This window comes from Carassius auratus, chromosome 11 (genome assembly GCF_003368295.1).
Source record: "Carassius auratus strain Wakin chromosome 11, ASM336829v1, whole genome shotgun sequence".
NCBI lineage: Eukaryota > Metazoa > Chordata > Actinopteri > Cypriniformes > Cyprinidae > Carassius > Carassius auratus.
Genome location: NC_039253.1, coordinates 6987223 through 7131401, shown reverse-complemented (window position 1 = coordinate 7131401; position 144179 = coordinate 6987223). Strand labels below are relative to the sequence as shown.

At 38.4% G+C, this 144179-nt stretch overlaps 7 protein-coding genes and 3 long non-coding RNA genes across 10 annotated transcripts; 9 read left to right on the top strand and 1 right to left on the bottom strand.

Annotated features, from left to right (window-relative positions):
• Window positions 1–31849: 31849 nt before the first annotated feature.
• LOC113110565 (mucin-5AC-like) lies at window positions 31850–42821 on the top strand (the record flags this gene model as incomplete). Its single annotated transcript, XM_026274695.1, has 3 exons — window positions 31850–31897; window positions 40742–40888; window positions 42798–42821. Coding segments are annotated over 3 exons (219 nt in total), but the record flags the coding sequence as incomplete, so codon positions are not given.
• A 6055-nt stretch (window positions 42822–48876) lies between these two features.
• Window positions 48877–52350, top strand: LOC113111337 (uncharacterized). The gene is made up of 5 exons (XR_003293300.1): window positions 48877–48956; window positions 51154–51218; window positions 51302–51501; window positions 51755–51920; window positions 52198–52350. It is a non-coding gene; the product is annotated as an uncharacterized LOC113111337 (long non-coding RNA).
• A 90-nt stretch (window positions 52351–52440) lies between these two features.
• On the top strand, window positions 52441–53073 carry LOC113111336 (uncharacterized). The gene is made up of 3 exons (XR_003293299.1): window positions 52441–52498; window positions 52623–52719; window positions 52833–53073. It is a non-coding gene; the product is annotated as an uncharacterized LOC113111336 (long non-coding RNA).
• Window positions 53074–77222: 24149 nt separating this feature from the next.
• LOC113110564 (flocculation protein FLO11-like) lies at window positions 77223–85068 on the top strand. The gene is made up of 3 exons (XM_026274694.1): window positions 77223–77321; window positions 83671–84933; window positions 85064–85068. Exons 1-3 carry the CDS (start codon window positions 77240–77242, stop codon window positions 85066–85068), a joined length of 1350 nt encoding a protein of 449 aa, XP_026130479.1. The 5' UTR covers window positions 77223–77239.
• Window positions 85069–87024: 1956 nt separating this feature from the next.
• Window positions 87025–89872, top strand: LOC113110563 (flocculation protein FLO11-like). Its single transcript, XM_026274693.1, has 3 exons — window positions 87025–88347; window positions 88378–89077; window positions 89785–89872. The coding sequence occupies exons 1-3, from the start codon at window positions 87033–87035 to the stop codon at window positions 89870–89872; spliced, it is 2103 nt and encodes a 700-aa protein (XP_026130478.1). The 5' UTR covers window positions 87025–87032.
• Window positions 89873–91387: 1515 nt separating this feature from the next.
• On the top strand, window positions 91388–93076 carry LOC113110562 (flocculation protein FLO11-like). Its single transcript, XM_026274692.1, has 2 exons — window positions 91388–92617; window positions 92989–93076. The coding sequence occupies exons 1-2, from the start codon at window positions 91671–91673 to the stop codon at window positions 93074–93076; spliced, it is 1035 nt and encodes a 344-aa protein (XP_026130477.1). The 5' UTR covers window positions 91388–91670.
• A 9979-nt stretch (window positions 93077–103055) lies between these two features.
• LOC113110561 (probable GPI-anchored adhesin-like protein PGA55) lies at window positions 103056–104835 on the top strand. Its single transcript, XM_026274690.1, has 3 exons — window positions 103056–103262; window positions 103530–104634; window positions 104825–104835. The coding sequence occupies exons 2-3, from the start codon at window positions 103686–103688 to the stop codon at window positions 104833–104835; spliced, it is 960 nt and encodes a 319-aa protein (XP_026130475.1). The 5' UTR covers window positions 103056–103262; window positions 103530–103685.
• Window positions 104836–105914: 1079 nt separating this feature from the next.
• On the top strand, window positions 105915–110364 carry LOC113110890 (mucin-3A-like). The gene is made up of 9 exons (XM_026275159.1): window positions 105915–107532; window positions 107869–107990; window positions 108106–108170; window positions 108259–108458; window positions 108607–108772; window positions 108974–109132; window positions 109214–109275; window positions 109400–109496; window positions 109627–110364. Exons 1-9 carry the CDS (start codon window positions 106089–106091, stop codon window positions 109628–109630), a joined length of 2319 nt encoding a protein of 772 aa, XP_026130944.1. The 5' UTR covers window positions 105915–106088; the 3' UTR covers window positions 109631–110364.
• A 4694-nt stretch (window positions 110365–115058) lies between these two features.
• Window positions 115059–116996, top strand: LOC113110889 (uncharacterized). Its single transcript, XR_003293217.1, has 4 exons — window positions 115059–115237; window positions 115379–115405; window positions 116240–116500; window positions 116627–116996. It is a non-coding gene; the product is annotated as an uncharacterized LOC113110889 (long non-coding RNA).
• An 8512-nt stretch (window positions 116997–125508) lies between these two features.
• Window positions 125509–133034, bottom strand: LOC113110888 (ERBB receptor feedback inhibitor 1-like). The gene is made up of 4 exons (XM_026275158.1): window positions 132879–133034; window positions 129359–129557; window positions 129095–129174; window positions 125509–128384 (listed from the first exon to the last, which is right to left on the bottom strand). The coding sequence occupies exons 2-4, from the start codon at window positions 129505–129507 to the stop codon at window positions 127225–127227; spliced, it is 1389 nt and encodes a 462-aa protein (XP_026130943.1). The 5' UTR covers window positions 129508–129557; window positions 132879–133034; the 3' UTR covers window positions 125509–127224.
• Window positions 133035–144179: the final 11145 nt, after the last annotated feature.

Sequence of the window (144179 nt, the reverse complement as noted above, 5' to 3'; positions counted from 1 at the left end):
CACAACAGGTACCTCTCCATCTACTTCAAGAGAAGGACAAAGTACTTCAGAATTAACTTCTCCAGCAACAGAAATATTTTCAACTACTGTAGAGCAAACAACAAGCGAGCAGGCTCAAACCACTCCGTTTAGTTCTACCACAGAAACAGAACCTACAACGACAGCTCAATCAACATTTACAACAGTTATGTCCCCAACGAGCATGTCCACATTAGAATCATCTACAAGTGAAAGTGTATCAACTGTGCAAACTACTGTGTACACAACAGGTACCTCTGCATCTACTTCAACAGAAGGACAAAGTACTTCAGAATTAACTTCATCAGCAACAGCAATATTTTCAACTACTCTAGAGCAAACAACAAGCGAGCAGACTCAAACCACTCCGTTTAGTTCTACCACAGAAGCAGAACCTACAACGACAGCTCAATCAACATTTACAACAGATATATCTGCTATGACCACTAAATTTGAATCATCTACAAGTGAAAGAAGTTCAACACTGGAAACTACATCTTCCTCTATAGGGACCTCTCCAACTTCACCATCTATGACGACAGAAGGGCAAAGTACATCAAAATTGATTTCATCAACAACAGAAATATCTTTATCCACTGTAGAGCAAACCACAAGCCAGCCGGCACAAACCACTCTGTTTACGACTACCAAAGAAACAGAACCTTCAACAACAGCTCAATCGGCATTTACAACAGCTATGTCCCCAACGAGCATGTCCACATTAGAATCATCTACAAGTGAAAGTGCATCAACATTGCAAACTACTGTGTACACAACAGGTAGCTCTCCATCTTCACCATCTACTTCAACAGAGGGTAAAGGTACTTCAGAATTAACTTCATCAGGAACAGAAGTAGCTTCAACATTTACAACAGCTACATCCCCATTGTCCACCTCCATGTCAGAATCACCTACAACTGAAAGTGAATCAACATTGCAAACTTCTGTGTACACAACAGGTACCTCTCGATCTACTTCAACAGAAGGACAAAGTACTTCAGAATTAACTTCATCAGCAACAGAAATATTTTCAACTACTGTAGAGCAATCAACAAGCGAGCAGGCTCAAACCACTCTGTTTAGTTCTACCACAGAAACAGAACCTACAACGACAGCTCAATCAACATTTAAAACAGATATATCTGCTATGACCACTAAATTTGAATCATCTACAAGTGAAAGAAGTTCGACACTGGAAACTACATCTTCCTCTATTAGGACCTCTCCAACTTCACCATCTATGACGACAGAAGGACAAAGTACATCAAAATTGATTTCATCAACAACAGAATTATCTTTATCCACTGTAGAGCAAACCACAAGCCAGCCGGCACAAACCACTCTGTTTACTACTACCAAAGAAACAGAACCTTCAACAACAGCTCAATCAGCATTTACAACAGCTATGTCCCCAACGAGCATGTCCACATTAGAATCATCTACAAGTGAAAGTGCATCAACTGTGCAAACTACTGCGTACACAACAGGTATCTCTCCATCTTCGCCATCTTCTTCAACAGAAGGACAAAGTACATCAGAATTAGCTTCATCAGGAACAGAAGTAGCTTCAACTTTTACAACAGCTACATCCCAAATGCCCACATCCACATTACCTACAATTGAAAGTGGATCAACATTGCAAACTACTGTGTACACAACAGGTACCTCTCCATCTTCACCATCTACTTCAACAGAGGGTAAAAGTACATCAGAATTAACTTCATCAGGAATAGAAGTAGCTTCAACATATACAACAGCTACATCCCCAATGTCCACCTCCACATCAGAATCACCTACAATTGAAAGTGGATCAACATTGCAAACTTCTGTGTACACAACAGGTACCTCTCCATCTACTTCAAGAGAAGGACAAAGTACTTCAGAATTAACTTCTCCAGCAACAGAAATATTTTCAACTACTGTAGAGCAAACAACAAGCGAGCAGGCTCAAACCACTCCGTTTAGTTCTACCACAGAAACAGAACCTACAACGACAGCTCAATCAACATTTACAACAGTTATGTCCCCAACGAGCATGTCCACATTAGAATCATCTACAAGTGAAAGTGTATCAACTGTGCAAACTACTGTGTACACAACAGGTACCTCTGCATCTACTTCAACAGAAGGACAAAGTACTTCAGAATTAACTTCATCAGCAACAGCAATATTTTCAACTACTCTAGAGCAAACAACAAGCGAGCAGACTCAAACCACTCCGTTTAGTTCTACCACAGAAGCAGAACCTACAACGACAGCTCAATCAACATTTACAACAGATATATCTGCTATGACCACTAAATTTGAATCATCTACAAGTGAAAGAAGTTCAACACTGGAAACTACATCTTCCTCTATAGGGACCTCTCCAACTTCACCATCTATGACGACAGAAGGGCAAAGTACATCAAAATTGATTTCATCAACAACAGAAATATCTTTATCCACTGTAGAGCAAACCACAAGCCAGCCGGCACAAACCACTCTGTTTACGACTACCAAAGAAACAGAACCTTCAACAACAGCTCAATCGGCATTTACAACAGCTATGTCCCCAACGAGCATGTCCACATTAGAATCATCTACAAGTGAAAGTGCATCAACATTGCAAACTACTGTGTACACAACAGGTAGCTCTCCATCTTCACCATCTACTTCAACAGAGGGTAAAGGTACTTCAGAATTAACTTCATCAGGAACAGAAGTAGCTTCAACATTTACAACAGCTACATCCCCATTGTCCACCTCCATGTCAGAATCACCTACAACTGAAAGTGAATCAACATTGCAAACTTCTGTGTACACAACAGGTACCTCTCGATCTACTTCAACAGAAGGACAAAGTACTTCAGAATTAACTTCATCAGCAACAGAAATATTTTCAACTACTGTAGAGCAATCAACAAGCGAGCAGGCTCAAACCACTCTGTTTAGTTCTACCACAGAAACAGAACCTACAACGACAGCTCAATCAACATTTAAAACAGATATATCTGCTATGACCACTAAATTTGAATCATCTACAAGTGAAAGAAGTTCGACACTGGAAACTACATCTTCCTCTATTAGGACCTCTCCAACTTCACCATCTATGACGACAGAAGGACAAAGTACATCAAAATTGATTTCATCAACAACAGAATTATCTTTATCCACTGTAGAGCAAACCACAAGCCAGCCGGCACAAACCACTCTGTTTACTACTACCAAAGAAACAGAACCTTCAACAACAGCTCAATCAGCATTTACAACAGCTATGTCCCCAACGAGCATGTCCACATTAGAATCATCTACAAGTGAAAGTGCATCAACTGTGCAAACTACTGCGTACACAACAGGTATCTCTCCATCTTCGCCATCTTCTTCAACAGAAGGACAAAGTACATCAGAATTAGCTTCATCAGGAACAGAAGTAGCTTCAACTTTTACAACAGCTACATCCCAAATGCCCACATCCACATTACCTACAATTGAAAGTGGATCAACATTGCAAACTACTGTGTACACAACAGGTACCTCTCCATCTTCACCATCTACTTCAACAGAGGGTAAAAGTACATCAGAATTAACTTCATCAGGAATAGAAGTAGCTTCAACATATACAACAGCTACATCCCCAATGTCCACCTCCACATCAGAATCACCTACAATTGAAAGTGGATCAACATTGCAAACTTCTGTGTACACAACAGGTACCTCTCCATCTACTTCAAGAGAAGGACAAAGTACTTCAGAATTAACTTCATCAGCAACAGAAATATTTTCAACTACTGTAGAGCAATCAACAAGCGAGCAGGCTCAAACCACTCTGTTTAGTTCTACCACAGAAACAGAACCTACAACGACAGCTCAATCAACATTTAAAACAGATATATCTGCTATGACCACTAAATTTGAATCATCTACAAGTGAAAGAAGTTCGACACTGGAAACTACATCTTCCTCTATTAGGACCTCTCCAACTTCACCATCTATGACGACAGAAGGACAAAGTACATCAAAATTGATTTCATCAACAACAGAATTATCTTTATCCACTGTAGAGCAAACCACAAGCCAGCCGGCACAAACCACTCTGTTTACTACTACCAAAGAAACAGAACCTTCAACAACAGCTCAATCAGCATTTACAACAGCTATGTCCCCAACGAGCATGTCCACATTAGAATCATCTACAAGTGAAAGTGCATCAACTGTGCAAACTACTGCGTACACAACAGGTATCTCTCCATCTTCGCCATCTTCTTCAACAGAAGGACAAAGTACATCAGAATTAGCTTCATCAGGAACAGAAGTAGCTTCAACTTTTACAACAGCTACATCCCAAATGCCCACATCCACATTACCTACAATTGAAAGTGGATCAACATTGCAAACTACTGTGTACACAACAGGTACCTCTCCATCTTCACCATCTACTTCAACAGAGGGTAAAAGTACATCAGAATTAACTTCATCAGGAATAGAAGTAGCTTCAACATATACAACAGCTACATCCCCAATGTCCACCTCCACATCAGAATCACCTACAATTGAAAGTGGATCAACATTGCAAACTTCTGTGTACACAACAGGTACCTCTCCATCTACTTCAAGAGAAGGACAAAGTACTTCAGAATTAACTTCTCCAGCAACAGAAATATTTTCAACTACTGTAGAGCAAACAACAAGCGAGCAGGCTCAAACCACTCCGTTTAGTTCTACCACAGAAACAGAACCTACAACGACAGCTCAATCAACATTTACAACAGTTATGTCCCCAACGAGCATGTCCACATAAGAATCATCTACAAGTGAAAGTGTATCAACTGTGCAAACTACTGTGTACACAACAGGTACCTCTGCATCTACTTCAACAGAAGGACAAAGTACTTCAGAATTAACTTCATCAGCAACAGCAATATTTTCAACTACTCTAGAGCAAACAACAAGCGAGCAGACTCAAACCACTCCGTTTAGTTCTACCACAGAAGCAGAACCTACAACGACAGCTCAATCAACATTTACAACAGATATATCTGCTATGACCACTAAATTTGAATCATCTACAAGTGAAAGAAGTTCAACACTGGAAACTACATCTTCCTCTATAGGGACCTCTCCAACTTCACCATCTATGACGACAGAAGGGCAAAGTACATCAAAATTGATTTCATCAACAACAGAAATATCTTTATCCACTGTAGAGCAAACCACAAGCCAGCCGGCACAAACCACTCTGTTTACGACTACCAAAGAAACAGAACCTTCAACAACAGCTCAATCGGCATTTACAACAGCTATGTCCCCAACGAGCATGTCCACATTAGAATCATCTACAAGTGAAAGTGCATCAACATTGCAAACTACTGTGTACACAACAGGTAGCTCTCCATCTTCACCATCTACTTCAACAGAGGGTAAAGGTACATCAGAATTAACTTCATCAGGAACAGAAGTAGCTTCAACATTTACAACAGCTACATCCCCATTGTCCACCTCCATGTCAGAATCACCTACAACTGAAAGTGAATCAACATTGCAAACTTCTGTGTACACAACAGGTACCTCTCGATCTACTTCAACAGAAGGACAAAGTACTTCAGAATTAACTTCATCAGCAACAGAAATATTTTCAACTACTGTAGAGCAATCAACAAGCGAGCAGGCTCAAACCACTCTGTTTAGTTCTACCACAGAAACAGAACCTACAACGACAGCTCAATCAACATTTAAAACAGATATATCTGCTATGACCACTAAATTTGAATCATCTACAAGTGAAAGAAGTTCGACACTGGAAACTACATCTTCCTCTATTAGGACCTCTCCAACTTCACCATCTATGACGACAGAAGGACAAAGTACATCAAAATTGATTTCATCAACAACAGAATTATCTTTATCCACTGTAGAGCAAACCACAAGCCAGCCGGCACAAACCACTCTGTTTACTACTACCAAAGAAACAGAACCTTCAACAACAGCTCAATCAGCATTTACAACAGCTATGTCCCCAACGAGCATGTCCACATTAGAATCATCTACAAGTGAAAGTGCATCAACTGTGCAAACTACTGCGTACACAACAGGTATCTCTCCATCTTCGCCATCTTCTTCAACAGAAGGACAAAGTACATCAGAATTAGCTTCATCAGGAACAGAAGTAGCTTCAACTTTTACAACAGCTACATCCCAAATGCCCACATCCACATTACCTACAATTGAAAGTGGATCAACATTGCAAACTACTGTGTACACAACAGGTACCTCTCCATCTTCACCATCTACTTCAACAGAGGGTAAAAGTACATCAGAATTAACTTCATCAGGAATAGAAGTAGCTTCAACATATACAACAGCTACATCCCCAATGTCCACCTCCACATCAGAATCACCTACAATTGAAAGTGGATCAACATTGCAAACTTCTGTGTACACAACAGGTACCTCTCCATCTACTTCAAGAGAAGGACAAAGTACTTCAGAATTAACTTCTCCAGCAACAGAAATATTTTCAACTACTGTAGAGCAAACAACAAGCGAGCAGGCTCAAACCACTCCGTTTAGTTCTACCACAGAAACAGAACCTACAACGACAGCTCAATCAACATTTACAACAGTTATGTCCCCAACGAGCATGTCCACATTAGAATCATCTACAAGTGAAAGTGTATCAACTGTGCAAACTACTGTGTACACAACAGGTACCTCTGCATCTACTTCAACAGAAGGACAAAGTACTTCAGAATTAACTTCATCAGCAACAGAAATATTTTCAACTACTGTAGAGCAAACAACAAGCGAGCAGGCTCAAACCACTCTGTTTAGTTCTACCACAGAAACAGAACCTACAACGACAGCTCAATCAACATTTAAAACAGATATATCTGCTATGACCACAAAATTTGAATCATCTACAAGTGAAAGAAGTTCGACACTGGAAACTACATCTTCCTCTATTAGGACCTCTCCAACTTCACCATCTATGACGACAGAAGGACAAAGTACATCAAAATTGATTTCATCAACAACAGAATTATCTTTATCCACTGTAGAGCAAACCACAAGCCAGCCGGCACAAACCACTCTGTTTACTACTACCAAAGAAACAGAACCTTCAACAACAGCTCAATCAGCATTTACAACAGCTATGTCCCCAACGAGCATGTCCACATTACAATCATCTACAAGTGAAAGTGCATCAACTGTGCAAACTACTGTGTACACAACAGGTACCTCTCCATCTTCGCCATCTTCTTCAACAGAAGGACAAAGTACATCAGAATTAGCTTCATCAGGAACAGAAGTAGCTTCAACTTTTACAACAGCTACATCCCAAATGCCCACATCCACATTACCTACAATTGAAAGTGGATCAACATTGCAAACTACTGTGTACACAACAGGTACCTCTCCATCTTCACCATCTACTTCAACAGAGGGTAAAAGTACATCAGAATTAACTTCATCAGGAATAGAAGTAGCTTCAACATATACAACAGCTACATCCCCAATGTCCACCTCCACATCAGAATCACCTACAATTGAAAGTGGATCAACATTGCAAACTTCTGTGTACACAACAGGTACCTCTCCATCTACTTCAAGAGAAGGACAAAGTACTTCAGAATTAACTTCTCCAGCAACAGAAATATTTTCAACTACTGTAGAGCAAACAACAAGCGAGCAGGCTCAAACCACTCCGTTTAGTTCTACCACAGAAACAGAACCTACAACGACAGCTCAATCAACATTTACAACAGTTATGTCCCCAACGAGCATGTCCACATTAGAATCATCTACAAGTGAAAGTGTATCAACTGTGCAAACTACTGTGTACACAACAGGTACCTCTCCATCTACTTCATCAGAAGGACAAAGTACTTCAGAATTAACTTCATCAGCAACAGCAATATTTTCAACTACTCTAGAGCAAACAACAAGCGAGCAGACTCAAACCACTCCGTTTAGTTCTACCACAGAAGCAGAACCTACAACGACAGCTCAATCAACATTTACAACAGATATATCTGCTATGACCACTAAATTTGAATCATCTACAAGTGAAAGAAGTTCAACACTGGAAACTACATCTTCCTCTATAGGGACCTCTCCAACTTCACCATCTATGACGACAGAAGGGCAAAGTACATCAAAATTGATTTCATCAACAACAGAAATATCTTTATCCACTGTAGAGCAAACCACAAGCCAGCCGGCACAAACCACTCTGTTTACGACTACCAAAGAAACAGAACCTTCAACAACAGCTCAATCGGCATTTACAACAGCTATGTCCCCAACGAGCATGTCCACATTAGAATCATCTACAAGTGAAAGTGCATCAACATTGCAAACTACTGTGTACACAACAGGTAGCTCTCCATCTTCACCATCTACTTCAACAGAGGGTAAAGGTACATCAGAATTAACTTCATCAGGAACAGAAGTAGCTTCAACATTTACAACAGCTACATCCCCATTGTCCACCTCCATGTCAGAATCACCTACAACTGAAAGTGAATCAACATTGCAAACTTCTGTGTACACAACAGGTACCTCTCGATCTACTTCAACAGAAGGACAAAGTACTTCAGAATTAACTTCATCAGCAACAGAAATATTTTCAACTACTGTAGAGCAATCAACAAGCGAGCAGGCTCAAACCACTCTGTTTAGTTCTACCACAGAAACAGAACCTACAACGACAGCTCAATCAACATTTAAAACAGATATATCTGCTATGACCACTAAATTTGAATCATCTACAAGTGAAAGAAGTTCGACACTGGAAACTACATCTTCCTCTATTAGGACCTCTCCAACTTCACCATCTATGACGACAGAAGGACAAAGTACATCAAAATTGATTTCATCAACAACAGAATTATCTTTATCCACTGTAGAGCAAACCACAAGCCAGCCGGCACAAACCACTCTGTTTACTACTACCAAAGAAACAGAACCTTCAACAACAGCTCAATCAGCATTTACAACAGCTATGTCCCCAACGAGCATGTCCACATTAGAATCATCTACAAGTGAAAGTGCATCAACTGTGCAAACTACTGCGTACACAACAGGTATCTCTCCATCTTCGCCATCTTCTTCAACAGAAGGACAAAGTACATCAGAATTAGCTTCATCAGGAACAGAAGTAGCTTCAACTTTTACAACAGCTACATCCCAAATGCCCACATCCACATTACCTACAATTGAAAGTGGATCAACATTGCAAACTACTGTGTACACAACAGGTACCTCTCCATCTTCACCATCTACTTCAACAGAGGGTAAAAGTACATCAGAATTAACTTCATCAGGAATAGAAGTAGCTTCAACATATACAACAGCTACATCCCCAATGTCCACCTCCACATCAGAATCACCTACAATTGAAAGTGGATCAACATTGCAAACTTCTGTGTACACAACAGGTACCTCTCCATCTACTTCAAGAGAAGGACAAAGTACTTCAGAATTAACTTCTCCAGCAACAGAAATATTTTCAACTACTGTAGAGCAAACAACAAGCGAGCAGGCTCAAACCACTCCGTTTAGTTCTACCACAGAAACAGAACCTACAACGACAGCTCAATCAACATTTACAACAGTTATGTCCCCAACGAGCATGTCCACATTAGAATCATCTACAAGTGAAAGTGTATCAACTGTGCAAACTACTGTGTACACAACAGGTACCTCTCCATCTACTTCAACAGAAGGACAAAGTACTTCAGAATTAACTTCATCAGCAACAGCAATATTTTCAACTACTCTAGAGCAAACAACAAGCGAGCAGACTCAAACCACTCCGTTTAGTTCTACCACAGAAGCAGAACCTACAACGACAGCTCAATCAACATTTACAACAGATATATCTGCTATGACCACTAAATTTGAATCATCTACAAGTGAAAGAAGTTCAACACTGGAAACTACATCTTCCTCTATAGGGACCTCTCCAACTTCACCATCTATGACGACAGAAGGGCAAAGTACATCAAAATTGATTTCATCAACAACAGAAATATCTTTATCCACTGTAGAGCAAACCACAAGCCAGCCGGCACAAACCACTCTGTTTACGACTACCAAAGAAACAGAACCTTCAACAACAGCTCAATCGGCATTTACAACAGCTATGTCCCCAACGAGCATGTCCACATTAGAATCATCTACAAGTGAAAGTGCATCAACATTGCAAACTACTGTGTACACAACAGGTAGCTCTCCATCTTCACCATCTACTTCAACAGAGGGTAAAGGTACATCAGAATTAACTTCATCAGGAACAGAAGTAGCTTCAACATTTACAACAGCTACATCCCCATTGTCCACCTCCATGTCAGAATCACCTACAACTGAAAGTGAATCAACATTGCAAACTTCTGTGTACACAACAGGTACCTCTCGATCTACTTCAACAGAAGGACAAAGTACTTCAGAATTAACTTCATCAGCAACAGAAATATTTTCAACTACTGTAGAGCAATCAACAAGCGAGCAGGCTCAAACCACTCTGTTTAGTTCTACCACAGAAACAGAACCTACAACGACAGCTCAATCAACATTTAAAACAGATATATCTGCTATGACCACTAAATTTGAATCATCTACAAGTGAAAGAAGTTCGACACTGGAAACTACATCTTCCTCTATTAGGACCTCTCCAACTTCACCATCTATGACGACAGAAGGACAAAGTACATCAAAATTGATTTCATCAACAACAGAATTATCTTTATCCACTGTAGAGCAAACCACAAGCCAGCCGGCACAAACCACTCTGTTTACTACTACCAAAGAAACAGAACCTTCAACAACAGCTCAATCAGCATTTACAACAGCTATGTCCCCAACGAGCATGTCCACATTAGAATCATCTACAAGTGAAAGTGCATCAACTGTGCAAACTACTGCGTACACAACAGGTATCTCTCCATCTTCGCCATCTTCTTCAACAGAAGGACAAAGTACATCAGAATTAGCTTCATCAGGAACAGAAGTAGCTTCAACTTTTACAACAGCTACATCCCAAATGCCCACATCCACATTACCTACAATTGAAAGTGGATCAACATTGCAAACTACTGTGTACACAACAGGTACCTCTCCATCTTCACCATCTACTTCAACAGAGGGTAAAAGTACATCAGAATTAACTTCATCAGGAATAGAAGTAGCTTCAACATATACAACAGCTACATCCCCAATGTCCACCTCCACATCAGAATCACCTACAATTGAAAGTGGATCAACATTGCAAACTTCTGTGTACACAACAGGTACCTCTCCATCTACTTCAAGAGAAGGACAAAGTACTTCAGAATTAACTTCTCCAGCAACAGAAATATTTTCAACTACTGTAGAGCAAACAACAAGCGAGCAGGCTCAAACCACTCCGTTTAGTTCTACCACAGAAACAGAACCTACAACGACAGCTCAATCAACATTTACAACAGTTATGTCCCCAACGAGCATGTCCACATTAGAATCATCTACAAGTGAAAGTGTATCAACTGTGCAAACTACTGTGTACACAACAGGTACCTCTGCATCTACTTCAACAGAAGGACAAAGTACTTCAGAATTAACTTCATCAGCAACAGCAATATTTTCAACTACTCTAGAGCAAACAACAAGCGAGCAGACTCAAACCACTCCGTTTAGTTCTACCACAGAAGCAGAACCTACAACGACAGCTCAATCAACATTTACAACAGATATATCTGCTATGACCACTAAATTTGAATCATCTACAAGTGAAAGAAGTTCAACACTGGAAACTACATCTTCCTCTATAGGGACCTCTCCAACTTCACCATCTATGACGACAGAAGGGCAAAGTACATCAAAATTGATTTCATCAACAACAGAAATATCTTTATCCACTGTAGAGCAAACCACAAGCCAGCCGGCACAAACCACTCTGTTTACGACTACCAAAGAAACAGAACCTTCAACAACAGCTCAATCGGCATTTACAACAGCTATGTCCCCAACGAGCATGTCCACATTAGAATCATCTACAAGTGAAAGTGCATCAACATTGCAAACTACTGTGTACACAACAGGTAGCTCTCCATCTTCACCATCTACTTCAACAGAGGGTAAAGGTACTTCAGAATTAACTTCATCAGGAACAGAAGTAGCTTCAACATTTACAACAGCTACATCCCCATTGTCCACCTCCATGTCAGAATCACCTACAACTGAAAGTGAATCAACATTGCAAACTTCTGTGTACACAACAGGTACCTCTCGATCTACTTCAACAGAAGGACAAAGTACTTCAGAATTAACTTCATCAGCAACAGAAATATTTTCAACTACTGTAGAGCAATCAACAAGCGAGCAGGCTCAAACCACTCTGTTTAGTTCTACCACAGAAACAGAACCTACAACGACAGCTCAATCAACATTTAAAACAGATATATCTGCTATGACCACTAAATTTGAATCATCTACAAGTGAAAGAAGTTCGACACTGGAAACTACATCTTCCTCTATTAGGACCTCTCCAACTTCACCATCTATGACGACAGAAGGACAAAGTACATCAAAATTGATTTCATCAACAACAGAATTATCTTTATCCACTGTAGAGCAAACCACAAGCCAGCCGGCACAAACCACTCTGTTTACTACTACCAAAGAAACAGAACCTTCAACAACAGCTCAATCAGCATTTACAACAGCTATGTCCCCAACGAGCATGTCCACATTAGAATCATCTACAAGTGAAAGTGCATCAACTGTGCAAACTACTGCGTACACAACAGGTATCTCTCCATCTTCGCCATCTTCTTCAACAGAAGGACAAAGTACATCAGAATTAGCTTCATCAGGAACAGAAGTAGCTTCAACTTTTACAACAGCTACATCCCAAATGCCCACATCCACATTACCTACAATTGAAAGTGGATCAACATTGCAAACTACTGTGTACACAACAGGTACCTCTCCATCTTCACCATCTACTTCAACAGAGGGTAAAAGTACATCAGAATTAACTTCATCAGGAATAGAAGTAGCTTCAACATATACAACAGCTACATCCCCAATGTCCACCTCCACATCAGAATCACCTACAATTGAAAGTGGATCAACATTGCAAACTTCTGTGTACACAACAGGTACCTCTCCATCTACTTCAAGAGAAGGACAAAGTACTTCAGAATTAACTTCTCCAGCAACAGAAATATTTTCAACTACTGTAGAGCAAACAACAAGCGAGCAGGCTCAAACCACTCCGTTTAGTTCTACCACAGAAACAGAACCTACAACGACAGCTCAATCAACATTTACAACAGTTATGTCCCCAACGAGCATGTCCACATTAGAATCATCTACAAGTGAAAGTGTATCAACTGTGCAAACTACTGTGTACACAACAGGTACCTCTGCATCTACTTCAACAGAAGGACAAAGTACTTCAGAATTAACTTCATCAGCAACAGCAATATTTTCAACTACTCTAGAGCAAACAACAAGCGAGCAGACTCAAACCACTCCGTTTAGTTCTACCACAGAAGCAGAACCTACAACGACAGCTCAATCAACATTTACAACAGATATATCTGCTATGACCACTAAATTTGAATCATCTACAAGTGAAAGAAGTTCAACACTGGAAACTACATCTTCCTCTATAGGGACCTCTCCAACTTCACCATCTATGACGACAGAAGGGCAAAGTACATCAAAATTGATTTCATCAACAACAGAAATATCTTTATCCACTGTAGAGCAAACCACAAGCCAGCCGGCACAAACCACTCTGTTTACGACTACCAAAGAAACAGAACCTTCAACAACAGCTCAATCGGCATTTACAACAGCTATGTCCCCAACGAGCATGTCCACATTAGAATCATCTACAAGTGAAAGTGCATCAACATTGCAAACTACTGTGTACACAACAGGTAGCTCTCCATCTTCACCATCTACTTCAACAGAGGGTAAAGGTACTTCAGAATTAACTTCATCAGGAACAGAAGTAGCTTCAACATTTACAACAGCTACATCCCCATTGTCCACCTCCATGTCAGAATCACCTACAACTGAAAGTGAATCAACATTGCAAACTTCTGTGTACACAACAGGTACCTCTCGATCTACTTCAACAGAAGGACAAAGTACTTCAGAATTAACTTCATCAGCAACAGAAATATTTTCAACTACTGTAGAGCAATCAACAAGCGAGCAGGCTCAAACCACTCTGTTTAGTTCTACCACAGAAACAGAACCTACAACGACAGCTCAATCAACATTTAAAACAGATATATCTGCTATGACCACTAAATTTGAATCATCTACAAGTGAAAGAAGTTCGACACTGGAAACTACATCTTCCTCTATTAGGACCTCTCCAACTTCACCATCTATGACGACAGAAGGACAAAGTACATCAAAATTGATTTCATCAACAACAGAATTATCTTTATCCACTGTAGAGCAAACCACAAGCCAGCCGGCACAAACCACTCTGTTTACTACTACCAAAGAAACAGAACCTTCAACAACAGCTCAATCAGCATTTACAACAGCTATGTCCCCAACGAGCATGTCCACATTAGAATCATCTACAAGTGAAAGTGCATCAACTGTGCAAACTACTGCGTACACAACAGGTATCTCTCCATCTTCGCCATCTTCTTCAACAGAAGGACAAAGTACATCAGAATTAGCTTCATCAGGAACAGAAGTAGCTTCAACTTTTACAACAGCTACATCCCAAATGCCCACATCCACATTACCTACAATTGAAAGTGGATCAACATTGCAAACTACTGTGTACACAACAGGTACCTCTCCATCTTCACCATCTACTTCAACAGAGGGTAAAAGTACATCAGAATTAACTTCATCAGGAATAGAAGTAGCTTCAACATATACAACAGCTACATCCCCAATGTCCACCTCCACATCAGAATCACCTACAATTGAAAGTGGATCAACATTGCAAACTTCTGTGTACACAACAGGTACCTCTCCATCTACTTCAAGAGAAGGACAAAGTACTTCAGAATTAACTTCATCAGCAACAGAAATATTTTCAACTACTGTAGAGCAATCAACAAGCGAGCAGGCTCAAACCACTCTGTTTAGTTCTACCACAGAAACAGAACCTACAACGACAGCTCAATCAACATTTAAAACAGATATATCTGCTATGACCACTAAATTTGAATCATCTACAAGTGAAAGAAGTTCGACACTGGAAACTACATCTTCCTCTATTAGGACCTCTCCAACTTCACCATCTATGACGACAGAAGGACAAAGTACATCAAAATTGATTTCATCAACAACAGAATTATCTTTATCCACTGTAGAGCAAACCACAAGCCAGCCGGCACAAACCACTCTGTTTACTACTACCAAAGAAACAGAACCTTCAACAACAGCTCAATCAGCATTTACAACAGCTATGTCCCCAACGAGCATGTCCACATTAGAATCATCTACAAGTGAAAGTGCATCAACTGTGCAAACTACTGCGTACACAACAGGTATCTCTCCATCTTCGCCATCTTCTTCAACAGAAGGACAAAGTACATCAGAATTAGCTTCATCAGGAACAGAAGTAGCTTCAACTTTTACAACAGCTACATCCCAAATGCCCACATCCACATTACCTACAATTGAAAGTGGATCAACATTGCAAACTACTGTGTACACAACAGGTACCTCTCCATCTTCACCATCTACTTCAACAGAGGGTAAAAGTACATCAGAATTAACTTCATCAGGAATAGAAGTAGCTTCAACATATACAACAGCTACATCCCCAATGTCCACCTCCACATCAGAATCACCTACAATTGAAAGTGGATCAACATTGCAAACTTCTGTGTACACAACAGGTACCTCTCCATCTACTTCAAGAGAAGGACAAAGTACTTCAGAATTAACTTCTCCAGCAACAGAAATATTTTCAACTACTGTAGAGCAAACAACAAGCGAGCAGGCTCAAACCACTCCGTTTAGTTCTACCACAGAAACAGAACCTACAACGACAGCTCAATCAACATTTACAACAGTTATGTCCCCAACGAGCATGTCCACATTAGAATCATCTACAAGTGAAAGTGTATCAACTGTGCAAACTACTGTGTACACAACAGGTACCTCTGCATCTACTTCAACAGAAGGACAAAGTACTTCAGAATTAACTTCATCAGCAAAAGCAATATTTTCAACTACTCTAGAGCAAACAACAAGCGAGCAGACTCAAACCACTCCGTTTAGTTCTACCACAGAAGCAGAACCTACAACGACTGCTCAATCAACATTTACAACAGATATATCTGCTATGACCACTAAATTTGAATCATCTACAAGTGAAAGAAGTTCAACACTGGAAACTACATCTTCCTCTATAGGGACCTCTCCAACTTCACCATCTATGACGACAGAAGGGCAAAGTACATCAAAATTGATTTCATCAACAACAGAAATATCTTTATCCACTGTAGAGCAAACCACAAGCCAGCCGGCACAAACCACTCTGTTTACGACTACCAAAGAAACAGAACCTTCAACAACAGCTCAATCGGCATTTACAACAGCTATGTCCCCAACGAGCATGTCCACATTAGAATCATCTACAAGTGAAAGTGCATCAACATTGCAAACTACTGTGTACACAACAGGTAGCTCTCCATCTTCACCATCTACTTCAACAGAGGGTAAAGGTACATCAGAATTAACTTCATCAGGAACAGAAGTAGCTTCAACATTTACAACAGCTACATCCCCATTGTCCACCTCCATGTCAGAATCACCTACAACTGAAAGTGAATCAACATTGCAAACTTCTGTGTACACAACAGGTACCTCTCGATCTACTTCAACAGAAGGACAAAGTACTTCAGAATTAACTTCATCAGCAACAGAAATATTTTCAACTACTGTAGAGCAATCAACAAGCGAGCAGGCTCAAACCACTCTGTTTAGTTCTACCACAGAAACAGAACCTACAACGACAGCTCAATCAACATTTAAAACAGATATATCTGCTATGACCACTAAATTTGAATCATCTACAAGTGAAAGAAGTTTGACACTGGAAACTACATCTTCCTCTATTAGGACCTCTCCAACTTCACCATCTATGACGACAGAAGGACAAAGTACATCAAAATTGATTTCATCAACAACAGAATTTTCTTTATCCACTGTAGAGCAAACCACAAGCCAGCCGGCACAAACCACTCTGTTTACTACTACCAAAGAAACAGAACCTTCAACAACAGCTCAATCAGCATTTACAACAGCTATGTCCCCAACGAGCATGTCCACATTAGAATCATCTACAAGTGAAAGTGCATCAACTGTGCAAACTACTGCGTACACAACAGGTATCTCTCCATCTTCGCCATCTTCTTCAACAGAAGGACAAAGTACATCAGAATTAGCTTCATCAGGAACAGAAGTAGCTTCAACTTTTACAACAGCTACATCCCAAATGCCCACATCCACATTACCTACAATTGAAAGTGGATCAACATTGCAAACTACTGTGTACACAACAGGTACCTCTCCATCTTCACCATCTACTTCAACAGAGGGTAAAAGTACATCAGAATTAACTTCATCAGGAATAGAAGTAGCTTCAACATATACAACAGCTACATCCCCAATGTCCACCTCCACATCAGAATCACCTACAATTGAAAGTGGATCAACATTGCAAACTTCTGTGTACACAACAGGTACCTCTCCATCTACTTCAAGAGAAGGACAAAGTACTTCAGAATTAACTTCTCCAGCAACAGAAATATTTTCAACTACTGTAGAGCAAACAACAAGCGAGCAGGCTCAAACCACTCCGTTTAGTTCTACCACAGAAACAGAACCTACAACGACAGCTCAATCAACATTTACAACAGTTATGTCCCCAACGAGCATGTCCACATTAGAATCATCTACAAGTGAAAGTGTATCAACTGTGCAAACTACTGTGTACACAACAGGTACCTCTCCATCTACTTCAACAGAAGGACAAAGTACTTCAGAATTAACTTCATCAGCAACAGCAATATTTTCAACTACTCTAGAGCAAACAACAAGCGAGCAGACTCAAACCACTCCGTTTAGTTCTACCACAGAAGCAGAACCTACAACGACAGCTCAATCAACATTTACAACAGATATATCTGCTATGACCACTAAATTTGAATCATCTACAAGTGAAAGAAGTTCAACACTGGAAACTACATCTTCCTCTATAGGGACCTCTCCAACTTCACCATCTATGACGACAGAAGGGCAAAGTACATCAAAATTGATTTCATCAACAACAGAAATATCTTTATCCACTGTAGAGCAAACCACAAGCCAGCCGGCACAAACCACTCTGTTTACGACTACCAAAGAAACAGAACCTTCAACAACAGCTCAATCGGCATTTACAACAGCTATGTCCCCAACGAGCATGTCCACATTAGAATCATCTACAAGTGAAAGTGCATCAACATTGCAAACTACTGTGTACACAACAGGTAGCTCTCCATCTTCACCATCTACTTCAACAGAGGGTAAAGGTACATCAGAATTAACTTCATCAGGAACAGAAGTAGCTTCAACATTTACAACAGCTACATCCCCATTGTCCACCTCCATGTCAGAATCACCTACAACTGAAAGTGAATCAACATTGCAAACTTCTGTGTACACAACAGGTACCTCTCGATCTACTTCAACAGAAGGACAAAGTACTTCAGATATAACTTCATCAGCAACAGAAATATTTTCAACTACTGTAGAGCAATCAACAAGCGAGCAGGCTCAAACCACTCTGTTTAGTTCTACCACAGAAACAGAACCTACAACGACAGCTCAATCAACATTTAAAACAGATATATCTGCTATGACCACTAAATTTGAATCATCTACAAGTGAAAGAAGTTCGACACTGGAAACTACATCTTCCTCTATTAGGACCTCTCCAACTTCACCATCTATGACGACAGAAGGACAAAGTACATCAAAATTGATTTCATCAACAACAGAATTATCTTTATCCACTGTAGAGCAAACCACAAGCCAGCCGGCACAAACCACTCTGTTTACTACTACCAAAGAAACAGAACCTTCAACAACAGCTCAATCAGCATTTACAACAGCTATGTCCCCAACGAGCATGTCCACATTAGAATCATCTACAAGTGAAAGTGCATCAACTGTGCAAACTACTGCGTACACAACAGGTATCTCTCCATCTTCGCCATCTTCTTCAACAGAAGGACAAAGTACATCAGAATTAGCTTCATCAGGAACAGAAGTAGCTTCAACTTTTACAACAGCTACATCCCAAATGCCCACATCCACATTACCTACAATTGAAAGTGGATCAACATTGCAAACTACTGTGTACACAACAGGTACCTCTCCATCTTCACCATCTACGTCAACAGAGGGTAAAAGTACATCAGAATTAACTTCATCAGGAATAGAAGTAGCTTCAACATATACAACAGCTACATCCCCAATGTCCACCTCCACATCAGAATCACCTACAATTGAAAGTGGATCAACATTGCAAACTTCTGTGTACACAACAGGTACCTCTCCATCTACTTCAAGAGAAGGACAAAGTACTTCAGAATTAACTTCTCCAGCAACAGAAATATTTTCAACTACTGTAGAGCAAACAACAAGCGAGCAGGCTCAAACCACTCCGTTTAGTTCTACCACAGAAACAGAACCTACAACGACAGCTCAATCAACATTTACAACAGTTATGTCCCCAACGAGCATGTCCACATTAGAATCATCTACAAGTGAAAGTGCATCAACTGTGCAAACTACTGTGTACACAACAGGTTCCTCTCCATCTTCGCCATCTACTTCAACAGAGGGTGAAAGTACATCAAAATTAACTTCATCAGGAACAGAAGTAGCTTCAACATTTATAACAGCTACATCCCCAATGTCCAACTCCACATCAGAATCACCTACAATTGAAAGTGGATCAACATTTCAAACTTCTGTGTATACAACAGGTACATCTCCATCTACTTCAAGAGAAGGACAAAGTACTTCAGAATTAACTTCTCCAGCAACAGAAATATTTTCAACTACTGTAGAGCAAACAACAAGCGAGCAGGCTCAAACCACTCCGTTTAGTTCTACCACAGAAACAGAACCTACAACGACAGCTCAATCAACATTTACAACAGTTATGTCCCCAACGAGCATGTCCACATTAGAATCATCTACAAGTGAAAGTGTATCAACTGTGCAAACTACTGTGTACACAACAGGTACCTCTCCATCTACTTCAACAGAAGGACAAAGTACTTCAGAATTAACTTCATCAGCAACAGCAATATTTTCAACTACTGTAGAGCAAACAACAAGCGAGCAGGCTCAAACCACTCCGTTTAGTTCTACCACAGAAACAGAACCTACAACGACAGCTCAATCAACATTTACAACAGATATATCTGCTATGACCACTAAATTTGAATCATCTACAAGTGAAAGAAGTTCAACACTGGAAACTACATCTTCCTCTATAGGGACCTCTCCAACTTCACCATCTATGACGACAGAAGGGCAAAGTACATCAAAATTGATTTCATCAACAACAGAAATATATTTATCCACTGTAGAGCAAACCACAAGCCAGCCGGCACAAACCACTCTGTTTACTACTACCAAAGAAACAGAACCTTCAACAACAGCTCAATCAGCATTTACAACAGCTATGTCCCCAACGAGCATGTCCACATTAGAATCATCTACAAGTGAAAGTGCATCAACATTGCAAACTACTGTGTACACAACAGGTAGCTCTCCATCTTCACCATCTACTTCAACAGAGGGTAAAAGTACATCAGAATTAACTTCATCAGGAACAGAAGTAGCTTCAACATTTACAACAGCTACATCCCCATTGTCCACCTCCATGTCAGAATCACCTACAACTGAAAGTGAATCAACATTGCAAACTTCTGTGTACACAACAGGTACCTCTCGATCTACTTCAACAGAAGGACAAAGTACTTCAGAATTAACTTCATCAGCAACAGAAATATTTTCAACTACTGTAGAGCAAACAACAAGCGAGCAGGCTCAAACCACTCTGTTTAGTTCTACCACAGAAACAGAACCTACAACGACAGCTCAATCAACATTTAAAACAGATATATCTGCTATGACCACTAAATTTGAATCATCTACAAGTGAAAGAAGTTCGACAGTGGAAACTACATCTTCCTCTATTAGGACCTCTCCAACTTCACCATCTATGACGACAGAAGGACAAAGTACATCAAAATTGATTTCATCAACAACAGAAATATCTTTATCCACTGTAGAGCAAACCACAAGCCAGCCGGCACAAACCACTCTGTTTACTACTACCAAAGAAACAGAACCTTCAACAACAGCTCAATCAGCATTTACAACAGCTATGTCCCCAACGAGCATGTCCACATTACAATCATCTACAAGTGAAAGTGCATCAACTGTGCAAACTACTGTGTACACAACAGGTACCTCTCCATCTTCGCCATCTTCTTCAACAGAAGGACAAAGTACATCAGAATTAGCTTCATCAGGAACAGAAGTAGCTTCAACTTTTACAACAGCTACATCCCAAATGCCCACATCCACATTACCTACAATTGAAAGTGGATCAACATTGCAAACTACTGTGTACACAACAGGTACCTCTCCATCTTCACCATCTACTTCAACAGAGGGTAAAAGTACATCAGAATTAACTTCATCAGGAATAGAAGTAGCTTCAACATATACAACAGCTACATCCCCAATGTCCACCTCCACATCAGAATCACCTACAATTGAAAGTGGATCAACATTGCAAACTTCTGTGTACACAACAGGTACATCTCCATCTACTTCAAGAGAAGGACAAAGTACTTCAGAATTAACTTCTCCAGCAACAGAAATATTTTCAACTACTGTAGAGCAAACAACAAGCGAGCAGGCTCAAACCACTCCGTTTAGTTCTACCACAGAAACAGAACCTACAACGACAGCTCAATCAACATTTACAACAGTTATGTCCCCAACGAGCATGTCCACATTAGAATCATCTACAAGTGAAAGTGTATCAACTGTGCAAACTACTGTGTACACAACAGGTACCTCTCCATCTACTTCAACAGAAGGACAAAGTACTTCAGAATTAACTTCATCAGCAACAGCAATATTTTCAACTACTGTAGAGCAAACAACAAGCAAGCAGGCTCAAACCACTCCGTTTAGTTCTACCACAGAAACAGAACCTACAACGACAGCTCAATCAACATTTACAACAGATATATCTGCTATGACCACTAAATTTGAATCATCTACAAGTGAAAGAAGTTCAACACTTGAAACTACATCTTCCTCTATAGGGACCTCTCCAACTTCACCATCTATGACGACAGAAGGGCAAAGTACATCAAAATTGATTTCATCAACAACAGAAATATCTTTATCCACTGTAGAGCAAACCACAAGCCAGCCGGCACAAACCACTCTGTTTACTACTACCAAAGAAACAGAACCTTCAACAACAGTTCAATCAGCATTTACCACAGGTATGTCCCCAACGAGCATGTCCACATTAGAATCATCTACAAGTGAAAGTGCATCAACTGTGCAAACTACTGTGTACACAACAGGTTCCTCTCCATCTTCGCCATCTACTTCAACAGAGGGTGAAAGTACATCAAAATTAACTTCATCAGGAACAGAAGTAGCTTCAACATTTATAACAGCTACATCCCCAATGTCCAACTCCACATCAGAATCACCTACAATTGAAAGTGGATCAACATTTCAAACTTCTGTGTATACAACAGGTACATCTCCATCTACTTCAACAGAAGGACAAAGTACTTCAGAATTAACTTCTCCAGCAACAGAAATATTTTCAACTACTGTAGAGCAAACAACAAGCGAGCAGGCTCAAACCACTCCGTTTAGTTCTACCACAGAAACAGAACCTACAACGACAGCTCAATCAACATTTACAACAGATATATCTGCTATGACCACTAAATTTGAATCATCTACAAGTGAAAGAAGTTCAACACTTGAAACTACATCTTCCTCTATAGGGACCTCTCCAACTTCACCATCTATGACGACAGAAGGGCAAAGTACATCAAAATTGATTTCATCAACAACAGAAATATCTTTATCCACTGTAGAGCAAACCACAAGCCAGCCGGCACAAACCACTCTGTTTACTACTACCAAAGAAACAGAACCTTCAACAACAGTTCAATCAGCATTTACAACAGCTATGTCCCCAACGAGCATGTCCACATTAGAATCATCTACAAGTGAAAGTGCATCAACATTGCAAACTACTGTGTACACAACAGGTAGCTCTCCATCTTCACCATCTACTTCAACAGAGGGTAAAAGTACTTCAGAATTAACTTCATCAGGAACAGAAGTAGCTTCAACATTTACAACAGCTACATCCCCATTGTCCACCTCCATGTCAGAATCACCTACAACTGAAAGTGAATCAACATTGCAAACTTCTGTGTACACAACAGGTACCTCTCGATCTACTTCAACAGAAGGACAAAGTACTTCAGAATTAACTTCATCAGCAACAGAAATATTTTCAACTACTGTAGAGCAAACAACAAGCGAGCAGGCTCAAACCACTCCGTTTAGTTCTACCACAGAAACAGAACCTACAACGACAGCTCAATCAACATTTACAACAGCTATGTCCCCAACGAGCATGTCCACATTACAATCATCTACAAGTGAAAGTGCATCAACTGTGCAAACTACTGTGTACACAACAGGTACCTCTCCATCTTCGCCATCTTCTTCAACAGAAGGACAAAGTACATCAGAATTAACTTCATCAGAAACAGAAGTAGCTTCAACTTTTACAACAGCTACATCCCTAATGCCCACATCCACATTACCTACAAGTGAAAGTGGATCAACATTGCAAACTACTGTTTACACAACAGGTACCTCTCCATCTTCACCATCTACTTCAACAGAGGGTAAAAGTACATCAGAATTAACTTCATCAGGAACAGAAGTAGCTTCAACATATACAGCAGCTACATCCCCAATGTCCACCTCCACATCTGAATCACCTACAATTGAAAGTGGATCAACATTGCAAACTTCTGTGTATACAACAGGTACCTCTCCATCTACTTCAACAGAAAGACAAAGTACTTCAGAATTAACTTCATCAGCAACATCAATATTTTCAACTACTGTAGAGCAAACAACAAGCGAGCAGGCTCAAACCACTCCGTTTAGTTCTACCACAGAAACAGAACCTACAACGACAGCTCAATCAACATTTACAACAGATATATCTGCTATGACCACTAAATTTGAATCATCTACAAGTGAAAGAAGTTCAACACTGGAAACTACATCTTCCTCTATAGGGACCTCTCCAACTTCACCATCTATGACGACAGAAGGGCAAAGTACATCAAAATTGATTTCATCAACAACAGAAATATCTTTATCCACTGTAGAGCAAACCACAAGTCAGCGGGCACAAACCACTCTGTTTACGACTACCAAAGAAACAGAACCTTCAACAACAGCTCAATCAGCATTTACAACAGCTATGTCCCCAACTAGCATGTCCACATTAGAATCATCTACAAGTGAAAGTGCATCAACTGTGCAAACTACTGTGTACACAACAGGTACCTCTCCATCTTCGCCATCTTCTTCAACAGAAGGACAAAGTACATCAGAATTAACTTCATCAGGAACAGAAGTAGCTTCAACTTTTGCAACAGCTACATCCCTAATGCCCACATCCACATTACCTACAAGTGAAAGTGGATCAACATTGCAAACTACTGTGTACACAACAGGTTCCTCTCCATCTTCACCATCTACTTCAACAGAGGGTGAAAGTACATCAAAATTAACTTCATCAGGAACAGAAGAAGCTTCAGCATTTACAACAGCTACATCCCCAATGTCCACCTCCACATCAGAATCACCTACAATTGAAAGTGGAACAACATTTCAAACTTCTGTGTATACAACAGGCACCTCTCCAACTACTTCAAGAGAAGGACAAAGTACTTCAGAATTAACTTCATCAGCAACAGCAATGCCTTCATCTACTGTAGAGCAAACAACAAGCCAACACACTCAAACCACTCTGTTTAGTTCTATCACAGAAACAGAACCTACAACTACAGCTCAATCAACATTCACAAGAGTTACATCCTCAATGTCCACTTCCACATTAGAATCACCTACAAGTCAAACCGAATCAACATTGCAAACTACTGTGTACACAACAGGTACCTCTCCATCTACTTCAACAGAAGGACAAAGTACTTCAGAATTATCTTCATCAGCAACAGCAATATTTTCAACTACTGTAGAGCAAACAACAAGCGAGCAGGCTCAAACCACTCAGTTTAGTTCTACCACAGAAACAGAACCTAAAACGACAGCTCAATCAACATTTACAACAGATAAATCTGCTATGACCACTAAATTTGAATCATCTACAAGTGGAAGAAGTTCAACACCAGAAACTACATCTTCCTCGATAGAGACCTCTCCAAATTCCCAATCTACGATGACAGAAGGACAAAGTACATCAGAATTGATTTCATTAACAACAGATATATTTTTATCCACTGTAGAGCAAACTACAAGCCTGCCGGCACAAACCACTCTGTTTACTACTACCACAGAGACAGAACCTTCCGCAACAGCTCAATCAGCATTTACAACAGCTATGACCCCAACGAGCATGTCCACATTAGAATCATCTACAAGTGAAAGTGCATCAACATTGCAAACTACTGTGTACACAACAGGTACCTCACCATCTTCACCATCTACTTCAACAGAGGGTAAAAGTACATCAGAATTAACTTCGTCAGGAACAGCAATGGCTTCATCTACTGTAGAGCAAACAACAAGCCAGCAGACTCAAACCACTCTGTTTAGTTCTATAACAGAAACAGAACCTACAACTACAGCTCAATCAACATTTACAAGAGTTACATCCCCAATGTCAACCTCCAAATTAGATTCACCTACAAGTCAAACCGGATCAACATTGCAATCTACTGTGTACACAGCAGGTACCTCCCCATCTACTTCAACAGAAGGACAAAGTACTTCAGAATTAACTTCATTAGGAACAGCAATGCCTTCATCTACTTTAGAGCAAACAACAAGCCAGCACACTCAAACCACTCTGTTTAGTTCTATCACAGAAACAGAACCTACAACGACAGCTCAATCAACATTTACAACAGCTTTGTCCCCTATGACTGAAACCACAATAGAATCATCTACAAGTGAAAGAACTTCAACAGTGGTAACTACATCATCCTCAATAGGTACATCTCCATCTTCAATGTCTTCTGGAACAGACGGACAAAGTACATCAGAGATGATTTCATCAACAACAGAAATGCCTCCTTCTAATTCAGCACAAACAACAAGCCAGGAGACACAAAGCTCTATTTTTATTACTACCACAGAAACAGAACCTACATCAACAGTTCAATACACATTTACAACAGATACATCCCCAATGTACACCTCCACATTTGAATCACCTACAAGTAAAACCGGATCAACTTTGCAAACTACTGTGTACACAGCAGGTACCTCTCCATCTTCACCATCTACTTCAACAGAAGGACAAAGTACATCAGAATTAACTTCATCAGGAACAGCAATGCCTTCATCTACTGTAGAGCAAACAACAAGCCAGCACACTCAAACCACTCTGTTTAGTTCTATCACAGAAACAGAACCTACAACTACAGCTCAATCAACATTTACAAGAGTTACATCCCCAATGTCCACCTCCACATTAGAATCACCTACAAGTCAAACCGGATCAACATTGCAAACTACTGTGTACACAACAGGTAACTCTCCATCAACTTCAACAGAAGGACAAAGTACTTCAGAATTAACTTCATCAACAACAGCAATATTTTCAACTACTGTAGAGCAAACAACAAGCGAGCAGGCTCAAACCACTCCGTTTAGTTCGACCACAGAAACAGAACCTACAACGACAGCTCAATCAACATTTACAACAGATATATCTGCTATGACCACTAAATTTGAATCATCTACAAGTGAAAGAAGTTCAACACTGGAAACTACATCTTCCTCTATAGGGACTTCTCCAACTTCACCATCTATGATGACAGAAGGGCAAAGTACATCAAAATTGATTTCATCAACAACAGAAATATCTTTATCCACTCTAGAGCAAACCACAAGCCAGCCGGCACAAACCACTCTGTTTACGACTATCAAAGAAACAGAACCTTCAACAACAGCTCAATCGGCATTTACAACAGCTATGTCCCCAACGAGCATGTCCACATTAGAATCATCTACAAGTGAAAGTGCATCAACTGTGCAAACTACTGTGTACACAACAGGTACCTCTCCATCTTCGCCATCTTCTTCAACAGAGGGTCAAAGTACATCAGAATTAACTTCATCAGGAACAGAAGTAGCTTCAACTTTTACAACAGCTACATCCCTAATGCCCACATCCACATTACCTACAAGTGAAAGTGGATCAACATTGCAAACTACTGTGTACACAACAGGTACCTCTCCATCTACTTCAACAGAAGGACAAAGTACTTCAGAATTATCTTCATTAGCAACAGCAATATTTTCAACTACTGTAGAGCAAACAACAAGCGAGCAGGCTCAAACCACTCCGCTTAGTTCTACCACAGAAACAGAACCTACAACGACAGCTCAATCAACATTTACAACAGATAAATCTGCTATGACCACTAAATTTGAATCATCTACAAGTGAAAGAAGTTCAACACTGGAAACTACATCTTCATCTATAGGGACCTCTCCAACTTCACCATCTATGACGACAGAAGGGCAAAGTACATCAAAATTGATTTCATCAACAACAGAAATATCTTTATCCACTGTAGAGCACACCACAAGCCAGCCGGCACAAACCACTCTGTTTACTACTACCAAAGAAACAGATCCTTCAACAACAGCTCAATCAGCATTTACAACAGCTATGTCTCCAACGAGTATGTCCACATTAGAATCATCTACAAGTGAAAGTGCATCAACTGTGCAAACTACTGTGTACACAACAGGTACCTCTCCATCTTCGCCATCTTCTCCAACAGAAGGACAAAGTACATCAGAATTGACTTCATCAGGAACAGAAGTAGCTTCAACTTTTACAACAGCTACATCCCTAATGTCCACATCCACATTACCTACAAGTGAAAGTAGATCAACATTGCAAACTACTGTGTACACAACAGGTACCTCTCCATCTTCACCATCTACTTCAACAGAGGGTAAAAGTACATCAGAATTAACTTCATCAGGAACAGAAGTAGCTTCAACATATACAACAGCTACATCCCCAATGTCCACCTCCACATCAGAATCACCTACAATTGAAAGTGGATCAACATTGCAAACTTCTGTGTACACAACAGGTACCTCTCCATCTACTTCAAGAGAAGGACAAAGTACTTCAGAATTAACTTATCCAGCAACAGAAATATTTTCAACTACTGTAGAGCAAACAACAAGCGAGCAGGCTCAAACCACTCCGTTTAGTTCTACCACAGAAACAGAACCTACAACGACAGCTCAATCAACATTTACAACAGTTATGTCCCCAACGAGCATGTCCACATTAGAATCATCTACAAGTGAAAGTGCATCAACTGTGCAAAATACTGTGTACACAACAGGTACCTCTCCATCTTCGCCATCTTCTTCAACAGAAGGAAAAAGTACATCAGAATTAACTTCATCAGGAACAGAAGTTGCTTCAACTTTTACAACAGCTACATCCCTAATGCCCACATCCACATTACCTACAAGTGAAATTGGATCAACATTGCAAACTACTGTGTACACAACAGGTACCTCTCCATCTACTTCAACAGAAGGACAAAGTACTTCAGAATTATCTTCATCAGCAACAGCAATATTTTCAACTACTGTAGAGCAAACAACAAGCGAGCAGGCTCAAACCAATCCGTTTAGTTCTACCACAGAAACAGAACCTAAAACGACAGCTCAATCAACATTTACAACAGATAAATCTGCTATGACCACTAAATTTGAATCATCTACAAGTGGAAGAAGTTCAACACCAGAAACTACATCTTCCTCGATAGAGACCTCTCCAAATTCCCAATCTACGATGACAGAAGGACAAAGTACATCAGAATTGATTTCATTAACAACAGATATATTTGTATCCACTGTAGAGCAAACTACAAGCCTGCCGGCACAAACCACTCTGTTTACTACTACCACAGAGACAGAACCTTCCGCAACAGCTCAATCAGCATTTACAACAGCTATGTCCCCAACGAGCATGTCCACATTAGAATCATCTACAAGTGAAAGTGCATCAACATTGCAAACTACTGTGTACACAACAGGTACCTCACCATCTTCACCATCTACTTCAACAGAGGGTAAAAGTGCATCAGAATTAACTTCATCAGGAACAGCAATGGCTTCATCTACTGTAGAGCAAACAACAAGCCAGCAGACTCAAACCACTCTGTTTAGTTCTATAACAGAAACAGAACCTACAACGACAGCTCAATCAACATTTACAACAGCTTTGTCCCCTATGACTGAAACCACAATAGAATCATCTACAAGTGAAAGAACTTCAACAGTGGTAACTACATCATCCTCAATAGGTACATCTCCATCTTCAATGTCTTCTGGAACAGACGGACAAAGTACATCAGAGATGATTTCATCAACAACAGAAATGCCTCCTTCTAATTCAGCACAAACAACAAGCCAGGAGACACAAACCTCTATTTTTATTACTACCACAGAAACAGAACCTACATCAACAGTTCAATACACATTTACAACAGATACATCCCCAATGTACACCTCCACATTAGAATCACCTACAAGTAAAACCGGATCAACTTTGCAAACTACTGTGTACACAGCAGGTACCTCTCCCTCTTCACCATCTACTTCAACAGAAGGACAAAGTACATCAGAATTAACTTCATCAGGAACAGCAATGCCTTCATCTACTGTAGAGCAAACAACAAGCCAGCACACTCAAACCACTCTGTTTAGTTCTATCACAGAAACAGAACCTACAACTACAGCTCAATCAACATTTACAAGAGTTACATCCCCAATGTCCACCTCCACATTAGAATCACCTACAAGTCAAACCGGATCAACATTGCAAACTACTGTGTACACAACAGGTAACTCTCCATCAACTTCAACAGAAGGACAAAGTACTTCAGAATTAACTTCATCAACAACAGCAATATTTTCAACTACTGTAGAGCAAACAACAAGCGAGCAGGCTCAAACCACTCCGTTTAGTTCGACCACAGAAACAGAACCTACAACGACAGCTCAATCAACATTTACAACAGATATATCTGATATGACCACTAAATTTGAATCATCTACAAGTGAAAGAAGTTCAACACTGGAAACTACATCTTCATCTATAGGGACCTCTCCAACTTCAACATCTATGACGACAGAAGCACAAAGTACATCAAAATTGATTTCATCAACAACAGAAATATCTTTATCCACTGTAGAGCACACCACAAGCCAGCCGGCACAAACCACCCTGTTTACTACTACCAAAGAAACAGAACCTTCAACAACAGCTCAATCAGCATTTACAACAGCTATGTCCCCAACGAGTATGTCCACATTAGAATCATCTACAAGTGAAAGTGCATCAACTGTGCAAACTACTGTGTACACAACAGGTACCTCTCCATCTTCGCCATCTTCTTCAACAGATGGACAAAGTACATCAGAATTAACTTCATCAGGAACAGAAGTTGCTTCAACTTTTACAACAGCTACATCCCCAATGTCCACCTCCACATCAGAATCACCTACAATTGAAAGTGGATCAACATTGCAAACTTCTGTGTACACAACAGGTACCTCTCCATCTACTTCAAGAGAAGGACAAAGTACTTCAGAATTAACTTCTCCAGCAACAGAAATATTTTCAACTACTGTAGAGCAAACAACAAGCGAGCAGGCTCAAACCACTCCGTTTAGTTCTACCACAGAAACAGAACCTACAACGACAGCTCAATCAACATTTACAACAGTTATGTCCCCAACGAGCATGTCCACATTAGAATCATCTACAAGTGAAAGTGCATCAACTGTGCAAACTACTGTGTACACAACAGGTACCTCTCCATCTTCGCCATCTTCTTCAACAGATGGACAAAGTACATCAGAATTAACTTCATCAGGAACAGAAGTTGCTTCAACTTTTACAACAGCTACATCCCCAATGTCCACCTCCACATCAGAATCACCTACAATTGAAAGTGGATCAACATTGCAAACTTCTGTGTACACAACAGGTACCTCTCCATCTACTTCAAGAGAAGGACAAAGTACTTCAGAATTAACTTCTCCAGCAACAGAAATATTTTCAACTACTGTAGAGCAAACAACAAGCGAGCAGGCTCAAACCACTCCGTTTAGTTCTACCACAGAAACAGAACCTACAACGACAGCTCAATCAACATTTACAACAGTTATGTCCCCAACGAGCATGTCCACATTAGAATCATCTACAAGTGAAAGTGCATCAACTGTGCAAAATACTGTGTACACAACAGGTACCTCTCCATCTTCGCCATCTTCTTCAACAGAAGGAAAAAGTACATCAGAATTAACTTCATCAGGAACAGAAGTTGCTTCAACTTTTACAACAGCTACATCCCTAATGCCCACATCCACATTACCTACAAGTGAAATTGGATCAACATTGCAAACTACTGTGTACACAACAGGTACCTCTCCATCTACTTCAACAGAAGGACAAAGTACTTCAGAATTATCTTCATCAGCAACAGCAATATTTTCAACTACTGTAGAGCAGACAACAAGCGAGCAGGCTCAAACCACTCCGTTTAGTTCTACCACAGAAACAGAACCTACAACGACAGCTCAATCAACATTTACAACAGATAATTCTGCTATGACCACTAAATTTGAATCATCTACAAGTGAAAGAAGTTCAACACCAGAAACTACATCTTCCTCGATAGAGACCTCTCCAAATTCCCAATCTACGATTACAGAAGGACAAAGTACATCAGGATTGATTTCATTAACAACAGATATATCTTTATCCACTGTAGAGCAAACTACAAGCCTGCCGGCACAAACCACTCTGTTTACTACTACCACAGAGACAGAACCTTCCACAACAGCTCAATCAGTATTTACAACAGCTATGTCCCCAACGAGCATGTCCACATTAGAATCATCTACAAGTGAAAGTGCATCAACTCTGCAAACTACTGTGTACTCAACGGGTACCTCTCCATCTTCACCATCTACTTCAACAGAAGGACAAATTACATCAGAAATAACTTCATCAGGAACAGCAATGCCTTCATCTACTGTAGAGCAAACAACAAGCCAGCACACTCAAACCACTCTGTTTAGTTCTATCACAGAAACAGAACCTACAAATACAGCTCAATCTACATTTACAAGAGTTACATCCCCAATGTCCACCTCCACATTCGAATCACCTACAAGTCAAACCGGATCAACATTGCAAACTACTGTGTACACAACAGGTAACTCTCCATCTACTTCAACAGAAGGACAAAGTACTTCAGAATTGATTTCATCAACAGATGAAATATCTTTATCAACTGTAGAGCAAACTACAAGCCAGCCGGCACAAACCACTCTGTTTACTACTACCACAGAAACAGAATATTCAACAACAGCTCAATCAGCATTTACAACAGCTATGTCCCCAACGAGCACGTCCACATTAGAATCATCTACAAGTGAAAGTGCATCAATTGTGCAAACTACTGTATACACAACAGGTACCTCTCCACCTTCACCATCTACTTCAACAGATGGACAAAGTACATCAGAATTAACTTCATCAGGAACAGAAGTAGTTTCAACATTTACAACAGCTACATCCCAAATGCCCACATCCACATTACCTACAAGTGAAAGTGGATCAACATTGCAAACTACTGTGTACACAACAGGTACCTCTCCATCTTCACCATCTACTTCCACAGAGGGTACAAGTAAATCAGAATTAACTTCATCAGGAACAGAAGTAGCTTCAACATTTACAACAGCTACATCCCCAATGGCCACCTCCACATCAGAATCACCTACAATTGAAAGTGGATCAACATTGCAAACTTCTGTATACACAACAGGTACCTCTCCATCTACTTCAACAGAAGGACAAAGTACTTCAGAATTAACTTCATCAGCAACAGCAATATTTTCAACTACTGTAGAGCAAACAACAAGCGAGCAGGCTCAAACCACTCCGTTTAGTTCTACCACAGAAACAGAACCTACAATGACAGCTCAATCAACATTTACAACAGATATATCTGCTATGACCACTAAATTTGAATCATCTACAAGTGAAAGAAGTTCAACACTGGAAACTACATCTTCCTCTATAGGGACTTCTCCAACTTCACCATCTATGACGACAGAAGGGCAAAGTACATCAAAATTGATTTCATCAACAACAGAAATATCTTTATCCACTGTAGAGCAAACCACAAGCCAGCCGGCACAAACCACTCTGTTTACGACTACCAAAGAAACAGAACCTTCAACAACAGCTCAATTGGCATTTACAACAGCTATGTCCCCAATGTCCACCTCCACATCAGAATCACCTACAATTGAAAGTGGATCAACATTGCAAACTTCTGTGTACACAACAGGTACCTCTCCATCTACTTCAACAGAAGGACAAAGTACTTCAGAATTAACTTCTCCAGCAACAGAAATATTTTCAACTACTGTAGAGCAAACAACAAGCGAGCAGGCTCAAACCACTCCGTTTAGTTCTACCACAGAAACAGAACCTACAACGACAGCTCAATCAACATTTACAACAGTTATGTCCCCAACGAGCATGTCCACATTAGAATCATCTACAAGTGAAAGTGTATCAACTGTGCAAACTACTGTGTACACAACAGGTACCTCTCCATCTACTTCAACAGAAGGACAAAGTACTTCAGAATTAACTTCATCAGCAACAGCAATATTTTCAACTACTGTAGAGCAAACAACAATCGAGCAGGCTCAAACCACTCCATTTAGTTCTACCACAGAAACAGAACCTAAAACGACAGCTCAATCAACATTTACAACAGATAAATCTGCTATGACCACTAAATTTGAATCATCTACAAGTGGAAGAAGTTCAACACCAGAAACTACATCTTCCTCGATAGAGACCTCTCCAAATTCCCAATCTACGATGACAGAAGGACAAAGTACATCAGAATTGATTTCATTAACAACAGATATATTTGTATCCACTGTAGAGCAAACTACAAGCCTGCCGGCACAAACCACTCTGTTTACTACTACCACAGAGACAGAACCTTCCGCAACAGCTCAATCAGCATTTACAACAGCTATGTCCCCAACGAGCATGTCCACATTAGAATCATCTACAAGTGAAAGTGCATCAACATTGCAAACTACTGTGTACACAACAGGTACCTCACCATCTTCACCATCTACTTCAACAGAGGGTAAAAGTGCATCAGAATTAACTTCATCAGGAACAGCAATGGCTTCATCTACTGTAGAGCAAACAACAAGCCAGCAGACTCAAACCACTCTGTTTAGTTCTATAACAGAAACAGAACCTACAACTACAGCTCAATCAACATTTACAAGAGTTACATCCCCAATGTCAACCTCCAAATTAGATTCACCTACAAGTCAAACCGGATCAACATTGCAATCTACTGTGTACACAGCAGGTACCTCCCCATCTACTTCAACAGAAGGACAAAGTACTTCAGAATTAACTTCATTAGGAACAGCAATGCCTTCATCTACTTTAGAGCAAACAACAAGCCAGCACACTCAAACCACTCTGTTTAGTTCTATCACAGAAACAGAACCTACAACGACAGCTCAATCAACATTTACAACAGCTTTGTCCCCTATGACTGAAACCACAATAGAATCATCTACAAGTGAAAGAACTTCAACAGTGGTAACTACATCATCCTCAATAGGTACATCTCCATCTTCAATGTCTTCTGGAACAGACGGACAAAGTACATCAGAGATGATTTCATCAACAACAGAAATGCCTCCTTCTAATTCAGCACAAACAACAAGCCAGGAGACACAAACCTCTATTTTTATTACTACCACAGAAACAGAACCTACATCAACAGTTCAATACACATTTACAACAGATACATCCCCAATGTACACCTCCACATTAGAATCACCTACAAGTAAAACCGGATCAACTTTGCAAACTACTGTGTACACAGCAGGTACCTCTCCATCTTCACCATCTACTTCAACAGAAGGACAAAGTACATCAGAATTAACTTCATCAGGAACAGCAATGCCTTCATCTACTGTAGAGCAAACAACAAGCCAGCACACTCAAACCACTCTGTTTAGTTCTATCACAGAAACAGAACCTACAACTACAGCTCAATCAACATTTACAAGAGTTACATCCCCAATGTCCACCTCCACATTAGAATCACCTACAAGTCAAACCGGATCAACATTGCAAACTACTGTGTACACAACAGGTAACTCTCCATCAACTTCAACAGAAGGACAAAGTACTTCAGAATTAACTTCATCAACAACAGCAATATTTTCAACTACTGTAGAGCAAACAACAAGCGAGCAGGCTCAAACCACTCCGTTTAGTTCGACCACAGAAACAGAACCTACAACGACAGCTCAATCAACATTTACAACAGATATATCTGATATGACCACTAAATTTGAATCATCTACAAGTGAAAGAAGTTCAACACTGGAAACTACATCTTCATCTATAGGGACCTCTCCAACTTCAACATCTATGACGACAGAAGCACAAAGTACATCAAAATTGATTTCATCAACAACAGAAATATCTTTATCCACTGTAGAGCACACCACAAGCCAGCCGGCACAAACCACCCTGTTTACTACTACCAAAGAAACAGAACCTTCAACAACAGCTCAATCAGCATTTACAACAGCTATGTCCCCAACGAGTATGTCCACATTAGAATCATCTACAAGTGAAAGTGCATCAACTGTGCAAACTACTGTGTACACAACAGGTACCTCTCCATCTTCGCCATCTTCTTCAACAGATGGACAAAGTACATCAGAATTAACTTCATCAGGAACAGAAGTTGCTTCAACTTTTACAACAGCTACATCCCCAATGTCCACCTCCACATCAGAATCACCTACAATTGAAAGTGGATCAACATTGCAAACTTCTGTGTACACAACAGGTACCTCTCCATCTACTTCAAGAGAAGGACAAAGTACTTCAGAATTAACTTCTCCAGCAACAGAAATATTTTCAACTACTGTAGAGCAAACAACAAGCGAGCAGGCTCAAACCATTCCGTTTAGTTCTACCACAGAAACAGAACCTACAACGACAGCTCAATCAACATTTACAACAGTTATGTCCCCAACGAGCATGTCCACATTAGAATCATCTACAAGTGAAAGTGCATCAACTGTGCAAAATACTGTGTACACAACAGGTACCTCTCCATCTTCGCCATCTTCTTCAACAGAAGGAAAAAGTACATCAGAATTAACTTCATCAGGAACAGAAGTTGCTTCAACTTTTACAACAGCTACATCCCTAATGCCCACATCCACATTACCTACAAGTGAAATTGGATCAACATTGCAAACTACTGTGTACACAACAGGTACCTCTCCATCTACTTCAACAGAAGGACAAAGTACTTCAGAATTATCTTCATCAGCAACAGCAATATTTTCAACTACTGTAGAGCAGACAACAAGCGAGCAGGCTCAAACCACTCCGTTTAGTTCTACCACAGAAACAGAACCTACAACGACAGCTCAATCAACATTTACAACAGATAATTCTGCTATGACCACTAAATTTGAATCATCTACAAGTGAAAGAAGTTCAACACCAGAAACTACATCTTCCTCGATAGAGACCTCTCCAAATTCCCAATCTACGATTACAGAAGGACAAAGTACATCAGGATTGATTTCATTAACAACAGATATATCTTTATCCACTGTAGAGCAAACTACAAGCCTGCCGGCACAAACCACTCTGTTTACTACTACCACAGAGACAGAACCTTCCACAACAGCTCAATCAGTATTTACAACAGCTATGTCCCCAACGAGCATGTCCACATTAGAATCATCTACAAGTGAAAGTGCATCAACTCTGCAAACTACTGTGTACTCAACGGGTACCTCTCCATCTTCACCATCTACTTCAACAGAAGGACAAATTACATCAGAAATAACTTCATCAGGAACAGCAATGCCTTCATCTACTGTAGAGCAAACAACAAGCCAGCACACTCAAACCACTCTGTTTAGTTCTATCACAGAAACAGAACCTACAAATACAGCTCAATCAACATTTACAAGAGTTACATCCCCAATGTCCACCTCCACATTCGAATCACCTACAAGTCAAACCGGATCAACATTGCAAACTACTGTGTACACAACAGGTAACTCTCCATCTACTTCAACAGAAGGACAAAGTACTTCAGAATTGATTTCATCAACAGATGAAATATCTTTATCAACTGTAGAGCAAACTACAAGCCAGCCGGCACAAACCACTCTGTTTACTACTACCACAGAAACAGAATATTCAACAACAGCTCAATCAGCATTTACAACAGCTATGTCCCCAACGAGCACGTCCACATTAGAATCATCTACAAGTGAAAGTGCATCAATTGTGCAAACTACTGTATACACAACAGGTACCTCTCCACCTTCACCATCTACTTCAACAGATGGACAAAGTACATCAGAATTAACTTCATCAGGAACAGAAGTAGTTTCAACATTTACAACAGCTACATCCCAAATGCCCACATCCACATTACCTACAAGTGAAAGTGGATCAACATTGCAAACTACTGTGTACACAACAGGTACCTCTCCATCTTCACCATCTACTTCAACAGAGGGTACAAGTAAATCAGAATTAACTTCATCAGGAACAGAAGTAGCTTCAACATTTACAACAGCTACATCCCCAATGGCCACCTCCACATCAGAATCACCTACAATTGAAAGTGGATCAACATTGCAAACTTCTGTATACACAACAGGTACCTCTCCATCTACTTCAACAGAAGGACAAAGTACTTCAGAATTAACTTCATCAGCAACAGCAATATTTTCAACTACTGTAGAGCAAACAACAAGCGAGCAGGCTCAAACCACTCCGTTTAGTTCTACCACAGAAACAGAACCTACAATGACAGCTCAATCAACATTTACAACAGATATATCTGCTATGACCACTAAATTTGAATCATCTACAAGTGAAAGAAGTTCAACACTGGAAACTACATCTTCCTCTATAGGGACTTCTCCAACTTCACCATCTATGACGACAGAAGGGCAAAGTACATCAAAATTGATTTCATCAACAACAGAAATATCTTTATCCACTGTAGAGCAAACCACAAGCCAGCCGGCACAAACCACTCTGTTTATGACTACCAAAGAAACAGAACCTTCAACAACAGCTCAATTGGCATTTACAACAGCTATGTCCCCAATGTCCACCTCCACATCAGAATCACCTACAATTGAAAGTGGATCAACATTGCAAACTTCTGTGTACACAACAGGTACCTCTCCATCTATTTCAACAGATGGACAAAGTACCTCAGAATTAACTTCATCAGCAACAGCAATATTTTCAACTACTGTAGAGCAAACAACAAGCGAGCAGGCTCAAACCAGTCCGTTTAGTTCTACTACAGAAACAGAACCTACAACGACAGCTCAATCAACATTTACAACAGATAAATCTGCTATGACCACTAAATTTGAATCATCTACAAGTGAAAAAGGTTCGACACTGGAAACTACATCTTCCTCTATAGGGACCTCTCCAACTTCACCATCTATGACGACAGAAGGGCAAAGTACATCAAAATGGATTTCATCAACAACAGAAATATCTTTATCCACTGTAGAGCAAACCACAAGCCAGCCGGCACAAACCACTCTGTTTACGACTACCAAAGAAACAGAACCTTCAACAACAGCTCAATCAGCATTTACAACAGCTATGTCCCCAATGAGCATGTCCACATTAGAATCATCTACAAGTGAAAGTGCATCAACTGTGCAAACTACTGTGTACACAACAGGTACCTCTCCATCTTCTTCAACAGAAGGACAAAGTTCATCAGAATTAACTTCATCAGGAACAGAAGTAGCTTCAACTTTTACAACAGCTATATCCTTAATGCCCACATCAGAATTACCTACAAGTGAAAGTGGATCAACATTGCAAACTACTGTGTACACAACAGGTACCTCTCCATCTTCACCATCTACTTCAACAGAGGGTGAAAGTACATCAGAATTAACTTCATCAGGAACAGCAATGCCTTCATCTACTGTAGAGCAAACAACAAGCCAGCACACTCAAACCACTCTGTTTAGTTCTATCACAGAAACAGAACCTACAACTACAGCTCAATCAACATTTACAAGAGTTACATCCCCAATGTCCACCTCCACATTAGAATCACCTACAAGTCAAACCGGATCAACATTGCAAACTACTGTGTACACAACAGGTAACTCTCCATCAACTTCAACAGAAGGACAAAGTACTTCAGAATTAACTTCATCAACAACAGCAATATTTTCAACTACTGTAGAGCAAACAACAAGCGAGCAGGCTCAAACCACTCCGTTTAGTTCGACCACAGAAACAGAACCTACAACGACAGCTCAATCAACATTTACAACAGATATATCTGATATGACCACTAAATTTGAATCATCTACAAGTGAAAGAAGTTCAACACTGGAAACTACATCTTCATCTATAGGGACCTCTCCAACTTCAACATCTATGACGACAGAAGCACAAAGTACATCAAAATTGATTTCATCAACAACAGAAATATCTTTATCCACTGTAGAGCACACCACAAGCCAGCCGGCACAAACCACCCTGTTTACTACTACCAAAGAAACAGAACCTTCAACAACAGCTCAATCAGCATTTACAACAGCTATGTCCCCAACGAGTATGTCCACATTAGAATCATCTACAAGTGAAAGTGCATCAACTGTGCAAACTACTGTGTACACAACAGGTACCTCTCCATCTTCGCCATCTTCTTCAACAGATGGACAAAGTACATCAGAATTAACTTCATCAGGAACAGAAGTTGCTTCAACTTTTACAACAGCTACATCCCCAATGTCCACCTCCACATCAGAATCACCTACAATTGAAAGTGGATCAACATTGCAAACTTCTGTGTACACAACAGGTACCTCTCCATCTACTTCAAGAGAAGGACAAAGTACTTCAGAATTAACTTCTCCAGCAACAGAAATATTTTCAACTACTGTAGAGCAAACAACAAGCGAGCAGGCTCAAACCATTCCGTTTAGTTCTACCACAGAAACAGAACCTACAACGACAGCTCAATCAACATTTACAACAGTTATGTCCCCAACGAGCATGTCCACATTAGAATCATCTACAAGTGAAAGTGCATCAACTGTGCAAAATACTGTGTACACAACAGGTACCTCTCCATCTTCGCCATCTTCTTCAACAGAAGGAAAAAGTACATCAGAATTAACTTCATCAGGAACAGAAGTTGCTTCAACTTTTACAACAGCTACATCCCTAATGCCCACATCCACATTACCTACAAGTGAAATTGGATCAACATTGCAAACTACTGTGTACACAACAGGTACCTCTCCATCTACTTCAACAGAAGGACAAAGTACTTCAGAATTATCTTCATCAGCAACAGCAATATTTTCAACTACTGTAGAGCAGACAACAAGCGAGCAGGCTCAAACCACTCCGTTTAGTTCTACCACAGAAACAGAACCTACAACGACAGCTCAATCAACATTTACAACAGATAATTCTGCTATGACCACTAAATTTGAATCATCTACAAGTGAAAGAAGTTCAACACCAGAAACTACATCTTCCTCGATAGAGACCTCTCCAAATTCCCAATCTACGATTACAGAAGGACAAAGTACATCAGGATTGATTTCATTAACAACAGATATATCTTTATCCACTGTAGAGCAAACTACAAGCCTGCCGGCACAAACCACTCTGTTTACTACTACCACAGAGACAGAACCTTCCACAACAGCTCAATCAGTATTTACAACAGCTATGTCCCCAACGAGCATGTCCACATTAGAATCATCTACAAGTGAAAGTGCATCAACTCTGCAAACTACTGTGTACTCAACGGGTACCTCTCCATCTTCACCATCTACTTCAACAGAAGGACAAATTACATCAGAAATAACTTCATCAGGAACAGCAATGCCTTCATCTACTGTAGAGCAAACAACAAGCCAGCACACTCAAACCACTCTGTTTAGTTCTATCACAGAAACAGAACCTACAAATACAGCTCAATCAACATTTACAAGAGTTACATCCCCAATGTCCACCTCCACATTCGAATCACCTACAAGTCAAACCGGATCAACATTGCAAACTACTGTGTACACAACAGGTAACTCTCCATCTACTTCAACAGAAGGACAAAGTACTTCAGAATTGATTTCATCAACAGATGAAATATCTTTATCAACTGTAGAGCAAACTACAAGCCAGCCGGCACAAACCACTCTGTTTACTACTACCACAGAAACAGAATATTCAACAACAGCTCAATCAGCATTTACAACAGCTATGTCCCCAACGAGCACGTCCACATTAGAATCATCTACAAGTGAAAGTGCATCAATTGTGCAAACTACTGTATACACAACAGGTACCTCTCCACCTTCACCATCTACTTCAACAGATGGACAAAGTACATCAGAATTAACTTCATCAGGAACAGAAGTAGTTTCAACATTTACAACAGCTACATCCCAAATGCCCACATCCACATTACCTACAAGTGAAAGTGGATCAACATTGCAAACTACTGTGTACACAACAGGTACCTCTCCATCTTCACCATCTACTTCAACAGAGGGTACAAGTAAATCAGAATTAACTTCATCAGGAACAGAAGTAGCTTCAACATTTACAACAGCTACATCCCCAATGGCCACCTCCACATCAGAATCACCTACAATTGAAAGTGGATCAACATTGCAAACTTCTGTATACACAACAGGTACCTCTCCATCTACTTCAACAGAAGGACAAAGTACTTCAGAATTAACTTCATCAGCAACAGCAATATTTTCAACTACTGTAGAGCAAACAACAAGCGAGCAGGCTCAAACCACTCCGTTTAGTTCTACCACAGAAACAGAACCTACAATGACAGCTCAATCAACATTTACAACAGATATATCTGCTATGACCACTAAATTTGAATCATCTACAAGTGAAAGAAGTTCAACACTGGAAACTACATCTTCCTCTATAGGGACTTCTCCAACTTCACCATCTATGACGACAGAAGGGCAAAGTACATCAAAATTGATTTCATCAACAACAGAAATATCTTTATCCACTGTAGAGCAAACCACAAGCCAGCCGGCACAAACCACTCTGTTTATGACTACCAAAGAAACAGAACCTTCAACAACAGCTCAATTGGCATTTACAACAGCTATGTCCCCAATGTCCACCTCCACATCAGAATCACCTACAATTGAAAGTGGATCAACATTGCAAACTTCTGTGTACACAACAGGTACCTCTCCATCTATTTCAACAGATGGACAAAGTACCTCAGAATTAACTTCATCAGCAACAGCAATATTTTCAACTACTGTAGAGCAAACAACAAGCGAGCAGGCTCAAACCAGTCCGTTTAGTTCTACTACAGAAACAGAACCTACAACGACAGCTCAATCAACATTTACAACAGATAAATCTGCTATGACCACTAAATTTGAATCATCTACAAGTGAAAAAGGTTCGACACTGGAAACTACATCTTCCTCTATAGGGACCTCTCCAACTTCACCATCTATGACGACAGAAGGGCAAAGTACATCAAAATGGATTTCATCAACAACAGAAATATCTTTATCCACTGTAGAGCAAACCACAAGCCAGCCGGCACAAACCACTCTGTTTACGACTACCAAAGAAACAGAACCTTCAACAACAGCTCAATCAGCATTTACAACAGCTATGTCCCCAATGAGCATGTCCACATTAGAATCATCTACAAGTGAAAGTGCATCAACTGTGCAAACTACTGTGTACACAACAGGTACCTCTCCATCTTCTTCAACAGAAGGACAAAGTTCATCAGAATTAACTTCATCAGGAACAGAAGTAGCTTCAACTTTTACAACAGCTATATCCTTAATGCCCACATCAGAATTACCTACAAGTGAAAGTGGATCAACATTGCAAACTACTGTGTACACAACAGGTACCTCTCCATCTTCACCATCTACTTCAACAGAGGGTGAAAGTACATCAGAATTAACTTCATCAGGAACAGAAGTAGCTTCAACTTTTACAACAGCTATATCCTTAATGCCCACATCAGAATTACCTACAAGTGAAAGTGGATCAACATTGCAAACTACTGTGTACACAACAGGTACCTCTCCATCTTCACCATCTACTTCAACAGAGGGTGAAAGTACATCAGAATTAACTTCATCAGGAACAGAAGTAGCTTCAACATTTACAACAGCTACATCCCTAATGCCCACATCCACATTACCTACAAGTGAAAGTGGATCAACATTGCAAACTACTGTGTACACAACGGGTACCTCTCCATCTTCACCAACTACTTCAACAGAGGGACAAAGTACATCAGAATTAGCTTCATCAGGAACAGAAAAAACGTCATCTACTGTAGAGCAAACAACAAGCGAGCAGGCTCAAACCACTCTGTTTAGTTCAATCACAGAAACAGAACCTACAACGACAGCTCAATCAACATTTACAACAGCTATGTCCCCAATGACTGAAACCACAATAGAATCATCTACACGTGAAAGAACTTCAACAGTGGTGACTACATCATCCTCAATAGGTACATCTCCATCTTCAATGTCTTCTGTAACAGACGAACAAAGTACATCAGAGATGATTTCATCAACAACAGAAATTCCTACTTCTAATTCAGCACAAACAACAAGCCAGGAGACACAAAGCTCTATTTTTACTACTACCACAGAAACAGAACCTACAACAACAGTTCAACACACATTTACAACAGATACATCCCCGATGCCCACCTCCACATTAGAATCACCTACAAGTGAAACCGGATCAACTTTGAAAACTACTGTGTATACAACAGGTACCTCTCCATCTACTTCAACAGAAGGACAAAGTACTTCAGAATTAACTTCATCAGCAACAGAAATATTTTCAACTGCTGTAGAGCAAACAACAAGCGAGCAGGCTCAAACCACTCCGTTTAGTTCTACCACAGAAACAGAACCTACAACGACAGCTCAATCAGCATTTACAACAGCTATGTCCCCAACGAGCATGTCCACATTAGAATCATATACAAGTGAAAGTGCATTAACTCTGCAAACTACGGTGTACTCAACGGGTACCTCTCCATCTTCACCATCTACTTCAACAGAAGGACAAAATACATCAGAATTAACTTCATCAGGAACAGCAATGGCTTCATCTACTGTAGAGCAAACAACAAGCCAGCACACTCAAACCACTCTGTTTAGTTCTATCACAGAAACAGAACCTACAACTACAGCTCTATCAACATTTACAAGAGTTACATCCCCAATGTCCACCTCCACATTAGAATCACCTGCAAGTCAAACCGGATCAACATTGCAAACTACTGTGTACACAACAGGTACCTCTCCATCTACTTCAACAGAAGGACAAAGTACTTCAGAATTGATTTCATCAACAAATGAAATATCTTTATCAACTGTAGAGCAAACTACAAGCCAGCCGGCACAAACCACTCTGTTTACTACTACCACAGAAACAGAATCTTCAACAACAGCTCAATCAGCATTTACAACAGCTATGTCCCCAATGAGCACGTCCACATTAGAATCATCTACAAGTGAAAGTGCATCAATTGTGCAAACTACTGTATACACAACAGGTACCTCTCCACCTGCACCATCTACTTCAACAGATGGACAAAGTACATCAGAATTAGCTTCATCAGGAACAGAAGTAGCTTCAACTTTTACAACAGCTACATCCCAAATGCCCACATCCACATTGCCTACAAGTGAAAGTGGATCAACATTGCAAACTACTGTGTACACAACAGGTACCTCTCCATCGTCGCCATCTTCTTCAACAGTAGGACAAAGTACATCAGAATTAACTTCATCAGGAACAGAAGTTGCTTCAACTTTTACAACAGCTACATCCCTAATGCCCACATCCACATTACCTACAAGTGAAAGTGGATCAACATTGCAAACTACTGTGTACACAACAGGTACCTCTCCATCTTCACCATCTACTTCAACAGAGGGTAAAAGTACATCAGAATTAACTTCATCAGGAACAGAAGTAGCTTCAATATATACAACAGATACATCCCCAATGGCCACCTCCACATCAGAATCACCTACAATTGAAAGTGGATCAACATTGCAAACTTTTGTGTACACAACAGGTACCTCTCCATCTACTTCAACAGAAGGACAAAGTACTTCAGAATTAACTTCATCAGCAACAGCAATATTTTCAACTACTGTAGAGCAAACAACAAGCGAGCAGGCTCAAACCAGTCCGTTTAGTTCTACTACAGAAACAGAACCTACAACGACAGCTCAATCAACATTTACAACAGATAAATCTGCTATGACCACTAAATTTGAATCATCTACAAGTGAAAGAAGTTCGACACTGGAAACTACATCTTCCTCTATAGGGACCTCTCCAACTTCACCATCTATGACGACAGAAGGGCAAAGTACATCAAAATTGATTTCATCAACAACAGAAATATCTTTATCCACTGTAGAGCAAACCACAAGCCAGCCGGCACAAACCACTCTGTTTACGACTACCAAAGAAACAGAATCTTCAACAACAGCTCAATCAGCATTTACAACAGCTATGTCCCCAACGAGCATGTCCACATTAGAATCATCTACAAGTGAAAGTGCATCAATTGTGCAAACTACTCTATACACAACAGGTACCTCTCCACCTTCACCATCTACTTCAACAGATGGACAAAGTACATCAGAATTAACTTCATCAGGAACAGAAGTAGTTTCAACATTTACAACAGCTCCATCCCCACTGCCCACATCCACATTACCTACAAGTGAAAGTGAATCAACGTTGCAAACTACTGTGTACACAACAGGTACCTCTCCATCTTCACCAACTTCTTCAACAGAGGGACAAAGTACATCAGAATTAGCTTCATCAGGAACAGAAAAAACGTCATCTACTGTAGAGCAAACAACAAGCCAGCAGACTCAAACCACTCTGTTTAGTTCTATCACAGAAAAAGAACCTACAACGACAGCTCAATCAACATTTACAACAGCTTTGTCCCCTATGACTGAAACCACAATAGAATCATCTACAAGTGAAAGAACTTCAACAGTGGTAACTATATCATCCTTAATAGGTACATCTCCATCTTCAATGTCTTCTGTAACAGACGGACAAAGTACATCAGAGATGATTTCATCAACAACAGAAATGCCTGCTTCTAATTCAGCACAAACAACAAGCCAGGAGACACAAAGCTCTATTTTTACTACTACCACAGAAAAAGAACCTACAACAACAGTTCAACACACATTTACAACAGATACATCCCCAATGCCCACCTCCACATTAGAATCACCTACAAGTAAAACCGGATCAACTTTGCAAACTACTGTGTATACAACAGGTACCTCTCCATCTTCACCATCTACTTCAACAGAAGGACAAAGTACATCCGAATTAACTTCAGCAGAAATATCTTCATCCACTGTAGACACGTTGATGACAACAAGCCAGCTGGTTCAAACCACTCTGTTTAGTTCTATCACAAAAACAGAACCTACAATGACAGCTCAATCAACATTTCCAACACCTATGTCTGCTATAACCACAACCACATTTGATTCATCTTCAAGTGAAAGAAGTTCAACAGTGGAAACTACATCATCCTCGATAGGTACATCTCCATTTTCAATGTCTATTATGACAGAAGGACTGAGAACATCAGAACTCCCTTCAACAACAACTGAAATATTTTCATCTGCTATAGAAGAAACAACAGTCCAGCAGTCAGAAGCCACTCGGTTTACTTCTACCACAGAATCGGAACCTAAAACAGCAGCTATATCAGTATTTACAACAGCTATTACCCCAATCAGCACATCCACATTAGAATCTTCTACAAATGAAAGTGGATTAACAGCAGAAACTATATTGTCCACAACAGGTACCTCTCAATTTTCACCATCTACTATAACAGATGGACAAAGCACATCGGGATTCACTTCATCAATACATACGCTGTCATCTAGTGTAGAACGAACAAGCCAGCAAACACAAACCACTCAATTTCCTTCCACCAGAGAAACAGATTCCATGAGCAGATCCACATTAGAATCGTCTACACTTGAAAGTGGTTCTACACTGGAAACTGCAATTTCCACAAGTAAATCTTCAGCTTCACCACCACCATTGTCTACGACAGATGGACAAACCACATCAAAATTGACCTCATCTATAACAGAAATATCGTCATCTAGTATAGAACAATCAACACGCCAACAGACACAAAACACACAATTTACTTCTACTACAGAAACAGAATCTAAAATGACAGGTCAGTCAGCATTTACAACAGCTATGTCACCCATGAGCACCACATTACGATCATATACACTTGAAAGTAGTTCAACACTGGAAACTACATTACCCACAATAGGTTCAACTCCATCTTCACTATTTACTACAACAGAAGGACAAACTTCCCACAATCCTCAAACAATAACATCAGCAGTTACAGCCCAAACATCAAGCATTTCTACATCATCCCAGCCAAGCCCTTCTGCTGAAACTAGCACCCAGAAAACCTCATCAATATCAACAGAACCTCATTCATCTGCAACAACTCTCATCTCAGTTTCAACAACTCAAAACTGCCTGGAGAATTGTCCGTGTAATGGGTCTCCATGCATCTTCAATGTAACATCTGGGAAATGTCAGTGTCAGTGCAATCCTTTCACTTTTGGAGAGTACTGCAATTTTGCATATGACTTTTCTTCTATTACTTGGTGTGAGTATTTACCATACAATTCCTAAATAATTATTACACTTTGTTTTAATAATTCTTTGTACTTTGGGTATTTAATCAATGATAGATTAGCACCCAAGGTACTTGCAAAGTGTGACATAATTTAAAGTTAGTTGTATTATGGGTTGTGTGACGTTTTAGCTAAAACCTATTTGCATATGTTTTAGAGGTAAAATGCTATACAACCCACAGACATCCATCGTTTATTTTTTGATTACAAAAGACGGTAACACTTTATTTTAAGGTGTCTTTGTTACACGTTACATGTAATTACTATTGTAATAACAATAAATTTTGCATAATTATATGCAACTAACTCTATACCAAACCCTCATCCTAACCCTAACCATATAGTGATTATGTGTAGTTAAACATGTCAATACTTAAAATCATAATTACAATGTAACAAGGATACCTTTAAATAAATTGCAACCCAAAAGACGTGGCACAATAGTTCTCAAACATAATTTATGTTAATTAACTCACTTATGTTTATATCTTTCTGATTTATTTGTAGCTGAAAGCACGCCCACAAGGAATGCAAACTTCTCTCTCAGAATTATGATGAACTATCTTCCTGGTTATGAAAACATTAACTCTTCAGAATCACAAAAACTAATTTCCATCTTAAAACATGAGGTACATTTTTATAGTTAATTTTCTTGAGGTACTTAATTTGAGTGGTTTTGTTAATAAAAATAATTGTTTTTATTTTTGAGAGCTGATGCATATGTCGATATCTTGATATCCCTGATATAAAGCTGATATAATTGTTTTCATTATTATTAATATTTAAGAAGTTTTAAATCATTTGACAATGGATATAAAAATAAATGTGTAAAATAAACATACATTTACTTTAGATGACAACGTATTTTTCACAAATAAATAAATATTATTAATAAAAATATAATTAAAAAGGAAGTAACTGTACTGTAGTCTACAGGGCACTCAGTATTCTGGGAAGTATGTGTGCGTTGGGAATCATATTTTTCAAATAAAGCAAGGGTAACACTAATTTTGCATACAGCTCACAGTGAAAATGACATGAATATGACAGTGGGCGAATGCAAAAAGCGCAGCATAATTTGAAACCACAAGTTCAAAGTTTAAAGCGTATTTGCTTAAAGCTAACGGCAAACAAGGTATTATAATGTTTGCCTTTCTAATACTAATAATATAAAAGCAATCCTTATAATCCTTCTGTATACATTAATTCCTTTGTTTTAACCGCTCTATCTGATTATTAGACAGGCTTCTATCTGTATTATACAGAACTGTTAACAACAACAGTAAACCAGAGGGAGAGTGTGAGCACTGTGTGCTCAGGCGCTGCCACTCTCAGCGCCATCTAAATTAAAGTCCTGCCTCGATCACATTGACCGAGCAAAAAAACGTATCGTCAGATGCCGATATTTGAAAAATGTCAAATATCAGCCGATTTTTCAGTCGACCTCTACTAAAATGTCACATTTTAAATGCACACAGCCTACATAAAGTAGCTGTGATTTTTCACAAACTGTTGTGACTTCCGTAAAAAAGTTGACATCACTACACAGTCACCGCCTTTAGTCACCACCCCGAGCACTGCCCACCATCCCACTCTACTTTTGCTAAACCCCCAGACAATATTGCTTCCATTCCATTGCTGAGCAACAACAACATGGAAACATGTCGAAAAGGTTAACTTTAACCACGAAACCAGATCGGCCGACCTGTAATGTCTTACTCTCATTCAAAGGATGGACGATCTGACAGGATTGTTAATCCATATATTGAATACATTATTCATCTAACGTGTATAATAAAGACAAACTCACCATGTCTATCTAGTCATGATGAAGATGTTCGATTTAAACAGGCAACTATTTTTACAGCTACATTATTGTTCCATTTCGTGCAATGTTATAGTTATGTCAGTATGCCTATATGTATGTAGTGTTTTTATGTGGTGTATCATTGTTAATTACGGTACCCCTATAACAAAAATGTGAATGTCTGTTGACTGAAAATCAAAACACCTTGTGGACTCAACCACTGTCCCCAAAAAGGATGAAACTTCTTTCTTAACCACGAACAGTGTTCATTATAATGCCTTAAGGATACCCTCATAATGTATTATAAATACGTGCTTCATAGAAAGTGTTACCGGAATTTTTATTGATCATCAGATTGCAGGGTAGAGCACTGTGTCAAAAGCTTCGAGGCATCAACGCAGATTATTGTAAAAGCCTTGTTCAGCACATAGCACTGTTCGTCTAGGCAGGGACAAACAGAGTCTGAAACAGCAAGAAAATAAAAAACTAAAACTAAATACTAGACACATGAAAACAGGCAGTCCACAAGTAAACAAGAACTGGCTCCATAGAATAGCTATCGCTAAATGAGGATTGGAATAAATGCCAAACAATACTCGGCAGTGAATAATGGTGTGAGACTGATTTATATATTGTATGTTATTGGTAGCAGCTGTGTGTGATTGGTTTCAGGTGAACTTGTAATTAGTGCAATGGAGAATGGGAAATGTAGTCCAGGGAGATGTGTGTGGTCTGTTATGATAAGGCAACTTCTGGTGGCAGTCGGACGGAAATTCATGGACAGGATTCGTGACAATAAATAAATTAACTTCATATATTTAATAGTTAACTTAGACAACCCTAATTACCAAACTTAATCAGGAGAAATTAAAATCTTTGATGCCATAGTGCCAAGTTTATTTTGTAATATTGTATAATATATTTTCATTTTTGCTAAATATATAATGTATAAATACTTATACTTATACTTATATATATATATATATTTTTTTTTTTTTTTTTTTTTTTTTTTTTTACAGCTTTCAATCCTTTGTAAAAGAGCAGATGCACAGAATTTCAAAGAAGTGCAAATACATAAGTTTGTGTAAGTTGATTTCTCTTGAATTTCATACATTTACCAACATTTGCCAAATATATCAATATGTGGTATGTATTTTTCCCATCTAGGAAAGGAAGTGTCATTGCTGAAAGTACTGCAGTATATAACTATCCCAACAATGACTCACAGATAATATTTCTAAATAACTATTTGCAATACACCCTGGAAACAATCTTTAACGAAACAGATTCATTTAAAAATCTCAGCATAGCTCTTAATGCTTCCATCCAAGTTGACCAAACGACCATGGGGCCAGTTATAATATCAAGTAAGTTATTTTTTATTTTTATTATTATTATTATTATTATTATTATTATTTTGGAAACAGATAACCTTGATTTAACATATTTAATTAAATACTGTAATAATAATAATAATAATAATAATAATAAATTACACGTAATTTAAAGAACACATGGATTAATGTTCTACAGTTTCTGTAATATGTCTTTTATATTTATTTTTAGATATATTTAATGATCAGAGTATCAATGGATATCTTTTTAATCTTTTTTGTGTAGATATTTCAGATCTGCAGTCATTTGTGAAATGCACATTGGATTTTGCAAACTTAACGGTAGAGTTGGAAGATGGAGCATGGGTATGTGTGGGACTGTGTAAAAGAAATCTTGAATTCTGCAATCAACGAGGTGTATGCCTTAATGAAATAAAAGGACCACAGTGCAGGTAAGTCTTTCAAAGCAAATTCAGATGACTACAAACTGTATAGACTTCAGCTAAACAAATGATATTTAACTATAAATGATTTACATTGGCTCCCTTTATCCCTAAATAAATCAAGGGAAAGAGCTTATTACTTTAGAAATTAGCTTATTTAAATAAAAAGTTCAAAACTTAACAAAAAATCACTTTAGAATCTGATGGGCAAGAATATTGTAAAAAGTCAATGTCTTGAATTAATTCAGGAACTAATCCTCTCCTACCCATTTTGCTAACTGTCTAGGTGTTACAGTTCTCCCTTTGAGAAGTACTATGGAGATCATTGTGAGCTTTACAGCAGAGGGGCCGGTTTCTACGCTGTCCTCTTTGGCTGTTTAGCAGCTTTTGCTCTACTTATCATTGTCTTTGGTGTGATGATTCTGGTGCTCTACAGAGCCAAGAGGTCTGTATAACTGTTTCTGTGATTTATTAAAAGATCAAAACATCAAAGCAAACAAATAACACCGTGATTAATTTCAGCAGAACATCAAGCAAAAGGAGGTTATCACTTTTTGATGATGTCTTCTTCGATTTTACATCAAGAGGTACAATGTCTAGCTTTGCAAATGCTTTAGTAAATATGCTTCAGCAGCAGTATAAGATTAAGTTTCAAACATCAGAATTGAAAATATTATTGAATAACTGAAAATAGTAACTATATTATTTCAGGATCCATAGACAGTGGTTATGGGATTCAAAATTTGTCAGTCACAGAAGATTCAGCACCTGGGTCTTTCAGCTCATAACATGAAAATGCACCTGTGCGGTAGGATGAGCAATTGTGCATTTAATTTAACAAACTGGAAATGGAAAATAACATGCATTGGTCATTGATAAATTGATTATTTTTTAATCACAATTGTTTTCTCTCTGTTACAGATAAAGACCAGAGCAAATTAAGTGGTGGATGTCCGATGAACAGAAAAGACATTTAATTATTTAAAGAAATTGTATTTAAAATATTTATAAAATAATCTCAGGAAACCAACATAATTATACATACATTTACTGGGTTGATTTCAGATTATATATCTTATGTCTTTCAAAGCAAATTCAGATGACTATATACAAACTGTGTAGTGTAAATAATATTAAAAAAATAAGAACATTGTATAAAGCACCTCTGTAAAACTCAGTTATTTATGATACCAAACACTGCATAGCATATGGAAAAATCAATAATAAACCAAATAAATATGTAGTGGTTGTTAAAATATGTGCATTACACAAGTACTCACTAGAAGTGCTGCCACCGACACAATCACAAACCACGGCCAGTCAGAACAAATCTCTCTGTTTTGGCACCCTTTTTCACACAAATCTTATGTATATATATATACACACACACACACACACACACACACACACACACACACACACACACACACACACATATATATATATATATATATATATATATATATATATTTTTTTTTTTTTTTTTTTTTAATGGTTAATGTTTTGTCATGTAAAATCTGCTTTTACACCGTCACTCTTTCTACATCCATATAGTTGATAATTAATATACATCAGAAGCTGTACTCCGGTCCAATAGTTGACGTTGTGGGCAGGGCTTACTGATCCATGACACATAAAAGGTTTTCCAAAGCAACTTAAAATATAGGAACCTAAGCAACAATCCATAGTTTAAAATGCTAGGAACGTTAGGAAATAAGACAACAGAGGAGAAATGCAAAGACATTATTATTTTATTTATTTATTTTTTGGGGTATGAGAGGGTGTCATAAATAATCACATTTCTGATCTATTTACAGTGATTGTCTGCTCTGCAGTTTTTTCATGTTTCTTTGCAGGTACAGTAGGTTTCTTGAAGCATCTCGAGATGTTGCCACAGTTCTTCTGGATTAAGCCTTGGCTCAGTTTGTTCTGGTTCTTCATGTCATTCCAGATGAAAAAAAAATCTTACCACTAAGGGTTCTTCTAAATAGCAGTAAAGCTTTCTTTTTTTTTTTTTAGCTTTCTCTTAAAACCTATTTACAAAGCTGCTGAGACAAACATTTAATAAGGAATAGAGAGAAGTCTTTAGCTAAGAGAAAGGGTGGGGTTGACCTTGTTGCTATGGATGATGTCATCATGCTTGCTTACTATGGCCACAGTGATTGGCTGATAAATACTGTAGAGCATGTTGTTGCCCAGGGGCGTAGATTACGCAGTGGACGTCCCCCCAATCCGCCCCCCACACACTTTTATCATCAAGGAAGTTCGTCCACTGCACTTTTACAGGTAAGTGTGTTCGTACAGAGGTTTTCAAGAACTGGTGTGAATAAATATAGATTTAAACAGGATAGTCTTTTTTTTTTTTTTTTTTGGACTGAGAAGGCGAAATTAACATCACAGAGCGATAAACACTCCTGCAGTGTGTGTTTCATTCATACTCATGCAGTGTGTCATACCAGGAAACTCCTGCTATCGTATGAAAACCGTTGTTTTCGGGTTTGTTTTTTTCAAGTCAAAAAAAATCTCCAGCAGGTGATAAATAAAGTATATGAACAATGCAGTGCTAATTGACATAGCATTTATTACAGTATAGAAACTATTCTGCCTTATTATGTGATCAGAAGTGTTTGTAGTATAATAACAAATCATTATTATTGGTTATTGTCCAGCAGTTATAGATTTCTAAGCCAATTAAAAGCTAGAAATGAGAAAAAAAATTAAGTTGCCTATACACTACCAATCAAAAGTTTTTGAACTTTTGAACATAGCTTGTTAATGTTTTTTTAAAGAAGTCTCTTCTGTTCACAAAGCCTGCATTTATTTGATCCAAGTACTGCAAATCAGTGAAATTTTGAAATATTTTTACTAGCCTATTTAAAATAGCTGTTTTCTATTTGAATATATTTCAAAATGTTATTTATTGAGATTTCAAAGCAGATTTTTTTTTTTTTTTTGCATCATTACGCCAGTCACACGATCCTTTCAGAAATGATTCTGATATACTGATTTGCTTTTGATTTATATATATATATACACACACTAAGCTTTTGAATGATATAGTGTATAATGTTGCAAAATATTTTTATTTCACATAAATGCTGATCTGTGGATCCTTCTATTCATTGTAGAATGCTGAAAAAAAATTACTTTTCATTTAAAAAAGTTTCATTTAAATATTGATAATCAGCAAATCAACATAATAAGAATTATTTCTGATTAATGTGACACTGAAGACTGGAAGAATGATGCTGAAAATTCACCTTTGATCACAGGTACAATACATTACATTTGAAATATATTCAAATAGAAAATGTCTCAGGTTACAAATGTAACCTTTGTTCCCTGAGAACAGGGAACGAGACAATACGTCATCGACGCTATGGGGAACGCCTCAGGTGTGACAGGTGTCTGAAATCAAATATCAACTCACAGCAATCATGCTGACGGGCGACAGCCGTGAATCATCAGCTTGAATGATGAGCGTGCGACCTGGATATAAAAGGGCGCCTTGAAACCATGACAATATCCTTTCGTCTGAAGGGACTGTTTGGCAGGCAGACCCTGAGGCATGGCTGGGAGACTTATTGTCTCGTTCCCTGTTCTCAGGGAACAAAGGTTACATTTGTAACCTGAGACGTTCCCTTTCGAAGGGAACTTCGACAATACGTCATCGACGCTATGGGGAACGAAATACCCATGCCGTCATGCTAAAGGGAGTGCATGCCCAATGGCAGTGACAACTGTCAGAACCAGCAATTCAATGAACGCTAGAACCACTCACCCTCAGATCACACAGGGCTGTCAGTGACAGCACTCCCTACGGTCATAGCCCAAGCTATATGATACCACAGAAAACCTCCATAAACATAGTTTAGTGAAAGGTCTACCTGGGCCTGCTCAAGGGCCTAGGACCACAACTTCAACTTCTTAGAAGGGGTCCCTTCTAGGGAATGTGGCTAGGGAACCCGGGGGAACCCCAGCTAGTCACTATTCAGGGGAATGTACCACCTGAAATGCCACAAGGCAGGCCTGACCTGGTGTCACTACATAAGACACTACAGACTGGCCACTTCCTGTCTGTCCGAAGACAAAGCCTCTGGACACTTGCCTTTAGAAAGGCATCCAGCCCGAGGAACTGCGGAGCAGGCAGTGAACCACTCGGCCCGGATCTCAGAGACAGGATATCCTGGAGAGTATGACTCAGCATAGTGCTTTACAACCCTTGTAGGGGAGTTTCTCTACTCGATCCACGGATCTACCCAGTGTTTGTGTTTCAAAAAACACTGAGGAGGCCTGTGAGGGCCTAAGGACTGATCTAACTGGGAAGCCTCATGAGAGGCCTATGACCGACTGACCAGACTCAGAAGACCACATACTCACATTGACCCTCAGTCAGGGGAGCATAAGATCTACCTGGTAGGCAACCAGGCTGTAGCAGGATAAAGAGGTTCCAGGAGGGAACCCGTAGCAGAGAATTAAAACTTGAGCCAAGCCAGGGCGCAAGCTCACCTTCGGTAGCTGCCTGATAAGGACTGCTAAACTGAAAGTAAGCGGCCACTAGCTTACAAAACCCAGCATCACTGTGAAACTACTCCCAGGGAGACCTGGAGAGGCCTATTACCTGACAACCACAGTATGTGGGAGCTCACCTTCGGAGAGGCTTGGTGAAGCCTACTACCTGATAACCACAATATGTGGGAGTTCACCTACAGAGAGGCCTGGAGAGGCCTACTACCTGTTACCAGATAACCACCTTAAGTGGAAACTGAAAGTAATTTGGAACTCAACTCCAGGGAGGCCTGGTGAGGCCTACTACCTGACAACCACAGTATGTGGGAGATCACCTTCAGAGAGGCCTGGTGAAGCCTACTACCTGAAAACCACAATATGTGGGAGTTCACCTACAGAGAGGCCTAGAGAGGCCTACTACCTGTTACCAGATAACCACCTTAAGTGGAAACTGAAAGTCATTTGGAACTCAACTCCAGGGAGGCCTGGTGAGGCCTACTACCTGACAACCACAGTATTTGGGAGCTCAACTTCAGGGATGCCTAGTGAGGCCTACTACCTGATAAACACAGTGCAGGAAAGCTTACTTTCAAGGAGGCCTGGAGAGGCCTACTACCTGAAAACCATAGCTGATAGTGAGCCAGACTGGCAGTCCAGTTGACCGTCTTTGGGGCCTTGCCTTCAGGGAGGCCTTATGAGGCCTACTACCTGACAGTTCAAGGGAATTCAACTTCAGGGAGGCCTGTGGGGCCTGCCACCTAGTAACCACAGTATGTGGGATTAAACCCTCAGGGAGGCCTAGTAAAGCCTACTACCTGACCACCACAAATTGTGGGAGCCCACCTTGAGGGAGGCCTGAAGAGGCCTACTACCTGAAACAGTCTAATCAGCTGGATGTAACTGCTGCTGGGGACTCGCCTAACAGGGAGGCCTGGTCGAGCCTACTAGCTGATAGCGAGTCTATTCTGCTACTTTAACGAACACTGCTGGAACCATAACATTAAAAACCTTTTCCCATAGTTTTGACCTAGTGTATGTTCCACAATGTTGTGACCCACCTCCGAGGAGGCCTGTTAAGGCCTACTAATCGTCAGTGAGCCTTCTGCCCGAACTACCAGGGCCCACCAACCGAAGGTGAGCTGGCCTAGGAGCCCTATTGGGGGCTATTCGGTCAAGGAGCCTGCTGGGGCCTACTACCCAACCGTGCAGCCTTCGCGGCAGAAAGCTGTTGCTACAGCATCCTGGCACCTAAACACATTGCCAGAGGCAGTGTACTCAGCAAAAAGCAATACCCTTATAGCAGGGGAGTACAACATACGCCATTCTGCCTAGTGGAGGCCCCATTAGGGGCCTACCTACTAAATGCATAGGCGTCAGCCCATGGCAATGCTCTGGCTTCAAAGGGAGCGGAGTTCAAAAACCGGAGTGAAATGTAGTTTAGAACTCCCTGCTCAACCGGAGCCATCGTGGTGTGAGGTAGATACATACAGAGCTGAGAATGGACTACTAAAAACTACCCTGAGTTAGAGGGGAAGTAACAACCATATGCCCCTGCAATGTGAGACAGGTAGCAGGCCTGCAAGTGGCTCCAAAGGGTGACAGGGATTTGTCCTGCACCCAGCCTAGGGGTGGGGGGGGCTAAATTGCAAGCCAACCCACTTCAACCCATCGGTCGAGCGATTAGCTCAACGGGCTGAGTGGAGCCAGCTCTAGAGGCCCAAAAACATCTCTGTTCGGCAGGGTCTGACAAACTGTCACTTCGCAGAGCGAAAGATGGCCTAACCCTGCCAGACTGATCCTACCTCAGCTACCACCCTGCATTACTCTATCACCCCTGAATGCAGAGAAAGGGGCGGGCCTTGGCCAACAACTCCCAACAACTCCCTTGGGAGATATCATCAGGAAACATGGTGTTAGCTTTCACTGTTATGCTGATGATACGCAGCTCTATATTTCCTCGCAGCCCGGTGAAACACACCAATTTGAAAAACTAATGGAATGCATAGTCGATATAAAAAATTGGATGACGAGTAATTTCTTACTGCTAAATTCAGAAAAAACAGAGGTGTTAATCATAGGGCCTAAAAACTCTACTTGTAATAACCTAGAACACTGTCTAAGACTTGATGGTTGCTCTGTCAATTCTTCGTCATCAGTTAGGAACCTAGGTGTGCTACTTGATCGCAATCTTTCCTTAGAAAGTTTCTAGCATTTGTAAAACTGAATTTTTCCATCTCAAAAATATATCTAAATTACGGCCTATGCTCTCAATGTCAAATGCAGAAATGTTAATCCATGCATTTATGACTTCAAGGTTAGACTATTGTAATGTTTTATTGGGTGGTTGTTCTGCACGCTTGGTAAACAAACTACAGCTAGTCCAAAATGCAGCAGCAAGAGTTCTTACTAGAACCAGGAAGTATGACCATATTAGCCCGGTCCTGTCCACACTGCACTGGCTCCCTATCAAACATCATATAGATTTTAAAATATTGCTTATTACTTATAAAGCCCTGAATGGTTTAGCACCTCAGTATTTGAATGAGCTCCTTTTACATTATACTCCTCTACGTCCGCTACGTTCTCAAAACTCAGGCAATTTGATAATACCTAGAATATCAAAATCAACTGCGGGCGGCAGATCCTTTTCCTATTTGGCGCCTAAACTCTGGAATAACCTACCTAACATTGTTCGGGAGGCAGACACACTCTTGCAGTTTAAATCTAGATTAAAGACCCATCTCTTTAACCTGGCATACACATAACATACTAATATGCTTTTAATATCCAAATCCGTTAAAGGATTTTTAGGCTGCATTAATTAGGTAAACTGGAACCGGAACACTTCACATAACACTGTACTTTCTACATCATTAGAAGAATGGCATCTACGCTAATATTTGTCTGTTTCTCTCTTGTTCCGAGGTCACCGTGGCCACCAGATCCAGTCTGTGTCCAGATCAGAGGGTCACTGCAGTCACCCGGATCCAGTACGTATCCAGACCAGATGGTGGATCAGCACCTAGAAAGGACCTCTACTGCCCTGAAAGACAGCGGAGACCAGGACAACTAGAGCCCCAGATACAGATCCCCTGTAAAGACCTTGTCTCAGAGGACCACCAGGACAAGACCACAGGAAACAGATGATTCTTCTGCACAATCTGACTTTGCTGCAGCCTGGAATTGAACTACTGGTTTCGTCTGGTCAGAGGAGAACTGGCCCCCCAACTGAGCCTGGTTTCTCCCAAGGTTTTTTTCTCCATTCTGTCACCAAGGAGTTTCGGTTCCTTGCCGCTGTCGCCTCTGGCTTGCTTAGTTGGGGTCACTTCATCTACAGCGATATCATTGACTTGATTGCAAATTAAAACAGACACTATTTCAACTGAACAGAGATGACATAACTAAATTCAATGATGAACTGCCTTTAACTATCATTTTGCATTATTGAGACACTGTTTTCCAAATGAATGTTGTTCAGTGCTTTGGCGCAATGTATTTTGTTTAAAGCACTTTATAAATAAAGGTGATTGATTGATTGATTGATTTAAGGAAGGAGGCTGAAATCTAGGGGAGGAAGCCTAACACATAATGAATGTGGCAGCTATACTTAGCAACACGCCTCCAATATCCCTAACATAGCCTAGGCCAGCTACAGAGGCGGCCTGGATCAGGGCCGACCTACAAGCATAGATCTACCTGAGGGCTCGGAGGAGCCACAGCCTACTTGATTGAGAGGCTGTGAAAACACTCAACCTACTGAAACCCTACAGAGCTCAGGGGAGTGAGTACTCAGTATACCAATGTCACAAACCGATAGGCAGGACAACTATCTGAAGATCTATCTGAAGCGCCAGCGTCAGTCTAAACCTAAAGCAAAAAAGTATTTTTTTTTTTTTTTAGGAAGACCAACTACTCTACCCCTGGGTGGCAAATAGCCCTGAGGCTAAACAGAAATGAGCGGTGGCCCACCACGCATATAAAATGTTATGACAGGAAGGCCATCACATACTCAGCACAGAAGCCAAATCTCCTTTGAGCTTCTTCCTAATTCGTTCAAGCCACCAACTGGGGGAGGCTTCAGGGCCCTAAAGTCCATACTTTAATTGCTCCTCTAAGAATGACCCCCTAGGTCTATACAGGGAACAAGGTCTGTAGAGAAATACAATCAGTGTTAGTTATACACACAGAATTTTACAAACCAAAAAGTTCACCTGCGGCGTGCAGAGTGAAGACTCGCCAGAGAGTTCCCAATGAATCTGGGGTCCACCACTTTTACATGCCTAAAAGAGGCGCTAACATCAACCAGTTGCTACGGCGGGCATAGAACATAGTTCTCATCATAAGGCCCATCCCCAGGGCTGGTGTAACGTAAACGCCTGGGGAGTCAAGAAGAGGGAGAGGGCTGGTAGAAAAGGCCCTCCAGGGAGATCAGACCCTACTTCCGCTGAGCGTTGCAGCGCTTGTGCTGAATGACCTCCCTTAAGTCCCTCTTTTTGCGGGAGGCTCGCCTCCTCTGTGTCCTACTCCTCCATGGAGGGGGGGCACGAGAGGCTACACTAGACCTCTGGTCCTGCCTACGGTCCTCAGACCAAGACGGACCAGGTCCTCCCGCCTGCCTGGGCTGGGGCCCGGATCTCAGTGGTATACAGGTCTTAAATGCAGCTGAGCGCACCTTCGCCTCCCTAAACTTTCCAACCACCGCCTCAATGGAGGTGCCAAAAAGTTTAGCAGGCGAAACTGGTGAATCAAGGAGAAGGGACTTTTCTTTCTCCCCCCGATATCAGCCAAGTTGAGCCACAGATGCCTCTCTGTGGCCACCATCGCCGCCATCGATCGACCGATCGCGGCAGCAGTCTGTTTAGTGGCCCGGAGGGACAAATCTGTGGTCCGGCGCAACTCAGCGACCGCCTCAGGGGACAGCCCTGCCCCCTGGTCGAGATCCTGCAGCAGGTCAGCTTGGTAGGCTTGGAGCACTGCCATGGTATGAAGGGCAGCATCAGCCTGACCTGCTGCCGTGTACGCTCTGCCATTCAAGCGAGCCGTGGTTTTAAGGGGCTTGGATGGCAGAGTCGGAGCTTTTAGTGTCGACACCCGCCCAGAAACGAGATAGTTCGCAAATGTCTAGTCAACGGGCGGCATCGACACATAACCATACTCACCGATCCCCTCAACATCAGCGAAGTTACCCCGCTGATGTGGATGAATACGGGCAGAGTATGGTTTCTTCCATGCCCTCTCGATCTCTGAATGGAGATCAGGAAGGAATGGAAGGCTCTGCTGAGCTGGTGGTCTATGTTCAGGGAGAAACCAATCATCCAAACGACCGCGAACGATCTCTCCCTGAGCGCACCGCCATGGCAACTGAAGTTTGTCAGTGGCGTGCTCTATAACTTCCACCAACTCTGCGCACACGTGGCAGGATGGCTGACGAGGTTGAGGATCTAAATCATCCTCCTCAGCCATCTCTTGCCCGGCCTGAAGAGCACTCGCTGCAGTATTAGTAGGAGAAAAGTCTCCGTCATCCACCTGCAGCTCACTCTCGTCAGCCGATGACGTGTCCGAGAGGTTAACGCCCCTCTCGAGACTGTCAGCGAGCTCCATCTGGGAGCTCCATGAAGCGCGTCGCCGCTCTGCCTTGGCACGAGCGGGACCCGATCCGCGAGGACCAGACGCTGAACTCTCTTCCCTCGAGAAGAGAGCCAGACAAGAGCGGAGCGTTCTCATAGGAAAACGCTCACAATTTGCACAGGACGCTCCCTCAAGAGCATCCTGTGCGTGCTCTTCACCCAAACAGCACACATCTCGTGAGTGTCACCCGGCGACAAATATCTTGGGCACGGGTCAGCACATATACTATTTTTGATACTATTTTTCATCTGCAGTCCCTAGGCCGGTAACAAAAATAAAAAATAAAATAAATAAATAACCAACAATCATATAACATTCATTCACTATGACAACAATACACATAAATAAAAATATACATCAACAATACAAACAAACAAGACAAAAATTCATAATAACAATGACATTTTACATTCACCACTATACTACATTAACAGTGAAAATGTATGACTAATAGTGACACATAGTGCTGAGAAATGTTATTTTTTTTTAAAATTCCATCGCGACCAGTGCTAGTTTTAGAGTTAAAACGCTACACTTAGAGCCGAAATTTTGAAGTCCCAAGTTTAGGATTGACACCCATTATTTTTAAGATTTTCTACTAAATCTGCCAGTTATGAACTATGTTTTGCCTTGAGATGTTTTGTGAATATGGGCCCAGGGCCCATATTTAATGATAATGATCTTTTAAAACGCATCTCCTTTAGTTTATTTTTTTTATACATTTGCATGTATTATCCAGAGATGGGCGCTCTAGTTAGTACTCAATTCACACTCAAATAAATTTTTTTAATGAATCGACCTGAAATGACTCCAGACTTGATTCAGGAGAAGGACTCTTGAATATTTGACAAACAACTGTTTTTATCTTTAAATAGGCTACTTATTTAACTAATATTCAAAAATCACATGGCATCCACACCCCTGCATCCATTCCAAAAGATTAATTTAATTATAATTGGGAAATTGTTTTTAGATGCCTAGGATAGAACTTAAACTTTGGAACTGCTGGTTATTATTCTTTTCTGCTCAAGATGAGAATGTTTGTATCATTGTAGACATTTTTAAAAGATAATGCTTTTAAGTTAAATATTAAAATAGTATAGATTTTCAGAAAGAAAAGCCTGAACAGAAACAGTGTTTTTTTTTTTTTTCACATGGCCTCGCGTGTATCTAAATGTAAGCATAAAAATCATGTAAAAAAGTTTATTTATTTATTTATTTATTTATTTATTTATTTATATTTGTCATGACCTCTGCTTGGAAGAAAATATATGTGTAATGATATACAAATCTCCATATTCATCGGGAAGAAGGAGGCGGGAACCGGCGCACAATCAAAACTCATTTTAATATTCAAAAGTAAATACAAAACGGCGCACCAGCCCCTCACGGACGACTGGTGCGCATAATAAAAAGCAAACATAAAATAATGTCCCAGGCCTGGTCCTCTCTCGTCCTTCACGGTCGTCGCTCCAGTTTTATATCCTTCCATCTCCTACGTGGGACTCGATACTAGCGGTGGGGCTCAGGTGTAGCTCATCTCCAAAACCTGTTTACAAAGCTGCTGAGACAAACATTTAATAAGGAATAGAGAGAAGTCTTTAGCCAAGAGAAAGGGTGGGGTTGACCTCGTTGCTATGGATGATGTCATCATGCTTACTTACTATGGCCACAGTGATTGGCTGATAGTCTCTGTCAGAGATTTATTCATAGGAATATTGTATAGCATGCTGTATAGCTTTTATCATCAAGGAAATTCGTCCACTGCACTTTTATGGGTAAGTGTGTTCGTATAGAGGTTTTCAAGAACTGGTGTGAATAAATATAGATTTAAACTCAAAGAAACAGGATAGTCTTTTTTTTTTTTTTTTTTTTTTTAGACTGAGAAGGCGAAATGAACATCACAGAGCACTAAACACTCCTGCAGTGTGTGTTTCATTCATACTCATGCAGTGTGTCATACCAGGAAACTCCTGTTATTGTATGAAAACCGTTGTTTTCGGTTTAGTTTTTTTTTTTTTTTTCAAGTCTAAAAAAATCTCCAGCATAAATAAAGTATATGAACAATGCAGTGCTAATTGACATAGCATTTATTACAGTATAGAAACTATTTTGCCTTTTAATGTGATAAAAAGTGTTTGTAGTATATAAACAAATCATTATTATTTGTTATTGTCCAGCAGTTATAGATTTCTAAGCCAATTAAAAGCTAGAAATGAGAGAAAAATTTAAGTTGCCTATACACTACCAATCAAAAGTTTTTGAACTTTTGAACATAGCTTGTTAATGTTTTTTTAAAGAAGTCTCTTCTGTTCACGAAGCCTGCATTTATTTGATCCAAGTACTGCAAATCAGTGAAATTTTGAAATATTTTTACTAGCCTATTTAAAATAGCTGTTTTCTATTTGAATATATTTCAAAATGTTATTTATTGAGATTTCAAAGCAGATTTTTTTTTTTTTTCATCATTACTCCAGTCACACGATCCTTTCAGAAATGATTCTGATATACTGATTTGCTGCTAAAAAAAAAAAAAAAAAAAAAAAAAAAAAAAAACCATAGTGTTGAAAACAGCTGAGTAGAATTTTTTTCAGGTTTCATCTTAGTTCAGAAGAGCAGCATTTATCTGAAATAGAAATCTCTTGTAAAATTATGTCTTTATTATCATCATCTTTTGATCATTTTAAATAATCTTTGCTAAATAAAAGTATTAATTTCTACAATTTATTTAACAAAAAAAATATAGCATATATATAGCCTATATATATATATATATATATATATATATATATATATATATATATATATATATATATATATATATATATATATATATATATATATATATACTAAGCTTTTGAATGATATAGTGTATAATGTTGCAAAGATTTTTATTTCACATAAATCCTGATCTGTGGATCCTTCTATTCATCGAAGAATGCTGAAAAAAAATTTACTTTTCAGTTTTAAATATTGATAGTCAGCAAATCAACATAATAAGAATGGTTTCTGATTAATGTGACACTGAAGACTGGACGAAGGATGCTGACAATTCACCTTTGATCACAGATACAATACATTACATTTGAAATATATTCAAATAGAAAACAGTTATTTTAAATAGCATAAATATTTCACAATATTACTGCTTTTGCTGTACTTTGGATCAAATAAATGCCGGCTTGGTGAGCAGAAGAGACTTTTTTTCAAAACATTAAAAATCTTATTGTTAAAAACTTTTGACTAGTAGGCTATATAGATTAAAGAAATGTCATATCATAGCATTATATATATATATATATATATATATATATATATATATATATGTGTGTGTGTGTGTGTGTGTGTGTGTGTGTGTGTGTGTGTGTGTGTAATTTCTGTCCCTCTCTATTCTGAAAAGATGGCTACACTCCGGATGTTGGCATATATAAAGGTTTAAAAATACAAATGTTGCCACATTCACATAAATATTTAAAAATGCAGGCTAAGTGTAACTAATTAAACAAGTATATGTTGAGCTTATTGTCAGCCTCTTATGTATGATTCTCATAAACAATTAGTGAATATGCAGAGTATAATAATTAACAGAGTATAATAATCATGGCTGATAGTAATACATCAAAATACATGTAGATGTATAATACATTATACATAAAAAAAAAACCTTGGCAAGAACAGCTCTAACTTCTTGACCAACTGATAAATTAAAACAATACAATTACAGAGTTGGGATAACCTCCAAAACCAAAGGCAATACCTTTTTAAAAGCTCATTACCATCAACTCTTTCTACAATGTTTACATTCAGAGGCAGATTACCAGCAACAGCCATTTTAGGATAGTTTGTGGTTTGTAGTCCTCTTGACTTCCCCTAACCTTTCACATATTTATATTTATTTATATTTATTAGTTTATTTAATAGGGACAGTGCATATTCATGTACATTGTTGTATGAAAATACACAATGTAAATATGCCAGAATTAGTAAAAAGATACTATTTTTCATCTGCAGTCCCTAGGCGGTAAAAAAAATAAAATAAAAAATAAATAAATAACCAACAATCATATAACATTCATTCACTATGACAACAATACACATAAATGAAAATATACATCAAAAATACAAACAAACAAGACAAAAATTCATAATAACAATGACATTATACATTCACCACTATACTACATTAACAGTGAAAATGTATGACTAATAGTGACATATAGTGCTGAGAATTTATTTTTTTATTTTTTTATTCCATTGCGACCAGTGCTAGTTTTAGAGTTAAAACGCTACACTTAGAGCCGAAATTTTGAAGTCCCAAATTTAGGATTGACACCCATTATTTTTATGATTTTCTACTAAATGTGCAAGTTATGAACTATGTTTTGCCTTGAGATGCTTTGTGAATTGTGTATTTTGTGTATTTAATGATAATGATCTTTTAAAACGCATCTCCTTTAGTTATATATATATATATATATATATATATATATATATATATATATATATATATATATATATATATATATATATATATATATATATATATATATATATATATATATACATTTGCATTTATTATCCAGAGATGGGCGCTCGAGTTAGTGGCTCGGACTCAATTCACACTCAAATCAATTTTTTTAATGACTCGATCTGAAATGACTCCAGACTTGATTCAGGAGAAGGACTCGTGAATATTTTAAAAACAACTCTTTTTATCCTTAAATAGGCTACTTATTTAACTAATATTCAAAAAGCACATGGCATCCACACCCCTGCATCCATTCCAAAAGATTAATTTAATTATAATTGGGAAATTGTTTTTAGATGGCTAGGATAGAACTTAAACTTCGGAACTGCTGGTTATTATTCTTTTCTGCTCAAGATGAGAATGTTTTTATCATTGTAGACATTTTTAGAAGATAATGCTTTTAAGTTAAATATTAAAATAGTATAGATTTTCAGGAAGAAAAGCCTGAACAGAAACAGTTTTTTTTTTTTTTTACATGGCCTCGCGTGTATCTAAATGTAAGCATAAAAATCATGTAAAAAACGTTTATTTATTTATTTATTTATTTATATTTGTCATGACCTCTGCTTGGAAGAAAATATATGTATATGTGGAATTTTAAATGAATACCCCTGACTTATTGCATAAAGAAATACTTTATGGTTTTGTAATATCTGTGTCACATTTCCTTATGTGTCATGATAGATAGGACTCTTATTATAGAAACCGATTACAGAAAAACTGTTCTGAAAATTGTAATGGATTAAAACATATAAATAACAGGCTGGATGTTCATTAACTTTACACTGTAACACCACTTTAAAAAGCAGATCATAGATCATATATTTTGTTTAAAACAGCCTTCTATTCTGAATGGGATTTTTTTAGCAAGCCATTAAATGATTTGAGACTCAACTTGGACTCGTGACCAAACACTTCAGACTTGACTCGGACTCCAAGACTTGTGAACATCGTTGTTACTATCAGCCAAAACTATTCTACTTAATTTAAAGGCTGTTTATTTGCATATTCACCAATTATGAGAAGCATACGTATAATAGGCTGACAATAAGATGAACATATATTTGTTTAATTAGTGACACTAATCCTGCATTTTAATGTGGGAATTAACGTTTTTTAAACCTTTATTTGTAAATGGCCACATAATACTGTGCTCTACAACATTTCTATAAATAAATCTCGGACAGAGACTATCAGCCAATCACTGTGGGCAGAGTTAGTAAGCATGATGATATCATCCATAGCAACGAGGTCAGCCCTGCCCTTTCTCTTAGCTGAAGACTTCTCTCTATTCCTTTGTAAGTTTGTCTCAGCAGCTTTGTGAATAGGTTTTATTAGATAAAAACTTTTACTGCTATTTAAGAGAACTCTTAGTGATAAGATACAATGTTTCGTGAATACTGAACATAAATGAACACACAATTATGTAACTCCTTTACAACATACTGATATATCTAACTGTATACACCCATGTATTGGTATTACACAATCATAATATTTATCAAAGGGTTATAATTCATTCTGAGGTCAGTTATGAAATCTATAAATATGAGCTTTATGAACATTGGAAATGTTTTAAATACAGTAAGTCATCTGAAGAAACCTGTTCATTCTTTTGAGTGATAATTTTTGAAAATCTAAATTATCAGCATATGAATCAATAAATACACAATGTGTGTATATTTACATTTGCATTTAGTCATTTAGCAGACGCTTTTATCCAAAGCGACTTACAAATGAGGACAGTGGAAGCAATCAAAAACAACAAAAAGAGCAAATATATATAAGTGCTATAACAAGTCTCAGTTAGGTTAAACACAGTACACGTAGCAAGGGCTTTTAAATAATATAATAAATAAAAAGAAAACAGATAGAATAGAAAAAGAATAGAGCAAGCTAGTGTTAGAGGTCTTTACACATATGTACATACAAATACATACATACACACACACACACACACACACACAGGTGCTGGTCATATAATTAGAATATCATCAAAAAGTTTATTTATTTCACTAATTCCATTCGAAAAGTGAAACTTGTATATTATATTTATTCATTACACACAGACCGATATATTTCAAAAGTTGTTTTTTTTTCTTTTCATTTTGATGTTTATAACTGACAACTAAGGAAAATCCCAGATTCAGTATCTCAGAAAATTAGAATATTTATGAAAAGATTTAATATTAAAGACACCTGGTGCCACACTCTATTCAGCTAATAAACTCAAAACACCTGCAAAGCCTTTAAATGGTCTCTCAGTCTAGATCTGTGGACGACACAATCATGGGGAAGACTGTGTACTTGACAGTTGTCCAAAAGATGACCAGACACCTTGCACAAGGAGGGCAAGACACAAAAGGTCATTGCAAAAGAGGCTGGTTGTTCACAGAGCTCTGTGTCCAAGCACATTAATAGAGAGGCGAAGGGAAGGAAAAGATGTGGTAGAAAAAAAAAGTGTACAAGCAATAGGGATAACTGCACCCTGGAGAGGATTGTGAAACAAAACCCATTCAAAAATATGGGGGAGATTCACAAAGAGTGGACTGCAGCTGGAGTCAGTACTTCAAGAACCTCTACGCACAGACGTATAGAAGACATTGGTTTCAGCTGTCGCATTCCTTGTGTTAAGCCACTCTTTAACAACAGACAGCATCAGAATTGTCTCGCTTCAAAAAGGACTGGACTGCTGCTGAGTGGTCCAAAGTTATGTTCTCTGATGAAAGTACATTTTGCATTTCCTTTGGATATCAGGGTCCTAGAGTCCCATTGATGTCTTTTTCATTGCAGAACTCAAATTAACTTTGGAGTTGTTCTGATTTGGAGAGTCGACATTCTTGGTCTTCCCTCTTAAAGGAAAAGTTCAAACAAAAAAATAATTTAATTGCCCTCATGTCATTCCAAACCTATAAGGACTTTTGTCTTTGGAATTTTCTCATAATTTTGTTAATCCATTTATAGTCTAGATAATCAGTATTCATAATCCTCATAAGTACAGAGTTATTGTAGAATAAATTCATTCCAATATTTATATATGAATAAATCTTAAAATATAATGATAGCAAACATGTATGTTCAAAATAAATACTGGTCTCCCAGACTAGCAATGGAGGACAAAAATTAAGAGAATATTAAATTCATTTGTTTTCCAAAAGTTGGCAGGGTCTGTATGGGTCTGAAAAAACATGGGAGAGTAAATTATGATAATTTTTATTAGTTGGTGAACTAACCCTTTGAAGAGCAGCCCTCCATGTACATGAACATTTGTGAGGTATGTGAATGTCATGTCTGGTTTAATGTTTCAGTAAAGAAGCTTTCTGAAAGCAATATTTATTCAAACAATATGACATGCCCTCTCACTAGTGTTGCCATTATAGCATTCTGGAGCGCTGTGGTAGACCGAGACATTAAACAACCACACAAAGTGTTGAAACGTTAAAACCGATTATTTACCTATCCTTACAGATGTGAATAGCCCTCTATCTGAAAATGGATAGTTTAATTAAATGTTTTATTTTTTTTTTTTCAAATGTGTTTCTCTTTTTAGGCCACTGATGAAGTGCAGGCGATGACTGGGATGAATGCTGGTCAAAGAAGAGCACGTCCTTTCCTCTAAACTGATGAACCAGTGGTTTTAAACGAGGACGCTGCTCTGGATGATGTAGAAGATGTCACATGTGCTGATGGGGCTTCATGACTACATCAATTATGCTAAAGAGATCATGAAAATTGACACTGATGCATAATCTGTATTCATGAACTATGAAACAAACTGTTTAATTTGTAAAAACAATGTTAAATGCTTGTTCTGTGTTGTTTAGTAGAAGAGTTTACACTCTGTCATTCGTACACATGGTCACATTCTTTCATACAAACACACGGCTGTTAAATGTTATAATATCAATGTAATGTTGTGGTTTATTTGTGTACTGTCATGCTAGAATAGTTGGTAAAGAACCTAACTAATTGTACATTTTTTGTATAATAGTGTTGTCGTATATTTTTATACAATATATAAGATTGAACAAAGTCCAATTTGATCATAAGTTATTTTCAACAAATGTTTGATGCTTTTTTTATGAACTCTGTAGCTGTTAAAGCCATACTTTTCTGCATTTCTTCTTACATGTTACTTTTTGACTTTTCTCTTGTTTTTAGGTGTAATGCCTAGCTCAATTTGGGTTCATTTTAGCCTAACAATGCAACTCAATTCATGGCAGTACTCCGTGAGTTCATTTTCTGCCAGCAGGAGGCGCTTAGAACGGGAGAGGTAGAGGTTTCTCCGGTAACGGCTGCAAAGCGGCACTAAGCTCACAGCCTTATCAAGCATGAAATCGAATTTTTTCTAAATACAGTAGATTTCCTTCTGAAATCCAGTGATAAAAAACACCCGCTCTGGTTTTTGAAACCCTGCAATGCAGTAATTTGTAATTTTAAACCATAAAAAAGCAACCCAACAGGCTGGGTTAAAAGTAATAACCCGACTGGTTGGGTTAAAATAACCCAGCATTGGGTTCGTCCCTTTTTGAACCAGCGTTGGGTTGCCAAAATATCCCAAATTGGGTTGTTTTCAACCCAGCAGTTTTTAGAGTGTACAATGCACACAACCTCTAGCAGTTTGATAGGCTGTGATCATCTGATTCTTGCTAATGCCTGACAAATGACCCACTCTGCTGTCCTTGATGGCAGATGCAGCGTCTGTCACCAGGCTGGCACAGCAGACATCAAAGGACAGCTTCTTTAGAGCCCGTCGCACAACAAATTCTGAAATTTTAGTAAGTATAATAATATCATAACTTATAATAATAATCATTAATAAGCATGTTGAAATTAAGGGAATATTTCTCTTTTTGGACTATAGTGAGATTGTTTTCCCCCAGAATTTGACTGTTGGCACTAACAGTTATAGTTATTTACTTTCAGTCAGCCTTTACCTGAAATGTACATGAGCGCGTTGTGCACAAAACCATTGAAGTGGACGGGAAGGTAGCTGTGGTCATGAACTAGGGCAGGAATGTCAGCAAACAGGGATGGAAGATCTTCTCCTCCTGCTGCAGAGGACATATCTACAGCTGACAGGCTTGTAGAGTTGTCGATGAAAGCTGGTAGTGTCATCCTGCGCTGTTACACTGCCTCTGCATGGTTTAACAACCCCCCACCAGAGAGGAACCTTCAAAAGCAAATACTGTATAACTATGATGATCTTGCCAAAATAGGACACAAGAAAGCAGGGATTCAAACTAACGGTATAGGGTGAAAATAGTGAATGCTCCCAGAGCAGCACTTCTCAGGGCAGACACAAATCCACATTTTACACAATTCACTTCATTGCCACGTTTTGTTTTGGGGGGTGGGTTGTAAATCTGCTTCCCTGACCTTAAAAGTATAATCAGTGTGAGATTTAGGTTCCTTAAAATTACTTTTAGGACACTAAACCTTCTTGAATCAATTCACAACATAACATGCAGACCATCCAATACATACCATTTTGATACCGGCATCTGGGGAGAAAAAAAATGAATACAAGAGAATTGGAACTGAAACAAATTTGCAGACATCAAACACATTGGAGCAAGATAGCATCATATTAATAATACGCACCACTTTATGAACTTGACGCAAACAGAATAGAGCATCTTATGAACTCTATGCAAACAGGGAAGGCAGAGCATCTGAACTTGATGCAGAAGATAGATAAAAAACAGAACAGAGTTTCTCATGAATTTATATCATGGACTTGATGGATGCACTGAAACCGGTAGAGTTTTACCTTAGACAATTTAATGATTTGTAAATTGACTACTTGTATACATCTAACGAAGAATGAAATAAACCCATATTTTCTAAATCAGCCGCCTCATTCTGATCATTTAAATATAATAAAGAATTTGTACTGGGTATTGATGACTACAAATGGTGTCAGTGCATCACTAATACAACAGTCTCTATTTTAAAAGACCTCTTTGTTCAGTAAAGGGGTTTGCCATCTTCCACCTTCAAAGTGAGCAAGTACCCCCTGGCTTTTGACAAGAACTCCCAGGTGCTTGTCCAATTCCTAGAACCTCTGGGATTGCGACTGTTCAAGATGTCAAACAGCCTGTCTGTTATCTATAAAAACATATCTAAATTAACTGGAAGCACTGGAATCATCAGGTATCAACAGTTGTGTCAACAGGTATCAGATAGTAAACACCCAAGTATGAGGAAGTTGGATTTCTCTCCATTTCCTCTGTGGCTATGCTTTTTAAAATTAAATTGCTGCACTGCTTTAAACCTGTAAATCTGACATGTGACAATAAGGGTGCTTCTGAGGTAAGTATGAAGTAAGTATAAACGGTTTTATCCAAGTTCTTGCATATTGTTGAATTTGAGGATGTGTCATAATTATTTAATCGTTCCCAATACCCAAATACCCAAATTGAAAAAAAAGGGGAAAAAAAAGAGAAAAAAAAAGATTAAGGGTTAATCCTGATGGCCTTCACATTTTAACAACCACCCTCATTTTGTGGTTGCTGACCAAAGCATCAACTACAAAGAGAGGGTGGGTGTTAATGGGGTTAAAGCAATTAATCACTCAAATGTTAGAAATGATTTTGGTCATTGATGCAAAGCCCTAGCAGCATTATTCTGAAGTAGCCTCACAAACTTTGAACTCTGCACAGCCCATCTCCTGCAACATGTGGAGCACCACTGCCATAGAGCTGCCCAAAGTCCTTGAGAGACCTTGATTGAGTTTATAAAGAGAAATGAAGTGCACATTGAACATCATCAAAAAGTATAAAAACACAATAAAGCCCTAGAGCCCATTACTATTGCGGCCCTCTATACAGGTGCATTAATCATCATACATACGAACATACCTTCATCTTCTGATTAGCAAAGTTCACATGCTTATCTGTGACTTTTCTTTTGGACATTGTTCAGATGAACTATCTACTTCCAATTGATACTGCCAGTTATGCTTCTAATTTGGCTGTATGCCTGCAGAATCTGATTTTTTTTTATTGAGACCAGGTCTGGCATCAAGAGAGCTCAGCCACCTTAGCAGAATTAAAAGTAGACATTTAACCACATAGCCATTTAACCACTAACCAATACATCCCTATTGTGGACACTGGTCATACAAAAGATAGCTATAATATCGACATGTATCAGCATGAGATGTTAGATCAGTAAGTTTAACTTAAGTTTAATACTTAACTTAAGTTTAATACTTAAGTTTAAGTATTCATGATAATACTTTCTGTAGTGCTTAATGTAATCCGGTATAAAATTAGACATCATGAAGAATACCTTTGTAATGAACTAGGATGTGGCAAGTGGATATGCAGGGTATCTCTCAGGTAGTGATATGCCTTTGGACCATGCAGATGGAGCATAAGGGCAAAATCTCTCTGGGCCTTGGTGTACTCTACGCCCTGCCTTGACAGGAGATGAACCGGAAGATCTGAAATTCAATTAGCAAAGTGATTCAGTGGGTATCCTTTTAACATTAACTAGGAAGTCAACAAAGAACATAAAAATACACAAAATATGCAATGTAATATTTTTATTTTACCTGACTAGCATTCAAGGTTGTATTTCAGCTCTTTGTTGATGAGATTTTTCTCCTTCAGTTTCTCCAGAAGTTCATCTTGGCTCTCTTTTCTCTCCTCAAGGTATTACTCTTCTCCCACTGCAGTTTCCTCACTCTTGCTGAGGCTTCTTCAAGTTTGGCCTTAATAGCCTTAGGGAAAGCAGGCAATGTATACAAGTGGTCAGTGGCCTGCCGCTTGCGGCTCAAACTCTTCTCACCAGTGGCTCCCTGTTGTTTTGCCAAAACATACAAATATATAAATAATTGTAATATGGAAATTAATAAGTTACTTTTTTAACAATTCAATCTTCACTCTTCAATTCTGTGAGCCTAAATAAATGTTTAGGTTCTCCAATTCTCCAACAGAAGACACAACAGCATACATTTAAGAAATTGTATAGGCTTATACTTATAAGGCAAAAATGGCTCTTTTGATTGTAAAGGTTGCCTACCCCAGGTTTTAGTTTCAATGTTCATTTTCAAACTTTTTACACAGAGATACCACCTCAAATAATATTGGGCTCTTAGACTACTAACACCATCATAGACCATTCTGGGTACCGCCAAGATAAAAGATTTAATTTAACAAGCCACATGATGCTCTCATTTGTTTGACATTCCACATGGAAACACTCACAACATCAGGTTGAGGTACATCCTGAAACAAGTCCATTGGCAGGTTGTCTTCCGCTCTTCTGGAGGTGATTGTGCTTCTTGTTGCTACCAGCTAAATTAAAGAAAATAAGTTTTAAGTGTCAAAATGTGCTGTAATAAAATACACAAGTATGATATAACTTGCAGAAACAAAAACTAAAGTGAAATTTAATCACATATTGATATATCAATCGTATACACCTTGAATTATTGTTGGCCAATGATACAAGATGAGCTGGAAAGATAAAAATGTTTGGCACAACACCATCTTTAAACTGGCCATTCTGCCCTGTTCAGTCAAAGTCCTCACTCCTGAAATGCTGACTGCAGAGCAATGTCCCATCAGAGACAACAAAACCATCCCTTCTTAGGGCAAGTTCCCACTGCCTCCTCATCTTTCCAGGTTTGAGGAACCTTAAAAATGTGAGAAATGTAACCAGCATTGCAATTGTAATCAACATTTCCAACCCTTTTTTCTTTCTTTCAACATTAAGGGTAAGGACAAAAATACACACCTAAATTATCATATGTTTGGGGTAATTGTATGTATGAATGTGTGTGTGCATGTATGCATCATTTATGCATGTATGTACTTTAGAATAAGACAACCACACTAAACAAGTTATAATAGGTGTCCAAAAAAAACATTCTGTGATTTTGTAAACAAACTTTTAGAAAGCTTTAGGTCAGCAACAATCTTGTATTACTATTATGTCATGTCATTGTTTTGATGCTTTATAAAAGCATGTTACAAAAGATGATGTGTTAAAAATAGGTATACAGTGCAATTTTAGTTTACAAAAATGAGCTTAGTGTTAAACCTACACTAAAGCATCAACCAGTCTCACTGTTACAATCTTATCTGTTCTTTATCTGTTCAATCTACCCGAACATTCATTATGTTACTCTTTATTAGTACTTACATATCACAATGTCTTATTCTATAGGACCATATTCTAGATCTTTTAAATCTACCCAATAACTAAACAAATCCAATACAAATACTACCTTGCTATAATAGTTTAACTATTAGTTCATATTGAATATATGTTCCCTTATCTAAACCAGAACATCATACTCCACCTAAGACCAGCAAACCAGTTTAGACATCATTTCGTTCTTAAAAGTAGCTACTTAATGATAAAATTAACTGAAATGAAAATTAAATGCTTTAATGCACTTTTGAGCACATCTTGAGTGTGGAAGATGAATGATGAAAAAAAGACAAAAACTCTAATGCAGTGCAAAGTTTTTTTTGTTTTTGTTTTTTTTTATATGTTTGTTTTTGTTTATCCCTCCATGGTATTCTTGACATCTCCATGGAAGTGCCCTTTGGTTTCATATTATATATATGACTAAGGACATTTTCTATGACTCAAAATCATTTTTGAGATAGCAAAGAGGTGTGGACGTCATGACACTTTGGTCAGTAACATATGATACGTCATTGTTTTTCCTGTGGTTACCATATAATATTGACTACAATAAAGTCACTATTTATAAAATATCACAAGAACAAAAGAAACAACAAGTATTACATTTCTGACCAAAACCTAATCTCTGACCCAAGCCTTATCTATGAACAGCCTGGCAACCTATTAGCAACATATTTGTTTATTGTCTGTATTGTATGTCGTGCGAACTATCTTCTGGATCTTGTCAAAATGCTAAATTGATTAGTTTCTGAAGAGTGCAGTATGATATTGTGAAACAGTCATTTTCATTGTCCAAAACAGGCTACAACAAAACTTATGAATATAAATCAGATATCAACTCAAAATCCATTTTATCTCCAGCCTAGTTTTGGGAAACAATTGAGTTTGGATCTTTCGGGTAATCTTTGGATTAGTTTGGAGTATACATTAGGTATTATTAAGGTTTAAATTGAATTGCAGTGTATGAACTGAAATAGCCACTAAGTTTAAAAATTATGTTTTAGGGTATGTACATATAATATTAACTAAATATCTGTTTTATAAGTTCTTCTTCATTAATTATCTATAAAGGGGAACAACTACAAATGAGAACAAATATTTTTTTTTAGAATATACACAAATTATTTTATTTTTATTTCCTCTTGGATTTATTGCAATCTGTCATGCAAAGGGTGTAACAAGTGAAGGTCATATAACTGTTCAGGCATTACAAAACCACATGCACACCCAATCAGTATGGTTTACTAAAGGCGTGAACATTTTTTTTAAATGTAAAAGTGCCCATACCTGATGACATTTATTGTTTGCAGGGAAACACGCACACGTCAGTTTGATTTTGAAAGTTAACAGGGCAAAAACACTGATGACAGGTTCATTTGGCTGATTTTTTTTTTTTTATACTGATTTTTCCTGGAGAGAGCTAACATTGGAAGATATTTTTTAGAAATATTTAATAATTTTCAACAAACTACTATCTCACGGAAACAATTTCAACATGTATTTCTGGAAAAAAACTTATTTTATTGCCTCAGTCTTACTGGTATTTTTTGCAATCATGAGAACCGGAGCAAACTCAGGTAGGTTTCAAAAGCCTTTCGTTATTTAGTTTAAAACTAAGTTAACTGATTACACACACACACACACACACACACACACATATATATATATATATATATATATATATATATATATATATATATATATATATGTGTGTGTGTGTGTGTGTGTCTGTGTGTATGTACAGATTTTACTTAAAAAGATAAGAATGTGAATAGCAGGAGAGAAATATAGAAACACACTGTTAAATAACCGAAAAAAAAAAAAAATCTGACTGCATCTTCACGTCCAGTAGTTGACTGATCTACAAGGTATATAAAACAACATAATTACTTTGTAAATTTGTATTATGTAGCAAATGTATATAAAAAAAAAACACACACAAAACCGACATATTCTGGCACTTTACGATCTTAACTAATTATCTGACTTACAAGTTGCAAATCAGCAGTCAATTTGTAATTTAATCAGGTTGGATGCTGTCAAACTAAAGTAATACACAAAGACAAATTTTATATTCATAACATCCATGCTATAAATACTGTAACTGTGGTATGTGATAAATATACATGCTGACAAACCTCTATAATTAAAATTTTGTATAAATTTTGTATAAAAAAGTAAAATAAATATTAAAGTCAAATTAAAGGTCCCGTTTTTCGTGCTTTTTTGAAGCTTTGTGTTTACAGTGTGCAATATAACGTGTGTTCATGTTTCGCGTGTAAAAAAACACAATATTTTTCACACAATTCACCTATCTATGTACCGCTGTTTTCACTGTCATAAAAACGGGCTGATGACTTCCTTGTTCTATAAAGTCCTTCCTTCAGAAATACATAACGAGTTCTGATTGGGCCAGCTGGTCCTGTGTTGTGATTCGACAGCAGCTGAGCGCACGCTGCCCTCATGGAAATGCGATTGGGCTAGTTTTGAGAAGCAAGCGGGCAGGGGCATGTGCTGGAGATGTACTTATAATCACAGGAGCGTTTTTACTGACGAGATGACCATGAAAATCACATTCATTTTTTTTGCACAGCCCTAACATCTAATTAACAAAGCTAAACAGCGTTGCCCTTTGTGTAATAAGTTACAGAAACTGTTAAACGCACCTTAAATAATAAAATAAAATACACTTACCAGTTGTGGTCCATAAACAACACCTTCTCCAGACAAAGAGGGAAATGTTCCATCTTTCAAGAATAATCTTTGTGCGAATCCGGCATTAAACTGAATTAGGAAGTTATCCTCAGCAAGCTGTCCTCAGCAAAATGTGCTGCACATAGGATTTACATGTGGATTATAATTTTCGGGAACCGAGTTAAACATAAATTGTAACCATTAATCTCCAAGTACAGCATCACTGGGAAGCCCAAACAAAGATGATTGGACTCAGAGATGAAAATAACAGCGTTTCGACGACATGGCGACAAACACAAATGCAACTCTTCCTCTTCTCCGTCGCAGCGCAGCAAGACCACGCCCCCTTTTTTGTGAATTCATGTGGGCGGAGGTTAGTCAAAAACTGTTTTAGTGACGTCATTACTGCAGGAACTAGAGGGATGTAGTCCAAACGGGTCGTTTTTTGTAGGCGAATTAAATAAATAAATAAAATATAAATAAAATATCTTGCTTGGCATTGAACCTTGAGCTTTAGAATTTTACAGATATTATTTATACTCTAACAACAACATTACACACTAACTAAAGTTTAAAACATGGGATCATGAAGAACGGGACCTTTAAAATGTAAAATATAGATAAAAATATAGCAGCAAGTAACAATTAAACAGAAATAATAATATTGTTTAAAAATTTTTTTATTTTTTTCAGGATGATAATCACTATTTTAAGATGAGTATGTGTAGGGTGAAAGCAATAGCATCATCTGTAGAATGGTTGCTATGATATGCAAACTGTAGTGGATGCAATGAGGCAGGCAGCACAGAGCAGATGTAATCTCTGACGAGTCTCTCAAAACACATGCTGAAAATGGGTGTGAAAGCAACGCCCTCCAGTCATTTAGGCCATAGACAGTAAAAGAAATGGACACAGCAACGCCATTGGATTCAACGGAGACAACTGAAGTCAATTAGAAGCACAAACTTCCTGGGGGTCGAGCGTACTGCGCAGACTCAAACTGAACTTGATGACATAAATGTCACATGAGCAATCTGTAAGTCTTCTAACCGCTGTGCCAAGAGAAATCCGAATCACCCACTAAATCTTGCAAACGTTGTTGAATAATTTTGTCCGTTGCTATTATGGACTCTCTATGGGCTTCTCCCTTGACGTCATGCCTCCACGTCCCCCGATTGCCTCATAGACAGTAAAAGATTGCCTGCGAGCTTCTCCTCCTGCCCATATGGTAATTTATCTACTGTGCGACAGAGAGTCGCTGGTTATGACGCAATCATTAGCCTATTTTTTACAAAAACTGTTTCTACGGGGCCACAACGTAAGATACAAGGTAATGGGGCCTTTCATACATTTTCGTGTTTCCTTAGAAATAATGAATGGACAAATGGAGTCTTTAAATGCCTCAGATGTAAAGTTATTCGCTGTCAAAGTGACGCCAAAATAAATGGGAGTCAATGGAATGCTAACAGCAGGTGGGGGTCCGCTAGCCAATGGCGGCACCCAGGGGTGCTTCAAAAAAATATGAAAACCTGCCCCCATGATTTAAGCATGTGATTTTGTTTTTCTTTGGTATGGGCAAAATGGAGTAGATGCAGATTGTTTTTGTCGGCAATACATCTCCTACACACTTCCTGATTAAACACGTTACAGTTTCTGACTATGCCTCTATATCGTAATCAGATGCTGCCTGGAACATGTCCCAGTCCACATGATCAAAACACTCCTGTAGTATAGCATCTGATTGGTACAGCCAGCATTGAATTGTCCTGAGGGCGGGTTTCAGTTTCTTCCTATAAGCAGGCAGCAGCAAAATGGAAGAGTGACCCGATTTGCCAAAAGGTGGACGGGGAGAGATTTGTAGGCATCCCAGAAAGGAGAGTAGCAGTGGTCCAGTACACGATCACCACGCGTGTTGATGATTTGTTGAAAATATTTTGGAGCTATTGTTCTGAAGTTGGTTTTGTAACTGGGTACGTGGTTTCCTGCTCACTTATATTCCCATACAGTTCCTTGAGTGCCTGGTCTGTGTTGGCTTGAGGAGGAATGTAAACAGCTGTGATTATGACCACTGTAAATTCCCTTGGTAACAAGAATGGTCGACACAGAAGCATATGAAATATCATATCAGGGGAGCAGAAGGATTTAATAGTGTGTAGGTTCCTTTCATCACACCACGAGTTGTTGATAAAGAATCAAAGACCCCACCTCTGCTTTTCCCTTTGAGCTCTTCGTTCTGTTCGAGCGGTGCATGGAGAACCCCATAACCACGATGGCTGAGTCCGGAACCACTGCCCGCAGTCCACAGAGTTTGTTGTCCAGTGACTGAACATTAGCCAGAAAAATAGTTGGGAGAGGAGGTCGGAGGGGACGACCTCTGAGTCACATTTCATTACACCAAATACACAAAATAATGTTCTTTTTGACAACATCATGTGACCCCTTTAAAGTTTTCTTCTGTATTAAACTTAATTGAGTATAATTATATATTTATATATATTAGTACAGACCAAAAGTTTGGACACACCTTCTCATTCAAAGAGTTTTCTTTATTTTCATGACTATGAAAATTGTAGATTCACACTGAAGGCATCAAGGGCTATGAATTAACGCATGTGGAATTATATATGGTGTGAAAACAACTGAAAATATGTCATATTCTTCAAAGTAGCCACCTTTTGCTTTGATTACTGCTTTGCACACTCTTGGCATTCTCTTGATGAGCTTCAAGAGGTAGTCACCTGAAATGGTCTTCCAATAGTCTTGAAGGAGTTCACTTGTTGCACTTGTTGGCCCTTTTGCCTTCTGTCTGCGGTCCAGCTCACCCCTAAACCATCTCGATTGGGTTCATGTCCGGTGACTGTGGAGTCCAGGTCATCTGGCGTAGCACCCCATCACTCTCCTTCTTGGTCAAATAGCCCTTGATGCCTTCAGTGTGACTACAATTTTCAGTCATGAAAATAAAGAAAACTTTATATATATATATATATATATATATATGATGAGATTTTCTCCTATTAAATTTGGATAAGAGAGATATATTACTTATTGGACAAAAAAAAAAGGACAAAGAATCTAGCAGGTCCTGAAAACAAACAAAACATTCAATTGGTTCAATCGGAGCAGAATCGATATTTTAACATTTCTGTTCCTGCATTCCTTGATATTATTACCGTTCCAAAATCGTCTATATATATATATCGTATATATATATATATATATAGCTTGTCAAGCTCTGCGAGGCCCATGCATATTCTGTGTAATATGGTTCAAGACCGAGTATGTCTAAAAACAATTTTCTCCTCCAACTTCAAAATCTTCCTTCATCTTTTATTTTTTTATTTTTTTATTTATTTTGTAAATGGTGTTTGACTCTCCTTGCATGTTCACTATGTAAACACTGGGTCTGAGTTTCTGCATCAATGATTTTGAAGTTGGAGCAGAAAATCCACAGGAAGTGTGGAGGGAGGGGAGGTTCAAGTTTTCCCAGGTCTGCATGCGCAACAAGTGGGCAGACATACTGTATTATGCTAATGTTTCATTTTGACGTCACTTTGAGAAAGCTAAAGATTTGTTTTAAAAACAACTCGTTTTCATTAATCAGAGTCGACTCTTTCTTACGGAAGACAATAACTTTATAAACAGTGCACTTTTAGATTTAAAACTTTGCAGGATGTTATCATTCACTTAGAATTTTTCATGAATTTTAATTTTCAATCAAAAATCCAATCCATGCTCCTCTGTGCCACGCCTTTCTGAAATTTTTTTTTTTTTACAAAGCTCATAATTCTGAAAAGAGAGGTGTATGCTGATTGGAGGGCTAACCAGTGTGTTTTGTGTTTTGATTGGCTGAATACCTCAAGTGAGTGATGGAAATGTTACGCCGCTAACCATACTGTGATGCTGTGTCCCAGCGTGACAAGAAGAAAACAATAAAACCTATTACAAACAAGGCATTTGTTGTATCCAGTGGGAACAAAATTACTGATTATAATGACATAAGCCCCTTTCACACTGCGATTCCGGCAAATACACGGGTAAAGTGTTCCAGCAATTGTTCCCAGGTCACTAGATTGTGCAATTTCACTCTGCCAGTGATTACCGGAATATGTGCTTGGGTTCACACACAACCCTTCAAGGTCCCGTGATGACAAGTGACATCAGGGCGTGACGTGTAATGTATGAGTCAAAAACGTTAGGCACGTTATACTTTCACTGAAACTGGCGAACACTCTCGGCGTCAGCGCAGAAAGTGAGGAACTAACTGATCTCTGCTTCATTACAGTTTGCAATTCAAAACAGCTGGTAAAAGAGTCGCACGATAACGTGCATCATCACTACGACACAGTATTAGATCTGGCTTTCGTTCACACAGCGCTCGTCCCGGGATTGAACCCGGCAATGTTACTAGGTCCCCGACCCAGGTTCAATGCCGGAATCAATCCCAGGACGTGTTTGCTTTCACACAGAAGGCAACTCGGCAATGTTCTGGCAATTTGCCGAGTTCGACGTGCAGTGTGAAAGAGGCTTTCTACTGTCTACATTTGTGATCTGAAAAACGACAAACAACAAGAGTTACCCTACACTGCTCAAAACTCGCTCTTGAATCAGCAGCAGGAAATTCTTCAAATATGAAAATGTACATACAGATAGTGAGTCAGAAGCGCCAGACTATCTGCAAAGTTGGAATCACCCTATTTTATAAAAACAGTCTTTGTGCACAAAAGCATTGTAGGCTATTGGTGCATTGTAGTCCTCGTTCTCCATAAAATGCGCTGCACATATCTGAATATCTGGGTTGAACTGTTCTGGAACAGTGTTGTAAATACAACTTAACCACTGATTTCTAGTTGTGTCCTCTTTTTGAAGGCCAAACAAAGAAGTTTTGCTTTCACAATGAAACACAGCGTCTCCAATACATGGCGTCGGTGGCGTCAACAGCGTGAATAAAGGTTACGCATTCTTTCTTAGCATGAACATATGGGAGGGTATTATGCAAATAATCCCACAATCTGACATAGACATGTGGGGGTGTGTTAGAATGAGCCAATTTGGGAGGGCGTTTAAACATTCTAAAGTATATCGCTTTGGATTTGACACTTTAGTCCTTGCAACTGTACATATCTGTTTTATGCACCAAGAGCTCCAAATGCTCCAAAGAGAAAGGAAAAACTTTAATCACATTTTAAACTATTTTCCATTTTTTCATTATTTCCTCTTCACCATTCTCTACAGCAAATGAACAGACAATGTCAGAATTCATTTCATCGACAACGAATATACCTACATCCAGTGCAGAGCCACCAACAAGCCAGCAGACACAAACAACTCAGTTAAGTTCAACCCCAGAAACTGAACCTACAACAGCTCAATCAACATTTACAACAGCTATGTCCCAATCGAGCATGTACACATTAGAATCATCTACAAGTGAAAGTGGATCAACAGTGCAAACTTCTGTGTACACAACAAGTACCTTTCTGTCTTCACCAACTATTTCAACAGAAGGACAAAGTACATCAGAATTCACTTCATCAACAACAGAAATAACTGCTTCCAGTGTAGAGCAAACAACAGGCCAGCAAACACAAACCAATCAGTTTAGTTCAACCACAGAAACAGAACCTACAACGACAGCTCAATCAACATTTACAGTTAGCTCCCCTATGAGCATCTCCACATTGGAATCATCTACACTTGAAAATGGTTCAACACTGGAAACTACATTGTCCACAATAGGTACCTCTCCATCCTTAATGTTTACCACAACAGAAGGACAAAGTACATCAGAAGTGATTTCATCAACAGCAGAAATACCTACTTCCAGCGTAGAACTAACAACAAGCCAACAAACACAAACCACTCAGTTTAGTTCAACCACAGAAACAGAACCTACAACGACAGCTCAATCAACATTTACAGTTAGCTCCCCTACGAGCATCTCCACATTGGAATCATCTACACTTGAAAATGGTTCAACACTGGAAACTACATTGTCCACAATAGGTACCTCTCCATCCTTAATGTTTACCACAACAGAAGGACAAAGTACATCAGAAGTGATTTCATCAACAGCAGAAATACCTACTTCCAGCGTAGAACTAACAACAAGCCAACAAACACAAACCACTCAGTTTAGTTCAACCACAGAAACAGAACCTACAACAACTGCTCAATCAACATTTACAGTTAGCTCCCCTACGAGCATCTCCACATTGGAATCATCTACACTTGAAAATGGTTCAACACTGGAAACTACATTGTCCACAATAGGTACCTCTCCATCCTTAATGTCTACCACAACAGAAGGACAAAGTACATCAGAAGTTATTTCATCAACAGCAGAAATACCTACTTCTAGCGTAGAGCAAACAACAAGCCAGCAAACACAAACCACTCAGTTTAGTTCAACCCCAGAAACTGAACCTACAACAGCTCAATCAACAGTTACAACAGCTATGTCCCAATCGAGCACGTACATATTAGAATCATCTACAAGTGAAAGTGGATCAACGGTGCAAACTTCTGTGTACACATCAAGTACCTCTCTGTCTTCACCATCTATTTCAACAGAAAGACAAAGTACATCAGAATTCACTTCATCAACAACAGAAATACCTACTTCCAGTGTAGAGCAAACAACAAGCCAACAAACACAAACCACTCAGTTTAGTTCAACCACAGAAACAGAACCTACAACGACAGCTCAATCAACATTTACAGTTAGCTCCCCTACGAGCATCTCCACATTGGAATCATCTACACTTGAAAATGGTTCAACACTGGAAACTACATTGTCCACAATAGGTACCTCTCCATCCTTAATGTCTACCACAACAGAAGGACAAAGTACATCAGAAGTTATTTCATCAACAGCAGAAATACCTACTTCTAGCGTAGAGCAAACAACAAGCCAGCAAACACAAACCACTCAGTTTAGTTCAACCCCAGAAACTGAACCTACAACAGCTCAATCAACAGTTACAACAGCTATGTCCCAATCGAGCACGTACACATTAGAATCATCTACAAGTGAAAGTGGATCAACAGTGCAAACTTCTGTGTACACATCAAGTACCTCTCTGTCTTCACAATCTATTTCAACAGAAAGACAAAGTACATCAGAATTCACTTCATCAACAACAGAAATACCTACTTCCAGTGTAGAGCAAACAACAAGCCAACAAACACAAACCACTCAGTTTAGTTCAACCACAGAAACAGAACCTAAAACGACAGCTCAATCAACATTTACAGTTAGCTCCCCTACGAGCATCTCCACATTGGAATCATCTACACTTGAAAATGGTTCAACACTGGAAACTTCATTGTCCACAATAGGTACGTCTCCCTTCTTAATGTCTACCACAACAGAAGGACAACGTACATCAGAAGTTATTTCATCAACAGCAGAAATACCTACTTCTAGCGTAGAGCAAACAACAAGCCAGCAGACACAAACCACTCAGTTTAGTTCAACCACAGAAACAGTACCTACAACGACAGCTCAATCAACATTTACAGTTAGCTCCCCTACGAGCATCTCCACATTGGAATCATCTACACTTGGAAATGGTTCAACACTGGAAACTTCATTGTCCACAATAGATACCTCTCCATCCTTAATGTCTACCACAACAGAAGGACAAAGTACATCAGAAGTCACTTCATCAACAACAGAAATACCTTCTTCCAGTGTAGAGCAAACAACAAGCCAACAAACACAAACCACTCAGTTTAGTTCAACCACAGAAACAGAACCTACAACGACAGCTCAATCAACATTTACAGTTAGCTCCCCTACGAGCATCTCCACATTGGAATCATCTACACTTGAAAATGGTTCAACACTGGAAACTACATTGTCCACAATAGGTACCTCTCCATCCTTAATGTTTACCACAACAGAAGGACAAAGTACATCAGAAGTGATTTCATCAACAGCAGAAATACCTACTTCCAGCGTAGAACTAACAACAAGCCAACAAACACAAACCACTCAGTTTAGTTCAACCACAGAAACAGAACCTACAACAACTGCTCAATCAACAGTTACAACAGCTATGTCCCAATCGAGCACGTACATATTAGAATCATCTACAAGTGAAAGTGGATCAACGGTGCAAACTTCTGTGTACACATCAAGTACCTCTCTGTCTTCACCATCTATTTCAACAGAAAGACAAAGTACATCAGAATTCACTTCATCAACAACAGAAATACCTACTTCCAGTGTAGAGCAAACAACAAGCCAACAAACACAAACCACTCAGTTTATTTCAACCACAGAAACAGAACCTACAACGACAGCTCAATCAACATTTACAGTTAGCTCCCCTACGAGCATCTCCACATTGGAATCATCTACACTTGAAAATGGTTCAACACTGGAAACTACATTGTCCACAATAGGTACCTCTCCATCCTTAATGTCTACCACAACAGAAGGACAAAGTACATCAGAAGTTATTTCATCAACAGCAGAAATACCTACTTCTAGCGTAGAGCAAACAACAAGCCAGCAAACACAAACCACTCAGTTTAGTTCAACCCCAGAAACTGAACCTACAACAGCTCAATCAACAGTTACAACAGCTATGTCCCAATCGAGCACGTACACATTAGAATCATCTACAAGTGAAAGTGGATCAACAGTGCAAACTTCTGTGTACACATCAAGTACCTCTCTGTCTTCACAATCTATTTCAACAGAAAGACAAAGTACATCAGAATTCACTTCATCAACAACAGAAATACCTACTTCCAGTGTAGAGCAAACAACAAGCCAACAAACACAAACCACTCAGTTTAGTTCAACCACAGAAACAGAACCTAAAACGACAGCTCAATCAACATTTACAGTTAGCTCCCCTACGAGCATCTCCACATTGGAATCATCTACACTTGAAAATGGTTCAACACTGGAAACTTCATTGTCCACAATAGGTACGTCTCCATTCTTAATGTCTACCACAACAGAAGGACAACGTACATCAGAAGTTATTTCATCAACAGCAGAAATACCTACTTCTAGCGTAGAGCAAACAACAAGCCAGCAGACACAAACCACTCAGTTTAGTTCAACCACAGAAACAGTACCTACAACGACAGCTCAATCAACATTTACAGTTAGCTCCCCTACGAGCATCTCCACATTGGAATCATCTACACTTGGAAATGGTTCAACACTGGAAACTTCATTGTCCACAATAGATACCTCTCCATCCTTAATGTCTATCACAACAGAAGGACAAAGTACATCAGAAGTGATTTCATCAACAGCAGAAATATCTACTTCTAGTGTAGAGCAAACAACAAGCCAGCAGACACAAACCACTCAGTTTAGTTCAACCACAGAAACAGTAACTACAACGACAGCTCAATCAACATTTACAGTTAGCTCCCCTACGAGCATCTTTACATTCGAATCATCTACACTTGAAAATGGTTCAACAATGGAAACTACATTTTCCACAACAGGTACCTCTCCATCCTTAATGTCTACCACAACAGAAGGACAAAGTACATCAGAAGTGATTTCATCAACAGCAGAAATACCTACTTCCAGCGTAGAACTAACAACAAGCCAACAAACACAAACCACTCAGTTTAGTTCAACCACAGAAACAGAACCTCCAACGACAGCTCAATCAACATTTACAGTTAGCTCCCCTACGAGCATCTCCACATTGGAATCATCTACACTTGAAAATGGTTCAACACTGGAAACTACATTGTCCACAATAGGTACCTCTCCATCCTTAATGTCTACCACAACAGAAGGACAAAGTACATCAGAAGTTATTTCATCAACAGCAGAAATACCTACTTCTAGCGTAGAGCAAACAACAAGCCAGCAAACACAAACCACTCAGTTTAGTTCAACCCCAGAAACTGAACCTACAACAGCTCAATCAACAGTTACAACAGCTATGTCCCAATCGAGCACGTACACATTAGAATCATCTACAATTGAAAGTGGATCAACGGTGCAAACTTCTGTGTACACATCAAGTACCTCTCTGTCTTCACCATCTATTTCAACAGAAAGACAAAGTACATCAGAATTCACTTCATCAACAACAGAAATACCTACTTCCAGTGTAGAGCAAACAACAAGCCAACAAACACAAACCACTCAGTTTAGTTCAACCACAGAAACAGAACCTACAACGACAGCTCAATCAACATTTACAGTCAGCTCCCCTACGAGCATCTCCACATTGGAATCATCTACACTTGAAAATGGTTCAACACTGGAAACTACATTGTCCACAATAGGTACCTCTCCATCCTTAATGTCTACCACAACAGAAGGACAAAGTACATCAGAAGTTATTTCATCAACAGCAGAAATACCTACTTCTAGCGTAGAGCAAACAACAAGCCAGCAAACACAAACCACTCAGTTTAGTTCAACCCCAGAAACTGAACCTACAACAGCTCAAACAACAGTTAGAACAGCTATGTCCCAATCGAGCACGTACACATTAGAATCATCTACAAGTGAAAGTGGATCAACGGTGCAAACTTCTGTGTACACATCAAGTACCTCTCTGTCTTCACCATCTATTTCAACAGAAAGACAAAGTACATCAGAATTCACTTCATCAACAACAGAAATACCTACTTCTAGTGTAGAGCAAACAACAAGCCAACAAACAAAAACCACTCAGTTTAGTTCAACCACAGAAACAGAACCTACAACGACAGCTCAATCAACATTTACAGTTAGCTCCCCTACGAGCATCTCCACATTGGAATCATCTACACTTGAAAATGGTTCAACACTGGAAACTACACTGTCTACAATAGGTACCTCTCCATCCTTAATGTCTACCACAACAGAAGGACAAAGTACATCAGAAGTGATTTCATCAACAGCAGAAATACCTTCTTCCAGCGTAGAGCAAACAACAAGCCAGCAAACACAAACCACTCAGTTTAGTTCAGCCCCAGAAACTGAACCTACAACAGCTCAATCAACATTTACAACATCTATGTCCCAATCGAGCACGTACACATTAGAATCATCTTCAAGTGAAAGTGGATCAACGGTGCAAACTTCTGTGTACACAACAAGTACCTCTCTGTCTTCACCATCTATTTCAACAGAAAGACAAACTACATCAGAATTCACTTCATCAACAACAGAAATACCTACTTCCAGTGTAGAGCTAACAACAAGCCAGCAAACACAAACCACTCAGTTTACTTCAACCACAGAAACAGAACCTACAACGACAGCTCAATCAACCTTTACAGTTAGCTCCCCTACGAGCATCTCCACATTGGAATTATCTACACTTGAAAATGGTTCAACACTGGAAACTACATTGTCCACAATAGGTACCTCTCCATCCTTAATGTCTACCACAACAGAAGGACAAAGTACATCAGAAGTGATTTCATCAACAGCAGAAATACCTACTTCTAGCGTAGAGCAAACAACAAGCCAGCAAACACAAACCACTCAGTTTAGTTCAACCCCAGAAACTGAACCTACAACAGCTCAATCAACATTTACAACAGCTATGTCCCAATCGAGCACGTACACATTAGAATCATATACAAGTGAAAGTGGATCAACGGTGCAAACTTCTGTGTACACATCAAGTACCTCTCTGTCTTCACCATCTATTTCAACAGAAAGACAAAGTACATCAGAATTCACTTCATCAACAACAGAAATACCTACTTCCAGTGTAGAGCAAACAACAAGCCAACAAACACAAACCACTCAGTTTAGTTCAACCACAGAAACAGAACCTACAACGACAGCTCAATCAACATTTACAGTTAGCTCCCCTACGAGCATCTCCACATTGGAATCATCTACACTTGAAAATGGTTCAACACTGGAAACTACATTGTCCACAATAGGTACCTCTCCATCCTTAATGTCTACTACAACAGAAGGACAAAGTACATCAGAAGTTATTTCATCAACAGCAGAAATACCTACTTCTAGCGTAGAGCAAACAACAAGCCAGCAAACACAAACCACTCAGTTTAGTTCAACCCCAGAAACTGAACCTACAACAGCTCAATCAACAGTTACCACAGCTATGTCCCAATCGAGCACGTACACATTAGAATCATCTACAAGTGAAAGTGGATCAACGGTGCAAACTTCTGTGTACACATCAAGTACCTCTCTGTCTTCACCATCTATTTCAACAGAAAGACAAAGTACATCAGAATTCACTTCATCAACAACAGAAATACCTACTTCCAGTGTAGAGCAAACAACAAGCCAACAAACACAAACCACTCAGTTTAGTTCAACCACAGAAACAGAACCTACAACGACAGCTCAATCAACATTTACAGTTAGCTCCCCTACGAGCATCTCCACAGTGGAATCATCTACACTTGAAAATGGTTCAACACTGGAAACTACATTGTCCACAATAGGTACCTCTCCATTCTTAATGTCTACCACAACAGAAGGACAACGTACATCAGAAGTTATTTCATCAACAGCAGAAATACCTACTTCTAGCGTAGAGCAAACAACAAGCCAGCAGACACAAACCACTCAGTTTAGTTCAACCACAGAATCAGTACCTACAACGACAGCTCAATCAACATTTACAGTTAGCTCCCCTACGAGCATCTCCACATTGGAATCATCTACACTTGAAAATAGTTCAACACTGGAAACTACACTGTCTACAATAGGTACCTCTCCATCCTTAATGTCTACCACAACAGACGGACAAAGTACATCAGAAGTGATTTCATCAACAGCAGAAATACCTTCTTCCAGCGTAGAGCAAACAACAAGCCAGCAAACACAAACCACTCAGTTTAGTTCAACCCCAGAAACTGAACCTACAACAGCTCAATCAACATTTACAACAGCTATGTCCCAATCGAGCACGTACACATTAGAATCATCTTCAAGTGAAAGTGGATCAACGGTGCAAACTTCTGTGTACACAACAAGTACCTCTCTGTCTTCACCATCTATTTCAACAGAAAGACAAAGTACATCAGAATTCACTTCATCAACAACAGAAATACCTACTTCCAGTGTAGAGCTAACAACAAGCCAGCAAACACAAACCACTCAGTTTACTTCAACCACAGAAACAGAACCTACAACGACAGCTCAATCAACCTTTACAGTTAGCTCCCCTACGAGCATCTCCACATTGGAATCATCTACACTTGAAAATGGTTCAACACTGGAAACTACATTGTCCACAATAGGTACCTCTCCATCCTTAATGTCTACTACAACAGAAGGACAAAGTACATCAGAAGTTATTTCATCAACAGCAGAAATACCTACTTCTAGCATAGAGCAAACAACAAGCCAGCAAACACAAACCACTCAGTTTAGTTCAACCCCAGAAACTGAACCTACAACAGCTCAATCAACAGTTACCACAGCTATGTCCCAATCGAGCACGTACACATTAGAATCATCTACAAGTGAAAGTGGATCAACGGTGCAAACTTCTGTGTACACATCAAGTACCTCTCTGTCTTCACCATCTATTTCAACAGAAAGACAAAGTACATCAGAATTCACTTCATCAACAACAGAAATACCTACTTCCAGTGTAGAGCAAACAACAAGCCAACAAACACAAACCACTCAGTTTAGTTCAACCACAGAAACAGAACCTACAACGACAGCTCAATCAACATTTACAGTTAGCTCCCCTACGAGCATCTCCACATTGGAATCATCTACACTTGAAAATGGTTCAACACTGGAAACTACATTGTCCACAATAGGTACCTCTCCATTCTTAATGTCTACCACAACAGAAGGACAACGTACATCAGAAGTTATTTCATCAACAGCAGAAATACCTACTTCTAGCGTAGAGCAAACAACAAGCCAGCAAACACAAACCACTCAGTTTAGTTCAACCACAGAATCAGTACCTACAACGACAGCTCAATCAACATTTACAGTTAGCTCCCCTACGAGCATCTCCACATTGGAATCATCTACACTTGAAAATAGTTCAACACTGGAAACTACACTGTCTACAATAGGTACCTCTCCATCCTTAATGTCTACCACAACAGACGGACAAAGTACATCAGAAGTGATTTCATCAACAGCAGAAATACCTTCTTCCAGCGTAGAGCAAACAACAAGCCAGCAAACACAAACCACTCAGTTTAGTTCAACCCCAGAAACTGAACCTACAACAGCTCAATCAACATTTACAACAGCTATGTCCCAATCGAGCACGTACACATTAGAATCATCTTCAAGTGAAAGTGGATCAACGGTGCAAACTTCTGTGTACACAACAAGTACCTCTCTGTCTTCACCATCTATTTCAACAGAAAGACAAACTACATCAGAATTCACTTCATCAACAACAGAAATACCTACTTCCAGTGTAGAGCTAACAACAAGCCAGCAAACACAAACCACTCAGTTTACTTCAACCACAGAAACAGAACCTACAACGACAGCTCAATCAACATTTACAGTTAGCTCCCCTACGAGCATCTCCACATTGGAATCATCTACACTTGAAAATGGTTCAACACTGGAAACTACATTGTCCACAATAGGTACCTCTCCATCCTTAATGTCTACCACAACAGAAGGACAAAGTACATCAGAAGTTATTTCATCAACAGCAGAAATACCTACTTCTAGCGTAGAGCAAACAACAAGCCAGCAAACACAAACCACTCAGTTTAGTTCAACCCCAGAAACTGAACCTACAACAGGTCAATCAACATTTACAACAGCTATGTCCCAATCGAGCACGTACACATTAGAATCATTTACAAGTGAAAGTGGATCAACGGTGCAAACTTCTGTGTACACAACAAGTACCTCTCTGTCTTCACCATCTATTTCAACAGAAAGACAAAGTACATCAGAATTCACTTCATCAACAACAGAAATACCTACTTCCAGTGTAGAGCAAACAACAAGCCAACAAACACAAACCACTCAGTTTAGTTCAACCACAGAAACAGAACCTACAACGACAGCTCAATCAACATTTACAGTTAGCTCCCCTACGAGCATCTCCACATTGGAATCATCTACACTTGAAAATGGTTCAACACTGGAAACTACATTGTCCACAATAGGTACCTCTCCATCCTTAATGTCTACTACAACAGAAGGACAAAGTACATCAGAAGTTATTTCATCAACAGCAGAAATACCTACTTCTAGCGTAGAGCAAACAACAAGCCAGCAAACACAAACCACTCAGTTTAGTTCAACCCCAGAAACTGAACCTACAACAGCTCAATCAACAGTTACCACAGCTATGTCCCAATCGAGCACGTACACATTAGAATCATCTACAAGTGAAAGTGGATCAACGGTGCAAACTTCTGTGTACACATCAAGTACCTCTCTGTCTTCACCATCTATTTCAACAGAAAGACAAAGTACATCAGAATTCACTTCATCAACAACAGAAATACCTACTTCCAGTGTAGAGCAAACAACAAGCCAACAAACACAAACCACTCAGTTTAGTTCAACCACAGAAACAGAACCTACAACGACAGCTCAATCAACATTTACAGTTAGCTCCCCTACGAGCATCTCCACAGTGGAATCATCTACACTTGAAAATGGTTCAACACTGGAAACTACATTGTCCACAATAGGTACCTCTCCATTCTTAATGTCTACCACAACAGAAGGACAACGTACATCAGAAGTTATTTCATCAACAGCAGAAATACCTACTTCTAGCGTAGAGCAAACAACAAGCCAGCAGACACAAACCACTCAGTTTAGTTCAACCACAGAATCAGTACCTACAACGACAGCTCAATCAACATTTACAGTTAGCTCCCCTACGAGCATCTCCACATTGGAATCATCTACACTTGAAAATAGTTCAACACTGGAAACTACACTGTCTACAATAGGTACCTCTCCATCCTTAATGTCTACCACAACAGACGGACAAAGTACATCAGAAGTGATTTCATCAACAGCAGAAATACCTTCTTCCAGCGTAGAGCAAACAACAAGCCAGCAAACACAAACCACTCAGTTTAGTTCAACCCCAGAAACTGAACCTACAACAGCTCAATCAACATTTACAACAGCTATGTCCCAATCGAGCACGTACACATTAGAATCATCTTCAAGTGAAAGTGGATCAACGGTGCAAACTTCTGTGTACACAACAAGTACCTCTCTGTCTTCACCATCTATTTCAACAGAAAGACAAACTACATCAGAATTCACTTCATCAACAACAGAAATACCTACTTCCAGTGTAGAGCTAACAACAAGCCAGCAAACACAAACCACTCAGTTTACTTCAACCACAGAAACAGAACCTACAACGACAGCTCAATCAACCTTTACAGTTAGCTCCCCTACGAGCATCTCCACATTGGAATCATCTACACTTGAAAATGGTTCAACACTGGAAACTACATTGTCCACAATAGGTACCTCTCCATCCTTAATGTCTACTACAACAGAAGGACAAAGTACATCAGAAGTTATTTCATCAACAGCAGAAATACCTACTTCTAGCATAGAGCAAACAACAAGCCAGCAAACACAAACCACTCAGTTTAGTTCAACCCCAGAAACTGAACCTACAACAGCTCAATCAACAGTTACCACAGCTATGTCCCAATCGAGCACGTACACATTAGAATCATCTACAAGTGAAAGTGGATCAACGGTGCAAACTTCTGTGTACACATCAAGTACCTCTCTGTCTTCACCATCTATTTCAACAGAAAGACAAAGTACATCAGAATTCACTTCATCAACAACAGAAATACCTACTTCCAGTGTAGAGCAAACAACAAGCCAACAAACACAAACCACTCAGTTTAGTTCAACCACAGAAACAGAACCTACAACGACAGCTCAATCAACATTTACAGTTAGCTCCCCTACGAGCATCTACACATTGGAATCATCTACACTTGAAAATGGTTCAACACTGGAAACTACATTGTCCACAATAGGTACCTCTCCATTCTTAATGTCTACCACAACAGAAGGACAACGTACATCAGAAGTTATTTCATCAACAGCAGAAATACCTACTTCTAGCGTAGAGCAAACAACAAGCCAGCAAACACAAACCACTCAGTTTAGTTCAACCACAGAATCAGTACCTACAACGACAGCTCAATCAACATTTACAGTTAGCTCCCCTACGAGCATCTCCACATTGGAATCATCTACACTTGAAAATAGTTCAACACTGGAAACTACACTGTCTACAATAGGTACCTCTCCATCCTTAATGTCTACCACAACAGACGGACAAAGTACATCAGAAGTGATTTCATCAACAGCAGAAATACCTTCTTCCAGCGTAGAGCAAACAACAAGCCAGCAAACACAAACCACTCAGTTTAGTTCAACCCCAGAAACTGAACCTACAACAGCTCAATCAACATTTACAACAGCTATGTCCCAATCGAGCACGTACACATTAGAATCATCTTCAAGTGAAAGTGGATCAACGGTGCAAACTTCTGTGTACACAACAAGTACCTCTCTGTCTTCACCATCTATTTCAACAGAAAGACAAACTACATCAGAATTCACTTCATCAACAACAGAAATACCTACTTCCAGTGTAGAGCTAACAACAAGCCATCAAACACAAACCACTCAGTTTACTTCAACCACAGAAACAGAACCTACAACGACAGCTCAATCAACATTTACAGTTAGCTCCCCTACGAGCATCTCCACATTGGAATCATCTACACTTGAAAATGGTTCAACACTGGAAACTACATTGTCCACAATAGGTACCTCTCCATCCTTAATGTCTACCACAACAGAAGGACAAAGTACATCAGAAGTTATTTCATCAACAGCAGAAATACCTACTTCTAGCGTAGAGCAAACAACAAGCCAGCAAACACAAACCACTCAGTTTAGTTCAACCCCAGAAACTGAACCTACAACAGCTCAATCAACATTTACAACAGCTATGTCCCAATCGAGCACGTACACATTAGAATCATTTACAAGTGAAAGTGGATCAACGGTGCAAACTTCTGTGTACACAACAAGTACCTCTCTGTCTTCACCATCTATTTCAACAGAAAGACAAAGTACATCAGAATTCACTTCATCAACAACAGAAATACCTACTTCCAGTGTAGAGCAAACAACAAGCCAACAAACACAAACCACTCAGTTTAGTTCAACCACAGAAACAGAACCTACAACGACAGCTCAATCAACATTTACAGTTAGCTCCCCTACGAGCATCTCCACATTGGAATCATCTACACTTGAAAATGGTTCAACACTGGAAACTACATTGTCCACAATAGGTACCTCTCCATCCTTAATGTCTACTACAACAGAAGGACAAAGTACATCAGAAGTTATTTCATCAACAGCAGAAATACCTACTTCTAGCGTAGAGCAAACAACAAGCCAGCAAACACAAACCACTCAGTTTAGTTCAACCCCAGCAACTGAACCTACAACAGCTCAATCAACAGTTACAACAGCTATGTCCCAATCGAGCACGTACACATTAGAATCATCTACAAGTGAAAGTGGATCAACGGTGCAAACTTCTGTGTACACATCAAGTACCTCTCTGTCTTCACCATCTATTTCAACAGAAAGACAAAGTACATCAGAATTCACTTCATCAACAACAGAAATACCTACTTCCAGTGTAGAGCAAACAACAAGCCAACAAACACAAACCACTCAGTTTAGTTCAACCACAGAAACAGTACCTACAACGACAGCTCAATCAACATTTACAGTTAGCTCCCCTACGAGCATCTCCACATTGGAATCATCTACACTTGAAAATGGTTCAACACTGGAAACTACACTGTCTACAATAGGTACCTCTCCATCCTTAATGTCTACCACAACAGAAGGACAAAGTACATCAGAAGTGATTTCATCAACAGCAGAAATACCTTCTTCCAGCGTAGAGCAAACAACAAGCCAGCAAACACAAACCACTCAGTTTAGTTCAACCCCAGAAACTGAACCTACAACAGCTCAATCAACAGTTACAACAGCTATGTCCCAATCGAGCATGTACACATTAGAATCATCTACAAGTGAAAGTGGATCAACGGTGCAAACTTCTGTGTACACATCAAGTACCTCTCTGTCTTCACCATCTATTTCAACAGAAAGACAAAGTACATCAGAATTCACTTCATCAACAACAGAAATACCTACTTCCAGTGTAGAGCAAACAACAAGCCAACAAACACAAACCACTCAGTTTAGTTCAACCACAGAAACAGAACCTACAACGACAGCTCAATCAACATTTACAGTTAGCTCCCCTACGAGCATCTCCACATTGGAATCATCTACACTTGAAAATGGTTCAACACTGGAAACTACATTGTCCACAATAGGTACCTCTCCATCCTTAATGTCTACCACAACAGAAGGACAAAGTACATCAGAAGTGATTTCATCAACAGCAGAAATACCTACTTCTAGCGTAGAGCAAACAACAAGCCAGCAAACACAAACCACTCAGTTTAGTTCAACCCCAGAAACTGAACCTACAACAGCTCAATCAACATTTACAACAGCTATGTCCCAATCGAGCACGTACACATTGGAATCATTTACAAGTGAAAGTGGATCAACGGTGCAAACTTCTGTGTACACAACAAGTACCTCTCTGTCTTCACCATCTATTTCAACAGAAAGACAAAGTACATCAGAATTCACTTCATCAACAACAGAAATACCTACTTCCAGTGTAGAGCAAACAACAAGCCAACAAACACAAACCACTCAGTTTAGTTCAACCACAGAAACAGAACCTACAACGACAGCTCAATCAACATTTACAGTTAGCTCCCCTACGAGCATCTCCACATTGGAATCATCTACACTTGAAAATGGTTCAACACTGGAAACTACATTGTCCACAATAGGTACCTCTCCATCCTTAATGTCTACTACAACAGAAGGACAAAGTACATCAGAAGTTATTTCATCAACAGCAGAAATACCTACTTCTAGCGTAGAGCAAACAACAAGCCAGCAAACACAAACCACTCAGTTTAGTTCAACCCCAGCAACTGAACCTACAACAGCTCAATCAACAGTTACAACAGCTATGTCCCAATCGAGCACGTACACATTAGAATCATCTACAAGTGAAAGTGGATCAACGGTGCAAACTTCTGTGTACACATCAAGTACCTCTCTGTCTTCACCATCTATTTCAACAGATAGACAAAGTACATCAGAATTCACTTCATCAACAACAGAAATACCTACTTCCAGTGTAGAGCAAACAACAAGCCAACAAACACAAACCACTCAGTTTAGTTCAACCACAGAAACAGAACCTACAACGACAGCTCAATCAACATTAACAGTTAGCTCCCCTACGAGCATCTCCACATTGGAATCATCTACACTTGAAAATGGTTCAACACTGGAAACTACATTGTCCACAATAGGTACCTCTCCATTCTTAATGTCTACCACAACAGAAGGACAACGTACATCAGAAGTTATTTCATCAACAGCAGAAATACCTACTTCTAGCGTAGAGCAAACAACAAGCCAGCAGACAAAAACCACTCAGTTTAGTTCAACCACAGAAACAGTACCTACAACGACAGCTCAATCAACATTTACAGTTAGCTCCCCTACGAGCATCTCCACATTGGAATCATCTACACTTGAAAATGGTTCAACACTGGAAACTACACTGTCTACAATAGGTACCTCTCCATCCTTAATGTCTACCACAACAGAAGGACAAAGTACATCAGAAGTGATTTCATCAACAGCAGAAATACCTTCTTCCAGCGTAGAGCAAACAACAAGCCAGCAAACACAAACCACTCAGTTTAGTTCAACCCCAGAAACTGAACCTACAACAGCTCAATCAACAGTTACAACAGCTATGTCCCAATCGAGCATGTACACATTAGAATCATCTACAAGTGAAAGTGGATCAACGGTGCAAACTTCTGTGTACACATCAAGTACCTCTCTGTCTTCACCATCTATTTCAACAGAAAGACAAAGTACATCAGAATTCACTTCATCAACAACAGAAATACCTACTTCCAGTGTAGAGCAAACAACAAGCCAACAAACACAAACCACTCAGTTTAGTTCAACCACAGAAACAGAACCTACAACGACAGCTCAATCAACATTTACAGTTAGCTCCCCTACGAGCATCTCCACATTGGAATCATCTACACTTGAAAATGGTTCAACACTGGAAACTACATTGTCCACAATAGGTACCTCTCCATCCTTAATGTCTACCACAACAGAAGGACAAAGTACATCAGAAGTTATTTCATCAACAGCAGAAATACCTACTTCTAGCGTAGAGCAAACAACAAGCCAGCAAACACAAACCACTCAGTTTAGTTCAACCCCAGAAACTGAACCTACAACAGCTCAATCAACAGTTACAACAGCTATGTCCCAATCGAGCACGTACACATTAGAATCATCTACAAGTGAAAGTGGATCAACGGTGCAAACTTCTGTGTACACATCAAGTACCTCTCTGTCTTCAACATCTATTTCAACAGAAAGACAAAGTACATCAGAATTCACTTCATCAACAACAGAAATACCTACTTCCAGTGTAGAGCAAACAACAAGCCAACAAACACAAACCACTCAGTTTAGTTCAACCACAGAAACAGAACCTACAACGACAGCTCAATCAACATTTACAGTTAGCTCCCCTACGAGCATCTCCACATTGGAATCATCTACACTTGAAAATGGTTCAACACTGGAAACTACATTGTCCACAATAGGTACCTCTCCATCCTTAATGTCTACTACAACAGAAGGACAAAGTACATCAGAAGTTATTTCATCAACAGCAGAAATACCTACTTCTAGCGTAGAGCAAACAACAAGCCAGCAAACACAAACCACTCAGTTTAGTTCAACCCCAGCAACTGAACCTACAACAGCTCAATCAACAGTTACAACAGCTATGTCCCAATCGAGCACGTACACATTAGAATCATCTACAAGTGAAAGTGGATCAACGGTGCAAACTTCTGTGTACACATCAAGTACCTCTCTGTCTTCACCATCTATTTCAACAGAAAGACAAAGTACATCAGAATTCACTTCATCAACAACAGAAATACCTACTTCCAGTGTAGAGCAAACAACAAGCCAACAAACACAAACCACTCAGTTTAGTTCAACCACAGAAACAGAACCTACAACGACAGCTCAATCAACATTAACAGTTAGCTCCCCTACGAGCATCTCCACATTGGAATCATCTACACTTGAAAATGGTTCAACACTGGAAACTACATTGTCCACAATAGGTACCTCTCCATTCTTAATGTCTACCACAACAGAAGGACAACGTACATCAGAAGTTATTTCATCAACAGCAGAAATACCTACTTCTAGCGTAGAGCAAACAACAAGCCAGCAGACAAAAACCACTCAGTTTAGTTCAACCACAGAAACAGTACCTACAACGACAGCTCAATCAACATTTACAGTTAGCTCCCCTACGAGCATCTCCACATTGGAATCATCTACACTTGAAAATGGTTCAACACTGGAAACTACACTGTCTACAATAGGTACCTCTCCATCCTTAATGTCTACCACAACAGAAGGACAAAGTACATCAGAAGTGATTTCATCAACAGCAGAAATACCTTCTTCCAGCGTAGAGCAAACAACAAGCCAGCAAACACAAACCACTCAGTTTAGTTCAACCCCAGAAACTGAACCTACAACAGCTCAATCAACAGTTACAACAGCTATGTCCCAATCGAGCATGTACACATTAGAATCATCTACAAGTGAAAGTGGATCAACGGTGCAAACTTCTGTGTACACATCAAGTACCTCTCTGTCTTCACCATCTATTTCAACAGAAAGACAAAGTACATCAGAATTCACTTCATCAACAACAGAAATACCTACTTCCAGTGTAGAGCAAACAACAAGCCAACAAACACAAACCACTCAGTTTAGTTCAACCACAGAAACAGAACCTACAACGACAGCTCAATCAACATTTACAGTTAGCTCCCCTACGAGCATCTCCACATTGGAATCATCTACACTTGAAAATGGTTCAACACTGGAAACTACATTGTCCACAATAGGTACCTCTCCATCCTTAATGTCTACCACAACAGAAGGACAAAGTACATCAGAAGTTATTTCATCAACAGCAGAAATACCTACTTCTAGCGTAGAGCAAACAACAAGCCAGCAAACACAAACCACTCAGTTTAGTTCAACCCCAGAAACTGAACCTACAACAGCTCAATCAACATTTACAACAGCTATGTCCCAATCGAGCACGTACACATTGGAATCATTTACAAGTGAAAGTGGATCAACGGTGCAAACTTCTGTGTACACAACAAGTACCTCTCTGTCTTCACCATCTATTTCAACAGAAAGACAAACTACATCAGAATTCACTTCATCAACAACAGAAATACCTACTTCCAGTGTAGAGCAAACAACAAGCCAACAAACACAAACCACTCAGTTTAGTTCAACCACAGAAACAGAACCTACAACGACAGCTCAATCAACATTTACAGTTAGCTCCCCTACGAGCATCTCCACATTGGAATCATCTACACTTGAAAATGGTTCAACACTGGAAACTACATTGTCCACAATAGGTACCTCTCCATTCTTAATGTCTACCACAACAGAAGGACAACGTACATCAGAAGTTATTTCATCAACAGCAGAAATACCTACTTCTAGCGTAGAGCAAACAACAAGCCAGCAGACAAAAACCACTCAGTTTAGTTCAACCACAGAAACAGTACCTACAACGACAGCTCAATCAACATTTACAGTTAGCTCCCCTACGAGCATCTCCACATTGGAATCATCTACACTTGAAAATGGTTCAACACTGGAAACTACACTGTCTACAATAGGTACCTCTCCATCCTTAATGTCTACCACAACAGAAGGACAAAGTACATCAGAAGTGATTTCATCAACAGCAGAAATACCTTCTTCCAGCGTAGAGCAAACAACAAGCCAGCAAACACAAACCACTCAGTTTAGTTCAACCCCAGAAACTGAACCTACAACAGCTCAATCAACAGTTACAACAGCTATGTCCCAATCGAGCATGTACACATTAGAATCATCTACAAGTGAAAGTGGATCAACGGTGCAAACTTCTGTGTACACATCAAGTACCTCTCTGTCTTCACCATCTATTTCAACAGAAAGACAAAGTACATCAGAATTCACTTCATCAACAACAGAAATACCTACTTCCAGTGTAGAGCAAACAACAAGCCAACAAACACAAACCACTCAGTTTAGTTCAACCACAGAAACAGAACCTACAACGACAGCTCAATCAACATTTACAGTTAGCTCCCCTACGAGCATCTCCACATTGGAATCATCTACACTTGAAAATGGTTCAACACTGGAAACTACATTGTCCACAATAGGTACCTCTCCATCCTTAATGTCTACCACAACAGAAGGACAAAGTACATCAGAAGTTATTTCATCAACAGCAGAAATACCTACTTCTAGCGTAGAGCAAACAACAAGCCAGCAAACACAAACCACTCAGTTTAGTTCAACCCCAGAAACTGAACCTACAACAGCTCAATCAACAGTTACAACAGCTATGTCCCAATCGAGCACGTACACATTAGAATCATCTACAAGTGAAAGTGGATCAACGGTGCAAACTTCTGTGTACACATCAAGTACCTCTCTGTCTTCAACATCTATTTCAACAGAAAGACAAAGTACATCAGAATTCACTTCATCAACAACAGAAATACCTACTTCCAGTGTAGAGCAAACAACAAGCCAACAAACACAAACCACTCAGTTTAGTTCAACCACAGAAACAGAACCTACAACGACAGCTCAATCAACATTTACAGTTAGCTCCCCTACGAGCATCTCCACATTGGAATCATCTACACTTGAAAATGGTTCAACACTGGAAACTACACTGTCTACAATAGGTACCTCTCCATCCTTAATGTCTACCACAACAGAAGGACAAAGTACATCAGAAGTTATTTCATCAACAGCAGAAATACCTACTTCTAGCGTAGAGCAAACAACAAGCCAGCAAACACAAACCACTCAGTTTAGTTCAACCACAGAAACAGAACCTACAACGACAGCTCAATCAACATTTACAGTTAGCTCCCCTACGAGCATCTCCACATTGGAATCATCTACACTTGAAAATGGTTCAACACTGGAAACTACATTGTCCACAATAGGTACCTCTCCATCCTTAATGTCTACCACAACAGAAGGACAAAGTACATCAGAAGTTATTTCATCAACAGCAGAAATACCTACTTCTAGCGTAGAGCAAACAACAAGCCAGCAAACACAAACCACTCAGTTTAGTTCAACCCCAGAAACTGAACCTACAACAGCTCAATCAACAGTTACAACAGCTATGTCCCAATCGAGCACGTACACATTAGAATCATCTACAAGTGAAAGTGGATCAACGGTGCAAACTTCTGTGTACACATCAAGTACCTCTCTGTCTTCACCATCTATTTCAACAGAAAGACAAAGTACATCAGAATTCACTTCATCAACAACAGAAATACCTACTTCCAGTGTAGAGCAAACAACAAGCCAACAAACACAAACCACTCAGTTTAGTTCAACCACAGAAACAGAACCTACAACGACAGCTCAATCAACATTTACAGTTAGCTCCCCTACGAGCATCTCCACATTGGAATCATCTACACTTGAAAATGGTTCAACACTGGAAACTTCATTGTCCACAATAGATACCTCTCCATCCTTAATGTCCATCACAACAGAAGGACAAAGTACATCAGAAGTGATTTCATCAACAGCAGAAATATCTACTTCTAGTGTAGAGCAAACAACAAGACAACAAACACAAACCACTCAGTTTAGTTCAACCACAGAAACAGAACCTACAATGACAGCTCAATCAACATTTACAGTTAGCTCCCCTACGAGCATCTCCACATTGGAATCATCTACACTTGAAAATGGTTCAACACTGGAAACTTCATTGTCCACAATAGATACCTCTCCATCCTTTATGTCTACCACAACAGAAGGACAAACTACATCAGAAGTTATTTCATCAACAGCAGAAATACCTACTTCTAGCGTAGAGCAAACAACAAGCCAGCAAACACAAACCACTCAGTTTAGTTCAACCCCAGAAACTGAACCTACAACAGCTCAATCAACATTTACAACAGCTATGTCCCAATCGAGCACGTACACATTAGAATCATCTTCAAGTGAAAGTGGATCAACGGTGCAAACTTCTGTGTACACAACAAGTACCTCTCTGTCTTCACCATCTATTTCAACAGAAAGACAAACTACATCAGAATTCACTTCATCAACAACAGAAATACCTACTTCCAGCGAAGAGCTAACAACAAGCCAGCAAACACAAACCACTCAGTTTAGTTCAACCACAGAAACAGAACCTACAACGACAGCTCAATCAACATTTACAGTTAGCTCCCCTACGAGCATCTCCACATTGGAATCATCTACACTTGAAAATGGTTCAACACTGGAAACTACATTGTCCACAATAGGTACCTCTCCATCCTTAATGTCTACCACAACAGAAGGACAAAGTACATCAGAAGTAATTTCATCAACAGCAGAAATACATTCTTCCAGCATAGAGCAAACAACAAGCCAGCAAACACAAACCACTCAGTTTAGTTCAACCCCAGAAACTGAACCTACAACAGCTCAATCAACATTTACAACAGCTATGTCCCAAACGAGCATGTACACATTAGAATCATCTACAAGTGAAAGTGGATCAACAGTGCAAACTCCTGTGTACACAACAAGTACCTCTCTGTCTTCACCAACTATTTCAACAGAAGGACAAAGTACATCAGAATTCACTTCATCAACAACAGAAATAACTGCTTCCAGTGTAGAGCAAACAACAAGCCAGCAAACACAAACCAATCAGTTTAGTTCAACCACAGAAACAGAAACTACAACGACAGCTCAATCAACATTTACAGTTAGCTCCCCTACGAGCATCTCAACATTGGAATCATCTACACTTGAAAATGGTTCAACACTGGAAACTTCATTGTCCACAATAGGTACCTCTCCATCCTTAATGTCTACCACAACAGAAGGACAAAGTACATCAGAAGTAATTTCATCAACAGCAGAAATACATTCTTCCAGCATAGAGCAAACAACAAGCCAGCAAACACAAACCACTCAGTTTAGTTCAACCCCAGAAACTGAACCTACAACAGCTCAATCAACATTTACAACAGCTATGTCCCAAACGAGCATGTACACATTAGAATCATCTACAAGTGAAAGTGGATCAACAGTGCAAACTCCTGTGTACACAACAAGTACCTCTCTGTCTTCACCAACTATTTCAACAGAAGGACAAAGTACATCAGAATTCACTTCATCAACAACAGAAATAACTGCTTCCAGTGTAGAGCAAACAACAAGCCAGCAAACACAAACCAATCAGTTTAGTTCAACCACAGAAACAGAACCTACAACGACAGCTCAATCAACATTTACAGTTAGCTCCCCTACGAGCATCTCCACATTGGAATCATCTACACTTGAAAATGGTTCAACACTGGAAACTTCATTGTCCACAATAGGTACCTCTCCATCCTTAATGTCTACCACAACAGAAGGACAAAGTACATCAGAAGTGATTTCATCAACAGCAGAAATACCTACTTATAGCGTAGAACTAACAACAAGCCAACAAACACAAACCACTCAATTTAGTTCAACCACAGAATCAGAACCTACAACAACAGCTCAATCAACATTTACAGTTAGCTCCCCTACGGGCATCTCCACATTGGAATCATCTACACTTGAAAATGGTTCAACACTGGAAACTTCATTGTCAACAATAGGTACCTTTCCATCCTTAATGTCTACCACAACAGAAGGACAAAGTACATCAGAAGTGATTTCATCAACAGCAGAAATACCGACTTTCAGTGTAGAGCAAACAACAAGCCAGCAAACACAAACCACTCACTTCAGTTCTACCACAGAAACTGAACCTACAATGGCAGCTCAAAAAACATTTACAACAGTTATTACCCATATGAGCACATCCACATTAGAATCATCTACACTTGAGAATGGTTCAACACTGAAAGCTACATTTTCCACTACAGGTACCTCTCCATCCTTATCGTCTACTACAACAGACGGACAAAGTACAACAGAATTCACTTCATCTACAACAGAAATATTGTCATCTAATGTAGAACGAACAAGTCATTTAACACAAATCACTCAGTTTCCTTCTACCACAGGATCAGAATCTACAACGACAGCTCAAACAACATTTACAATAGCTATATCCCCCACTAGCATTTCCACATTAGAATCATCTACAATTGAAAGTGGTACCACAGTGGAAACTACATTATACTCAACAGATGCATATCCGTCTTCAATGTTTTCTACAACAGAAGGACAAACTGCATCAGAATTCACTTCAGCAACAACAGAAATATCGTCATCCAATGCAGAGCAAACAACGAGCCATCAGACACAAACAACTCAGTTTAGTTCCACCACAGAAACTGAACCTACAACAGCTCAAACAGCATTTACAACAGCAATTACCCCTATGAGCACAGCAACATTAGAATCATCTACACTTGAAAGTGTTTCAACACTTGAAACTATAATATCCACAAGTAGTTTTTTAGCTTCATCATCACCATTATCTACGACAGAAGGACAAACCACACTGGAAACTACATTATCCACAATAAGTACAACTCCATCTTCACTATTTACTACAACAGAAGGACAAACAGCCCAAACATTTAGCATTTCTACATCATCCCAGTTAAGCCCTTCTGCTGAAACTAGTACCCAGAAAAGTTCATCAACTTTAACAGAACCTCATTCATCTGCAACAACTCTCAATTCAGTTTCAACAACTCAAAACTGCCTGGAGAATTGTCAGTGTAATGGGTCTCCATGCATCTTCAATGTAACGTCTGGGAAATGTCAGTGTCAGTGCAATCCTTTAACTTTTGGAGAGTATTGCAATTTTGCATATGACTTTTCCACAGTTCTTTGGTGTGAGTATTTATCATACTACTATTACTAATTGATCATTATTATTGTTTATACTACAGGGCCACTGAATGCTTGAATCTGATTGGCACCTAAATCTAAATTAGCAACCAAAATACTTGAAAGTAGTTCATGAAGTGTGACCATTTAAGTTAGTTGTATTGTGTCACGTTTTAGCTCAAACATTTGTGCTTATATTTTAGATCTAAATTTATAAACACTACACAGACATTCTTTATTATTATTATTTTTTTTATATACAAAAGACATGGCACAATAATTCTCACAGTTTGCAGCACAACTTATGTTGAAATCATTTTAAATATATGATTTATTTGTAGCTGAAAGCACACCCACAAGAAATGCCAGCATCTCTCTCAGAATTATGATGGACTATCTTACGGAGTATGAAAATATGAACTCACCAGAATCAAAAAAACTAATTTCCACCTTGAAACGTGAGGTAAATATTTCTAGTTCCTTTTTATAAATAAATATTTATATTAAGAAATAAAAATTTTGAAGTGAAAAATTTTAAAACAAACAAAAAAATGTTTTGATTATTTCTTTTTTGACAGCTTTCAACCCTTTGTAAAAGAGCAGATGCACAAAATTTCAAAGATGTGCACATACGTAGGCTAATGTAAGGTGATTTTTCTTGAATTTCATACATTTACAAATATTTGCTAAGCAAAAGACATTAATATGTTGCATGTATTTGTCCCATTTAGGCAAGGAAGTGTGATTGCTGAAATTACTGCAGTATATAACTATCCCAACAACAACTCACAAATAATTTCTCTAAATAACGATTTGGGACCCACCCTGGAAAAAATCTTTAATGACGCAGATTCATTTCAAAATCTAAGCATAGCTCTTAATGCTTCCATCCAAGTTGACCAAATGACCATGGAGCCAGTTAAAATATCAAGTAAGTTAATTTTTTTTTCTGGAAACATATAACCTTGATTTAATATATGTATTTAAAGAAGAAGAGGAAGAATTAAACATTAATTTAAGGGATACATGGATTACTGTTCTACTGTTTCTGTAATATGGCTTGTCATTGTTTTGTGTAGATATTTCAGATCTGCAGCCATTTGTGAAATGCACACTGAATTTTGCAAACTTAACAGAAGAGATCAAAGATGGAGCATGGGTATGTGTGGGATCATGCAAAAAAATTCCCAAATTCTGCAATCAACGAGGTGTATGCCTTAATGAAATAAATGGACCACAGTGCAGGTAAGTTCTTCAAAGCAAATTCAGATCACTACTGTATAGTCTTCAGCTAATCAAATGATTTTTAACTAAAAATAATTGAAATGGCTGCCCTCAGAAATAAATAAATATATAAAACGTATTACATATTTAGTTTAGAATTAGCTTATTTAAATGAAAAATTCAGGAACTAATCCTCTCCTACCCATTTTGCTAACTGTCTAGGTGTTACAGTTCTCCCTTTGAGAAGTACTATGGAGATCATTGTGAGCTTTACAGCAGAGGGGCCGGTTTCTACGCTGTCCTCTTTGGCTGTTTAGCAGCTTTTGCTCTACTTATCATTGTCTTTGGTGTGATGATTCTGGTGCTCTACAGAGCCAAGAGGTCTGTATAACAGTTTCTGTGATTTATTAAAAGACTAAAACATCAAAGCAAACAAATAACACTGTTATTTAATTTCAGCAGAACTTCAACCAAAAGGAGATTATCACTTTTTGACGATGACTTCTTTGATTTCACATCAAGAGGTACAATGTCTAGCTTTGCAAATGCTTTAGTAAAAAACATCAGGATGAGATGAAACTCTTAAACATCGCAAATGAAAATTTTCTTGGTAACTGGACATATTAACATTAATTAATATTATTTCAGGATCCATAGAAAGTGGTTATGGGATTCAAAATTTGTCAGTCACAGAAGATTCAGCATTCAGCAGATTCAGCTCATACCTTGAAAATACACCTGTGCGGTAGGATGAGCAATTGTGCATTTAACTTAACAAATTGTAAAAGGAACATAACATGTTTTGTTAATTGTTATATTAATCTAAATTTCTCTCTCTCTCTCTCTCTCTCTCTCTCTCTCTCTCTCTGCTACAGATAAAGACCAGAGCAACTGAGTTGGTGGATGTCTGATGAGCAGAAATGACAGATATTATTTAAAATATATATTTTTTAAAGAATTCAGATATTATAATTTTAGGAAACCAACATAACTGTGCATGCATTTACTGGGTTGGTATCATATTATTTAGAGTTGTAAAATGATTGTCAAGAATCTCAGTTCATAATATTTACATTGCTAAGAACAATGTATAAAGAAGGCCTCTGTAAAACTCTTTAAACTCAAAAGCACTTATCTATGATGCCAAGCACTCCACAGCATATGCTGTAATAAACCAATTAAATATATGAGGGTAGTTAAAATATGCTCCATTGCATTACACCCGCACACCTGGAATGATGCCACCGACACAATCATTAAAAAAAATGTCTATTTTTGCACCCTATTGGACACATACCTTATATTTTGATCATTTCTGTGATGCTTCAATAGAGGGCACGTTTTTTTAATCGTTTATGGTTTGTCATTTAAAAGCAGATTTTCACCCTCTCTTCGTCCATAGTTGATAATTAATATACATTAGAAGCTGTACTTCGGACCAACAGCTGACAGTGTAGGCGGGGCTTCCTGCTAGACGCCACATAAATCAGTCAGTTATGTTGATGGTTTTTATGTTTGTTTTTGTTGGCACTGTACATTTACTGAGCACGTTATTTATTTTTCTTTTTTTTTATGATAGCATACTTGTGTTTATACTGAAAGCACAATAATATATTGTTAAATTAATATTTATATATAAAGTATTTATACTGTGCTGGATGTTTGCAAATAAAATTATTAAAATAAAGCATATGTACAACATTACAATGTATCGGCTATACATTTAATTTACCATCATGTTCATCAGGATTTCAGATCATTATGGGGCACTATATACTTAATTACATACCATGTTGGGCTTACACTTCTTATTATCAAATGGTTGGTGCATCTCAAGTCTTTAGTCTTAGAAAGAAATTATATATATATATATATATATATATATATATATATATATATATATATATATATATATATATATATATATATATATATATATATATATATATATATATCTTATATGCCACATAATATGGCCTACCACATTTACTGAGCAAGTTCTGCATGACCATTTTCATAATGCACAAGTATTTACAAAGCTGACAAACAGCATTGAACAGACTGATTAAACTGTGTTCTCTAAAGCCCTAAACACACTGCACAATTTTCGGCTGTCCAAGAAGAAAGACTGATTTGTTGTGAACAAAGATAGCCTATGATATAGCATGATCATCGCTGGTATGATCCACGTTTCCTGACTAACCAATAAAAATGCTAAATTAAATCAACAATCATCATACGAGTCAATAGATGTAATCATCATACATTCTACATTCTACAGTACATACACGTCATAACAAAGTTTATTAGATCCATGTTGCATGAAGTGACCTTATAGGATTGCTAAAATCTTGCAGTGTGTTTGGTGCTTTAAACCTTGTAATGAGTGAATTTATTTCCTTTTGAAAATAATTCCTTATGATCAGTGGCGTGCACAAGTGTGTGAGGGAGGGGGGGCACCAACTCCCAGGGGGCACCACATAGACATATAAATATATATAATAGAATAGAATATATATATATATATATATATATATATATATATATATATATATATATATATATATATATAAATATGTCAATGGGGCATCATCCCTGTTGCTAAAAAAAAATACGGCACCTTTCTCCTAACCACGCTTGCAAACTCTACCACCTTATGTTTGCTAATGAATGCTCATAATTAAAGGATGGACTATGCCCGTGGGAAAGACAGCAATGCGGGGCAGAGAGAAGTAAATGGAAGAAAGTAAAAAACAAACAATCAAACAAAAACAAAAACTGCCATAAAGTTGGTTTGAGATTGGATTTTCGATATTCGCTAATTTAGGGACCTTCTTTAAAGTTACATGCTATATTGATTAAGGCTACTCCATTTGTCTAACGTCAATAGCATCTGAGGACAATTAATTACAGTCATAAAACAAATGTAAACTGTGTAATTTATAATGCACACCTTTTACATTTTTTTATATTTATTAAAATAAACTGTAAATACTATTTAAATTATGCTACCTTGGTCACAACCGAAAGGGCTCAAACGCAAAAGCATTTGAGGAAAAAGACGTGGTTGCACTTTATTTTACAGTACGTGTACTAACAATGTACTTATAGTGTACTCACAGTGTATTTATCTAAAAAAGTTCTGGTATGTTTAGGGGTAGATTCAGGGTAAGTACCTAGTTATTACATGGTTATTGTGATTACTATAATAAGTACATAGTATGTACATGAGGAACAGGACTGTAAAATAGGTGTCAACTACAATGCACACCTTATAAATTTCTAATATGTATTACAATAAATTGTAAATAAAAAAGAGGCCCGAATAGGAGAGAGTGGGGTCGAAAGTAACGTGGGACGAAAGTAACAAAGTGATTTTCTCAAAGCCTATTACTGCATTTCCATTCCCAGCTATGACGGGATATTCAACATTCAATCCTTGACGGAGCTGAGAAATATCACGTGATTTCCTCATCATTTCCTGCAGTTAGGTCCGTAAAACAGTTTTCGAGTACAAAAAGTAAATTATTGAAGCGGTAATTTTTTGTGTTGTTTTTTGTTTGTTTGTTTGTTTCATGTGTCCCAGTAATGATCAATCTACAGGTTATTTAGTGCTTTAACACATCCTAAAGTTTGCATTATCAAAGTTTTTTAGTATAAAAGTAAATCAGGTTTAAACGTCAGGAGTTTCTGTCGGGACAAAAGTAACAATTGTTACGTTTGTCCCGCTACAGTGACAAGAAGTATTTAACTGGTAAGTATCCGGTACATGCTATTCTTCACATAATTTATGTGTCTTGCATCATTTATTAAAATGTTTATGTCATATTATACCAAAAGAATATGTCTGAGTGAGGGTCAGAAAGACAAACAGTGGTATGGTTTTATCCAGATGTTTATGAGAGGGCATTTCTGGACATAGAGGAACATCTGGGCAGCTCCTACCTCACATTTACCTTAGTTATATTAAGGTTTTAGCCATACCTTAGCTTTTACACCTCCACCTATGAATTTGCAGTGTTTCCAGATGTTTTAATGCACATTTTAAATGTATGCATAAAAACAACTGGATGGAAACATGAATAGGCCTACTGTTACATTGTTTAGAATTTATATTATGCCAATGTAATTTAATTATTATATTGTTTATTCTGTTTACATTATATATATATATATATATATATATATATATATATATATATATATATAAAATACACTGAAATAAAAAAAATAAAAAATAAAAAAATCAAGTTTGTACAGTCGGGTTTTGAGACATTTGATGAAACTTAAATGTAAAATATAAATATAAAAATGTAATTTAATACTCTTTTTTAGCTAAAATAAAAGACAGGGACCCACTTTATATTAAGTGGCCTTAACTACTACCTACATTTTAATTAATAATTTAGTACAATGTACTTATTGTGTACATACATATATTCCTTGTACTTATATTTAAAAAAAACTACATGTAATTACATCTGTATTTAATTTCTGTAATTACATTTATAATTACACTGTTGACCCATACTTTACACCTTAACCCACGCTTAAACTTACCCATACCTCCAACCCTCTCCCTAACCTTACCCCTATCCCACCTCAATAGCAGCAAAAGTGTTTTACAATACAATATGAACACAATAAGTACATTGTACTTATTTTTTTATGTAAGTACATAGTAGTTAAGGCCACTTAATATAAAGTGGGACCAAAGACAGAATATGTTTGCAGTTACATATTAACAAGGTCAAAGTCAGGTATACTTAATAAAAATAAGAGTAACAGAAAAAAATCTAGCTGATATTGTTGTGTTACTTTTAACCCACCTGTGTGTTACTTTTGTCCCAACCGATGGAGTCGAAAGTAACAATGTGCAACTTATGTTCAAAGTGAAATTATACTGAAGCCTTTCTACATTTCTTCAACCTGGTATTGTTAGCCGACACTTATGAGTTACTGACCACAGCAGAAATATATCTCTGTCTACAACGTTATCTTTTAAAATGAGGTTTTTCTGAAAAATTGTACTTTCGCCCCTGCTCTCCCCTATCAATTTCAGGCAAAATCCTGTGAAACTTTTTTGATGTTAATAACAAGTTTTAATGTCGGAAATAATTTCACCACCAACGCATCTAATTATCTCTGAATTTCCAGGTTCCCTTACGAAAATTATATATATATATATATATATATATATATATATATATATATATATATATATATATATATATATATATATATATACTGTATAAATGAAGAGTTCACATGCAAAACTCTCTCTAAATTCCATTTCAAATTTTCTTCTAAAATTATAACTTTTCTATCAGGCTCCTAAGGTTATGTTCAGTTATTTTTATCATATGGCAACGAAAAGAACCTATTCATTGCCATAGTGAGATTAGTGAACCTCCACCTAGAAGCCTGATAAAAAATGCTCATTTTAGAAGAAAATCACAAACGGCACTTAGAGGGTTTTGCATATGAACTCTTCACACACACGCACACACACGCACACACACACACACACACACACACACACACACACACACACACACACACACACACACACACACACACACACACACACACACACATTTTAACATGTAGGCCTATGGTTGCAGAGAAATGAGCAAAAACGTAAAAATAGGTATTATAGCTCCATGAGGTCTGATCGCGGTGTGTGAACATCATGCCAAATTTAATGTTTACGGTTTTGGCTAGCACTTTTAGGTCAGAAAAAAAATTATAATAATAAAAGAAGGTGCTCGGACCTTTAATTAACGTCTTTTGAAAGCTTAACACAAACTAGTTTCGTGGAACAAAACCGCCACCTTGTGGCTGAATTGAATTAATAATTTTATACAAGTAGCAACATGAATATAAATAACGTTAATTAGCCAGAACGTACAGACGTAAAATACTTAATATTGACGAGTAAAGCTTTCACCACAGTAGGATCGATAAACACCTTCTTTTACTGTCTATGGTAAACACCTGTCTATGATGAACACCAAGTGAAGGAAACTGTTGTTGATCACGTGTTACTCTGTCCTAGACATGAACAGGAAAGGAATTAACTACAAAGAGAACTACAGAACATGGGATGCAATGAATTGTCAAAATGCAACATATTAAACACAAGACAATGATCTGATCAAATAAAAGGCAGTTTTAAAATGCATTAGAAATTTAATAGAATATAGATCACTTAAACTAAAATCACTTCACCCTCCAACACAGGAGATGGCGGTATGCACCTATAAAGGTGGGATGTGACCCGCCAATAAATCCCACAGAAGAAGAAGATAAACACGCATCCGGTGCGGCAAGGAGAGAAAAAAAGATGTCGGTGCCCTCACGAATGTCATGTTGTTGACTGTTTCCAGATAATTGTGTTTGTGTTTAAACGCTATTACATGCACGCTAAGCTTATATTGAGTTATATTACAGGCGTATCTACATGAAATTAGCTTATTTGTAAAGGTATGTGTTGTTGTTTTTACGTGAAATGTGGTATATAAATACTCATGCTTTCATAGAGACTGTCAGTTTGATGTTCCTTATTCGCTCGTGTGGTGTTTTATAAATATTTTCTATCGACTTAATCTCTTCTGTCTTCCACAGAGTACCTGTCCGTCATGGTCCATTTATGTAAGTAGGTTTAATGAATTTTATTCTAAATATTAGTCATTATTAACTACTCCCTAATTTAATACACGATTCCACTCAACATCTCGGGCCAGATGTTCAGAAGTAATCTGATCATACTTCAGCTATCGGACCAGGGTCAGGCTCAGTGCATCTTTTGGTCATTTGGTATTTATTTAATATTGAAAGTAGAATTAAATTAAATGTGAAAACGGATCCTTTATTCGTTTTTCATTCAGGGTTAGAAAAATGATTAAAAAGCTTGAGCATTTGATTTCTACAAGTGGGTGGGAATAAAAAGCCCCTTTCTGCTGATTGGTCAGGATTTTGAATATTTAAGTTGTTTTCTAATTATTCTACTTTCAGTATTAAATAATAGGTACACTGATCATTAGATTTACATAAACACAGACATTAGACAGCGCGAGACATTAAATTGAAGTAATGTTCTGAGGGCAATCATGTCCATGTCCTTTTAGAGGATCTATAGTAGAGCACAAATAATCCAGATTTAGTAATCTGAAAAAGTGTCTTTATGGATCATTGTGATCCAATCCAATTTTGCTTTGAAAAAAAAAAAAACAGTAGAAAAGTAAGATGGATCACCTGATCCTGGATAGAAAAACATGGGATTACAAATCTAGATCATTCTAGATTTAGCTTTTTGAACAACTGAACTCTCTCAAATTTAAATGTGCGTTTCAAATAAGAAAGACATCCAAAATGTAGCCTCCAGGGTCAGTCTTACTGCTTCTGAATTAAAGCCTCATGCTTGTGACATTGAACATTGCCATTGTGAAACTTACATTATGTTTATGCATTATGTATTTTTCTTAGCTTCTTTCCTGCTCAAAAAATATCATGGGGGACATGTGGTCATCAGGCTGGCACTAGGAGGTGCCACTAACAGACCCTTTTACCGCATTGTGGCTGCTTATAATAAACGGGCAAGAGACAGCAAATATATTGAGCAGCTGGGCTCATATGACCCTCTCCCAAACATACAAAATGAAAAACTTGTCGCCTTCAATTACGAAAGAATCAAGTACTGGATTGCATGTGGGGCTCATACCACAAAACCAGTGGCCAAACTTCTAGGTGAGCATCAACCTAAGGAATGAGATTTCTCACTCATTATTTCCTTTAATAACAATATTTAGTGATGATTACAGCAAGAGATCAGTCGCACATACCTCACATGTTTATCCTTTTTTCTCGGAGTAGGATTGGCTGGATTTTTCCCACTGCATCCAATGACGATAACAGAAGCGGAGCGGAGACAGAAAGCAGCTTCGACCGAAGAATTTAAAACAGACAGTCAAGAAAAAGTGGAGGAGGCAGCACTGTAAATCCAAAATAAAGTTCTACGCATCTCATTAGTGATAATGCGACATTGTACTTTTGTATTACACTGTGATATGTTTTTGGTTATATTATAAGCACTGTACTGATGTATCTTAACGCTACACACCAATGTGCTTGTATTAAATAATTCTAATATTTATCAGAGGGCTCAAACTCTTTCTGAGGTTAGCTGTGAAATATGCAGGTAATAAATATGAGCCATGCAAATGCTTTATAGATGTTCAGAAGTCATCTGAAGTAGTGTGCTCATTCTTTTGATCTTTTTTTTTTTTTTTTTTACAAATGTGATATTTTTAAATTACATAAGTGAATTAGAATTTCAATTCAGTACACTATTTATTTACACACTATTTTCCTATTTGTTACTGTAAAGCTGTTTTGACAGTCTGTTGAATGTTTTTTTTTTTATAATTTTAAAAATAAAACAAATCAAAGTTTTAAGTCATAGTTACTTTAGTCTTAGTAATTCTAAGACTAAAACTGAAAAATGAATATAAAAATTACAAACGCACATTAAAGTTTTGAAACCTAAACTAAAAATTTAATGAAAACTTTTTTTAAATATGTTAGCATCCTCTTTGACTATACTCTTTATTTGATTTTCAATAAAAAACACTTAACACAAAATGGGTCAGTCTACACCTTAAAAGACTGCATACATGTCAACGTGAAATGAGGAAACATGAATCTGGGGGCTGTACCATGATGGCAGCTGAACAAATTCAGAGTTACAGGATTAGTTTTGAGTTGACAAAACCAAACCTCTCCAATCCAGCTTTGTTGGTACCATGATGCTGTTCATCAACTTTCTTTGTCAACTCAGGCTTTGATCCTGAGTTGTGGAGCATGTGCACATGAATTTGTGACATCACTGGTGAACAGCCAATCATGGCCTTGCAATACAAAGCATGTTTGATTTACTTCTCACGAGAGACCCTTGAGATTCAAAACTAAAGGTTAAAAGTTTTGCTAATGGTTAAGAGATTGATGAATATGACAAATTTAAATGTCATATGAAATATGAAGGAGGACAAATAAAATTAATTATCTTGCTTTATCAGTGAAGTCACAAGTGAAACTCATTAACTTAGTTTACACATTTGAAAATATATAGTGATATAGACTCGAACATGTAAGGTCAGATTTTTTGTTTTTTAAATAGTGCAATCTTTTGATCTGTATCTTATCTGTATACATTACTATTTAAAATAAATGATTTATAATAACTGTTAAAATAAAATAGCTTGTGTGTAAAAGATAAATAATAATATGAATCACAATAATTATATAAATCATAAAAAGACTGAGTAATTATCTTTTTCTTTTTTTTTTTAGCATTAGTGACCTTTAATGTGGAGCAAGATAAACTGGAGTGACTGTGTCAGACATGTGTCACTTCTCTCACATCTGATTGGTCCAGCTTCAGTTTGAGATCTCTAACCCAGAACATAACCTGCCCCAGAGCAGGTTAGCTGTGGAGTGTAAGTTACTATGGCAATAAACTCAGCTAAAAGCCAAGCTACTTACATGATACCTAAAACCCAGGATTGGTGCAAACTAAACTGAAACTTACCTGGCTAGCCAAATAATCCGGCTTCAAGGTACAGGCCACAGATTTACCTACATAAAGTTTGGATTACTCAATATTTATACACAATTTAGTTTTTTTTCTTAAATATAAATATTTTGTAAATATGAATATGAGTCCATGATGAGTTGAGAACTGTTAAGACTTTAAAATTGTTTCACTTTGATGGCTATTAGGCTATAACAAAACATGAAAATAAGGCATCAACTCATAACAAAGATTATAAGAACACATATGAAGAGTATAAAGTTTCTTTTTTGTCTTGGATTTATTGGAAGATGTCATACTGAGAATTGCTGAAGGTCATATAACTGTTTGTGCATTTCAAAACCATATGCACTTCCAATCAGTGTGGTTTACTGAACTTAACCTTTTGTTGTTGTTGTTGTTGTTGTTGTTGTTTTTTTGTTTTGTTTTTTTGCAAAAGTGCCCATAACTAAAGATCCCACCTTCTTCATCAGGCTGATGCTGAAATTTATCAGAGGAGAAACACTGATAGCAGGTTCATTTGGCTGACAATTTTCATACAAATTGTCCTGGAGAGATCAAACATCAAAAGATATCTTTTATAAAAATGTAGTCGTTTTAAACAAACAACCAACTCACAAAAGTGATCTCAGTGGGTATTTCTAAAATAAATAAATAAAAACCCTTTGTTTTCGGAATCCTGCATGTATATTTCACAGTTATGAGACCTGGAGTAACATTTCGGAAGCCTTTAATTATTTAGTTATAAACTAAACTGATTAATTAAAACAAAAACAAAAAAATGCGTATGTTGCAATTTTGTTAAAAAGAAATATATTTGAATAGCTGGTGAAAAAGATAGAAAGACTGTTCAATAATTGCAGTATAAACAAATCTGTCTTCACATTCTGTAGTTGACCGAACAACAGAATGATATATAAAAGAACATAATTAATTACCTTGGCAGCCTGTATTATACTGTATAGCATATAGCATATGTGTAAAAATAATATTAATAATGACATATTCCGGCACTTCACAGTCTTTACCAATTCTACCATGTCCCTCTTACAAATTGTATTTTATCAAATTGCCACAACGCCTGCAATTGCTGCAAAAAAAAAAAAAAAAAAAAAAAATCTACTCGGTATAAGTCAATGGTCAAAGAGCCCAACTAAAGCAAATAATTATCTCCATGATGGTGATAAAAAAATAACAAGAGGTGAACATCTAAATCTCTGTTAATTCTCAATAAGAACTTATGTAAATGTCTAACAGAAATAAAGTCAATATGGGTAGTAATAACTGAAGCTGGTAATGCTGTTTGTGGAGCTGTTTAATCAGATCTTGAGAGATTTAATGTATTTTATCTTCAGTTCATCTAAGGCTATGGCTGAAGAAAGTTGTAGTTTGTGTTCTTATTTCTCTTCCTTTTTACTGTTTGTTCACAGCAGGTGTTTGAATGATGGAAAGAATGTTTCAGGAAAATCATACTAACCTTTAAAAAAATTTCTACTAACATTAAGGAAACAGGATATTTTTATGCTTTTGGAATGTTACAAATCAACGTTCATAGAATGTTGAATTTTAAATCAAAATTAAGTTGACAGAATGTTTGAGGAACATCATACCTTTTAAAAAAAAAAAAATTATGTTCATAGAACCAACACTGGGTAGCATGACCTTATTCCAATCATCTACAAGTGAAAGCTGTGCAGCACTGGAACCTACATCATCCACAACAGGTACAACTCCATCTTCTCTATCTACTATAACTGTAGGACAAATAACATCAGAATTAAAGCTACAACAGAAATTTCATCATCTAGTGAAAAACAAACAAGCCCGCAGACACAAACCACTCAGTTCTTCTCTACCACAGAATCAGAATCTAAAACGACAGCACAATCAACATTTTCAACAGCTGTGACACCTATGAGCACAATCTCCTCACAATAATCTACAAGGGTAAGTGTTTTAACACTGGAAACCAATGACTCTTCCACAGTTACTTGGTGTGAGTATCATACTATTTTTAAATGATCATTATTACGTTTTCTTTAAATTTTTCACTTTGCTGTGGATATTGAATCAATATCTTACCCAAGATACTTGTGAATAAGTTGTGAAATGTGACTTAGGAGACGTAAATGAAAAGCTTTTACGGCATAGTGAAGTGATTTAGCACACATATATTTTCACTTGCAGAAAACTCTCTGATTGAGCACTATAGTTTCACTCTCCGTCAAGCGATCTGTGATATTTTTCAGTTCATCTGAATGGATGCAATAGCACACCTATTTGACTTACCATGAACTCTGATGTGGAGGCGCACACCCTGCCGTCACTTTCTCTCAGAAGAGAGAGAGAGAGAGAGAGAGAGAGAAGTGACACGCTACATGTAAGCAATATTCTTTGTTGTATTTTCTTGTCAAAAAACAGCGTTCCTTTGGAATCCCTTGGTTCCCTTCTCAAGGTGGTAGCTCAACACTACATCAGCTAAGATGTATATAGGAACTCCTCCCTTCTCCACTTTCGCTGAAATCTTATTGGCTAACGCCAGCTGGGGGCAGCTGGCCAATTGACACGATGCATGCAAATACTGACAGGTTCGCGGGCAGTATAAATTGCACGGGCACAAAAATTATGCCAGAATCTCTTTCTTCATGCTAGAAGTTTTGTCTTCACACTTAGAAGTCTTGTTTAGCTATCGTGAAAGTTGCATTAGAGGATTACTCAGCCGTTTCCTCTCCGCTTTCGATGGCTGCTACTTGTCAGATTTATGCGGGTCCCCGTGACCTACAGGACCTTCACCAGTTCTTTGTTACCTGCCTGAGCCTCGTCCACGCCGTGGTGGCTTTCATGGATGACATTTGCACCCACTGCGCCGAGCTGTCAGTGCGCAGCCTCAGAGCCAGAAGGGAAGTGGCTCAGGCAACAGTGGGGATGAGGCCGAGTTCGATGCTGTCAGCTTCGCGGACGATAGCTTTGGCCCCCCAAGCCGTCGAGAACTTTGTCGCCTTCGGAGCTGGCGAGGAAGATAACTCCATGTCGCTCTCTGCGTCAGAGAAGGATTGGGCGCCTCAGTCGGACCGCCCCAACCACGAGGGCCCTGCAGACCTCCAGGAGGAGCTCACTGGGATCCTTGGCAAGGCCGTCACAGAGCTGGACCTCACCTGGAACACACCTGACGAGCCTGTGTAAAGTAAGCTGGACTCGTGGTTTCTCTCGTGGTTCGCCTCAGTGGATCTAAAAGACGTGTACTTTCATTTTCAAATAGCGATACACCACAGGCACTTCCTCAGGTTTGCTTTTGAAGGCACAGCCTATCAGTATTCAGTGCTTTCATTTGGCCTGGCCCTGGCCCCCCACAAATTTTCAAAGTGTGTGGATGCAGCGCTTTCTCCGCTCAGATCGAGCGGAATGCGCATCTTGAATTATCTGGACGATTGGCTGATTTTAGCCCACTCAAGAGATGTGCAAATCAGTCACGTGGAAATGCTGCTCCGCCATCTGGATACGCTGGGACTGCGTGTGAATATAAAGAAGAGCGTGTTTTTACAGAGTCAGACTATAACATATCTGGGAGTATGTTTGGACTCGATAGCGATGCGAGCCCATCTTTCTCAGGAGCGCATGGAGGCAATCTCATCGACTCAGACTGGTGCGGTTGCCTTGAGTTTTGGTTAAAAGCTTGAGTTCCACCCAGGGCGTGGTCGTCGGGCCATAAGTGAATTACGGTCACTCACAGTTGCGTCAGCACTCTGAGACCCTGGAACAGCATGGATATGTTCAGCCCAGGAGTTCCTTTGGGTTTAGTGACGTAGCGCACCGTGGTCTCGACGTACGCGTCAACTTCAGGCTGGGGAGCAGTGTGTCTGGCCATACCTGCCTCAGGCCTGTAGTCGGAGTCACTGGCCAAATAAGCCTTGGTTCACGGACTTGAGAGAGTTAGTGATGGCTCCCCCATGGGCAAATCCCCCTCAGGAAGGACCTGCTGTCTCAGATGAATGCCACGATATGGCACCCCAGCCCCAAGCTGTGGAACGTTCGCATATGTCCGCTGCGGGGACCCTAAACAAGCAGGACGCTCTGCACTCACGAGTGCTGAGCAAGCTTATGGAGCCGCATGCACCTTCTACAAGATCCCTTTATGCTCTGAAGTGGGGAGTTTTCACAAAATAGTGTGAGGACATTCATATTGACCCAGGGACCTGTTCTGTGTCGAATGTTTTGTGCTTTCTACAGCACAGAATGGACTGCAGGAGTTTGCCGTCCACGCTGAAGATATATGTGGCCGCTATTGCCACTTTTTTTCTTCCCTGGTTGACGGGCAATCGATCAGTATGCTCTGATAATCAGTTTTCTCAGTGGAGCGAGGAGATTGTGTCCTTCACGGCCGCCCTCCGTGTAGCCGTCGGATCTAGCTCTAGTTTTGAGGGCTCTATCTCTACCGCCGTTCGAGCTCTTCGATTGGGGTTAAGGAGTTTTTAAAAGCCTCAGGAATCTTTTGCAGGCGTTTAGAGTTAATTAGTTGATTCAGATGATTAGGTTAATAGCTCGTTTAGAGAACCTTTTCATAATATGCTAATTTTTTGAGATAGGAATTTTCACAACCTGATTAATATTCATGAATCCAGCAGTTCATTAATCCTTAGTGCTTATTATATTGTTCTTATTTGTATAATTTATGTCATTATTATCTTATCAATATTTTTGTCAGTTTTTTCCAAATTTCCCCCCAATAACACTATCTATCTATCTATCCATCTATCTATCTATCTATCTATGGCGAGTAAACTAAAAAACAAAAAAATTTACTAGCCACAATTCAATTGCCAAGGTGTCCGTAGAGGGTTGATTATATATATATATATATATATATATATATATATATATATATATATATATATATATATATATAATTATTTATTTTTTTATAAAGCATATGTGCATTAGCCTATAAGTTGTTGGCTTCACTGAACACCATGTTCATCTAATAAAAAATGCAATGTCGGCTTAAGGTCACTAGAAGGCGCTACAGACTTATTTCTACGTCATGCTATCTTCCCTTGTTTGCAAAGGTACTGCTTGACCACTTTCATAATGCAAATAAAGTATAAAATATTTTTAAGCGCTGACAAACTGCATTGCACAGACTGATTAATCGGTTCTAATAAACCTCACTAAATGATCTAAATAAACATAGTTTGTTATGATAACAATCCCTAGTTTATTTATCTGTCATTTAATTGAAGCTGTATGCAGATATACCGCCACTGTATGATCACATAAGATGCTTGTCTGCTCTGGACATATAAAATAATATTCTAATCATCGTGCATTATTTTCTGAGAATACAAACATTTAAAATAAATCAACTAACATCGGTCCATTTTTCTTAGCACTGACTATGAAGTTTAAATTAAAATAAATGAGTAAATTTATGTGTGTCTGTGTGTGTGTGTGTGTGTGTGTGTGTGTGATTATTACCGAAAACAGTCATAAACTTACTCTTTCAGATTTAGTTTTCCAGTATTAAAATGTTATAAATATGGTAAAGAATAAAAAGTCTTTGAGGTCCAGGATAGGGTGTGAGTTTAGGTTAGTCTGCAGTAATTATAATTAGCTTTATATAAAACAATAGAAGTATGTCTTCATTTATCCAAGTAGCTATGCGTGTGTGTGTGTGTGTGTGTGTGTGTGTGTGTGTGTGTGTGTGTGTGTGAGTAAGTGAATGTTTTCATTGGGTTGACAGATAATAGATCACTAGGAATGTTTTTTTTTTTTTTTTGGACCTTAATGTCTGTGGTTCAACCATAGTTCCTCCCATTGTCTGCTTTTGATCGGGTTGTGATTAATCAGGAAGTTTATCTTTTTTTAAAGAGCTGAATTACTGGTTTGCAAAGAGTCCATTTCACAAGTGAGGTGAATCAACTTGAAATATCTTTAAAATTATTTTCTGTCATTACTATTATTTTATATATGTTCAACAAATATCTACAGATAAAGTTATACAAAAATAAATAGTTATTTTAATTTGATATTAATTTAATATATCATTTTAAAAAGCTTGGATATCATCTCTTGACTTTTGACTTAAAATAACATCAAATAAAATATCAATATTAGATGGGGATTAAAAATTATGGATATTGACTTGGCAACTAACTGAATCAAAATTGTAGTATCAAACTTTAGTAAAACTAAAAAATTAAATAGAGCTATATATTAAATATGATATTAATGAAAAAAACTAATAAAAATAAAATAACTGAAAAATAAAACTGAAACAGTAAATGCAACTAAAGGTGAACAGGATGACTTCATTTCCTGCAATCTGATCCAAATTTGTCGGGTACAAATGTTAACCGGTTCATCACATTAACTTGAAAAAGTAAAATTCAGAAGTAATTCAAATGCATGGTTAATTTTAGGTTTTAAAAGTCATTTAGTATATTAAATTGAATGGTTTGGGAAATACAGGGAACTTCACTCCTTCCAGCTACTTATCATTTCATGGCTTTTGGGCACGGACTGAGATTCATTTCAGATTCTATACATTACTTAGTGTTAAAACGATTTGCTTTGGACATATTGTTGTTCATTTCAGCTGCTTATCGTTTCATCCAAGGCTTTTATGTGCAAAAAAAATAAAAAAATAAAAAAAAGAATAGAGTAGAAAAAAAAAGACCAGAGAAACAGCATTTTCACTGATCAGCAAGGCAGAAAATACCGGTCTATGTGAGTAATTCCCAGGTTTGTTAGATGGTGCCCTGTAAAATCGCTTCGAGACACGCATCCCTTCAAACCAACCCATCATCTCCATAAAGTCAACCACAGAACTGATCTAAGATCTGCTTCTAAGTGCAAAAGTACAGTTCACCTTCCTCCCGTCTGGAGCCAGGCCAATAGTAATGAGGCAGAGCACAGGGGTGTGGATGTGATAAAACAGGCAAAACAGCTATATCTCTGCGTTTCTCAGAGATACAACATACTTAAGAGAATGAAATTCAATTAAATGAAAACAGACTATCAGATAAAGACAAACTTGATTCATAAATAAGTATTTATTTTTATTTCTTTACAGGATACAATATACTAAAAACTTTTCAATTTAGGTGAGAGAACGATGTTAAATACTTTTACACATCACAACATACTGTTTTCTCAGTGCACTTTGCTTTATATATATATATATATATATATATATATATATATATATATATATATATATATACACACACACACACACACACACACACACACACACACACACACATACATACACAACACAACAGAGATGTCCATTTCTTCTTGAACTTGCCTTCATTTCAGTTTTTTTCCTTCATTTTTTTTAGGTAAGACTGCTAAAGGAAAATAAGGTATAAATGTAAACATTTCCTGATACACAAACTGGTAAAATAAGGGGTTAAAACTATGGCATCAAACCATGGAGTTCAAAATCAAACCGAGGTGGAAAGCTGTACTTGACCTTAGAGCTTCCAAACAGCATTTTTAATAGTCTTACTTTCCCCCTTTTTAAATTGCATGGCACTTGCTACATTTAGTGAGTTATCACGATGGTTCTGGAAATAATATAGAATAATAAAACATCTCATTCACCAGCTGCCAGCAGCCAAAGTCTCTTGTGCCCACACCCACTGTAATCACGTCTAACAGGAATGCAAGTACAGTAACAGGAAGATCAGTATGTGGGAGCTCAGCCAAATGCACCACACATGGACTTTAACTCCACGTAGCTCTTAAAAATCGGTCCAAGATGCGTTTTCATTGAGGAAGTGTTAATGACTGACTTTCGAATTGGCAGAACTTGAAGAAATATAGATCAGGGGCAACCGGTTCCTCGTACGGACCTGTGTATGTCAAAGAGATTGTATTTGTTGAGTCTTTGTAATCCGTAGTTGGGTATTTAAGAAGAAGTAGAATTATAATGGGAGGTAGTACTTGAGAAAATCCTATCGCAGACAATGGCTCACAGCTTCACGTGGAGACAGCAATTTAAAAGAGGAGAGAAACTCTTTCACAGGTTTTACAAGTATTGCTTTTTGTGCAACAAAAGAACACACTAGACCTCAGCTAGAAGCCAGGGATTGGAAATACTCTGTTCATTCAGAGGGCAACATTTCAGCTGCCGTTTTAAGCAGCTTATGAAAGCATTAAAGCAGTGCCATAACTGGGCAAATGTAACACATTCAGCTCTCGAATCACTCATACACACACACAACTTACAACAGAAAAGCAATACTTAGCCTGTTCCTATGTAACACACAATCGAGACTACAAATTGTACAGGCAGGCCACATGAGCAAAAGCACAGAAAAGAGTGTCCTGACAAAAGCTGAGAGCATTAGTCCAACAGAAGAACCGCAAAATAGTGTGCATGAGTCAGACTGTGTGCTTGCAAGCCGTATGCAATGCAATAAGATGGAATATTCTTCACTTAATATGCTGGCCGCGAAAAAGTCAGGCCGATTTTATACTTCATATATGGTAGACGAAAGACACAAACGTAAAGAAGCATTTACTGACCCTATGTCCCTTTGATCAGATGAACATGCTCAACCACATGTTCCGAGACATAAAAATAATCTTCATTGCGATATAAAATGAGACTACGAAAATTTACAACACTGAAGTAGGGAGGTACCAGACCAGCTAATACCAAACAACTGCACCATCATTTCAACACTTACATGTCACATAGCAATAAAATAAAAAAAACATAGGTTTCCGAGCTCGCTCTTAGAGGACTGTTAGAACGGTTTCCAAAACAAGAGAAATCCCAGTAACAATTCATACATAACTCACTCTGAGCGCTAGAGCAAAGTTTCGACAAAGCAGCGGAAAAAGTCTCAGGGGTCGAACATGCCCCTTTTTTTCATACAAAGTCGATTTGGTGCATTGTTTTCCTGTTGCTTTGACAGTCCCAGTCTGAACTCAAATCCGAGGCATCCGTGCCTCGACTCGCTGTGCTGTCCGTTAAATACTTCTCATGTTTGTCCAGGTACGACGGACGCTGCGGCAAAAGGAAATAGTGTGTCGTGCTTGCTTTCCTGCCGTTCTCCATAATGGGCAGAATGCAGGGGGAACCTTCACTATTCTGTCGTTGCAGGCCACGACTGACATATTTGGGGTCCGGGGCAAAGCTCTGTGTTGGGGGCATGATCCCGTTGAGGTACACTGGAAGGCTCTTTGGGCTCGGGGTGCGGGAACTACTGCCGGATACAGGTTCTCTAGGAGGTACTTTTGGAGGTCGGTCGTCATCGCTGTTGGCTCCCGATGAGACTTCGGCTGACCAGCGGCGGTAGTCTCCAGTCTTGACTGGTCGTGGGGGAATAGGAACTCTGGGAGGAACTTCCGGTTTATCCAGGCCTTGCATGTTTTGGTGGTGACTGGACAGCCGGAAGGAGGTGGGTTTGTTGAAGCAGCCGGCTGGGCCAGAATGGGAACGCCGCAGCTTCCTTTGTGTACGTTCCTGTTGTTGGAGACAGTTTTGCTGCTGCTGATGTTGCTGCTGCAGTTGGTGGTGGTGGTCGCGGAGCTCCTGTTCCCTCTGCTGGGTTTCCCGCTCCTGTCTCAGCTTTTGCGACTGCGACTGCGGCTGCGGCTGTGGCTGTGTCTTCTGCAGGGATGTTGTACTTTCAAAGTATGCATAGTTAATCTGTCCACAGCCCCTGAAACTCCTTCGACTGGGCATTCCATAGCGGAACGAAGAGTGTTTTGAGCAAGATTCAGAAACTAGGCGCCGATTGTCATCTCCATTAAAGAACTCTACCTCACTGTCCATAGCCTGATCTGGGGAAAGCTCTGCTGAACCGGGAATTGGGGGAAGTGGTTTGTCGACTCGGCTTGGCGTCTGGGGAGGACTGATGTAGTCAGATACCGTTAGACGTTTAAAGCAGGGAACCACTTGGTCATCTTCAGCAGGGCTGGATGTGAAAGGGTCTGTGTGCAAGGTGAGTTGGGAAGGTCTGGGCTTTTTTGTTGGCAAGGGCTGGCCTCCTGGGCTGTTTTGTGACTGAAGATCAGTCCGCTGTTCTGTTTGAACAGGAAGGTAGCAGAGAATGAGTTTTTAGCACTTTATAAGATCTAAATAAATAGTTCTTTTATGCAAAATATGAAACCTAAAAACCTAATTACCATCAATTTAAAAGTTTATTTTTTAATCGTTGCAAGTGGCAAAAGTGTAAATTGCACTTCACCTTAAAGCTTATGACTTTCTCCAACAGTATTAAACACTTTTTACATTACATTTGCCAAATGCTTTTATCCAAAGCATCAGATTTTATTAGTTTGAGCATTCCATGGAAATCGAACCCACCATGTTCTACTGTTTGAGTCACGTACACTTTAATGTATTATTACAGCTTTGATTCATCTAATGACAACATTGCTTTCTTATCTTAGCTTATCTTTCTTTTATCTTTTCTTTTTTTTCAGATAATTCTGCAGTTCTTTCCATAAACAGACTTGCTCATAAATGACCATTTTTTTCAGTCTCCCAAAAAGAATGGTAAAATGCAATATAAAAGTAATAAAATATACTATATTTCACAAAATTAGCCTTCTGAAGACATACAACAAATTTATGTGCTGTTTGGTACTTTTGTCCATGTCCACACTGAATTGTCACGTAATGTAAAGAAAGATGCTTTAAATCACACCATACAGGTTTGGAATGAAATGGGGGTGGGTAAATTTGAGTGAACTTGACATAATTATGAAATGTATGGTGTAATGCTACTTACTTTCTGCTCCTGAGAATGATGGCAGCACCTGTTGCTTGGACTGAATGTTATAATCCGTGGAGGAATCAATGAAGTATAAGCTGTAGATTAAGAACAGAAGAGCTAATCAGACAAAATCCAAGGTTCATTAACATTACATGAACCATGTTAACATCACAGACCATTTCCTGTTTTTCTGCTCAGTCATGCAGAGTATGTCCAGGGAATTGTGAAACTAATCCATGTTCAATATGAGAAAAACAGTGCTTTTAGTGTTGCACTCACTTGTGTAGATCATGGTATTTCCAAGAGGGCTTAGCTCCGGCCATGCTATACCAATGGCTGTCCCGCAGGAGTAGGCTTTGTGCGGGTAAACAGATCTCCTGGGCAGTCAAGCCTGCAGTGGACATGCTCCAGCTGCAGTCGGTTCGCATTCAGGCCAGGAAATGCTCCTCCCGCCAAGCTGGCAGCTGCTGGGCTGTACCTGAAACACAGCCATGAGAAGACAAGAGCATAAATCTCAGCAATATTGCAAAGGGTTTTCAAAAGCAGCAAAAAGATAAAATAAAAGAACAAATACTGAAGCCTCCTGATCCTTAAATTCTCGTTCTTACTGAGAAAAGGACTTCAATATTTTCACACGTCTTATCTGGAATTCCAGAACAGATCTTACACTGAGCTCATGATACAAACCCCCCCCCCCCCCCCCCAAAAAAAAATCCTGCAATCAAAACTGAATCACATTTAATATATAACTCTTTACTGTACATCAACTACACTTAAAAAAAATAAAGTTATAGAAACTGCTAATAAATTTCACAATTACAAAGAAATGTCAATGTGAAATTTTGAAGTATTTATTTACAAGTTATTTTGTATTTGGTCCTATTTGTGTCTATTTTCATTTCTTCACGGAATTTTAAGAGAAACGCCCAAGATAAAGTCAATACTTGACAGAAATACAACCGAGAGCTCCATTAAGCTATGAAAGAGCAACGTTTGGACAGTGAAATATCATTATTACCTCTATTATGACCATATGAACATGCAAACATAACTGAGATCATTGCAATGGTTTTGGGGTTGTTGTGGAAGAACTGAGACATTGTCAAGTTGTTTATGGAGCAGTGAGCCCTGGGCTATCAGCACACCATCCAATGCACCTCCTCCTCGTGTCCCCTCGCTTTGCAGTGCAGTCAGCCATGTGCACGGGACTCCAGTCGTGCTCTTTCAGAAAAGAACATTGAGCAACATTCTGCTGAGCTTCACAGCCTGTGGTATGACAAGCGCTCAGTTTGACAGCACTGAACGACACTTATGCCCCCAAAGCCCTGAGGATAGAGCCAAATTGAATGCTCTCTTAGATGTCACACACACAAAACAGTACAAACCGCAAAAGACTCAATCCAGTCTTGTAGGATGCATTGACAGCATACAATTTATCACTTTGCTGCATTCGACGAAATACTGTGTAATTTTTGTCTGCAAGCAAGACTTTCTGAGAGTCTCGTGCAAATGCTTTCCTCACAGAGGAAACCGCGTAATATCAAACAATGCATGCAAATGAGACTCAAATTTCATGCCTTGGGTACACAACTTATGTTTGAAGGAACTTGTATCTAGTGTTACTTTTTGGTGTAACACTAGAGATGGCCTAAAGCAGTTGCTTCTAGAGTAGAATCCAGTCAAATGTTTTTCGCTCTTTGAGAAACCAGCTTTACACCCCTGAGAGAGTAAAGAGTGATGGACCTGGAGGCAAGGTTCATCCAGGTTTTAGCTTACAAACACATATCACGCTCACAAGCTATCAAATCACCAACATTACGACAGTCTTCCAGAGATACAAACAACTCATGTACCCTATTAAACAGCAATTAGCATTTTATAGAACATTTTATTGCAGGGCTGTTTTGCAAGCAACAGACACAATGCATAAGCATGGTTCAATGCATTTCTGCAGAACTCAGTGTGAAATGCAAACAGGTGCATTCATAGGATTTTGCAATTTAATCAATATCACACATTTTGCAGATTGTTTGTGAAGCACAGAGTAAAATCTAGTCAAAGAAAGCAATGCAATGCCATTTCATAAAAGGTTATGTGATCAAACTGGGTCAATTGGTTCAACAGGGACGTTCATTTCTGTCTACCATCCCTGATCCGGTTCACAATAACAAGCAGTCATGCATCCTGAAAGCTTTGGACCTTGGATACGGTCACTATGAGCACACATTGCAACCTGATCTGTGATAAAGAACCCCACGGGACAAGCGCTTCCTCTCACAACAGGTGCAAGACTTCCTAGTGTCCAGCACACACATTTCTCAATGCCTTCGGGAAGACGATGCCAATGTGTTGCAAAGACGTTAAGTAAACAAAGCATGGCAAATGTGCTCGTTGTGGCGTAAACCCCATGAAACACTCTGTTAAAAACTGTCAGATGAACATTTATTAATTCTTACCTTTTTTACATTTAAATCTGAGATCTCAGAACCAAAGGCGTACATTTGGCTACATTGTGCAAGAAAGAATCAGTGAATCTTGCAAAACCTGCCAGGAACCTGTCACTAAAATCACAAGGCTTATTTCAGCAATATTAAAACTGAGATTTTGTTTATGTTTATGAATAACCACATTACCTATTCATTAATTAATTCAGCATAAGAACCACATAGAAGAACTGCAGGGATACAACATTACGATAAATATATACTGTAAAAAAAAAATGCTTTTCATTATTTTGTCACTTTTTTATAGCGCTTTATACAATAAAGACTGATTTAAAGCAGCTTCACAGTATTAGAATTAATGATGCAAACTTCATTAAATACGAGACCAATCCAGGTTCTCAATAAGCTCTATTAAGGCATTAGTGTCGTTATTTCATGTAGAATTGGATTATACATGTGTTAATTTTTCAATGTTGTGTAGATAATGGCAATAGTTCTAAAAATAGGCTTTGTTTTCTTCATGCAAACTATAATTTCTTAACATTGCAATTAAATTTTCTTGACAGACAAACCCCAAAACACAGCAGGGCACTTCAAAAGTGCTTCTAGTGCTCATCTTATGTGTGCATATTCACAATACAAACACAAGTGTAGCCATACAACCATTTTAATCCAATCATCCTGACATTTCGAGAAGGGGTCCAGCAGTAAAGTGTAGAGTCACTGTACATTGCCTCAAATATCTGCGTCCTGACAAACCAATGATAGGACATTGTGAGAAGGTGAGAAGGTATGACGAAGAGACAGTCGCGCGCGTTCACACCCCGCTCGTGTCACCTCCGCCGCGGTTTCCTAGCAACCATACCCGATCTACCTGTCCGCTTCCGCAAACTGGCGGGATGAGTCACTAACCCTCTATCACACCTGACGAAACACACCTTATACATTTCTTGAAGTAAAAAAAAAAAAAAGAAAAAGAAAAAAAAAGACATGTTCCACGAAATGAAGCAGCATGTGTTAACGTCACATATTGTGACACACTATCATGCGTTTACTGTCAGCTGATCATCATCATCATTATTATCATTCTTATTATTATTATCATTGTAACAGAAATCTAAAATAAATAAATATTCAATAAAAAATAAACTTAATTACGTTTTAGACCTAGTCTTGCACTTCCCTCCTAATTGAACACACACACACACACACACCTTATCAGATGTCCTGTCACAGAAACAGATAATATCTTTACACACGTCACTGTCTTCATCAGCACACACACACACACACACACACACACATTGAGAGAGACACAGAAAGACCACAAACACAGATAATGCAATAAAATTCACCTTAATCTCCTGACAGATTGTAGGTGTCTGGTGTTAAAAGTTCATAGTGCCGTAATGATCCCGTTCGGCCCGTTGGAAAGCTTTAGTTTGGCGCTATAGATGCAAGAGGACGTTCATTACAGCACTCGAGAGGTTCGTTCATAAACGGGTCTTCTGTGTGCGAGGTGCTTTAAATGCTCACTGTAGTCAGAGGACGCACAAGCCCCGCCCCTTTTCAGACGGGATTTAAAGACACAGAGCGCACGCTGCTGCTGTCTGTGAGCGTCTCAGCATTATTGTTACCCTCCATGTGTTGTCCGTTTGCTTACACTACATGTTTTATATGGAAATACATATGCAGTTTGATTAATATATATATATATATATATATATATATATATATATATATATATATATATATATATATATATATATATATATATATATATATATATATATATATATATATATATATATATATAGGCAGGCTATATATATCAATATTTCAGATGGCACTTAGAGGCTTTTTCATGGAATTTGATAAAATAGCAACTATTGACTAATAGAATTCAGATTATTAGCCTGCCATGATCATTTTCAGTGTTCCCGGTATAGAAACTTTATTTTTCCCAAAGCAGAGTGCTATTAACACCGAAGTCCCCTTTTTCCTCTCTATTATTAAAACACAAAACTGAAACAGAAACAATCAGACATTATTTGGGGTTTATTTCAGAGCTGTGGTTTAAACAAACTTGTACATTTGAAACATTGAATTTAAAACCATAGTGTATTTTAAAATGTGGCTTTGAGGCAGACATCACAGCAAACAAACATTAGGGTACCTGAAACCAGACCGGCTGCTGACAGGCATGAGAGTCCAGAGTCCTTAGAGTCAAGAATTATTTGAACAGACAGACAAGACCATACAAGGCTAAAGAACCTCAGTGAGAAGTGCAAAGAGAGACGTTTAATGCACATAATGAAGAAATAAGGGCCCACAGACCGGTGAATCCACAGAGACAGTCTGACAGATATAAGGTGGCTCCATTGCTGATAAGAAAGCATGCAGAGCGAACACTATAATGTTTTACTGCTACATTATATTTACCAGCCTGTCGAGATGGAGCCCATATTGTCTGCAAGCTAGATGGATTTGGGTGATGTCTCTTCATTATGATCTGAGCAGGGCTAGATACCAGCTGTTGTATATAATATAATTTTACACCTCTGACTGGATGTAAGATAATGAGATCTCATCCCAGTGTTTATTCATGTTTACAGAATAATTTTAGTCAGGTCGCTGGTCAAAGTCAAAACTAAATGCAAAATAATAAAATGCTGCTTACATAACTATGCAATCAAACATTGCATTTCGGTGCAAATCCATCTGAAATTAGACAGGCTAATATGGACAAATTGAGTGACATGCCCCTCATTTTCAAACACCATGAAGAAAATACTTAAGAAAAAAGAAAATGTATCTGAAACTACAGTACATTAAATACAAGCTACAATCAGGGCATTTTTTTTTTTCTCACAGTGTGATTTTATTTAAAATACTTTTTTTTAACAGTGTTTACCTTTTTTATTCAGTGAGCTGCACTGTAATCAATACATTCTACAAATACTTTTAAAGTGCTAAATAAAATCTGGCCGCTCGCTCCATGCCGTAAGACTATTGTAACGTGTGCACTAAAGGTGAAGCTTTACATACGGTCAAACACAATGCCCCACAAAAAAACCTCAAAGTGCTAAACAAACAGAGTTGAGAGGCAGGAATGCAGCAGGAACAAAATGTGCTTGTGTTACAGCGTTGCAAATCTCTGTGTCTGGCCTTGGCCCCCGAACCTAACAGGCTTATCATCCGATATTTGGCCGTGGATGAGCCAACTCACTATAATCCCCTTATAATTTCAAGAACATTCCGCACATTCCAACAGGCCAGTCGAGGCCAGCAGGAGAGTGAACAAAATGTTGATTTTTGACATTGTACTAGTGACGATTCACACAAAGGTAAACATGCACGCACAAATTGATAACTGTGCACTGGGTTTGTGTGTAAATGTGTATGCAATTGTCATGCAACAGGTATTTACAAGGATTAGAAACTATTCAATTTGTCTATTTATTAAACCAGCCAATTTTGTCCACCTGTAATGACTTTCCAATGGGATGCACCGTCACTTAAATAAAAGTCTGTTTCTGTGTCATTCGATGTACCTCATTTTGCAATCAGTTGTGAAGACAGAACTGAGCTGATCTGAGCTCAGATTGCCTTGTGTTGATAGAAACACGGCCATGAACTTTCCTCTGTTGCCAGATCCCTCCCAACTCCCGCTTCTTGTACACACACACCATGCACACACATAGATATTCAACCACTCTAGTGTTGATATGATGTCATCGTACGCACACACAGGAAGTGGCTTATAAAGTCAGGCAGTCATGCACCATTGGAGCAGAAAGGGTCCCTAACCAGGCTTGAAGGAACACCTGCTTGAAAAGTTTGAATAACATAAGAACATCAAAGTAGGGTTGGATACGCATGATCTGGATTTAAAAGATTTGAAAGGCAAAACTTGTTGAAGTTTAATGAAGCTAAAGTTGATGAAGCTGTAATAAATTAGAAAGGAAATAAAAGGATATTCAGCGTGTAAAAGACTGTCTGGATTGCAAATATTAGAAAATTATATGAAAAATTTGATATGTAGTTGTAAGGAGTCTAAAACCATTTCAGCAGCGGAGAAAATTTACATTCTGATGAAAGATTATTATCATGGATTTCTTTGAAATTATGCAATGACTGCATAAAAAATACCAGTAGTGTGTGTGTGTGTGTGTGTGTGTGTGTGTGTGTGTGTAAATAGCATCCATTCTGATGACTTTAAACTAGCACTGTGTATATTATGTATTTATTTATTTATATATAAATACACACACATACAGTATATATTTTGAACATATTTAAATGTATATATTTATTTTCATATAATTTATGTAATATATAAATATATTATATATAAACGTTACATATTTTTCTTGAATATATAAATGCATGTGTGTGTATTTATATAAACATAAAAAATATACACGGCACACACTTACTGTATATTATGTTAACAACAACTTTTATTTTGGATGTGATTAATCACGATTAATCATTTGACAGTGCTAATTTAAGTTCTAAATGTAGGTTAAGGAGGAGCCTAATCTTTCAGTCCTGTCAATCATCATTACAAGCCTATATAAGCTGCACTCATTACACTGTCCCAGCGAAAAATCTCCCTTCCACCTCCCCATCTCCTCCTCTTTTTCTGTTATTGGGTGTTTTGAACTCAGGTCTCAAGCCAAGCCTTGACAGCAAGTTTGTTTACCATTAACCATCAGGACTGGATGGGCAGGCAAATTTGTTAAAAAAAGATTTCAAGCTAAAACCTTCTGTTTGTACTCATTTACTGTATGCACTGGTCAGTTTATTAGTTATTTGTCTTTTAATTAACTTTTTTAGACAAGTGGAAAGAAAGCATTTGAACTATACTTTTAGTGTTTGTTTTATTGTACTTTATCTATTTGCATATTTAGATTTTAATACATATGTTTAAAGGCCAGTTTCCCAGATTTCGTCAACATTCTGAAGGTTTTTAGAGAGTGGTCTGTTCATATATTATTTACCTGATTTTATACAACATTTTATTTATAAAAACATGGTGAGTATATAATAATAATTATTATTATTATTATTACCATTATTATTATTATTATTATTATTATTTCTGGCTGGCTGGCATTGATTTACAGTGCGATAAAAAAAAAAAAAATCCAAAATCTTCTTTGTAAAATCTTTTAACTCTAATATGTCAACAAAATGCAACAACAATTTTGAACCTTTCTTCAACCAATGCTCAGATGTCTTTTTTGTCAATTCAGAAAACTTGCAGTACAGTAAATGTTTGTAGTTCTCAATGTAATCAATCAACTGGAGGAAGTATGGTGATATCTATTAGTTACATTTTTACCACATTTACCTGTAGTGCCTTTACAGAAAAAGAAACTCGACAGCAATGAGATGAAATGGAGAGCAAACTTCTCACATTTATCTTCTGAGAAAAAGACCCCAGTAATCTCAAGTGTCTCGTGTATAATTTCAAAAGAGATCAGCGTCTCAAACCAGTCTCATATTTGTCAAGTCTTAAATCAAACTAAGAGATCTCAATATAAAGGTTTCTCATGAAACAATCTGAGATGGTATCTACATACTCTACATAGCTCTGCCCTCTTATTGACATATATTTGTGTCTATTTTTATTTCTCCCAATGAATTCTAGAAGAAACTTAATTTGAGAATCCAGTATTTTCTTCTAAGGAAACTTCTAAGGAACAGTTCTCCCCAAAAATACTAATTTGCTGTTAATTTACTCATCCTCAGCCCATCCAAGATTTAGATGACATTTTTCTTTAGTAGAACAGTATAGAAGATTTTAAGCTGAAACCATGGTGATTCATTAAAGGCAATGTATAAATAATAAAGCATATCAAAGAACACAAAATGAATACCCGTGGCTCCTGATGATATATTGAGGTCTTATGAAGTGAAACGATCAATCTCTACTTTAATGATACAGTTGCATATATGTCATGTAGTAGCATGATTATGTAAACAAACCAACGCTATCTCACGACCAATTCGTACGTATTTTACGAGGTGGCTAATTCATACGAATTTGTACGACCTCACTCGAATGATTTTATACGATTTGTCTAAACCCCAGTGTCGGTTAGGTTTAGGGGCGGGGTTAGGTGTCGGTCATTCGTACAAATTCATACTAATTGTGCAACTCGTAAAATACGTACGATTTGGCAAAAATCTTATGAATTTGTATGAGTGTGGTCGTATTTATTAGCCACCTTGTAAAATATGTACAAATTGTTGTGAGATCGGGTTGAAACAAACTAGTGAACTGAACCACTTCAAAGAAACAAACGTTTCAAAATAACCATTTTGGGAAAGAATCTGATTTCCCAGTTTGTCTGATTAAAGGTTACATATAATGTTCAGTTTCTTGCTCAGACTGATCATTTTGCTTCTTAAGATCTCAATATATTGTCAGGAGCCATGGGTATTAATTCTGTGTTCCTTGATATGCTTTTTATTCTCAAAAATGGGCATCTACTGACTTTTAAATCACCAAGGAAACCGATTTCAGCTGTTCTAGGAAAAAAAGTCACCTTCATCTGGAATGGCCTGAAGGTGAGTAAATTACCATCATTTTTTTTTTTTTTTTTTTGTGAACTATCCCTTTAAATAGGAATCCAATTCTCTTGAAATTCTCTTGCAACCCACAACACCTCTATGTTTACATAAGAATTCACAACTGTTGATTAAATCCAAATGGAGATGGGCTTTTTCTGCAAAACCAAAAGTGTGATATGCTGGCATTTTGTCATGAAGCTCCACAGGGAAAGGGTGTGTCGGTTATAGGGGAAAGGGGTGAATCATCATTCATAAGGTTACCAGGTTAAGGACCTGCACCTGTTGATGTAATCTCACTTTGCACATTCCCAAAGACCGGAACAAAGTTCAACCTGGAGATAAGAAGAGAATCCAATGAATTTAGATATTCATGTGAGCCGGATCAAAAACATGCAAGTTGATTTAGAGTTTAATATACATATAAAAAAAGTCCAGGTCAATGACCCTTAACTTTTGTGCTACAAACTTGTTTATTATTAAGTTTATGCTGTACACGTGAATGATCACGTGGACTTGATGAGGAGCGATAAGACTTACAATTTTAATCTGGTGGATGATGAAACCCATAATTAAACTGATGGAGAGGAAGAATACAATAAAGATTTGGACAAAGGTTATTTTGGTTGTTTACTTACAAAACACTACCTAGCAACCACATGGTAAATATCACTCAGAACACCTTAGCAACCAGGAACAACAACCAAGCATGATGGGAATGAGTTTCAAAATGATTTTCTTCTGAAAATGAAAAAAAAGAAAATGCTGTCTTTTCCTTAACACTGACTATTGCAGCATAAGTTGGAACCAAACAAGAAGCTGAAAAATGTTGTCGTATTTGAGTCAGAGCAAATACCTGATTGATTATGCATAAGTGAATGCATAAACTTTACATGCTGGATAAGTTCTGCCTCTAACATGTGGCCTGGTTTACACAGACAAACTATAACAAATGTTTGGTTACGATGATGATGATGATGATGATAGCGCCAGCCGGTCTGATTCAAATTTGTTTAGTCAATATCGTAGAGACGTTAGACTTTCTGGAAGACAGACATGGTTCTGCACACACACACACACACAGTTAAGTGCCTCTACATTTCCATATTACAACACTGGCAATGATTACCGAATCCTTACTCAACCTTTTCTTCCACCCACGGCAAATATTAATCATTTTCTCACATGCAGCTAATAGGGTTGTTTCCTGGAAATGATCTTTAAGACACATTGATATATCGGTGATGAAGCATGAAGGTTTTGTTTAATTCCTTCTGTTTGTGTTTTATTTAAGACGTGTGCTCCACTCGTTCAATTGAAGGTCAAGGATCAATAGTAAAGGGGCGTGGCTGTGATTGATTGTTCATGCAAGGGTGTGTTTTCTTGGTTCAGAAAATACTGCTTTCTGACTCGCTGGCAGCTGCATCATGTGTTATGACAAAGACGGACATGAAAGTGTGAGCTGTCTCATTTATTTTACCTCTTTTTCATTCTTTGCTCTTTCTCTGTCACTTTGATATAGTGTGCATCATATCCGCTTTGTTCAGAGCAGCTTACAAATGGTTTGTCGAAGAACATTTTAGTGGTTCTTGTCTGCGTAAAACTTGCCTGGGTATTTTCCCTTGACAATATCAGACACCTAAAGTCGTTCTTTATGATAATGACACATGGGCAGGATCATCTGTCTTTCATTTGGCTCACCTCCCACGTTTCCTCTCATCACTTCTTCTGTCTCTGTCAGACGGGTTGCAGGATGGAAATGCCTCTTGGCTGACGGAGTCTCCACATCACACAGAGTCATAGTGAGGAAGACTGTAAAATCCAGACCTTGCGGTCTGATCAGGAAGATCCCTACATAAGTAAACCTCATTTACTCCTGTTTTACAGCCAAAAATAAAAATAAAGAATACTATTAAGCTTCTAATTAGTGGTGCTAGCTTAAATAAAAATGAAATCTGACAATGCAATTATATGTGGATTCAGTGCTTAAATCACAGTGTTACTTCATGTTTCTTCATTTAATTCAGATATATTTTACATGCATTCATTGTGGCCAGACTGTGGATGAGTTAACAAAAGGTAAATAAATTTACACCATGTGTTTGGGAATAAATGTGTGTGCGTGTGTGTGTGTCTGTGTGTGTGTGTGTAACATTTATCTGTAAACCACAGCTTTGTGTTAAAATGTTTAACGTTCTGCATCCTGGCATGGGGGCGATGCAGATTCCAGGTTTCTGCTGTGTTTCCTGAAGTTGTCTTCAAAAGTCAGGGTCACTGCTTCATTAATGTAGCAATCAGTTTGAGTAACGTGAGAGTTGACGGATGAGGGAGTCTCTCCTGCTCCCCTGGTTTCCTGTTCCAGAGGGCCTCAGGGACACTCTGGAGAAACATAAAGACCCATACATACTGCTAATAAAGATTTCAGATGTGCTGCCCAGAAGGAAATGACCAGGGTCTGTTGTGTACAAACCCCTATGAACATTTTCACGATAAAGACACCTAAAGTACGGCTGTGATTCACTGGGTGTTCATCATAACACCATTGTACTGTTGACAGCTTTTGGAATTGTGTCACCCTGAAATGTAGCCTTATAAGGAATTCTCCCAATACACACAATGCAGGTGTGACTCAGTGATGCAATCAGCTTTCACAAAACAAAACATATTAATATGGCATCATTGTGAATAGGGTTAAAAAGACATTCACCTAACCCAACTGCTGATTCATGAGAAATGGATAGCATGGAAGTGGTAATTGTTCCTTCACTATTAAAAATAGAGTTTCGTTAGTGGCTTCAATGGTTTAAGAATCTTTAACATCCATGGAATTGTTCCATTCAGAAGTTCTTTATAGTGGAAAAAGGTTCTTTAGACTATTAAATGTTCTGATTATGTTAGGAATTGTTCATTTAAATGGATATTTGGGAAACTATGGCATTAGTGCAAAATCCCCTTTGGGAAGTTTTATCTTAAAGAGTGTTATAGGCATCAAACCCAAGAGGTTAACTTTCTCTTAAAAAACCATAGCCAGCAACGTACATTAATTCCTGTCTACACAGCCACCCACACATGAGCACAGAACAACTTAATGAGGCCCCATACCGGCCCCTGGGGCTCACCAGTATCACTTTTTCCATCTTCTAACACAAAGTGTTCATGTGAATGCATCTTAGCTGGGATAAATTATATGTATATAGGCGAGTTTGTATGCATAGTCTCGAACAAAGCTTTATCATTGGGACAAGTTGGACTAAAAGGCACTACCTACTGAATTACACTCTTAAAAATAAAGGTTCTTTATTGGCATCTACAGTTCCATGAAGAACCTTTAACATCTATAGAATCTTTCAAGTGCACAAAAGGTTCTTCATAGTGGATAAAGGCTATTTTAAGAACTGTTCACTGGAAGGTTCTTTGGGGAACCTAAACTGGTTATTCTATGACATTGCTGTGAAAAAAAAATATATATATCTTTTTTGAATAGTGAACATATTATATATACAACTTTTCGCAGCAAATTCCACAGAAGAAATATTTTTGGTACCCCAAAGAACATTTCAGTTACGTCTTAAAAAGTAGTTATGTTCAAGTTTGGCTGCAATTAAATGCAAAGATTAAAAAAGAAAGTATTTGGAAAACTGACCAGCAATGCATGTTTCACTAATTCTGAGAAAGAAAAAGAATGCTAACGTCTGTTGGCATTCAGAGGAAAATGAAACGAGACAAAGGCCTTACACAAACACAATGCGATTCTCCACATTCTTTTTTTGTGCTTCAAAAGAGAAACTGAAGCAATGCACTTACTACCTTAGCGACTCACTAAAAAAGCTATCATGCAGCGAATGCATTCTGGGTTAGAGGGGAAAACAGTCTATAGCTCTAAATCGGTCATATTCTGGTGTTACGTAACACTGACCTTAATGATACGTGTTATAAAACCAAACTTGCAACGCAGCTATGCACACAGACTCTTATGAATGAAAGAGCAGTGCATACAAAAAGTACAAAAAGCCTGCATCGAAAACTGTTAGTGATCTTGTAGTCTTATCAAACAAAGTATGGTTAGTCAGTCACCTGACTTTAATTGTTTAATGCACTGTCTAAGCAACACTGGCTGCAATACTGTGTGTTTTGCTGCTAAGCAGAGATAATGGTGTCATAAAGGTGTGCTGTCAATGAGGAAGGAAGTTTTTCAGAGCGTGAGGCTCTTACAGGATTAATAAATTACCCTTAAAGGCTCTTTTACGTGTGCTTTCAGGTCTTCTGTAACACAGGAAGGCTTTAACCCTCCAAACGGCCTGGTAGTCCATAGCAAGTTGCAACTCTTTACAACAACTTTTTTGTATTTGGCGCAAAATGATAATGACTTTTTTCATATATATATATATATGATATATATGATATATGATACTTAAGGAATTAAGCTTTTGTCCATCTTTCAGTGTAAGTTTCTTGTCTGATGGATTAGAAATGAAAACCTGAGACACATAACATGATGAATCTTTCACCTCTGAAACGTACATTGTGCAGAACAGGTTATCTATGGAGTAAAAACATATGGTTAGGGATATGTTAGGTAACCATGAGCAATAGTAATAGTTCTGCATGCCTTAAACACTACTTATTAGAATATATATATAAAATACATTACCAAGTTTTTGAACAGTTGGATTTGTAATGTTTTTTAAAGAAGTCTCCTGCTAACCAAGCCTGCATTTATTTGACCGAATGTATAGCAAAAACTGTATAAAAAAAAAAAAAAAAAAATATATATATATATATATATATATATATATATATATATATATATATATATATATATATATATATATATATATATATATATATATATAATTTAAAATAACTGTTTTCTATATGAACATATATTAAAATGTCATGTTTTCCTGTAAATTCAATGCTGATTTTTTTGCCTTTTATTGGTGAGCAAAAGAAAATTCTTTCAAAAACATTTAAAAAATCTACTGGCCTCAAACTTTTAGTAAGTAAAAGTAAAAGTAGTGTAGTAAACCTGTTTAAATTTATATAAAGAGGAAAGGGGGAAAATGAAGCTCTTATACCAGAAGCCTCAAGCTAAATGTCTGTTCATTTAAAGAGCTAAATCAGGAGGTGGCCGCTCTGATCTCACACTTTCCTGTTTTTGGCAGATTGAATGAGGAGCATGCAGCAGTGATTTCACGGGATGATGGCATTAGCCCATGTACACACTCCACATGGAGCACACTGACCTCTAACTCACATTCCTCACCAAACACCATTATTTATCTAATTAGAGCATATCATAGACAACTAGTGCTTTTATATAAAGTTAATTATAATTGTATTATTAAAGGGGTCATAAGATGCGGTTAATTTCTTTTTCTTTCTCTTTGGAGTGTTACAAGCTCTTGCTGCATGAAGGAGATCTGTAAAGTTTCAAAGACTAAAGTCTCAAATCCAAAGAGATATTCTTTATCAAAGTTAAGACTCTGCCACGCCCCCCTAAAACAGCTCATTCAAACACGCCCCCACATGTCTGTGTCACGATGTGGAAATATTTGCGTAATGCCGCCCAAATGTTCACACAAAGAAAGAAGGCATGTTTCAGTAACCGCAGTGAGTGTTGAATTAGCCATGTCAGGGAGATGCTGTGTGTATCTAGGTGAAAGCATAAGCTCTTTATTTGGCCTTCTGAAAGTAGATGAATTTAGGAATCTTTAAGATTACTTACAAAAAAACATTAACGCATTTTATGGATGACCGTTTCATGAATCTAGGAGAGGAGGTAATTCTGACTTTGCTACAACAATCTGGCGCTTCTGAATCAGCTAGTATGTTTTGTTATTTGTTTAAGTATTTGCTATTGACTAGTCAAATGTGGAGTTTTGCATGTCGTGTGTGTGTGTGTGTGTGTGTGTGTGTGTGTGTGTGTGAGAGAGAGAGAGAGAGTCACACAGTGGAGTCAGCTGTCTTAACCATCCGTGGCTTGTGTACTGCAAACATATACAAGCTTCATCACTGTGTCTGTCACACCATGCTGTTCCCCTTTTGGACTTGAACTGATGGTAAAACTAAGG

What these genes read in the sequence shown, in the direction of transcription:
- LOC113110561 (XM_026274690.1), top strand. Translation starts at nt 103,686, where the DNA reads ATGTCTACCACAACAGAAGGACAAAGTACATCAGAAGTTATTTCATCA.
- LOC113110563 (XM_026274693.1), top strand. Translation starts at nt 87,033, where the DNA reads ATGTCCCAATCGAGCACGTACACATTAGAATCATCTACAAGTGAAAGT. An exon ending in AACTGAACCTACAACAGCTC is followed by an intron (nt 88,348 to 88,377) that starts AATCAACAGTTA and finishes CTATGTCCCAAT; the next exon opens with CGAGCACGTACACATTAGAA. An exon ending in ATACCTACTTCTAGTGTAGA is followed by an intron (nt 89,078 to 89,784) that starts GCAAACAACAAG and finishes TGTCCACAATAG; the next exon opens with GTACCTCTCCATCCTTAATG.
- LOC113110890 (XM_026275159.1), top strand. Translation starts at nt 106,089, where the DNA reads ATGTCTACCACAACAGAAGGACAAAGTACATCAGAAGTGATTTCATCA. An exon ending in GTGCTCTACAGAGCCAAGAG is followed by an intron (nt 109,133 to 109,213) that starts GTCTGTATAACA and finishes TAATTTCAGCAG; the next exon opens with AACTTCAACCAAAAGGAGAT. An exon ending in CTTTGATTTCACATCAAGAG is followed by an intron (nt 109,276 to 109,399) that starts GTACAATGTCTA and finishes ATATTATTTCAG; the next exon opens with GATCCATAGAAAGTGGTTAT.
- LOC113110562 (XM_026274692.1), top strand. Translation starts at nt 91,671, where the DNA reads ATGTCTACTACAACAGAAGGACAAAGTACATCAGAAGTTATTTCATCA. An exon ending in GAAACTGAACCTACAACAGC is followed by an intron (nt 92,618 to 92,988) that starts TCAATCAACATT and finishes TGTCCACAATAG; the next exon opens with GTACCTCTCCATCCTTAATG.
- LOC113110888 (XM_026275158.1), bottom strand. Translation starts at nt 129,507, where the DNA reads ATGCGAACCGACTGCAGCTGGAGCATGTCCACTGCAGGCTTGACTGCC. An exon ending in AAATACCATGATCTACACAA is followed by an intron (nt 129,175 to 129,358) that starts GTGAGTGCAACA and finishes CTTAATCTACAG; the next exon opens with CTTATACTTCATTGATTCCT. An exon ending in ATCATTCTCAGGAGCAGAAA is followed by an intron (nt 128,385 to 129,094) that starts GTAAGTAGCATT and finishes CTGTTCAAACAG; the next exon opens with AACAGCGGACTGATCTTCAG.
- LOC113110564 (XM_026274694.1), top strand. Translation starts at nt 77,240, where the DNA reads ATGTATTTCTGGAAAAAAACTTATTTTATTGCCTCAGTCTTACTGGTA. An exon ending in GAGAACCGGAGCAAACTCAG is followed by an intron (nt 77,322 to 83,670) that starts GTAGGTTTCAAA and finishes CATTCTCTACAG; the next exon opens with CAAATGAACAGACAATGTCA.